The sequence below is a fragment of the Rosa chinensis genome, chromosome 7 (genome assembly GCF_002994745.2).
Source record: "Rosa chinensis cultivar Old Blush chromosome 7, RchiOBHm-V2, whole genome shotgun sequence".
NCBI lineage: Eukaryota > Viridiplantae > Streptophyta > Magnoliopsida > Rosales > Rosaceae > Rosa > Rosa chinensis.
This window is the reverse complement of record NC_037094.1, coordinates 6228301-6370159: the sequence shown is the minus strand read 5'-3', so window position 1 is coordinate 6370159 and position 141859 is coordinate 6228301. Positions and strand designations below refer to the sequence as shown.

Sequence of the window (141859 nt, the reverse complement as noted above, 5' to 3'; positions counted from 1 at the left end):
TTTCTCATATGCTTATGTATTAGGTGATGCTACTAATATATCTCTCTGCTAACCCAATTTTTGCTAACCTAACCTGATAATTTTCAGAGTGTTATGAACTTTCAAAGCTCCCCAATTCTAAAGTCTGAGTTCAAAGTTTCAAACATGACGACGATATAAGGTGGTAGTCAATTATCAATAGCGGGCATTGACACGTGGCAGGCACTCCTTTAGCTAAAGTTTAGGCTTAGGCTCGCCGCCAAAGGCTAAGTCGGTCAACTCCATTTTGTTTGGTGCAAAGGCTTTGCACTACTAGCTTCACCAAGGGGCGAATAGTCTAAAGTACCCAATTTCCAGTCTTCCACAAAGAATAGTAAAATAGCTTCACTACGAATGGAGTTGACCAACTTGTGATTAACTGATTAAATTAACAAAGGACGTGAGCCACTCATGACGATATGAACAAATAATGGTTTTTTCTCTTAAAAGCTAAGGGTTACCTTTTCTTGTTTTGATCAATTCTTAAAAGGCCACCTTTCATAGAAAACAAACATATATTTTATCAAACAAAAACATTATAAGTAATAATAATAATAATAATGTGTGTGTATATATATTATCTAAGATCAGATGTTTGAGAGAGCGGTAGTCTAAAGCAACTATGTTTTAGACTGTATTTATTAGGTTCAGCTATGACATTCACAACCGTCTTAAATGACATAAAGAAACAAAATAGTAAACATTACTCAAACGAAAATCAGTAGGCAACTAAGGGGACACAAACACCGCAACATTATCAATAACTATTGAATCGAGGAGGATAGGAAATGACTGAAATACAATGTATCAAGCTCTTAATTTGCACACAGTTACTCAAGTAAACCTAGGGTAGAAACCCTAAACCAATGTGTACACCATCAAACAAATTCCTACACTTGTGCCTAGAGGCCCTAGACTACTAATTTTTCAGTAAAGGTAGGCAATTAGAAGGAAAAGAATTGCTTGATCAATGAAGTCCAAACATTTGGTCAAAGACATACATCTACCTAAAAATCACGAGTAAAATAAAGAAAAGCACTTAAATTTCTTGATTTCTTCCCTTTTTTCGTGGATTCAAATTCAATCTGTGCCCATTGTTACAGTAAAATACAGATTATTCTCTTGAAAAGCACAACGATTTAAAAAACAAAAAAAAGGAAAATAGTTTTCTTGCCAAAAACATTGAAAAACCAGAAGAGAGAAGGAAAGAGGGACTGTAATAAATGGAGGGAAAAGGACACCGTTAAACGAGTTGGGTTTTTTTTTCTTTTCTTTTGAAAGAAAACGAGTTGGGTTTTGTTGCTAGCAAGTAAAAACAAAGACAGGAGCAAACTTTACAGAGGTTAGAAGAAGAAGAAGAACCGTACGAATCACAGTTGAATCAGTCACTGTGAAGCAGAGAGAGAAAGATAGGGATAGAGAGAGAAAGACACAGAATTTCTACAAGGGCAAAACACGAGGAGCAAGCACCTTCCAGCCTGGGACCTATCTCTCTTCTTCTTCTTCTTCGTGGTACTAGGCGCAAAACCCGAGGCAAATTTTTGCCCTTTTCCTCTGATTCGTTTTCACTTTAGATTAATTGTTTAAAGCTTCAATTTTTTTTGTTTTGTTTTGTTTGTAGTATTCTTTGCCTCCTCAAGTGGGAAGGAGTTGGGAAAGTGGAAATCCCCATGAGGCTGTAGATTTCTGGGGTTTGACCAAAACCCAGGTGAGCAAAACTCCCCAAAGTTTGATTCTTTATCTCTTAGATTTTCATTTGGCTGTGGAAACAGTTTGTTGGGTTTTGATTCAATTGGTCTGTTTTGGGTTTGATTGCTGTGTGTGAGTGGATTGATTGTCAGAATACTTCAGGATCTGAATTGGGTGTTTTGGTAACTGAAAGTTTGAAAATTGGGTTTATAGAAAGGGAAAGATTACATTTTATGCCATATAATTGATAGCTTAGAGCATAATTGAGGGTCTGAATTTGTTTTGTCTTCAAGTTTTTGACTCGGGATTTCATGGGTTGAAAACAGAGGGGAAGAGAGCAATTAACTTATGGGGAGTTACAGTGAAGAGTGTGAGGATCAATTTTATGATACCAGGGAGGACCTATCTTCTGTGTCAGATTGGGGTGCAGATTGCTGTGAGGACTGTAGTCCTATTGCTTCGGTTTTTTCAAGGTATGAGTGTTGGGGTAAGAACCCGGAAAGTGTTCATGAGCGCCGCCATAGGTTCCTCAAATGGATGGGTTTGGATTTAGATCGGAATTTGAGTATGACAGAAGAATCAGATGATGGCTTCTTTATTGACAGAAGTGAAATGGGTATTGATAGAATGAAAGAAGACAGTGGGGTGGTGTTGAGAACTTCAGGATTTGAAGAGGGGTGTTGCTCAAATCAGTGTACAGTGTCTTCTTCATCAAGTGAAGTTCGAGTATCACTAGGAAATGCTTTGGATGAGAATTTTGAATTTCCAACGAGGAAATTGAATGATCGAAGGGACTTTGTTGTGGATGAATTGGGTGAGAATTGCATACTCAGCAGATTCCGTGAGTTGAGACTAAATCAGTTGGTCAGTTCTGGGGAGATTCATTCCAACCGTGCCCCAGCACCATCTCCTTCAATTGAGCAATTATTGCAGAGAGAAGTTGAAAACGCTAGGTACTTGCTTGATGCAAAAAAGAAGACTAAAAGAGGATGGTTAAAGAAGTTACGCAATGGGATGTGTGTTGCTGATAAACCTGAGGCTGCACTGAGCCCCATCAGTCTTCAATCTGCAACACGGACAGGGATGCAAAGAGTCCGGGTTCAATCAAGTAAAATGCGGAGCAAGGAACTGTCTTCTCTTTATGGTGGGCAAAATTTTTCGGCTCACAAGGGGTCAATTTTGTCGATGAAGTTCAGTCTTGATGGGCAACACCTGGCAAGTGCTGGTCAAGATGGTATCGTCCGTGTATGGAAGGTGATTGAGGATGAGAGAATAGACAAATTTGATATTGCGAATGATCCTTCTTCTCTATACTTCAAAATGAATCCATTTTCTAAGTTAGGCTCTCAGGTTGTGGACAAAGAGAAACAAAGTAATGCGAAGAAATTGGGTGGATCATCAGACTCAGCTTGTGTGATTTTCCCTCCAAAGATTTTCCGTTTAATGGAGAAGCCTCTGCACGAATTCCAGGGACACAGTGGTGATGTCTTGGATCTCTCATGGTCAAAGAATGGGGTTAGTAAATCTTTTGGCTTTGCTTTCATAGTTAATGATATGGTTTAATTATTTAATGTTTACTGAATTGCAGGAAAGTGGATGTTTTTCCCGATGTCTATATTAACTTACCAAACTTGATGAAACTAATGTTGTGGTTATCTTCTGTGTGTTCATTGCAGTTTCTGCTCTCATCCTCTGTTGATAAGACAGTTCGACTATGGCAAGTGGGATGTGACAGATGCCTGAGAGTTTTCTCTCATAATAATTATGGTAAGCTTTGCCAATTGTTTGAGTTTCCTGTAACAATGTAATATATCAAATTGCTTGTTTCTGTTAGTATGAACTCAATGTTTCTCCCAAATTTAAGTAGTTATGCTGTGTTTATAATTGCTGTTATAATTTATGCAGTGACATGTGTTGATTTCAACCCTCTGGATGATAATTATTTCATCAGTGGTTCAATTGACGGAAAAGTTCGCATCTGGGAAATTATTCGTTGTCTGGTTGTGGATTATATTGATGTTCGCGAGATAGTCACTGCTGTATCTTATCGTCCTGATGGAGAGGTCAGTTGGATTTTTATTCACTAGGAAAATCTTTATGCCTAGGTTATTGTTTCTAACTTTGTTACTCAATGCTTGCAGGGAGGAATTGTGGGCTTTGTCACCGGAAATTGCTGCTTTTATAATATCATAGGTATACAACATTTCACTAGTACTGAAATATAGTATGCCACTCTAGCACTTTTATAGCTAAAATCCAATTTGTGTAGCATAGTGGGAGAAATGGAATTTCTGATATTTGCTTTAGTTAATATACTTTGTTCCCAGAAAATCCCTTTGATCTAAGATAATTTCCTTGATATGAGTTTCTATGTTGAATGCTTAGCAAATTCTCTAATGTTAGATCATTAAATTCCGTTTTTCATGTAACTGACCTACATAAAAAAGAAATAGAATAACTTCAGGTCGTATCTGAGCTATTAGGCACCCTTCTCCTATGGGCTAGGGCTTTGATCTAGCCCTTGGCTATTAGAGCTTTCTTATTTTTTTTGTTTTATTTTGGTAGTTCGTGACATGGTTTCTATGCTTTCAGATAATCACCTGAAATTGGATGCTGAGATATGCATACAGGGCAAAAAGAAGTCAGCGGGAAAGAGGATTACTGGCTTGCAGGTGCTTATTGACAAGTTTATTTCTTCCCATTTCACTTCTGTGTTTAACCACCGCTTACTAATTTGATATAATATATTCCTCAGTTTTCTCCAAGCAACCCAAGCAAGGTTATGGTCACCTCTGCTGATTCAGTAGTACGTGTCATTTCTGGGTCTAAGGTCATCTGCAAATTTAAGGGTATGTGTCATCATTTGCAATTAGTTTTTATTGCCCCTACATCCAGTGCCAGAGGTCAAATCTCCCCAGCCACCCTGGTTGGTCTCCCTTGTGTCCAAACTAGTCTACATCAGTTCTATCATTTACTGATCTATCTTTCCTCTTTAGGTCTGCGAAGTGGAGGAAGCCATGTTTCTGCATCTTTTACCTCAGATGGAAACCACATTGTTTCGGCGAGTGAGGATTCAAGTGTTCACATCTGGAACTACAATAGCCAGGACACGTCCTCTTCACGATCAAAGAACATAAGGTCTTGTGAGAGTTTCGTGTCCCACAACTCGATGATCGCGATACCTTGGAATGGTGTGAACGATCTCCCAGGAACACTTCCATCCCCTACATTCATTGGGGATGCTCAGGGAAGAAGCAGCCTTGATAGTCCACTGAAGCTTCACAATTTCGATGAGAGAACACAACAGAAAATGCATCTCTCTTCACCTGATTGCTTCTCTCTGGGTCGTGGGTTTTTGTTGGAGTCATTGCCAAAGGGAACTCCAACTTGGCCCGAAGAGAAACTAGTAAACTCAAGTCCCGTGCTCCCGGTGCCTGTTTCCCCAACAATGTCTAGATCAGAGTACAGGTTTTTGAAGAATGCTTGTCAGAGCATGTCTGCTTCTTCGCATATGTGGGGCCTCGTGATTGTCACTGCCGGCTGGGACGGACATATCAGAACCTACCACAATTATGGGTTACCGACTCGTTTTTAAGAACCCTTTGTCCGGCCAGAATCATGAGGCCTAAAGCTGGCATTTTTTAGACAGTGATTTGCATCATTGCAATCACCGCTGGTATTTATCAATAATTCTTGGCGCTTGTTCAATGCAGTATCATTGACAGTCTTGCCAGGTTTACCTAGTGTGCACCGTTGAAGATTTACCCAACTGTATTATAGTCCGGTCAGGTCATGCCAGGTGCAACGATAGTAATTGATTTCAACTGCAGTCTTACCAAGGTGTCAACAACAGTGGTGGGGGGATTGCTTTTGTTTTGTATCCGTTCATCTTATACGAGTCCAATTTACATGATTCTTTAATTTGTTTGTCAGCTCAGAAATTATACAGAATTTCTTGTGCAGTGTTAGTTCCCCTAGACTAGGCTAGATGTGTATACAAAATACAAGTGTGTATAGTATAGGTGATTGGCATCTTCTCATAGCCTTACATTCAGAAAGATTGCATGTGTGCATGAAATTTCATTTTGTGAAATTAAATTTTTGGTGGTTTGGTGGCAGCCACTCTTTCATCCTCAGCTAAATGCTCTTCAACCCACTTCTTTTTCTTAATTCTTTTGTGGAGATTCAAAGTTTGGCTTTGGAGTACTATAGACCAAATGGCATCTGTTGATGACACTTTGTCCGACAGTAATACAGAACTAAATTGAGGGATGCCATCAAGTTTTGTAGAACGTTTCCGATGACATGTTCGTCGGTAAAAGTGTTTGTTTAATTATTTGCGACTTTGTCTACAGGTTTTCGTCAATGAACAGTGGCAGACCCAAGATTTTATTTATATGGGGACATTGACATATTCACTTTATTTTAACCTACTCTCAGGGCATATATGTTAATATTTAAGCTAAAAGAGGACATATATGTTAATATTTAAACTAAAATTTTGTCTGATATCTGATAAATCATCAATCAACTCCACTACAGATAAAAACTCACTACGCGCATGAGCGTTCATTTGCCCCTAACTAGGTCCGCCAGTGTCTGTAAACATAATTTATTTTTGAGACCCTTGCCAATGTCAGACCAGTTTCTTATTTTTGAGACAACGAACATTTGTCCTTGGAATAGTACTTATTCCATCCACAAGAGGAAGTATGAAAAAAAGATAAGAGGGTGTATTAAATTATATTTTGGGCACCACACTGTTACTGTTAAGATCTGCTAAATAAAAATATGATTTTGGTATTGAATTTAAGCAGCCTGATTGTGTTTGGTTCTTCTCTACAGATTCATGTGATTTGGTGAAGGAGCAGGGCAGGTTATGACTGAAGGGGTACAATGAGGAGTTGGTAAGAGTTTAGGACAACAGGTCAGATGCCTAGATATGCTGTTTTTCTTTTGAACCTCATTTTTCATGCTGTGCATGACAGATTGGCAGATACCAGACAAACACTCGTAAGTTTTACATGTTATGTATTTACGATTTAAAAATTGAATAAAGGTCCGTATACAATACATTAATGTATTAATATATTAATTGAGTAGACTAGTTCGATACTTCGATACAGAAGTAAACTAATTTGAGATCAAGTGAAACTAGTCTACTTATGTATAGAGTCAGTCTATATTTGAATTAAATTTAATCTATGACGAAGTGGTGTTAGCTCAATGGTTAGAGCATCCACTACCTAAGATTCAGGTCATGGGTTCGAGTCACCATGGGGATAGGAGTGAAATCCTTTGATCCTCTTTAATTTTTATTTAAAAATAAAAAAATTAGTCTACTAAATGTATTAGTACGTCAATATACCGTAGACATTTCCTTAAAACAATACAAAGTTTTGATAATTAACGGAAATCAAAGATTCGAATTCGAGATTCTTAATGTATTGATAAACAATCTTAAGCAGCTTTTTTGGTACAAAAAATGGTGGCCGAGTGAGCTACCACTCTGGGTCCGGGAGTAACTTGGGTATGACCCCACCCCAAGGGATATTTTTCACAAGCTGGGGTTAGTACATCAATATACCGCACAAATTTCCTTAAAACAATACAAAGTTTTGATAATTAACAGAAATCAAAGATTCGAATTCGAGATTCTTAATGTATTGATAAACAATCTTAAGCAGCTTTTTTGGTACAAAAAATGGTGACTGAGTGAGCAACCACTTCGGACCCGGAAGCAACTTGGGTATGGCCCCTCCCCAAGGGATGTTTTTCACAAGCTGGAGTTCGAACCATGGACCTCTTATTACCAGGAAAAGCCCTGCAGCGTCCGCCCCACTTGCAACCTAGCATGCTTCCACCAGACCAGCCCTATTGGATAATCTTAAGCAGCTTTAGTTGGTAAACAATACTCTATTTTAGAGGTGTGGATTTAAATTTGCTCACCATTTTTATTTTGTGGTGACATCACCACCCTATTAAAACTTGCCATGTCATGTAGAATTAATTTAAAACTTAAAATTTATTTTTTAAATAAAACATCATAATTAACTATAATTATGTATTATAACTGTTGATACCCAAATTTCCACAAGTTCGAATTTAACGAGTGATAGGCAAAGGGAACGAGTCATCAACCTCGTAACCTAATTGGGCCTTTCAGCAAGCCCATTTCGCGTCACAAGGAAGTTCTTTATTTAGCAAGCGATACGAGAAGCCTAAATACTCAAACAATTGACATGCATTTTTAAAGGAGCCAACACGCTTACTTACCATGCGATACGCGTAGACCCAAGCTATGTTTGGGGCTTATACGGAGGGATGTGGTGTGGCAGGTAACGGATTCTGTGAGGCCTATTGTTAAGTTAAGGCCTATCGACAATTTGGGCTTGGGGACCAAAATTCATGCTTAAGGGTCTAGAATCTTAACAAAGGCTAGTAGAGAGGTGAAAACAGGCCCAGCAAAAACCTAAAGCCCACTAGAGTTATTTTTTTACCTGAAGTCCATTACCCAAAGTCCATTACAACAACTTCTAGCCCAAAGCCCGTTGAAACCATCTTCTTCTCCCAAACCAGAATATCTCTCCATCAAGATTGCTGCTGGGATTGGTGCTTCACCATTTTTGGCAAGAACCCAGAATCCATGGAGAAGCTTTCTGATTCATATACCCAGCAATCCTGTTTCAATTTTCAATAGTCCTCAAACTTTGTGATTACAATTTACAATAGCAGAAAATAAAGGATTAGAATTCCTCAAAGATCACAGCAGCACAAAATCTGGGATCTTCACAGCCCTGTGCCTATACCACCGACCTACCCTCTCATAGTAAGACCCAGCTTTCACCCTTTTGGTTTCATGGAGAAAACAAAAGTTGAAAGCTTTAGGATTACCCCACCAAAACTAAGAATACCACTTCAAAACCCTCGGTTCTTAGCACGAATCTTCCCCTCCTATCTCCACTATAAGAGGCGGGTTCATCACCGTTGGAAGCAAGCCACAACAACCCAGAAACATCAAGCTCTATCTCTGAATCCCTAGCCATCAATTCCTCCCAATCGACCTTAACCCAAAACCCATAAATCATGTCATTGCTGGAACTCTCTCTCTGCTAAACTCCCAGACATCTAGCTCCCACACCACATATACCTATAAGTTCTGGTCGAGTGAGAATTAACTCCAATCGCTGCTGTTATCATCAAGCCAAATAGCTGCTATTATTTTCTAGCGGGTTACAACGAAGTTGTTCTCAGGTCCAACCTTTGAACAATTTTGGGCCTAGTCTCGCTTAATCAAGAGGAGACTGCAAAAAGTCCAAATCACAAAGTCACCCTCACAATAACATATGACAGTTTTATATTGAGTGATGGTATCACCACCAAAGTATTGGTGGTGAGCAAATTTTGAATCCATCTAATATAACTTTTGAAAGAATTAAAACCAGAGATTCTGCTTCACTTATGGCATTGACCAAGAAAACATCATAGAGAATAAAAAAAAACCCTAAGAGAGAAATCCTTCTCGTCCGACTGCGCTTCTATACCTGCGGTGGCTACTGGCCTGGATAGCGGGTGATGAGCGTGGCCGGACGGGACCCTTGCCAAGAGGCAGCTCAATGGCTGTGCGCAGGGTCCAAAGTGGGTGGAAGTAACCAGGAACTGGATGATGGAATGAAGGTTTGGGGATCCAATTTAGATCGAATTCAATCTGGGTTGCAGAATGGCAAGCGACTTTGCAGGTGGTGGTGCCCGGTGGTTCGGCATGGGTTGGTGGAAACTACCATGGGCTGTGAGTGGTGGTGTTTATGGTGGTCTAATGTGTGTGCAGCGATGGAAGGGATTGCGATCATTGATCTGGTGTTGGAGCGATCTAAACCAAGATCCATCCTAGTCCATATTTCTGGGCGGTAGTCGTTGTCAGATGCCGACGAGGTAGCGGTAGTATGGGGGAGACACGGGGCAGGTGGCACTCAGGTTGGAGGCTTGCAGGCTGGTGGGAGCTTCTGGGTTGGGCTGGTTGGTGGTCTTGGGCCACATATTTGGGCCCTTGTTAGGCTGCCTTTTATTTTCAGTTCTGGGTTTTATTTTTGACATGTTTTGGTTCAAGTTTATTTTCAGTTTTGCTTAAAATAAGTCCCTATCAAGGTCTTGTAGGGAGGGTCAGGTTGAATGATTGTGCCTGCACTCAAAGTGTCACGTCCCTAATTTTTAACACAAATAAAAATAGATATATAATCTCATAATTATACATGCGTGATGATTCAGCCATCAATATAAAATATCTGGGAACATTTTCCCTTAAAACCAAGTACATACTGATGCCTTGAACCCTCTATATCAATACAAACCCGCTCCACAAAGTCATATATTACATAAGCTTACGAATTAAATTGTCACAACAAAATAAAACGTAAATGCTCCTCAGAGCTACTACAACGGAAGTCTTTCCAGCGGTAAAGTCACAAAATTAGCTTCCTACCATATAGCTGTAAGCACGCAATCTCAGCTTCAGGCATGATTGTCCTGACCTGCAGGATTAACCCATACACCGTTTGAATGGTGCACCGAGTTGCACACAACAAACCCGGTAAGCTTTTGTAAGCCCGTATGAGTAAACTCAAAACCACAAAGCATAAACACATTCTTAAGTCACCTCAACCTAAACAACGATAAACACATAACTCACAACTACAACCATCTGTTTCATAATCTTCCATAACATGCTTACGTAGGTCAACTCGTGACTAAAACCACATGCTCAGATTCTCAACCTAGCATCCAATTCCACAAATTCCAGTCAAACAAAACCTCCTCAAGTAATGTTTGGAAATCCTTTGACGCACAACGGCGAGTCACAAAGATCACACTCATTTCCTTCCCACCGAAAGCCTTTGTCATCAATCATGACATCAAGGTGAAAACAATGAATCACCTTTCTATCCTCACATAGAGCACAATCATCACCACTATGGATTAAACATCAATCAAACCATCAATCAATACAATCAAGAAGAAGGGAAAGCAATCACAATTCAAAGAATCAAAACAATTCATAGTAACCCCTGCATATAGTTTTAGTTCAGGAGGTCATATTAAGACAAGAAATTCAAGTCATAGTAATCATCATAACCCTACACTTTGACATCCGTATGTGGCTCTGACCATCACAACAGTTCTCTCGATCTTTGTTAACTTAATAACAATTCAACTTCGCTACCGAGCAATCATCACACAGATAGCAATCATCCAACTGTTCATCACACAGATTCCACCGGTCATCACACAGATAGCGATCATCACACAGATAGCAATCATCACAGAGATTCATCATACTGATGTCATCGAATCATCACACAAATATTCCTACACAAGCTTTACATGACAATCATCACAAAGATTCATCACACTGATGTCATTGAATCATCACACAGATATTCCTACACAAGGTTTACAAGACAATCATCACAAAGATTCATCACACAGATATTCCTACACAAGGTTTACAAGACAATCATCACAAAGATTCATCACACTGATGTCATCGAATCATCACACAGATATTCCTACACAAGCTACCATATCTTAAATATCAATTAATACGGTCATATTAGACTCATGGTATCTCAACATATGAAATTCTACAATTACAACTCAATACACAATTTCACCATTCTCGAGCAATAATGAACTCATTTTCAAATATTGTTCACATCACAACGAAGCCACCAATACATACATATTTCAAATAAATACACACACACACACACACACAGTCATCCACTCAGGAATACCACTAATACCAACTATTGTCATAGTTAACCTAATAACTCCAAGACAATATGGTAATTATGCTCATAACTAATATCGTGAGATTTACTCATCTCTGAATCCCGCTGCGTCTTCACATGCTAACCAAGACAAGCACAAATCGCCGTAATCCTCTCAAACACAAGCCTGTCAAGTACCTAAACACATATGGTCTCGATTCAGTGCACGAATCACAAAGTTATTAAAGTCCGAAACCCCGTTTTGAACTAAAATCACAAAAGTGACGCCAATCAAGGCCAAACCACATTTGAGACCACTCAAAGTTTCTGGAATACATTTACGATCGATATGTCAAAACTACAAGTCGATAGAACACTCGAATCCTCACTGATCGAATAATTGAACAGTTCGAAACCGTGAAAACCCTAATATGCTCATATGATCTCCAAAAACTTCAATCTACATATTGAAATGCTCGTATTGACGAGTAGATCAAAATCGGGAATAGAAACTATCCCTGAGGTGGCCGGAAAACACCACCACAGTGGCGGCGCTGCCGCCGGCCCAAAGTCATAATTTGGCCAAACTTCCAACACAAAAGTTCTTCATCTCAACTCAAATTTCAACTTTCATAAATACATCAAAGTCAAATTATAAACCAATCAATCGAATTTTACCTTAGAATAAATCGGGCCGATTTAACCCTAGAACTTCAAGGCTTCGATTCGTCCTCCACAAGTGAAATCGTTCCAAGCTACTTTGAGAGAAGCATCCTCGTTTTCTGGGCTCCAAAATCCCTTAAGAACCACCTATTATGGTGGCTGGAATGTCCAATTCCAACGAAGACGATTTCTTCCCCGACGAGGCTTCTTCTCGGCCTTGCAACGCCTCCTACATCTTGTATTTCACTTCGATTTCTTCTACAAACTTGTAAAGGAAGTCAAGACGAGAAAACCCCAATTTTTTTCATGTCAATCGGTGACCGGATGAGGAAGATATGGCTGGAAAACCAGAGAAGAAGAAATCTGGGCTCTGGAGAGAGAGAGGTTCCAATTTCTGGTTTTGAAAAATTATGTCATTCTTTGCAAAATCAGGAAATTTTCTCATATTTATAAAATTTTCCCAATTTTCAATCGCTCATAACTTTCTCATATAAACTCCGATTTTTCACGTTTCACATATCCACGAACTAGTATCGACGTTCTCTACGACTTTCGTAAAGGAAGTTTTCAGAGATACCCAATGAATAAAAAGTCAACCCTCGCGCCCCCCCCCTTACATGACGCTTCCTGAATAATTATTCGCCCGAAACACTTCCGCTCCATCCACGAGCCACGAATTTGTCTAATAACCACAAATTAAATTCCAGAAAATCCTCAAAAAATAAATACGAATTTCCTGGGCGTCACACAAAGTGCTTTGTCTATCTTGGAGAGGAGTATTATCAAGTGGACGCAACTTCCTAGTGGCAAGATGAAACAAAGTGTCGCCGAAGGTTGTTCTGGTCGGCAGCATAGTGGGAAAGCAGGTTTAACTGTTTTATGGCTTTGTATGAGCTTTATCTTTCCGGTATGTCACCGTTATGAAGCAAATGGAGTCGCCCTGATGTCTGGTATGTCAACCTTTGCTAGTTGGTGCATGTTTGAATACATAGGATTAGTGGAGGCTCCTGTTAGTATTCGAGATGTTCTCTTGTTACTAATTGTTCGGGGTTTAGGCTTCACGTCCCCCCCAATGTATTCAGCAGTTTCATTAATAAAAGATTGAGGGCAGCTACATCAGCCCTTATTTAAAACAAAAAACAAAACAACAAAAAAAAATTAAAAGCATCCATGTTGCTAGCCATACATTTCTTATGGAGACGTGTATCCTGCTATCTAAAGAACATGTTCTGTATTATAATTTAGGATTAATTTTAGTTTACCTCCCTGAGGTTTGGGGTCGACATCATGTTAGTCTCTGTAGTTTCAATTTAATCAGTAACACCCTTATACTTTTCAATTTCATCAGCCGTGTCTAATTTCTTGAGCTCCGTTTAAATTTGACGTTGGGGCCCACTGTAAGGGCTAAAATGGTCATTTAAAAAAAACTCCACTTTAGGGGCTAATCAGACGTTCTGCTCCGCCATCCCCATCTTCCTCTTCTCAACCCCTGCTCCACAAGCAATGGAAATTACAGAAACGCAGTCTGAAACGCAATCAAAAGTTTCAAGCAAATTCACATAAATAAACATAAAATCGAAGCACTCAACTCAAGAATTACATGCATATGTGGTGGTTCAAATCCAATTCCCGGACTATAAATACACATATCCATATACACGCGTAACCGTTTGAATACATACAAGGAGCAAAAGATGAAGATTAATTTAATTACCTGGAGAATGACATTGAACACCAAAGTCGCTCACTATTGGTGCGACTAATCCTCTATCCAAATTGAAATTGAAGGATTATAAAGAAGAGAATCGACAATCAATTTCGTGGGGATAAGAAGCCCTCAATTTCAAAATCAGAGAGCGAGAGATAGGAGGAAGAGTGGGCTGGGGAGGAGGAGGTGGAGGAGGAGCGGAAGAGCTCGATTTCAGTGAGATTGATGGCTTCACCAGCAATGAGAGATTGATGTCGGTGAATTGAATGGGCAGCGGTGGTGCGGCTATTGGGTTTTGATTGATGGTGAATTAATGAGCGGTGATCACTGGGTATTGGCCAACAGTGAAACATGCTCGAGCTGCTAATTGACTACGGTGAAGAGGATGATGATCATTGGGCAGTTGGAGAGGAGATCGGCGAGCAAGAAGAGGAGTGTGCAGCGATCATCTGTGAAGAGGAGTGGGTTGGAGTCGATTGGGGAGATGATGGTGGAGAAAAGGTAATGTGCTGGATTTGCAACGAGGGGCCAAATAGTGCGTCCAGGTGGTGAGCTAGTGAGAGTAGTTGAAGACGATTCTGAGCTCGAAGATGAAGAAGAAGCTGTGAGAGTTCTGCACCTGTGTAGAAGGTGGAGAAGGTATAGAATCATCTATGGAGGACTACTAAAGGATGAGGAAGAGGAGTTGGGTTGCAAAGAGGAGGATGGGGATGGTGGAGCAAAGGCCAAGAGGCCAAACGATGTCGGATTAGCCCTTAAAGTGCGTATTTTTTGTTCTGATTTTGTTGTTGTCTTGAAATGACTGTTTTAGCCCTTACAGTGGGCCCCCAACATCAGATTTAACGTCTAATTTAACAAAGCTCAAGAAATTGGACACGGCTGATGAAATTGAAAAGTATAAGCGTGCTACTGATTAAATTGAAACTACAAGAATTAACATGATGTCAACCCCAAACCTCAGGGAGGTAAACTAAAATTAATCCTATAATTTATCAACTAGTATGTACCCATTTTATGTGAATAAGATATGCAACTTTGGACAAGGAATACGTGACCACTTACCCAATTTCAGCCTAAAAATTGTCAACTTACTCTACCATGAGTTTTTTAATCCCTTTTACCCAATTTAAACATGAATGACAATGTTACCCTCATTTTAATTAACAAATCCCTCAGACTCTCTCTCTATCTCGACTCTGTGACTCTCTCTCTCTTTCTCTCTCTCTCTCTCACATCCTGATCTAAAACCACCATAACCACACGCCCCCGCCCCCACGACAACCAGCTCACCTACACTGGCAGCGAGACCAAGATCCTCGCCGTCGAACGCACCATCAAGCTCTCCGCCCTCTCCCACAGCGACGTGTAGTTCAAGTACTAGCTCCCCGGGGAAGACCTTGACGCCTTGATCTCCGTAACCAACGACGACGACCAAGAGCACATGATGCCAGACCTCTACGACGAGCTTGAGTACGATCACCTCTACCGGCCCTCCTCCAGGCCCTCCAAGATAGGGATCGCTTCGTTGAGGCTTGGAATTCAAGTCCTGAGACAGAAATAAGAAGTTGGAGTGGAGCCACTCCGGCTGCGATGCTGGATCTGGTGGCCAGTATGGTGGACCATGACGTCGAGCCCAACACAGGCTGTCTTTTTTCTTCTTCTTTTTGTTGGCAGAAAAACTTGTGTCTAGTATGTGAAAATATGCAGAAAAGATGTTTTCATTCCAGTTATGTACTCGAATAGCATCTGTCAAAGTGACTTCCTATACTAATGTTTAATTGTTTTAATCGTCTTATTGGTATTTTTTTGGGAGCAATGATAAGATTATTGAGGGGCAATAAAATATTTATTGGGGCAATAATTAGATTATTGGGAAGCAATAATATGATTATTGGGAGGCAATAAAAAGAGTATTGGGGCAATAATAAGATTATTTATTTGGATAAACCTCCGAAAGCTTTCAAAATTCAAAACACCTTCATTTTTCACTAATTATTGATCCCCAATAAACTAGTTAGTGAGGAGCAATAATATGTTTATTGGGGGGCAATAGTATGATTACTGGGTATTATTGGGGGGTAGTAAAATCAGACGCCGGAATCCGGTCACCAGTCCCGTAGACGGATTCCGGTGAACGGTCGCCTAATTCCAGTCACCGGTCTTCGAAGTCCGCGGCCAGCCACTGGTCACCGGAGCGTAGCAAGGTGGAGGATGACTTTTCTCTCTAAGTGAGAAAGAAGGAGAGGGCAAAAAAGTTCCAAAAATAAATAAAAAGAATAAAAAAAGAATTAATTGGGTAGTAGGGAAATAATCACTTAGAGTGTTTTGGGTAAATGGGGTTAAAAAACTGTTAGTGGAGCAAGTGGGCAATTTTGTTGTTGAAATTGGGTAAATGATCATTTCCCCTAAAATAAACTATAAACGACGTCAAATTAACAAATGTATAATGACCTGATATTTTTCAGCCATGCATCTCTTTTAAAATTATGAAAGGACACCAAACTACTGGTCTCTTTGTGAAAAAAATATAAAACGATGTTCATGATGCTATATGAAGATATCTTTTGCAATTAAAAAATTAAAATGAGATTCTATTCATACTTCTAAAATTGTCATTTGGACCTCTTTCTTTTTTCAAGTGATAGTTGACTTTGTCAACTCATGTCAAATTATCAATAAAGACACAAAAGAGAAAGAAAAAAAATATATATATATATATATATATATATATTTTCCCTTTTAGAGGTATGAAATCAACAAATGGTCATCCTCATGCCATTTTTTCCCTTTTGTTTTTGTTATAGTCTTCATCCTTACCAAGCAGCGGAGAAATCAACAGACCAGTTCCTTACTTTGCAGTTCCTCGAGTCAATTTCGGATATGCAATATTCTCTAACCAAAACACCAACAGACCACTTTCTCTTAAAATCATACTCATCCATTGGAGCGTATTGTTTCCATCGAGCAAATATATGAAACGAGGGAATCTTAGGAAGTTGAAGAAATAAACTGCTCTTGGCCTCTAAAGATGCATATGCCTACAAAATACAACAATAGGGGGGGGGGGGGGGGAGAAGAGAGCTATCAATTGAAAGTTTTTTTTTTTTCCAGCTTAATTGTATCAAGAGTAAAATAATATTGCGAAATGTTTAAAAATTGATGGAGGTCTAACTACTGATATTAGAGGTATATGAATAGAACACTCTAAAAAAAGTTTTTTATTGATATTATTGGATGATGGGTATTATGGGAAACTTAGGGAGGTGTAGATAGCATATTGGTTATTTGTAAAAGTAAGTTGGAGGTCTATTAAGTGGGGAGGTTTAAATACTAATTTTAGAGGTATGAATAGAAGCTCCCAAAATAAAAAACGGGTGAAAGTCCATAATGCTTATGCTGTTTATAGAATGAGTGTTCACAATGATTGAATGATATTATAGTGCTCCAAAACCCAAGGTTCACAATGATGTTATAATGCTCTAAAACCCAAGCTTCTTGTTATAGTCTCTGGTGCTCTGTTTGAGGATCTTTCACTCTTTCATAGCTAAACTGAAGCAGAGTCTCTGTGTAACTTAAAATGGGAAGAACACCATGTTGTTCAAAGGAGGGTTTGCAGAGAGGTCCATGGACTACCATAGAAGACACATTGCTCATTCAATACATCCAGTCTCATGGTGAAGGTCATTGGATGTCTCTGCCAAAGAAAGCAGGTAAGTAATTCATGATGTTTTTTTTGGTTTCCGTTTTGGAAGTCTCAGAAATTTTAGATATAATCTGGTTTCTTGTTTGTGGAACTACTCGAAGGGCTTCTTCGATGTGGGAAAAGTTGCAGGCTGAGATGGATGAACTATCTCCGACCAGGTATAAAGAGAGGTAACATAACTCCTGATGAGGAAGACCTTATTGTGAGGCTTCATTCACTTCTGGGAAATCGATGGTCTCTAATTGCTGGAAGACTCCCCGGTCGAACCGATAATGAGATCAAGAACTACTGGAATACCAACCGCAGCAAAAGGCTCAACAACGCTGGTAGTACTGAAAGAGGTGTATCTAGTGTTGAAGGACAACTCAAGAAGGATGACCGAGGCTGTGTAGCAAAGGTTAAGGTTCATCAACCAAAGGCCATTCGAGTTTCTGCAAACTCAATCATAAGAAACAATAACATCTTAGCTGAATTGGGTCATCATGATGCAGAGGTTTCTAATGATCTTCATGATCATAAACATTTTGGAGAGGCCTTGGTTTGCGAAAATGTGATGGATTTTGATGTTTTTATTCAAGGGTACGAGGAATATCAGCAGCAGCTTCTCAAGGCAGATCAAGATCTCGATGGTGTTCATTTGGATTCTTTTGTTGACTCCTTGTTGATTTAAGCTAGTTCATGCTGCAAAATTAAGGACATCAACATTTGACACCAGTTTTCATTGAAACTGTCGTGCTCAGCTAATAGATAGGCTGCTCTTATATTACTATGTAAGCATGTATTACTCTTCTATGGACTCCTTCTGTCAGTAGTAAAAGTGCTGTGAATTGTCAATGTTGATTGTACAATTTTGTTTTACATGTACCACCAAATGGAATCACCTTTGTCGTCACCCTTAAAGTATTAATTATATGTACTAGAACAGAATTCGGAGCAATCATACGGCAATGTTTTGAAATTGTTAAGCAAAAAGTCAGGTAATCTTTGATTGCATTATATAATGACACTAAAAAGCACTATGAGACGTGCAGAAAGAGACCCGGCACATTACAACATAAGAAAATCATGTTGAAATTAATTTTATAATGCAATTATATAACCACTATCATATGTGCGCTGAAAGAGACCCGGCACATTACAAGATTAAAAAAAATCATGTTGAAACAAAGCTTTGATTGCATCATAAAAACTATAACCACATGCAGAAAGAGGCCGAGCACATCACAAAAATCTACATGATTTCTAACGATTATATGATAATGTTATGTTGTGATGTTGTATAGGTGATCAAAAAAAATGTTATGTTGTATAGGTGACCAACAAAAAAAACAAGAAAAACAATGTTTCCGCTGCCAGGATTTGAACCGTAGAAGTTGAAGAGACTTCAAAGTCCATGAATTGAAACGTCCAAGATACTGTTCGAGCACATCATCTTTCCGGTCGTTTAGATTGTATTGGAACAAGGAAATTTAGTTTCCAGTTTGTTAAGCCCCGGTATGGCACAATTCGGGTCTATGCTTCTTGTTCTTTACATCAACCAACTGTCAAGTGTCAACCTAACCATCCACAAATGGCCAACATTGAAAAGCTTTCAAAAGATTGAGGTTTGCAAGTATTGACAGAGCAAGGACAAAAGTGAATTTCCACCTAGATCACAGGAATAGCCATTAATGACTGAACAGTGCATACAAACTGAGAACTGCTATAAACGAAGAGCATCTTATACGTAGTGGTTATATGGACTACAGCCATAGATTTTACACAATTATTTTTGAAAGGGCCACAAGTCTCCCCAGAGAGACTTTCGGGCCTGCTTATGTAATGTAGGGTTCTTATTCTTTGTGACAACAATTCGTTGAAGTGTTCCTTCTGAAGCATCCTGGTTGGTTGATCGACACACATCCATAGTTACCTGCTTGCCCCTCCGAACAGGCATGTAGATAATCCTACCCCAACCACCCCCAAGATCGGCATGACATGTGTCATCTTCCTCCTCTTCTTCTTCATTATCCTCATGATCATCAACTTCCACGACATCAGAATCATAGGTAATCGGATCTGGTTTTTCAAATGGAATGAGGCTAGCTTGTTGCGAGCTGACTTGGTCCTCTGGGTCCTCTGACAAGGTCAATGACTAATCTTTAGAATGAAATAAATCACAGTTTACAATTTCTCTTAATGTTATAACCGAAGAATCTTATCATAAACCAAAGACCAGTCAATACGGAGCCCTTGAAAGATGAAAATGATTCTAGTGAAAATTTTTACCATAGTCAATTTCAAGATCTTCCAGAGTTCTTTTAGCATGTTGCTCCTTCAAAGTCTCAAATTTCACACCATCAAGAGGCCAAGGTTCCCTGGTCATAATGACAATAATGAAGCCACCAGAGAGAACATCAAAGATAAAAGTATATGAATAAAAGGATCTGAAGACTGTAAATTAGTAAATAATTGTCCACACTCATTTGATTAAAAACAGCAATCAACTCCTACAAGTATAAAAACATAAATGGATGTGTTTAAAGAGACCCTGAGTTAGCCAAAACAAAATGAAGTGATGGTTTTCAAATATGTCATTGTAGCTTTATGAACCCTTTCACAACTTTGAATATGAGCACAAAAAGTACTAACCTTGGTCTTTGTCCTCGCCTGACAGCAATGAAGCTAAATTTCTCATCTTCAAATCCACGTAACGGCTGACCACCCTTGGAGCGCTACAAAATGATCATATACGAGAAGGTATGATCAAATAATAATTGCGTTTTACAATGACAATGTAACAGAATAAGATAAAGAAAAAAAAGTCTTGCTTCCAAAAACAAATAGATTCATAGATTCTGTGCCATTTGCAAGAGATGTAGAAATTAAAATTAAGCAAAAGAGTAGGTACTTTTAGATGGATAGGTGAAAATAGAAAAATTTGAATCACGATAAGTAAAACGACAGACCCTGCTAGAAAACTAAAATACTAGCAATGCCAAGAGTGGACTAAGAAAATATAGAGGTTCCCTTCTACAAGTATCTAGCAACTGGTAAAATCCAAAAATTTGACGCCTGCCTCTAATGCCAATACTAAACGCTTAGGTTCAAATAATATGGTAACCAGATAAATCTTTCAAAAGAGAATACAACATATGAATTAAGAAAGAACCTTGTATGCACGCTGAGTAGAAGTTCTCTCCAAACGTTGAACAAAATGACAATATTTACCAGCTTTCTCCAAAGGACATGCCCCATCATGAGAGCACTGCATCAAGAGAACTAAAAAATAAAAATGAGAGAATACAAATTAAAACAAACAAGAATATGTAAAATGTTGCGGAACATATTAATTTGAGAAGAGAAAATGTAGGGTGCAGAACTATACTCACAGGAGCAACTATATAGGCACCACTTTTTCGAGCCACTACCAAGTCCTTGGAAGTTTCATCAATTGCAGCCTTGGATTTACGGCATTTCTAAGAAGATATAAATGTCAGAAATAAAGCAGAGTAGGGAAATGAGTGATTGTTAGCAGAACCCAAAAAAAACAAAAAAAACTAACAACTGTTGTGTTTTTGGCTCGTTGATACAATCTGAAAATTAGGGTTCAGAATTCAAATCCAAGTCTAGAAAGGAAAGAGGTTTGCGCGCAGCTTTTCTATAAGTTCTAGGAAAGTTAGTCTTTCAAGTTCTATTAGGATTTGTATTAAAGGTTTAGTCTATTAGGATTAGGAATCCTAATTGTATATTGTATCAGCAGCCTCTATGCCCTATAAATAGGAGCTGCAGTCAGTTTTCTGGAATAGGGAAGACAGAAAGTGCAGAAAACTGAGAGTCAAGGTGATAGAGAGATAAGAACTAGTCTGAGGGGTTTGAGGGTTCTGCAATAAGTACTTGTAAACACCTAAATTCTTCATAGTGCTAGTGAATCTCTCAAGAGAGATCACGAAGTGGACGTAGGCTAAAGTTTTGGCTGAACCACTATAAAATCTGCTGTGTTGTTTCTGTTTTCAGTTCATCTATTTTCTGATTTTGCTTAAGTAAAACACAAAGATCCTAAAGGGGGCTTACACTATAAGTGGTATCAGAGCTTAGGCTCAAGGTGTTTTGCGATGGTGAACGGCAAAGTCATTGTCGAAGCAGGAGATGTGAAACCGTCCATTAAGCCCTTTAATGGCAAGGACAACTTCACGCTTTGGCAAAGGAAGATGAAGAACGTTCTGGTTCAGCAAGAGGTTGATGAGGCAATTGGAGATAAGCCTGCAACAATGACTGAAGCAGATTATACGAAGAAGAATAAGAAAGCAAAGAGCTCCATTGAGCTGCATCTTGCTGATAATGTCTTGCTTCATATTGGTGAGAATATGACTGCAAAGGAAGCATGGGAGAAGCTTGAAAGCGTCTACAGGGGTAAAACTATCAGCAGCAAGTTGCTCTTGAAGGAGCAGCTCTTTGGCCTCAAGATGGAGGAAGGAGATGATCTTAATGATCACATATGCAATTTTCAGAATTGCATATCAAACTTGGAGAAGGTTGGAGCAAAGATGGATGACGAAGACACGGCTGTCATGTTACTTCATTCGCTTCCACCTTCATTCAAGCACTTCAAAACCACCATGATATTCAAAGATACTATCACACTTTCTAAAGTGTGTGAGAACCTGGAATCATATGTCAAAATGGACAAAAATGAAGAAAGTTCTCAAGCACGGGGACTTCATGTCAGAGGCAAGGAGAGAGGAAGGTCCAGGAATAGAGGTGGTGGATTTGAAGAAAGAGGCAGGTCAAAATCCAAGGGGAAAGGCAAAGAAAAGAAGAATGGTTGCTTCGAATGTGGTTCACTTGACCACTGGAAAAGGAATTGCAAACAATGGAAGGAGAGAAAAGCGCAGATGTTAGGAGAAAGTTCCAAGTCAGCCAATGTCGTTGCTGGAAATTATAGTGACGATGGAGAACTTCTCGCAGTAACAACCAGCTCCAACGCGCTTAAATATTGGACCTTGGATACAGCCTGCACATTTCATATGTGTGCACACAGAGATTGGTACGACACATATGAAGAGAGGAACACCGGGGAAGTGTTGATGGGAGATGATTCACCTTGTAGAATCATGGGAATCGGAACAGTAAAGATCAAGACGCATGATGGAATTGTCAGAACGCTGGGAAACGTCCGACATGTCCCAAAGTTGAGCAGAAATCTGATTTCATTGAGCACTTTGGATAGGGCTGGATTTTGGTATAAATCTGAAAAAGGACAGCTCAAAGTAGGAAAGGGACAAATGGTCTACATGAGGAGTGTGATGCAACCAGATAACATGTATAAACTTACGGGTTCTACGGTGGTAGGTGGAGCTGCAGTTTGTACGGAGGAAGACAAGACTGAGCTTTGGCATAAACGGCTAGGGCACATGAGTCAGAGAGGGTTGCAAGAATTACACAAAAGGGATCAGCTGGAAGGTGTAATGAGCTGCAATCTTGAATTTTGCAAGTATTGCACACTCGGAAAGCAGACCAAGGTGACGTTCAATGTGGGCAGCAGTGAGAACAAATCCAAAGGAGTATTGGACTATATTCACACAGATGTTTGGGGGCCTACACCAACAAAATCAAAGGGTGGAGCCAGATACTTTGTCTCTTTCATAGATGATTTTTCAAGGAAGGTCTGGGTATACTTTATGAAAACTAAAGACCAAGTTTTCACTAAGTTCAAGGAGTGGAAAGCTGAAGTTGAAAACCAAACAGGCAGAAAAATCAAGTGTTTGAGAAGCGACAATGGAGGTGAATATAGAGATAATCAGTTCTTACAACTGTGCAAGGATGCAGGCATCACAAGACACTTTACTGTTAAGAAGACTCCTCAACAAAATGGTGTTGCAGAAAGGATGAACAGAACTCTCATGGAGAGAGAAAGAAGCATGAGACTTCATGCAGGGTTGCCTGAAACTTTTTGGGCAGAAGCGGTTAATCATGCATGTTATTTGATTAATCGATCACCTTCTAGGGCTATTAACTTCAAGTGTGCAGAGGAGGTATGGTCTGGAAAGCCCGTTGATTATTCCAACTTGAGAGTGTTTGGTTGCAGTGCTTATGCACATATTCCCAGCGATGAAAGAACCAAACTGAAACCAAAGTCCCATGAGTGCTTGTTCATCGGCTTTGAAAAAGGGGTGAAAGGTTATAAGTTGTGGGATATAGTCAACGACAAAAAGGTGATCAGCAGGGATGTAATCTTTGATGAGAAGACTATGCCATTGAATGAGGAGGTTAATAGCAAGAAGGAGAAGATGGCTGTTGTTGAGGAAGAAGCAATCAAGATTTCATTAGCTAACCCATCGGATGAAGATTCCCAAGTTCAGGTGGAGCAAATTGAGCAATTAGGGAATGATCAAGGAGCTATTGAAGAAACAGAGCAGCAACAACAGTCACCAGTTAGGGCTCAGGTGGAGCAATCCCCACAGAGGGGTCGAAAATCCCCTATCCCACAAGCACCTGAGACATTTAAAAGAAGCATAGCACTTGACAAACCTAAGAGGAATCCAAGAAAGATACAAAGGTTTGGGTTCGAACCGGAAGAAGATGTGAGTCATGCTCTGAGTATAAGTCAAGGAGATCCAACTACTTATCAAGATGCCATAGAAAGTGAAGAACGGGCAGGTTGGATTGGTGCTATGACAGAAGAGATGGAATCTTTGCATAAGAATTCCGTGTGGGAGTTGGTTCCTAAACCCAAAGAAAGAAAACTTGTTGGCTGCAAGTGGGTGTTTAGGAAGAAAGAAGGAGTACATGATGCTGATGCCATAAAGTACAAAGCACGTTTGGTGGCAAAAGGGTATTCGCAGAAAGAGGGAGTGGATTATGACGAGATTTTCTCTCCGGTCGTCAAACACACTTCAATTCGGTTATTGTTGTCTATAGCAGCTCAGTATGATATGGAGATTGAGCAAATGGATGTGAAAACTGCGTTTCTTCATGGGGACCTCGAAGAAGACATTTATATGTCGCAGCCGGAGGGTTTTGTTGAAACAGGAAAAGAGGATCTGGTTTGTCGGTTAAGGAAGTCCCTATATGGACTTAAGCAATCACCAAGGCAGTGGTACAAGCGTTTCGACACATACATGCTGAAAATAGGCTACACAAGGTGTCTATATGACTGCTGCGTTTACTACCATGTATTCGAAGATGGGGAGATTATTCTACTACTTTTGTATGTAGATGACATGCTAATTGCATGCAAGGATATGTCGAAAATTGAAGAGCTTAAGAAGAAATTGGGAGCTGAATTCGACATGAAGGATCTAGGAGCTGCACAAAATATCCTTGGAATTGAAATAAGGCGGGATAGAAAAGCTGGGAAAATTTGGCTGTCACAAGAAAAGTACATTCTGAGAGTACTTGAACGCTTCAACATGGATGGAGCTAAGGTTGTTTCTATCCCATTGGCTGCACATTATCAGTTAAGTGCAAAGCAAAGGCCATCAAGTCAAAAAGAGATTGATGCGATGAAGGATGTTCCATATGCTAGTGCAGTAGGGTGTCTCATGTATGCGATGATTTGCACAAGACCAGATTTAGCTCAAGCATTGAGCGTTGTCTCTAAATACATGTCAAATCCGGGTAAGCCCCACTGGGAAGCAGTGAAGTGGATTTTGAGGTATTTAAAAGGGACTAGGCAGCTTGGAATCATGTTTGAGAGGAAACAAGAAGTAGCATGTGTGGCTGGTTTTGTGGATGCAGATTATGCAGGAGACTTAGATAAAAGGAGGTCCACAACAGGTTATGTTTTTACTTGTGGAGGAGGACCTGTGAGCTGGAAATCAACTCTTCAAGCAGTCACAGCTCTATCTACTACTGAGGCAGAATATATGGCATTAACAGAAGCTTCAAAGGAAGCTATTTGGTTGAATGGGCTGGCAAGTGAATTTGGAATTCACCAAGAAGGCGTGGTAGTGAAGTGTGACAGTCAAAGTGCCATTCACTTGGCAAAGAATCAAGTGTTTCATGCAAGGACGAAACACATTGATGTTCGCTATCACAGGATCAGAGATTGGGTAGAATCTGGAAATATTATTGTGGAGAAGGTTCACACAAATGACAATGCTGCAGATTGTCTTACCAAGCCCGTTGCTGTAGAGAAGTTCAAGCATTGCTTGAACTTGCTCAGTGTCACAACATGCTGAGTTATGATGGAGCACCTCCTCACTTGAGGTGCGTTGAGGCAAGAAGAGTCTTGCCAAGGTGAAGGTTCTTGAAGGTTTGTTCGGGATTACTTCAAGAAGTTCAAGACATCCTGAAGGTTGCAGCAATCGTTTTGGTATCAACTCACCAAGGTGGAGATTGTTGTGTTTTTGGCTCGTTGATACAATCTGAAAATTAGGGTTCAGAATTCAAATCCAAGTCTAGAAAGGAAAGAGGTTTGCGCGCAGCTTTTCTATAAGTTCTAGGAAAGTTAGTCTTTCAAGTTCTATTAGGATTTGTATTAAAGGTTTAGTCTATTAGGATTAGGAATCCTAATTGTATATTGTATCAGCAGCCTCTATGCCCTATAAATAGGAGCTGCAGTCAGTTTTCTGGAATAGGGAAGACAGAAAGTGCAGAAAACTGAGAGTCAAGGTGATAGAGAGATAAGAACTAGTCTGAGGGGTTTGAGGGTTCTGCAATAAGTACTTGTAAACACCTAAATTCTTCATAGTGCTAGTGAATCTCTCAAGAGAGATCACGAAGTGGACGTAGGCTAAAGTTTTGGCTGAACCACTATAAAATCTGCTGTGTTGTTTCTGTTTTCAGTTCATCTATTTTCTGATTTTGCTTAAGTAAAACACAAAGATCCTAAAGGGGGCTTACACTATAACAACAATAACTTACCCTTTTCTCCATCCATAATATATGTGATCGCATCTGAGATATGATATTTGATCCTTGTGGTGTTCCCGGTTCTATCAAAATCTACAAACATTCAAGTGTTTAAGGAAATCAATACGTAAAAATATAAGGCTGAAAATTTGAAGATCCAAACAGAAAACAAATATAACTTGGCAGGCAATATGATTACAAGTATTTCCTTGTTTTCGCTCCTACTTTCCAAATTTGTTTTCAGGACAGTGCAAAATATAGGATCATCACAAATTGTTCTTTAAGATGGTGTAAAATTGTTATAGGGATTAAATGGTGTAAACTAAAGCAAATGGCCATAACAATTTGTTGTTTTTTTTTTTTTTTTCATGAAATCATAATGAAACGTGAAACTTTTCCAGGAGTTGGAGGTATACCAGGACATCCCGCGTAAGATCCCAAAGTTGGCGTACTACAGTAATCCGATCCTTCAGCGATGGTATCTCTCCAAGCACATAGGACTTCAACCCATAGCAACAAACAACAGATATTATTTAGGACCAAAAATGACAAGACAAAAATTAAGTATGTAATTGATAGAAGTTCTAGATAAACACAACTTACAGCAATTACAAGGTCATGTTCTCTCTCTGATTTCTTGATGTTTTTAGTCAAGGATTGGAGGGTACCATAACTGTGAATAAGTGGCAAGTTCTTTTGACCTAAAATAAGAACATAAAAACAATGAAGAATTTGCTTTAGCCAGTTACGCCATGAGAATGCATGAACCATCACAATAGGACTGTACTCCGACTTACAAACAATTTAGTACAGAGATAATCTAGATGAGAACTAAGTAACTAGTTTAAACAGAAAACCATTACTAACCTTGTATAAGGCTCTGGCCTGCACGCTGCATTGATTGTGATGGCTCTACTAAGTTAACTTTCTCCAAGGAATTCGGCCAGACTTCTCGTAGTGCCCTACAGCATTCCATTTACATTATATCAAAATCACATTACATAACAAACAGCAATCCCGAATACTCACGTCATTAACAATCAAAAGAGAACCCGATGAACATCCTGACCAGAAAGCCGAACCCGTGCCAGCACCAAAATCCAACACTTTAGCAGGAGAAAAACCCGGCAGCCTTCTACGAACCTGTCAAACAACACTGAACATTAAAGATCAAAACTTCATCACACTCTCATTGCTACACACCCGAAAAGAACAAAGAACAATAAATTTGAAAGCCTGATACCAAAATCAATCTAGCACTTCATTTCTAGCATACAAGAACACAGCTTTATCAAACTGAAACATGACCAATTACCTCCTTGAGTACTCTGTGACAAGCAGAGAAGACAGCTGGCATTCTGGAAGCAACATAAGCAATGGTCTCGTCGTCTCTATAAGTAAGGCCAATATCTCCATAGGAGCTCTTGATCTTCCACCTCTGGGATTGGTCCACACACTGCAAAGGGTCCTCAACCAGCTGCTTCGAGGTGGAAGCAATAAGCTGAGAGTTGACATCCTTGATTTGGGTGAAGGATTCCGATAGCCTCAGCACCTTCCGCTTCATGTGAGGCTCCTCTTGGTCTGAAAACCCAAACCCATTAATTGAATATCATAAACTGAAGCATATGTAGATACAGAAAACTAGAGGGTGCTGAGTGAGTGGAGAAGACGACCTCGGAGGTACTTTTTAATGGCGCGGCGGAGTTTGACGGGGACGGTGAGGCAGCGCTGGGACTGTTTGGCGGCGGAGCGGATGGCTTCTTGGGTTAGGACCTTCCGAGCTGTCTCCGGGAGAAGGGTGGTCGCCATTTTCGGGTTCGTTAGGTCTCTCACACTCTGGGAGAGACAGAGAGAGAGAGAGTCTCTGAGCGGGTGGTACAGTATAGAGTTGGGTTTGGTTTTTGTTCTGGGGTTTATGCGACTTTCAGGGTTTTAGCCTTTTGGGCTCGGGAGCGGATTCCATGCACCAACAGTGCATTGGCACTGTCAAAAACTAACAGCGCGTGGTCCGTTTGTCTAACGAATTTACTGCCCTCAGTTTTCTACCTTTCTCCTCCTCTCAGTCCTGTACTTCTGTTCCTCTCTCCTCCTCTCCCAGAAAATCACAGTGAAAAAAATTATAAGATCAAAACCCAATAACCAAATTCACAGACCAAAAACAAGCTGATTTGGGGTTTTATACCATCAAAAATGGAGAAACCCAATTTCAGCTTCAAACCCGAAGATCAAAGAAACCAACTCTGAATTTCAATTCAAAGATAGAGTATGGACGGAGAGTCATCTGAGCCCGTGGTGGTGGATCTGAATGGAGAGTCATTTGGGCCGGATCGTCTGCGACCTGATTGGACGGTGGTGGTTCCGGCGATGAACCCGATGAGAGAGAAAGCCAAGGATCGAAATTTGAATCTTAAGTCTGATCACCAAAACTATTAATTGGTAGATCACTGGAGCTTCCTTGGTGAAGACAACGAAGATTTTGGGTGTTTGATGATAAATTTTGGCGAGAGGAAGAGCAAGGATGACGACAGAGAGAAGTATTGCAGAGTCGCACAGAAAGATGGAGGTGAGAGATTTCACGAAGCATGAAACCTAATCACATATGAAATGACAAATATGCCCTTATGCTAATTAATATAATTACAGTCATAACACTCTGATAAGAGAGTGGAGAATTTGTATTTTTATTTTTTTAGAATTGAGAGAGTGGAGATTAAAACCAAAAAGAAAGGTGAAAAAAAAACACACACACGCACATCGATACTATACATATATAAAAATACATACATATTATGAAAATAAAAATAAAGTCGGATGGGACGTCGGGGATGGAGATACGAGTCAAATGGGACCTGTGCACCGCCGCGACGTCGCCCGATGGCGGATATATAGTCGGATCACTATCTACACTTCGCAAGTCGAAAAAACGGGTTGAGTGGCCCTTTGCTTCTAAACCCGTGGATTTGAATCAAGTATTTATATAACACATTTAAATTTTAAACAACGTTTCAAATCAAGTGGACGACTCATATTACATCAATAAATTTCTTTATCTTTAAATAATTTTCATAATTTTGAAATTTCAAAGAATAGTAATAAATAGCTTGAGTGTTCGAAAAATTTTCTAAAAATTCTCATGGATTCATCTCCTTGAGTATTTTATTAAGGAGCCCTTAAATTCAAAATTTCGCATCAACAAAAATTCAGAAAATATTTTCGATGACAGAGACTATAGACTCAATTTCTAATAATTATTACTTTTTTTTATAAATAACCATAATTAATGGTTGACTATCTCAGTCAAAGCCTAAATGATGACCGACATTGTTAACTATTTCATATGGTGCATATTAATAGCTTGAGTGTCCAAAAATTTTCCTGAAAATAGCTCAAGTGTCCGAAAAATTTCCTGAAAATTCTCATCGATTCATCTCCTTGCGTATTTTATTATGGAGCCCATAAATTCGAGATTTTGCATCAACAAAATTTCAGAAAATATTTTCGAGGACAGAGACTATAGACTCAATTTCTAATAATTATTACTTTTTTATTTATAAATAATCATAATTAACGGTTGACTATCTCAGCCAAGGCCTAAATGATGACAAACATGGCTAATTATTTCACATGGTGCATATTACTATGTGCTAAATATATAAACAATGCCAAATCTCTTTTATCTCATTATCGATGTTTCAAATCGCACGAAGTCTCTACATGTCTTCTAGTGTGGTCAAATTTTTTCAGTAGTTATATACAAATGTATATCTTTCAAGACAAACAAAGTGAACGAATAAGAAATTTGCTAATTTGACCGTTGGATGTGATCACTATGCCATAAAACGGTTACGCTAAAAAAGTTACCCTCTTTAGTATTCGTTTAGGTATTGATCCACATTTGTGAACTATATTCTGTTAAACTAAAATGCCCAAAACCAAAATTTTATTTAAGCACCATAGGTTTCTAGAGAATTTTTTATTTTTATTTTAAAAAAAATTGTCGAGCAAGTAATGTAGTTATATATTTTTTTTAATTATTAAAACAACAACATTTTATTTAAGTATGAACTTTATTAAAGTAAAGACAACAAACATAGAGTTGAGGTTGAAGCAGCCCGATCTAGAGAGGGAAAATTATATTCAAAGTTAAATAAAATGTCCATGAAATATTTTTACTTCATATTTTTGTAACTAATGTAGGAGAAGTTTTAAATACACCCCCCTCAATTACTTAATGCACATCCCTATATTTTTTTGTCTAATTTTTAATCAAACTTCCATCTATGCCCCTCCTCATGAAATAAATAAATGAGAAAAACTTCAAAAAAAAAAATTCATCTGCAATGTATCTTAAATTTTTATTTAATACATTCTTTTACTATAATTTTTTAATTTATTGTGAAATTAATTGCTAATTAATTCGGCCACATATCAATAAGGTAATTACTAATTACATTTCTTTTTTCTCACATCAATGAGGTTGGTATATCGCTAGAAGATTGAATAACTTAATTTTCTTACCTTTGTGATTCTTCAAGTTAATATCTCTAAGATTTTAAAGATTCCATATATGTCAATATTTTCATGATCTATATAGTCATCGTCAATATTAAAATAAGTAAAGAAGGAGCCATGGTGGTTGTTTGGCAAACAAAGTGATTGTTGATGATGTATTCATGTATGCAAAATATATTTGATCGTTTTATAACCTCTTTAATATGTTTCAACCAATTTGGTTGCTTGCTAGTTATTCACGTGGACTACAATTATTTCATTTGTCAATGACGTTCACGTATGATCTTGCAGAGAGATCGATTGTATCATGAAGACAAGGAGAAAATTTAACTTATAAAAAATATTTTATTAATATTTTGATATATAAAGCATTTAATTTTTAGTTTATTTTTGTGGATTCTTCTTCGTTTTTTGTTATTATTTATTTATTGATGAGGAGGGTATAGAAGGAAGTTTGATGACAAAAAAATATAGGGGGTGTGCATTAAGGAATTGGGGGTGTGTATATAAAACTTCTCCTAATGTAGTTTGTTTATTTGTGTGTTTCGAAGCCTAAGAATTGTAGATTATTAAAAAATAAAGATAAACACAAAACAAAATAATAAAAAATTGAAAAACTAATTAAAGTAATTTGTCTATTCAAATATATTCCTTTGTATTTGTTCATTAAAATTCTCAAAGAGCAATTTAATTAAGACGAGCTCCTAGTTGAAAATTTGTACAATAATAGTTGAAGCTTGACCATTAAAGCATGTGCTCGCAAACTATTTGAATGATTCGTTAATATCGTTTTAGAAAAGAAGTTATTTTGTAGACAGTTGTAATTAACTGTTGACTGTCTTGATCAAGGCCTAAAAGTAAGAACCACAAACAATGTTAATTTGTTCACATGATTCATAGTACTACGCAGTAAATATACAAGCAATGTCGAATCTTTTATTTCTCATTATCGATGTTTCAAAATACATGAAATCTTTACATACCTACTAGTGTGGTCAAACTTTTCAATTAGTTATATACAAACATATATCTTATGAGACCAACAATGTGGAGGAAAAAGCAATTTGCTAATATGACCGTTGGATCTGATCATTGCAGGATAAAATAGCTATGCTGAAACATTTACCCTCTTTGGTATTCGTTTAAGTCTCAGTCCATGTGATCAACTATATATTATTAAACTCAAATACTCGTAATTAAAATTTTATTTAAGTAATATAGGTTTCTAAAGATAAATTTAAAAAAAAAAGAGGTCGAGCTTTTTGTAATGTAGTTTTTTTTTTTTGAATAACTAGCATTCCTCCATACATACTCTGTATATGTAACATGTTTTTCCGTTTAGAAAATAAAAAAGAAAATGAATGGAATAAAACATTTATTGAAAGAAGATAGTGGGAGTATAAAAGTGGGTTGTGAGATTTTTTTATTTTTTTATTTTTAATACGAACCTATATTGTCCCCAAAAAAAAAAAAACCTATAAGAAAATTGTCATATTTACCCTTATAGTTTATTTATTCTCAAATTTTTTTAATCTCTTAGGGTCATTTATGTCAAAAAATTTGGTGTTGGCAAATAAAACCTATTCTCTTAATAATAGTGTAAATTAAAATAAAAATTAATATTTTTCTTAAATAATGTAGTTTATTAAAAAAAAAGCAATTATAAAACAAGCGAAAATGATATTCAAAATTAAATAAAATTTCTACGAAAATATTTTTGCTTCACCCAAAATTAACCGGCACCTCTACTTCTTTATTCCAAATTGAAAATGATATTTTTGCTTCAAAATTAAATGATATTTTATTTATTTATTTTTTTGAAGTCTTATTGATGTAATGAAGAAAAGACAAAAAATAAATTAAAAACCAAGAAAAAACCAAAGGAAAATAACAGAGGCAGGAGTCGAACCCACATATCTCCAATTATAACCCTACGCCTTTGCCGCTGTCCCGAGCATTGTCGATACTAATTTTTTTACTGGTTTTAATATTTATAGTAGAGTTCGAAATCAGACAGAAACCCAGAATCCCAGATTTGCTTCTACAGTTCTACTGATGGATCTGTTCTTCCGTTCTTCTTCGACCTCCTCCAGATAGTTTTCAAATCTATTGATTGCTCTATCCTTTGACCTCAAACTCATTTGAGAAGGAAGGCCCGACGATTCGTTTTCCGGCGGCAAGAAGCAACGATGCCGACCGGCCAGACGCCAGCGGAGGAGGTGGCGAGAGTCGCGGCGATTGGAGCCGCAGAGATGAGAATGAGGACCCTAAACCCTCAATTCCCTCCTCCCCTTTTCCTTTGCGACCCGATCAGATTAAGCCCATAATCTGAGAACCTCCTGCTCGATTGCTAGAGCGGCATGCTACGCTTTTCCTACTTTTCAAATTTTACCTGGCTTAATTGGAGAATTTGAATATCTACCCATCTCATGAGTTTCTACCATGTTGACCAAACTTTTTTGGGTTTCAATTCTGTTAACGGGCGTTAGTATAGATGTTAGTGCACGTGGATGACTGGATGAGCTGAATGGCTCAGATTACATGTATGGTATTATTTAAAGGAGTATAATGCCACATGTGCGTCAGTGTAAAAACACTGACAGTGCATAGAATCCTCTTCCTTTTGGGCTCACAAGTGAAATTTGTTCGACCGGGCCTTATTCCAATTTTCTTTATGAATTTGATTTTTTTTTTAATTTTGAGAAATCATACAAAGATATTACGTCACGATTTTTTAGTTCCGTTAGTTCGATAAATGTGCAAAAATCAGTTTTCCCTCAAATTTTGAAGACAAAATTAAAGCATGCGATTTTGACCAAAAATTGCGTGTTGTCCACAATTTTGAAAGAAAAAAATTGATTTTTTTTGAGAATTTTTTTTTTGGTTAAGAAAGTTATGGGCTCTAGTTGCTGCGGGATTGAGGCAGAAACAGCAATTAGCTTATACTTTTTTTTAATCAATTTTTTTTTTTTTTTTTGCACTTTGAGAATAAATAAATAGTTTTTATTCAAAATTATAAGTTACTAGTTAAATGAGTGCTTAATGTCCCGTGGCGTTCGGAAGAGATTAGTTCGGCTCTGCTGGGATACCCCCCCGAAGGATGTGTGTGTTGCTAACTACCTACTGCTAACCTCCCCCAATCAAAAAATAAATAAAAAATTATAAGTTACTAGTCAAAGCCTATGTGACAAGGTGAAAAATCAGAGATTTTAATCTAAAATAGCTAAGTTGATGCTATGTAACCTGGAGCATCAATACATTGAGTTGATTGTTGGTATATGGTGCATGCAAAACTGCAAATACATTTGCTACATTTAGTCGTTGTATTGTTGATGGACTACATCTATTATGATCGTCAAAAACGTGTTTAAGACATTCAACATCGTGGAATATGCTAACTTATCTACATCTTTATATACAAGAGTTTATGGATCTGGACAACATCCTAATCGTCTAGGGTTGCCTAGCAGGCTAGTACAGAATATTGTTGATGAAAGCCATGCCCAAGAAAATGGACTTTAAGAGCAAGTGCAGCGGTTGCACTTTGCCCGAGCAAATTGGGGGAATGATGATGTGTTGACCGGCCAAAGTCATTTTGTTGCTTCCACCGGTCCATCTTTGACCAGGCAAGGCAAGCCTTGCCTTTTCATGACCAGGGCCAAAGAAACGGGCAAGCAAATGACTAAATTCTTGACTGGGGGTGAGGGCTACCAGCTCGGCTGAGGAGAGAGAAGAGAGAGTTTCAGGGGTGAAAGTGAAGAAAAGCAGAAAAATCTGTCCTTATGAAAAAGGACCAGAAATTTTTGCTATTTATAGAAAATTTTCAAATTTTCAAAAATTTATAACTAATTCATACGAACTCCGATTTTTGCATTCCACATATGTACGAACTCGTATCGACGATCTCTATAACTTTCATGAAGGAAGTTTTCCCAAATTATGTATGTGTAAAAAGTCGATTTTCGAGACCCCCCTACAATTTTTTCTAACATTTCACACCCAAAAAAATTGTTTTCAATGAACATATAATAATGAACAGTCTTGACCGGTCAAGAAAAACAACGGGTGTAAACCCATGTCCAGTGGCAGTGAATAGTAACTTGACCGGTCAAATTCTTGACTTCTCGACTTTGCCTTTTCTTGACTACGGGTGAACTTGCTCTAAAAGGAAAAGAACCCTGGTCATCAGGTTGATCAACAAGTTATTTCTCGTTCAAGTCCAATGTACCATCATGATTCATGCATGGTCACACGGAATGGTAATTATAAAGCCTTTACCTTGTTTTTCAAAAAGCAATGTAAATGTCACGTCTGTAAAAAGCATTGGCAACTGTTGTGTAATGTTAAAGATGTCTCACTTTGTGTGTAGCCAAAGCTTTTGACTACTGTATGATTTCATTGATTTGATCTTGGTCTCCTTTCGATTTCCATTATAATTCACACTTTCAAACTAAAGAGTTTGACACTAGGTTATAACTTATAAGCTCATGCTTGACCGGCCACTTAGCATGCATGGTTAATTTTCATGTTTAATTATCTCAATTAGAGTTAGTAGGAAGTTTAATTTATAACTAATCAGAGCAATAATGATGTGATGACAGAGGCAGATAGACAGACTCTGTCACCGTTGTGTAGCTCTCTAATGCAATGCCACCTCTGGGAATTCGTGTCGTAAATGGAAAACGAAACAGGAAGCATCGAAAGTGATTCTGAGACACAGCCACATTGAAACTAGGGTTTCTGTGTATTACTCATGGCCTTAAAGCCTTTAATGCTTCTGCTCTACCTTCGATTAACACACACCCATCCCTCATCCTTGTCTTTATGTTTTCTCAGCTAAGCTTGCCAGACCTGGCTCCCTAGTCTTTGTGCGTTTGCTAATTCCAATAGCAGCTGGTCAAGTTCATCATCATCATCTTCTTCTTCTTCTTCTTCGTTACTGTCCTAAACAGAATAAGACGGAAAATAAAATGTGCATCATTTCTTCTTCCTTGGGTTGAACGCATGGATTAGTCACCGCGCATGTTAGAAGTAGGGCCATACCATAATCCCAAAATCCAACCACCACATGCAACTAACTCAACCCATGTTCTTAATGCCCTCTTACAATTTATATTCCCCTCCATTTTATTTCTTTTATGTCAAACATGTAGTACACGAGCAATCAAAAAGAAAGAACTGTACACAAAATCATAAAGAAATTATGCCCAACGTATATACAAATGCAAACTAGGGTTCCAAGCACTTTCATATCCAATCTAAGTCCACATAATACAACTTTAATTGATCGGATCATATAATCCCTTTCTTATTTCATTATATGCCCCAATCCAATCGAACTCAAGCATCATTTCATAAACAAGATATATATAGAACCAACACATGGAACAGGAAGGTGTACTGGCCATGACTTGTACTACCAACTAAGAAAACCATATTGATCATATTTTTAGATCATAAAGCCTTTCTTTACCATTACATATACTTAAAGCTACAATATATTCAAAGCTGTGTACCAGGTATATATATTATATATATTTGGGTCGATATTCTTCTTTCCTAGCTAGCTCTCCCCCACTACATAACTGTATCTGGCAATATATGCTATTAATTAAGACTAAGTACAGACATTAAGAAGTAATTAACTAGACTAATTAATGACTAAGATATTGTTTTTTCCTGTTCTTAATATATATCTACTAGTAATATAAGGATATTGATCATCATCCCACTTCTAGTCCTTCAATTGATCTGCAAAAATAGCACCGGAATCTTTGGACACCATGACTTCAGAAGCGGACCATAACCGACTAGCTTCCACCAAATTAGACCCCAATTTTGACGGCGATGTCTCGTTGCAATCCGCAAAATACTTCCCGGACACACCGATCAGCCGTGGATGAGTCGCAACGTAACATGTCGTGGCTGCAGCCTGAATTAAAATTAAGATTAGTCCCGACATCCTTTTTTTGTAATGTAAACAAAATATTTTGATATTCATTCTCCAAAAAAAAAACCTGAGGTATTGTTTTCAAGAGCTTGGAAGCAAAGAGGAACACCATATCTACATAATCCAAAACCCAAGAGGCCAAGATTGATCAGTACCAATTATTAATTAAAACCCCAAAATTAACATTGTTCTTCCCAAATTAAAAATATAAGCCACACCAGTAGCAAAGCCTTCACGTTCTCTGGTGAGTCGGGTCCTAACAATCCCCGGATGCACACAGTTCACAGTCACGTTGGCCTCCATTTCCTGATTTTATTTAAAACCAAAACCAATAATTACCAAAGAGGAAAAAAACAAAAATCGCTTTTGAACAACTAAAACTGATCCATGATGATGATGATCAAAGCCAGAGGATAAGTACAAACCCTGAGCCTGCGACCGAGTTCCTTCGTGTGCAAAACGTTGGCGAGCTTCGAGAGCGCATACGCACGTGTCTCGTCGTATTGGCTGCTGAAGATCCAGACAAAGTTTCCAATGGAGGAGAACAAAATTTAATGAAAGGTCAAACTCTCCGAGACAAATTTTAATTATAACTAAATAAACAATTCACATGGATCGAAGATTCTCATAGACCTCACCTTCTGCTCCGGCTTATCTCGCCGAGGTATCGGATTGTATCTCCGGAAAACCAGCCGTGAATAGCAGACGACACGTTCACTATTCGCCCTTGGACGCCGGTGGCCTTCGCTGTTTGGATCATCTTGTTCAGCAGCAGCTTCGTCAACAGAAAATGACCTGAAAAAGAAAAAACCAAAAGACTCCCATATAATCTTCGTTAATTGATCCGCAACTGAACTAGTCAAGCTCAGGAACTTCCACTTACCCAGATAATTAGTAGCAAAAGTCATTTCTATTCCGTCTTCGGAAATCGCATGCTCGTGCGCGAACTTACCGGCGTTGTTTCTAAAATATGAACCAAAACGGTCGATCAATACTTCAATACATTTACTTTTCTGCGATTTATGAACAAGAAAAAAAAGGAATAGTTTGGAGAACTTACATGAGGAGATTAAGAGGTAGGTGGAGGGACTCGAACTCCGACACGAAGTTTCTAACGGAAGCAAGGGAGCTGAGATCAAGCGCCATGACAATGATCTCCGAGTCCGGAAACTCGGAGAGGATTCGCGCCTTGGCGTCCTCGGCGGCTTTAAGGCTCCGAGCGGGGAGGACTAGCTTGGCGCCGCGCTTCGCTAACACTCGCGCAGTCTCTGCTCCGATCCCCGACGTAGCACCTAATGAAAAAACAACCATATATACGATCGTTGATCAAAAGTTCAGAACCGCAAACAAAAACTGGTTGTATTTTTTGGGTGGCGCCGATTAGAGGAACACGTACCTGTGATGATGGCGGTGATGGAGCGGAGATCGGGGCAGCTGTCGGTGACTTGCTCCGCGGTGCTCTTGGAGCCGTAACCGCTGGTGCCGACGGAGCCGATCAGGTACTTCACGGTTTCGAGCATTTTTTGTGTTTTGTTTCAGCTGGTGTGGTTTGGTTAATTAGTTGTTGTTTGGTGTTGTTGATGCTGCGGTAGTTGGTGATATCAGTGACTGAATTGACTACGTTGACCAGAACGGGAAAGAGATGTGAGCTGAGCAAGTAAAGGACGTACGTGTTTGGTTATTCACTGAGCTTTCTGAAAGTAGCCGCTTTGCATTCAATAGTGAGGCTCAGAGAGAGAGAGAGAGAGCAGCGGGGGGGGGGGGGGGGTGGGGCAGTGGATTAGAGGGATGCAGTTTATAAGGATGAGGTATGGCTCCTTTGGTTGAGAGAATCAACTAGAGTTAAGAAAGGAGGAAGAAGATTATATATTTGTCAGTGATTTGATTGAGAGATGATTATATTTTAATTTCGTGCATGAGTGGGTTAATTTGATTTTTGTTTTTCTTGGTATTTTTTTTTTTTTGATATAGAAGAAAAGGAATATGATATAATATGATTTGTGGGTCTAATTCAGGAGATTCATTCAAACATTTCTTTAGAAGATGATTTCTTTCTGTAAAATCATTTGGTACATGATTTTGAAGGATCATATCCAAACCATTACATAAATTAAAGATAACTTTCGTTTTTGGTTAAAGATTTTCATTTATGATTGAAAACTTGAAAAATGAAGAAGATATATATACTTAAGGCCAAAAAGAAAATAAGAAATCTTTTTATTATTTCATAATTCTCATCTTTAATGATTCACATGTATTGTGATCATATAGTCAAACGTTTTTTCTAAGGTACATACAACTGATACAAGTAGGACACTTTTCGCTAATTGGTGATCGTTAATTAAAATGCATTCTTTTAGTTGAGATAATAACAATCTAGGGTTAGGTACAATGTCCCCCCCCTGTTTGAGCCCAAAAGTATTTTTGGTAGGATCTTTTGGTGGGTTTAAGCCAGTGGGCCGATACCTGCGGCCCAAAAATAAAGCTACTCGGGTTTGGGGTATAACTTCGCCCATTCCGTGACTCATAAGGAAACGAAACCTTCTTGAGATTGAGTAGTAGAGATTGAATAGGAAGCTTCAATTAATCATCCTTCTAAGGCAAGGAGCAGTCAAAACCCTAGGGTATAAATACAGGGTTAAGCGGCGAAATAGGAGGACCTCTCTCGAATCAACTAATCCCATCGATTACAAAGCCTCCCCGGAGCAAACCTTCAACCTCGTTGAAACCCGGTGATCGCCCGCCAGTCCTAGTCTCCTCGCGAGCCGACTGTCAGCATCACCAGATCAACTCAGCGACCGTGCTTCCAGTCCTAGTCTCCTTGCGAACCGACTGCTAGTGCAACCGCCACCGATACAACCAGCGAAGCAAGGGTAACGCCCTCGCAACCCTGCGAAGCTAAAGATACGCTTTAGCAAACCCCGTGCTTTCTCAGAACTTCCCAGTGATTGCTCTGCTCAACCTACAACGTTGAGTATCGATTTTGGTGACCGAAGAGATCACACCCAAAGTCCTTATCCATAAGGCAAAAGTCCTTTTCCGAAAGGCAAGAGAAGAACCCTGTGACGAGGTTGGTGCTCTCCTCGTCCACATCGCTTGAAGAAGAAGTCAGGTCAAGGGACTCCCCCGACGACTGCACCCCACGGTGCTGGCACTCCTGCGCAATCACTCTCTCAAAAGAGACAGTTTGCACGCCAACTGGTTTTGGAGCCAAGCACCCCCACCAATGTATTATGCAGTTTCATTAATTAAAACTTGAGCAGCCGCACCGGTCTTAAAAAAAAATGTGAAAGCGACTGATATAGTTATGAATTGTTAAAATTAAGGAGCCGTGACCACTTACCCAATTTTAGCCAAAAAAATTGTCAACTTACTCCACTAAGAGTTTTTTAACCCCAATTAATTGACAGTATTGCTCTTATTTTAATTAATAAATTGGATTAATTTCAGTTTACCCCCCTGAGGTTTGGAGGTGTCATCATTTCACCCCCTCTACTTTCAATTTTGAATTTTTACCCCCTAAACTTTCCAATTTCAATCAACCGTGTCCAATTTCTCTTATTCCGTCCAAGGTCAACGTTAACTTTGACTTTTGAGGGGTAAAATGGTCTTTTCAAGATAAAAATATATTTAAAAAAAATTCTGTTTTTTTTTTTCTTCTGTTTCTTCGTTTTTTTTTTTTTTTCTTTCTATTTCTTCATTTTTTTTTCTTCAACCTATATACCAAAAGTTATAATAGGTTTATAAAAACAAAAAAAATACTCTAGGTGGTTGAAAGCCGCTTGCTGGTCTACGATATTTGTGATATATCTCCGATAAAGTGAAGAATTTTAGGATATATCCCTAATAAAGTGAAGAAATATCTGTAAAAAATAATTTTACACTTTATCTAGAAATAAATATCTGTAAAAAATGATTTTACTCACTTGCTGGTCTACGATATTTGTGATATATCTCTGATAAAGTGAAGAAATATCTGTAAAAATAATTTTACACTATCTGTAAATAAATATCTGTAAAAAATGATTTTACACAGATATTTCTTCACTTTATTGGGGATATACAGATATTTACAGATAAATTGTAAAATCATTTTTACAGATATTAGGGATATATCCTAAATTTTTTCACTTTATTGGAGATATATCACAAATATCGTAGGCCAAAAATGATTTTACACAGATATTTCTTCACTTTATTGGGAATATACTGATATTTATTTACAGATAAAGTGTAAAATAATTTTTTACAGATATTTCTTCACTTTATTAGGGAATCCTAAAATTCTTCACTTTATCAGAGATATATCACAAATATCGTAGACCAGCGAGTGTGTAAAATTATTTTTTTACAGATATTTTTATTTCTAGATAAAGTGTAAAATTATTTTTTACAAATATTTCTTCACTTTATTGGGGATATATCCTAAAATTCTTCACTTTATCGGAGATATATCACAAATATCGTAGACCAGCAAGCGGCTTTCAACCACTTAGAATATTTTTTTTGTTTTTGTAAACCTATTATAACTTTTGGTGTATAGGTTGAAGACAAAAAAAATGAAGAAATAGAAAAAAAAAAGAAACAGAAAAAAAAAAAAAATTTATTTTTTATATATTTTTTTATCTTGAATAGACCATTTTACCCCTCAAAAGTCAAAGTTAACGTTGACTTTGGACGGAATAGGAGAAATTGGACACGGTTGATTGAAATTGGAAAGTTTATGGGGTAAAAATTTAAAATTGAAAGTAGAGGGGGTGAAATGATGACACCCCCAAACCTCAGGGGGGTAAACTGAAATTAATCCTAATAAATTACACTCAAATCTCTCTCTCTCTCTCTCTCCCTCCCTCCCCCCCCCCACCGATTTCTTCTCTCACCGTAGACTTTCCTTCTCTCCTTGCCGGATCGCCGTCAACCTCGTTCCATCCCCGCAACGCAGTGGAAAAACGTCACCCTCTCCAACCATTCCCTTCCCCATGCAGGAATCAAAAGCCCAGACGCAGATCGAAAAATTCCGATCGGATCCAGCCCATATCGGGCCAGATTGCGCCGAGACAAGCAACGTCACCACCATCCCATCAACTCCAGTCCACCTCCGAACCCGCAACACCACTCTACTTCGACACACCGATCCTAACCCCAGCCAACAAGAAAAGAACCATCACCCACCAACAGCCCTGATCTGCTCTACCATCCCACCAATCCCTCGTCCCAGATCGAAGGTTCGCGAATACAGGCAAACAAACTCAAAGGGCCAACAGGTGAGGCGTGCCAAACCCGACCAGTTCGGCGGTTTGGGGTGGCTGGATTGCGGCAGAACCCGCTTGGTTGCAAAATTGGGTGGAATCAAAATCCAGGTTTGGAAGAGAGAGAGAGGCGTTCATGTGATAGGGTGATTTAGGCACCTTTTAGGCTCTTGTTGGAAAGTATGGTGACATCTCTGTGTCACCAAGAGGACCGACGGCTTTTGGCGTTGAGGCAAACGCTCCTGGCTTCTTCTTTCTTGGAGGATTTGGTTGGGCAATAAAACGATTATTGGAAGATAATAATAAGATTATTGGGGAGTAATAAAATATTTATTGGGCAATAATAAGATTATTACGGGACAATAATAAGATTATTGGGGGTCAATAATAAGATTATTTATTTGGATAAACCTACTAAAACTTTCAAAATTATAAACATCTTCATTTTTTATTAATTATTGATCCCTAATAAACTTGTTATTGGGGGGCAATAGTATGTTCATTGGGGGGCAATAATATGTTTATAGGGGGTAATAATATGATTACTGGGCATTATTAGGGACAATAAAATCAGACGTCGGAATCCGGTCACTAGTCCGGCAGTCGGATTCGGGATTTCGGTGACTGGTTGTCTGATTCCGGTCACTGGACGCCGGAGCCCGGTCACAGGTGGCCGGAGTCTGCCGCCAGCCACTAGTCACCGGAGCACAGCAAGGTGGAGGATGACTTCTCTCTCTAAGTGAGAAAGAAGAAAAGGGCAAAAAAGTCCCAAAAATAAATAAAAAGAATAAAAAAAGAATTAATTGCGTATTAGAGAAATAATCTCTTAACAGTGCGTTTGGATGAGAAAATTATAAAATCCGTAGGAATTTATAAATGATGGAATCTTTAATTCCATCAATCTAAAATTCCATTAATTGCAATTTCTATTGTTTGGTTGCATCTATTTAAGATTTGAAATGTATAATAAATTAAGAAAGTTAAAACAAATAAAAAGATAAAATAGAAAGAAAAAAAGTCCTGTTTTGGAAATAAAAATTGAATACGGCAAAGGTTTGGTGGAAATTGAAGTGAGGAATTTAAATAACGAATTCCTTCGTTTTTTTTTCCACAGAGAAATTTAAAATTATCAATCTGATAATACCAAACTAGGGAATTGGTTTTTAGGAATTATGAAATCTTGACTTTCAATTAAATTCCATCATTTTTTCCCTCATCCAAACACACTCTTAGAGTATTTTAGGTAAATGAGATTAAAAAACTGTTAGTAGAGCAAGTGGGCAATTTTTAAGCTGAAATTGGGTAAATGATCATTTCTATTCAATGATCCCTCAACAAAAACAATGAATTGACCCAATTTTACCTTTAATTCACCTCCACCAAACCCTAAAAGACAATATTAAAACTCGTCGAACATACATATAACAGATAAAGAAAAGAGATAAAAAATTTGAGCTTTTTAAATGGGTAATTTGCGAAGCAAATCTCATTATGAATCATACAACTCTTGTAGCTAAGCTTGTGAAGTAATCTAACTACTAAAATATGATCATATCCTAATGAGAATGTTGACAAACAGAGCATGGGCATTGCCTTTGAATTAAAACACAAGATTACTACTTGGTTGTGATTGTTAAAAGCATATGCACCGGGTGGTTGTTTTGGGACTGGTCGGCGATTAATAAACTAAGCTAGAAGTCTAGAATGAAGAAAGAAAATGGAGAAAGGGGGAGAGGGAGATGATGGCACAACTGTCTAGGTGATACGATCGAGTTTGAGTGTTCATTGTCAATGGAGGAATTGCACGTGAGGGTTTCATCAAGTTTCTGCAGATAATTAGTTGGTCAATCCTCCCTTCCTGCGCTGTTCTCGAATCTTGCATTTCTCTTTTTCTTTGGGGATAAAAAAAATTGCTCCTGGTCAATCATTCCTGTTCAAACTTCACACCCCTCATTATTTAAACTAGAAACTAGTACAATCGGATTTTAGTTTTATTGCACCAAGGTCACTTTTTTTTTTAAATAAAATTTCATTGCATTAGATGACTATTTAATAAGTCAGAGTCTAACATATATTTAAAGACAGAAAAATGGCGGGGAACCAACCAAGCTCCTATCTAAGTAATGTAAACTCATTACAAGTCAATTTGAGCCCGCTTGTAAAGCGAACCCACAAGGCCACAAATAAAGAACAACTCCATGTCTTTTAGAACAAAATCATTAACTAGTCTCTCCATTAGCCAGACTCACAATTGTGGTACCAACAGAGAGCCACTTCTTAGCAAACAAATAAGAGTAATTCCTTATCCAGAAACCGCTTGAAAAAATGTCAATCTTATTCCAGAAAATTACCAACTCCCACATAAGTCATGATCCGCAAACGATTGGTCATGGACAAGATATTAGCCCAACTGCCCAAGAAAGTCCACCTCTTAGGCCAGGCCCACAAGAAATGAGGGTGGTAAGGCACCCTCTTCAAGGCCCACAAGAAAGAGCCCGCCAGCTGAATTTTGAGCCCAGGCCCAAGCCCAAATCCAAGCTAAGGCAGCAGAAGCCCTACACGCCCTCTGCCATGCCATCGCCGCAGCCAGCCAACTTTCCGGCTGGCTACATGTCCAGCCGGCCATCAGATCGTGAGAGCCTCTCTGCAGCCAACCACCGACCAACGAAACCCCGATCAAATCCCACATGTAAACTAGGCAACCAGGAGAACGCGACCCTCGCAAACGCCTCTCGATCGAAGCTGAAATATGAAGCTGGTGCGAAGCCCACCAAGTTGGCCTCCCTCTGCCTCCCTGGACCCTCACCGATTCGATCAGACCCTGCAAATTCTGGTGCCGAGAACTGCTCCAAACTGCAAATTCCGTCACCGAGACCTGCTCCAGACAAAGCAGATCTCTTCGACCTTCTTCACCCACAGACGCTAAGGTCTTCTTCTCACGGCTCACGACTATGAATCACCGGTGATAGCTGACTATTCTACCGCTGCCAAGCTCTGCCCAGAAAACCCTAAGGCTCTGACTTGTTTTGTACAACTCTGATTCTATGTCTTATAATCTTCTATATAAAGAGGCCTCTATTATCAATGAAAGCACGAATTAATTCTCTCCAAATTTCAGTTTTCCTTAAACACTGCACCAATGTCACTTGTTCATTGACTATTCAGGATCTTTTATATAATACAAGATTAATGTACCCGAATTTCAGATAAATTGAGATTTAAATCTATTTTAAAATCAATTTAAAAAGTGCGAATTTGTTAAAACATGATATGAAAACTAATTATGTATGTATTTTTATTAATTCAAAAATAGTACTTAAAATGTATGTAGTCATGACTCATGAGAGTGAGATTTGACTTTATTTAAATCGTATAGGAAAAATTTCGAACTCATTTTGCAGCAATTGGCAATAGATGGAGTGACCAAAACTCTTATAAACTCATAGACAAGGTCTCATTTTTCCCATGTGAAATGTATATATTCTCAACACGCCCCCACACGTGTGGCGAATTTGTAAGCCATACACGTGGACAACTTTGGGTGACGTGGAGCCCGTGTGACAATTAGGTATACACATGTGGGTAACCCTATCTGATACCATGATAAAGTAATCTGAGGTTCACATCTAAAACCAATTGACAATGGATTGAGTGACCTAAACCCTTATAAACTCATAGACAATGTCTTATTTTTCCCATATGGGATGTATATATTCTCAACATAGATTGCTAATTAAGCAAACAAATTTGTGAGAATCCATTGTTGTTGTGGTGGTCCAAATTGGATGTATGGGGATAGTTGCTTGTGCTCTAGCATCACAAACAACCGAAAATATATATCATAAGCAAAGAAAGTTTCATTTAATGAGACTCTACATAATTTAGTGATAAGAGAAAATGATATGTCATTTGCTTAGGCCGAGTTAGCCGTTAACTAATGCGCAATATAACATTGGGTTTGGGAAAGGGGTTCGGCTGGGGCAGACTACCCTTTATTATTAGGGCAAAAGGTGGATGATAAAGAAGAAAAGACGGTACCCAACAGCTTTTAAGAGCACTTCTCTCTCTATTAGTCTATTTATAGTCCCCGTGCCCTTCTGCGGGGACCTTGTGACATCATAGCCTTCCCCCCACAAGGGCATCTGATCTCCTCACCTTGCTGGGTTTCCCTCCACCCATACTCTCAGGCCATGCTGCCGCCACATGTAATCTCTGGCCTTTTTTGTAGGGACAAGAAGTCCAATAGCTCCGTACTCGTATGGACATGCATGTTTCTTCTTCTACCTATCTATGGAGTCCCAGCAGAAATATCAGCATTCCTAACTGTGTGTAAATTTTAAAGTAGTTCTTTATATGCTTTTCATGATGATGGACAGGCATCTAATCGATAAGCGCTTGCTTATATATACATTTTCTAAAGGAAGCGAGCTTTTGATCCAGCTTTCGCAATAATTTCTTTCTATAATATTGTCCTGGACCCTTGTCCATATGATCACGAACCCTAGCTAAAAAATAAAGTTCCAGAAATTAGAGGCCAGGTAAGTAATTAATAGTGCATATCGTGATACAACTGAGGTTAATTATCTGTGTTGTTTACCTAGTGGTATCTGTATATAATTAGTTCCAATCATTAGAATAGTATTTTTCTCTTTCGGCAAGGTTTGGTCTAGCCCCCTTGCTATGTATCTTTTTTTACTTGATTTTTAATAAATTCGGGTAAGGGCGCTGAGTTAGCTCTTACACCGCTTTCTAAAAAAAAAAAAATATATATATATATATATATATAATTAGTTCCAATGCCTATGTTTCTTGATCTTCGTCTTGGTTTCAAATTTTCATAGACGCAAACTCTTTTGGATTTATGGTTAGAATTAATGCGGTTTGTGAAAAGATCACGACACTTTTATCGTATCATGCAATGTATAATTAGAATTGAAACAAGGCTTGAAAAATTATTGTTTCTTGATAACAACATCTCAAAACCAAGTTTTCTTATATTTTTGATTAATGCCATGGGTAAAATAATATATTTATCACAAATCAGAATAGGCCGTTACATACCCTGCTGCTGCCATTTATAAACAGACAAGAAGATAGTGGTAGTACCCACAATGGTACATAGAAATAGACCTACTTATTATACATTCAAATACGTAGAGGTAGCGAGGATCCTCCATTGGTACTAAGCTGGAGGAGCTAGAAATCTAGGACCTAATACAAGGAAACTTATTATAATTAGACAACAAGCTAAAAACATAGGGTTGGACCGAGGGCCAAAGCCCTAGTCCAAATTAAAGGCCCGACAGCTCAAAGAATAGGAGCCCAAACTCAAGGCCCAGCAGAGATGCTGAAGCAAGTCCACCTTCCAACTCCACCGTGCGCGTTGTCTATGTAGCATCGGCCTCCACCGCATCCAGCCACGCCAATTGACTCCCCACCAAACCTCGCAGCCTGCACTCTGACGCGCCTGAAAGCAAGCGCGCAATTTAACCCTGAAATATCGTTAGTAGTATAAGCAAATAGGGATCGTTCTATCCGGGGATTGAGGGTACACTTGTAATTGTGAAACAAATAAAGAAAAGTATTATTTACAAAAATAAAATAAAGAATATAAATATATACAATTGTATAAACAAATAAAGAATTAAAATAATAAAGTATTATTTACAGAAATAAAATAAAGAATAAATATATACAAGTAAACACAAATAAGGGGGGATTAGGATTCTTAAAATTAAAATTAAAATAAATAAAATAAAGAAAACGTAAAAACATATATACAAGGGTGGAACGCAAGGAACAAAGATCAAAACCACATCCATATGCAAGAAATCCAATTACAATTCCTATAGTTGATTTTAAATGTCATGAGAGAGGAGTTGATCATGTGAAACATTCGAAAGCAAATGATTTCCCATATTTTACTTTTCAATGCTAATTAACCTAAGCGAAAGCACCTAGATTAATCCTATCAAACATGCAATCAAGCCCTAGAAAGCTAGTCAATCATGACATGTTCAACGCATTAGACATAGAGAAAGGCTATCAACTCAAGTGTACAACTTAGTATGGAAAAGTCCACCTAATTGCAATCCTCTTTAATTAAATTCGGTCTTTGCACAAAACCTTTACTACTTTGATTCAAGTTTACACAAAACGAAAAGTCGATTTCATGTTCTTAAACCTAGCACCAATTATATCAAAACCCTAAGTGTTTGCAACCACATAAGATTAAAATACAAAAGTTTTCTATCATGCAAATTTAATTAAACAAACCCACATAAGCAACATAAAAATCAACATATAGAAATCACAACTTTATCTCAAAACATATAAACGGGCTTTAAACTTTGCCCTTAACATTATTTGTTAACTAGAATTCATAGTTTTACAAAATCAAACAAAGAAAACAAGAGAAAGGATATAATACACCTTGAAAGATGAATGATAAAGCCTTGAGACGAAGAACTTGAAGATCCTTGAAAGCAAGCAGTCTTCTAGGGACGACACAAGGGTGGATGGCGGTTAGGAAATTGATGTATTGCATGACTTCTCTTTCTCTTGGCTTGAAAATGAAGAACAAGAAAACTAGAGAATGGAAAAGAAATATGGAGAGGAAATGGAGAGACAAGGAGATGGAATGGATGAAGGAATGTTTGGAAAAATGGAAAGGAAATGGAGAGACAAAGAAGATGAGATGGATGAAGGAATTGGTGATTGAGAGTGAGAGGAGAAGGTGTTTAAATAGGGAAGAAAAAGAAGAGTGAAATGATGAGATGAAGAAAAATAATGAAAGTGGAGTATGAGAGTGGTTTGTAAAATATGTAAAAGATGAGGTAATGATGAAAGCAAAGCATGAAGGTGAAGAAATGTGGAAGTGATGATGATCTTTTAGGGTAGAAAAATTGTATCCAAGGAAAAAGAAATGCTTTCTTCATATGGGTGGGAAACATGAATATGTGGTGTTGAGCTGTTTTCAGGTCAGTTTCTTCCCCTTTATTCCTTCAATTATTTCTCCAACAAGACTTCATTATATGCCTTTGACTTCTTCATATGAAATGTTCCACTATGAGTGTAGATCATCCTGACAAATTTTCAGAGCTTCAATCCATGTGGTTGGGCCGGAAATGCTGCTGGACCTCTTACAGGTCCAGTTTTCCGGTTTTGCTTCTGTAGAAAATTGGGCTGATTGTTTGAAGGCCTTCCACTCATATTTTTCTCTGGCACTCTTCATAAGAAATGATCCTTTGGGTGTCTAGAATGGATCTGGAAGGTTTCAGCTCATTTGAAGTTCATTTGGTCAGGCGGCCGCTCCTTCTTCCTTGCTTGGCTCTGATTCTCCTAGCCGGAGTAAGAAAATATTCAAGGTTGACTTTTTAGTGCATTTTCATTCTTCTCCATCATTTCTAGGTAATTATGGACCTAACGCTCATTTCACCTTCATTTACTCCAATGTACCTAAAAATAGAAATTGAATTAAAATCGATTCAGTTAAGGAATTAACTAAGCAAAATGTGAGGAATTAACTATTAAAATATCACATTAAAATGCTCCTATCAAATTCCCCCACACTTAGCTTTTGCTAGTCCCTTAGCAAAACAAAACAAAAAAAATCCAAAACAGAACAAAGACTTGACAAAAGGCAAGTAAATGACTCTATTGCTCCTAACTGTTGTCTCAGAGACTCCAAACTCATGGCTTTCACGTTAAACACTTAATCAAAATCACAAAGATAATTCCATGGTTAATAAACCTGTGACATTCATATGACTAAGCAAGATATGGAGAACTTAAGTTATACAGTGAATGATAGCATGTTTCGAACAAGTCCAATCCAAACTTACAGGGCATACTCTCGATTTTTCTCTCAGAAATGGCTATGCTTAAAAACTTCACACTCAAGTATATGCAAGATAACAAATTGTAAGGCAACAAACAGCTTGCATATTTCATCAATATAAACATTTTGTGAAGAATTTTTAAAGACCTCATGAAATGACTAAGTGCACAAATGGACCTAAACCATAAGCTCGACTGCGTAACTGACTCCACTAAGCAAAGACTGCCCATCTCAAGGATCAAGTCAGCACTTAAAACAGGTTGTAATGGGGCTAAGCTAGGGTTTTCGAAATGAAGATTAAGGATACAAAAAAAATCCTAAGGACCTAGCAGAGCATATAAGGACCGCCTTATGTCATCATTTTTGTAGACCAAATATCATTGTTTTGGGCCAAACCTTCACTCTAACCAACATGGGAATGGACAAAGGCATAATTTTCAACTTTGAGCCTTCTACAAATTTGCAAGTCCAAAACCACACTTCAACATTTTCCCAAGAGTTTTCTTTTCAATTTTTCTTCTCTTTTGCCGCTTTTCTTTCTTTCTTTTTTTTTCTTTTTTTTTTCAAGGCAAAATTTTTTTTTTCTTGGATTTTCCCCACCCCACACTTGTCTTTCATCGTCACCCCTACATACTATGTCATGCTCTACTAAGTCCTTAAGACAAGGGTAGAGATATCCTGTACTAAGCTCATGGTAGGGTAGTGAGGGTGATGAAACAAAGGTTTTCAACGTAGGCTCAAAGGGGTTCATTCTAAGGAGTCCCACGACGGGCACAATTGGGGACACATGCTTGTTTGGCTATGGTGGTTACCCTAATGCCTTCTATCCTATCCAGGATCAGTGCATATTATGGCATACAAGTTTTGACAGTCACAACAGCCGAGTTCTAGTACTCTCTAGTCCATTAAAATCTATGGCACATGATCATTGGATTTTCAAAGAAAGATGAGGTTTTGCAAATACAGCCATGAAATTCTGAAATTATCAGTAAGCACTCAAAAAGAAAGTATTTTAGCTCAACAGCTCACTTGGGTCAAATGAATCAGACTTAATCCTAGCATGCTTAATGAACCAAGTTACAATCCTATCTCAAATCTTCATACAAGCATCACAATGTCGATTAACCACAGAATTCAATTAAGTCCTATTTTGATTGTGAAAACCTTCAGCCATGAATTCGGAGACATGTTCATCCTAGATGTTAGGAGCATCCTAAGACTCAAACACACAAAAACACTCTAAAACCAACATTTTTTTTTTTTACAATTTAATTAATTTCAACACTTAGGTACGGGAACAGGGAGTCTCGATGTGCAATGGGACTGAAATAGCTACCATTTTTCAAGACTATGTTTAATCCAATATACCTTAGTGTATCACAACATCAACTAAAAACACAATAAAAACACAATCCAACATCAACTATTTTTTTTTTTTTTTTATATACTAACTACTAAAAACACAATAAAGCAATAATCCTTCCCCCATACTTAATTCATGCATTGTCCTCAATGTATAAACAAATATAAATCATGCAAAGCATAAATCAAGCATAGAAGAGAAAGTTAACACAACGAAACTTAAAACAACTTAAAATTCATGAAAATAAAATAGAAGGAAGAGTTCAAGAAAGCAAATCTGCGTTTGATGGCTCCTCCACAGATACGGTTGAAATGGGTTGCCTCCCATGCAGCGCTTAATGTTTAAAGTCTTTCAGCCTAGACTTGTATCTCCATTTACTCCTTTGGAGGAGCGGTATGCGGGCGAGTGGCAGCCCTCTTGCTGGTTTCAGCTTCCTGAGGAGGGTCCTCATGGTGTGATGCAGTAGCGTCCTTGCGGGGAAACCCAGGAGGATAACTTTGCAAGTTATTGACTTCCTGAGCAAGCTTGTTTATTGCAGTGTGACAGCGGATCAAAGAGCAGTTCATCTCAGAGATGTAATCGATCATGCAATTGACTCTCCAATCTGTCACCATAATACCATCGCGGAGAGAGGAACGCAAATCATCAATCAAATCCGACAAGCTTTCCAGGGTGGCCATAGGCCGAGGAGCACGAGCAGCTGGTGAGGAAGAAGACTCTCCGGGATGCAGTCTGGGAGAGCGACGAGGCAGATGAGGGGGACTGCGGGTACGCTCACGAATAGGACGATGGTCCCATGGACGAGTAAGCCCAGCTCTAGTGGCCGCTTGACGACCTTCTTCTTCCAAAGAGAGAACACGGCGTTGATTGACGCCCCTGCGAGTGGTAACCTTGGTTCGAGCCATGAGGAAGTAGAAGGAATTTGAAACTGCACGCTTAGACAAACCTTAGTAAAATTTGGAGGAGACAAAAAATGATGTATATGTAAAGCACAAAATAGGGTAGAAATCTCAACAGGCACACGGTTTTAACAAAGCTTCTCCGGGAAGGAGAAGAGTTATGATAGTTCACGGCCCAAGAAACTCCCCCACGTGTAAATATTCCTTTCTTTTCCTGGATTTATGGCATGCTTTCGGCTATAGCTTGTCTGTCACGGATCCTCGAGATTCGTTTGATTCCCCCACGCGTCCTTTCTTTTCCTGGATTTATGGCATGCTTTCGGCTATAGCTTGTCTGTCACAGCTCCTCGTGATCAGTTTGGTTCCCCCACGTGTCCTTCACGAGCCAACAGCTTTTCCGTGTTTTCGGGTGACTTTAATCCAACGCGTAGATTTAATCTCAGAGATCGTCGATCCAACGGTGGAGATCTGCTCACTCATTCTATAAATAGGTGCATTCTGAGCGACTGTTCACTCCAAAAGAAAATTCTTCCGAGTTCCAGTCTTTTCTCTCTCAGCCCTTCAGCCTTTCTTTCGAAACTCCAATCCTTTCTTCATCAACATGGAACCACGAACTCTGCAACTAATGGAGTTACAAACCCAACAACAAATGGAATTACAAGCCCAGCAACCAACCGAGGAGGGAGGAAGCATCCAAGCAGCCGGGAGTAGTAACCGGTGGGCTCCCACACCGCCTCAACTAAGAATCCTCAAGGGCCTTTACTATGATAAGGGTTTTAAGTACCCAACTCCAGAGCAGATTCAAGAGATCTGCCTTCATCTGAAACAGTATGGGCAGATCGAGGACAAGAACGTCTTCTTTTGGTTCCAGAACCTCAAGGCTCGTGAGAGGCAGAAGTTGAAGGAATTTCAGAACGTTCCGGTTGGTGGATCTCTCGATCTCAATTTTGGATCCACTAGTTCTACTGATGATGGTAGATCCATTGATCTAAACTTTGGGTCACGTGTCGGCTATGGTGTTGATGGATCGATCATGGAACAACGAGGAGAATATCACCAGGAGATTGAAACCCTTCCACTATTCCCCATGCATGGTGAGGACATCTTTGGCAACATGAAGACTACTTCTGAGGGAGGTAGCGGCTATGGCGGTGACTCTCGCATTTCCCTTGAGCTCAGCCTCAACTCCTACGGAAATGCAGACATAGCTTAGTATAGTGTATAATTTTTTTTTTTTTTTAATTTTAATTTTTTTTTTTTTTTTTTTTTTTGTAAATAGCTGAATTTAATAAGACTGAATGAATGCAGTTTTTTTTTTTTTTTTTTTTTTTAATATATAGGACTCAAAAATAAAAGACAAATATATATATAGGACTCAAAATGAAAGACAAATATATAAATCTCTTCCCCCACACTTAAATATTGCATTATCTTCAATGTAATCAATTAAAAGCATGCAATGAAATAAGTAAGCATAGATAGAAGACATTTACGAAAACAAATCCTAAAATAAAAACAATAGAGAAAAATTGAAAAATAAAAAGAAATAGGGAAAGAGAAAGCAAATCTGATTATATTCTGAATTGGGTTGCCTCCCAAGTAGCGCTTGTATTTTACGTCTTGCAGCCAGACGGTACCTACATTAAATAAAGTTAGTAACTAAAATTAACAAAGAAATACAAAATAAAAACAAGTATAACTATTAATTACAAACTACAAGTATTATTAACAAGTATATTGTACATAGGACACAAGTTAAGTACACAAGTGAGTATAAAACGTGAAAAGTATTTTTACAAGTTTAAAGTGTGAAACAACAAAATAATTTACACGTATAGAGTATTCACAAGTATTTCTTTTGTTATAAACATTATTGATATCGAATCAAATTCCAAGCGGTAAATCAAGTGAACGTGCGGCCCAAGTATAGTCGCCTAGACACAAACTCCCTTTCAAATCGTTTGGGCAACCTTACTGAAATGGCCAGGTGGGGGAGGACGAACACGAGAGGAAAAATCCATTTTGGCATGAGCTACTCCCACATTGTGGTTTATGCCCATTTGCAAGCACTTCTGGATTCAAAAACCCGTCATGAACGTTGTCCCCTTCCTAGACACCATTTCACATAGGCTTTCTTACTAAGATGAGAAAGTTCATAAGTGAGAAGACAGTTCAACAAGTGTTAATAAAGGCCGCCCTCAACCTTAAGGGACCTGAGCTAGGTACCAATAAGGGGTTTAGGCCAATATTAACAAAAGAGACTTCACCTATTCCTCTCAATTTATAACCTACAATTAAAATTCGTGTTCAATAATATAAATAACATCCTAGTTAATTTAAACTAAGTTTTTATATACAACAAATATATACAATAAATGACACAATTTAACAAGTGATTTTTCAATCCCCGGCAACGGCGCCAAAAATTGACGCGCTTTTGGGAAGCGCGCAATTTAACCCTGAAATATCGTTAGTAGTATAAGCAAATAGGGATCGTTCTATCCGGGGATTGAGGGTACACTTGTAATTGTGAAACAAATAAAGAAAAGTATTATTTACAAAATAAAATAAAGAATATAAATATATACAATTGTATAAACAAATAAAGAATTAAAATAATAAAGTATTATTTACAGAAATAAAATAAAGAATAAATATATACAAGTAAACACAAATAAGGGGGGATTAGGATTCTTAAAATTAAAATTAAAATAAATAAAATAAAGAAAACGTAAAAACATATATACAAGGGTGGAACGCAAGGAACAAAGATCAAAACCACATCCATATGCAAGAAATCCAATTACAATTCCTATAGTTGATTTTAAATGTCATGAGAGAGGAGTTGATCATGTGAAACATTCGAAAGCAAATGATTTCCCATATTTTACTTTTCAATGCTAATTAACCTAAGCGAAAGCACCTAGATTAATCCTATCAAACATGCAATCAAGCCCTAGAAAGCTAGTCAATCATGACATGTTCAACGCATTAGACATAGAGAAAGGCTATCAACTCAAGTGTACAACTTAGTATGGAAAAGTCCACCTAATTGCAATCCTCTTTAATTAAATTCGGTCTTTGCACAAAACCTTTACTACTTTGATTCAAGTTTACACAAAACGAAAAGTCGATTTCATGTTCTTAAACCTAGCACCAATTATATCAAAACCCTAAGTGTTTGCAACCACATAAGATTAAAATACAAAAGTTTTCTATCATGCAAATTTAATTAAACAAACCCACATAAGCAACATAAAAATCAACATATAGAAATCACAACTTTATCTCAAAACATATAAACGGGCTTTAAACTTTGCCCTTAACATTATTTGTTAACTAGAATTCATAGTTTTACAAAATCAAACAAAGAAAACAAGAGAAAGGATATAATACACCTTGAAAGATGAATGATAAAGCCTTGAGACGAAGAACTTGAAGATCCTTGAAAGCAAGCAGTCTTCTAGGGACGACACAAGGGTGGATGGCGGTTAGGAAATTGATGTATTGCATGACTTCTCTTTCTCTTGGCTTGAAAATGAAGAACAAGAAAACTAGAGAATGGAAAAGAAATATGGAGAGGAAATGGAGAGACAAGGAGATGGAATGGATGAAGGAATGTTTGGAAAAATGGAAAGGAAATGGAGAGACAAAGAAGATGAGATGGATGAAGGAATTGGTGATTGAGAGTGAGAGGAGAAGGTGTTTAAATAGGGAAGAAAAAGAAGAGTGAAATGATGAGATGAAGAAAAATAATGAAAGTGGAGTATGAGAGTGGTTTGTAAAATATGTAAAAGATGAGGTAATGATGAAAGCAAAGCATGAAGGTGAAGAAATGTGGAAGTGATGATGATCTTTTAGGGTAGAAAAATTGTATCCAAGGAAAAAGAAATGCTTTCTTCATATGGGTGGGAAACATGAATATGTGGTGTTGAGCTGTTTTCAGGTCAGTTTCTTCCCCTTTATTCCTTCAATTATTTCTCCAACAAGACTTCATTATATGCCTTTGACTTCTTCATATGAAATGTTCCACTATGAGTGTAGATCATCCTGACAAATTTTCAGAGCTTCAATCCATGTGGTTGGGCCGGAAATGCTGCTGGACCTCTTACAGGTCCAGTTTTCCGGTTTTGCTTCTGTAGAAAATTGGGCTGATTGTTTGAAGGCCTTCCACTCATATTTTTCTCTGGCACTCTTCATAAGAAATGATCCTTTGGGTGTCTAGAATGGATCTGGAAGGTTTCAGCTCATTTGAAGTTCATTTGGTCAGGCGGCCGCTCCTTCTTCCTTGCTTGGCTCTGATTCTCCTAGCCGGAGTAAGAAAATATTCAAGGTTGACTTTTTAGTGCATTTTCATTCTTCTCCATCATTTCTAGGTAATTATGGACCTAACGCTCATTTCACCTTCATTTACTCCAATGTACCTAAAAATAGAAATTGAATTAAAATCGATTCAGTTAAGGAATTAACTAAGCAAAATGTGAGGAATTAACTATTAAAATATCACATTAAAATGCTCCTATCACACTCCCCAAAACCTCATTGGCCGAACCCCAGTAGACACTCCGCCGCGCAACTCTCCAGTCATCAAGTCTTAGTCAGATCATCCAGAGACTGCCGCACAGCCCCTCTGAACCTCAGACCCTCGCCGCCGCCCGATCTGCAGAATTCACGCAGACACCGGCCATCGCTGCACAGCAAAAAATCCCACGCGTATAGCTGTTGTTCGAAGCTTACCACCCAGCCCCCCACTGCACCTTGAGCGAAGAAACTCCTCTCTAGAACTATCCGAGCAACATGGCATTCAAACACCTACCCGACAACGACCATTTAGCAGCAAGGCAAACCCAGACCGACCCTAAGCTGCCGCCAGACGAGTAGAAATTCTTCAAACCCTAGACCAAGAGAATCTGAGTTTTTTTGGAGCTCCAGAGAAGTGAAATGAGGCTAACATTGATGCACAATGTTTTGGATTTATGATATATATATATATATATATATATATTTTTATATATTAGGGCTTTAATTGTATTGTATCACGTTGCTTCTAGATCCAATGATATGTAAAACACTTCACTCATTACATCACATTTATTTACATGAAACTAAATGCTTAATATATGAATTTATAGATTTACAATATATATACGATTAAAATTGAAACAAGTAAGCACATATACGGTGAAATCGATTTTATAGGTAATGGCTGTTGGAATCAAAATCATTTGGGCCGTACTCCACTTTAACTACTAGATAGAGACAAGAAATAAACAAAGTTAATTATCTAGCAAGTATTGGGATTATGGTCCCGTTTCTGAAACTTAAGTCATCTTAGCATGCATATACCATCTTATGGTATTGCACCAAAATGAAACCTAGATAGCTCATAGTCTAATGGGACTCCCCTGTCCCATACCTGTTTAATTAAGCAGCCTAAATTGCTTTCACTCTGATTTGTCTTCCTATTTCTAATTTGATATTTCGACACACCCCACCTCACCGATCAAAACCTTGGATTTGGGTGTTTTGTTTAGTTCGCCAACTCTGTTTGACTAATCAGATTAAAGGCCATTGCCCATTGAGAAAGGACCAAATCCCATAACACTAATCTATATTTATACACGCAAAATCTTAGAGCCTTTGGTCATTCTATACTTTCCACTCACTCATTTCCCAATTCATGTATAAAACCCTTCTCTCGTATAAAATTAGAATTATAAATCCCATTGTTAATTGTAAAGCATACATGATAGATGAGGTGCCATTTGAATATTACCATGAATCAAATGATTGCCACTCTCATGTGTATCTCCGAATCTTGCAGGGTCCCCTCCCCCTTAAAGTTAGGGTTTAAGGCTTTCAATCTCTTAATATTAACTAGTTAATCTTCCATTTGATGAGATCAATCATCTCCCAATTACACGTTGAGGGTTTTCTCATAAAGCATTCTATATACCATATCACCATTTAAGAATATACATGTATATCGCGTAGACGATTTACTTATTATTACGTTTGATATATTAAGTTATTAAACTCTTAATATGAATTATGAACTATGGCTTACAAGTATTATTTTTCTACAACTTTGCTAAAACAAGAGCCTTTGATCGATGATGGTATCACTGAGAAGAATGATCACCACTTGGATTCATGATTCTTGGAGCATCATTGTGGTATGTGTATTGGCTTTGTGGTGCCATTAAGTCACTGTCATCCCCAAAACACCGACATGGTTTTGCCAATCAAATTACAAAGCTATAGCCAAGAGGCTCTTATTTAAAGAAGGATCTCTGATCTCTATCATTAGAGGATCTATTATCGATCACAGACCCACCATCCACTACAAAATATGCACATAATTTAGGCCTTAATTGAATATTTTTCCATGTAATGGTAATGAGTCCAGAACTATTGCAGTCATCAGTGACGTAACAGATGAGTTGGAGTGTAATCAAACAGCTACATAATTTTTGTTTTATGTATTTGATCTAATACTAGACCAACTAACTCCACCAGCTTTGGGAGATTAATGTACAATCAAAAGCCCCTAATCAGTGCTCTGCTTCTAGAGCACATCCTAACTTTCTGTCCTAATCACAACAACACTGTATTAAGAGTCTTAGTGGAATTTGAAACAATCTAAAGTATATCAGACAATAATCCTCATCACCTACCAAATTAAGAAATCGTTTAATTACAGTTACACAAATATTTAAATTGTATGCTTGGCTTATAATATACAGAAGAGAAACACAGCTAAATGCTTCTTCTCCAAGACTGCTTTATGGTATATAAGAATTTCCTTTTGAAATTGTTCACCAATTCATTTTCAGTGTGTTTCGGGGTCTTTCACGCCCCAAATCTGGGATAAATATTTACCATCGTTACAGAAGACTCAAATACAAATCTGACCATCAAATCCCTATTATCAGACTACTTCTATTACACAAGCCTCAGATCTAACCCAAAAGTCCTATCACTTGAGCTCTATAGCCTGTTATTCTACATACTCTCAGCAATCTATCTTTCTATCTTGAGGCCATCCAAACTCCTCCAAGAATGCCAATACAAGTCCATTTGACCACCCAAAACCAGTCTGCAGTTGAAACATAACAGAAGTTCAAATCAGTAGAAGCAAAACCAAACCATTTAATAGCAATTGTACAAATAGAACTGTCATCATAACCAAGGATCATAATAATTAAAGTGATAAAGTGATATACCTGGGGTACATATTCACCACCACCTCCAAATTCTCCACACTTTTCCACATCATATTTTTCATGCATCACACCTGTTTTCTTGTAGGCTTTATAATTGGTTCTGATCCACCTTACAGCAATTTCTTCTCCCACTAACTTTGATTCTTCTGATCCAGACCTTGCCAGACCTTCAGCTATCATGTGTTGGATTGGAGCCCAACCATTTGGAAAGTCCCTATTATTACAATTTCCATTAGGCCGTGTAGAAGTTCAAAGTAGGTAGCTGATATTCTGAAAACTTGAAAAGCCAATATGAATCTTTGAACAGTTCTTAGAAAATTCCTGAACTACTGAAAGCAGTTGAGTTTGATTTTACTACTAAATTATCATTACCATTGTTGTCCTGAATTTGTCAGTGATGTTGCAATTCCAGCAGCGCGAAGAAGGCCTGAACTTTGAAGACTTGTAGTAACTTTCTGGACCATAGAAGTATCTTCACTCACACATAGAGCAAGAGCTATCTCAGTATACGATGTTGAAAGCAGATAGAGTATCTTCTATATTTTTTGGTACATGACTAAGATATTTGAACCAACATTTAAAATAAAAAAATGTATGGTATAAGTGTGGTGTGATGAAAATTCAAAAGTGCAAACCTGAGTAAAATGACTCGATCCACAAAGGGATGAAGTTTGAAGCAAATACATTCTCATTTTGGTTACGAGCTTCCCATGTCTGAGGTTCCTATAGGTATTACATAGGTGAAATTAGGACAATCACTGCTGTAACTGCCAGAAAACTAAAGAGTTCGCAGATCACATACTGAATTGCATGAGCTATCATTGAGCCAGTAATCAAGCCATTGCCCCTTCTTTGCATTCCAGAAAACAGATTTAATGGCCTTGTGTCTTGCTTCCGAAGCCTTCAGGAAGTGATCAGAATTGCTGCTGTCTCCTGTAACTTTTGCTAGGAAGGCAATGTCACGTTCCATCTGCATAATGGATATTGTTATGTGCCAAGATCATAATTTACATGGCTTATTTTGATAAAAGTTCTGTGGCGTACTCCCAGTAAGAAGGCATTTAAATCAACTGGTAAAATGGATGTGGTGGACAATGTTGTGAAATCTGAATGGTTCCTGCAACAAGAAAACACAACTTAATTACAGTAGCATATGCATCACAAGCAGTTTTATGTGACATTAGAGTATAGTACAGCAATAAACGAAATAAGGATCTCAGAACTAATTTCTTCTCCCTGTTTTAAAAATCTACCTCATCCATCTTGTACTGAAATCCCATCCAGTCTCAGCAGTTGAAGCCACTTCGCGGTAAAAATGCTGTTTCTCAGAAACATTCTCGATCTTGGAAGCAAGTTCCTTGTCCTGACAAGCATAATATGTTATCAAGATTAGTCAGTCACTCTGTTTCCCCAACCATTGATGGATTGAACGGAAAAACTTATGATAATTAAGCTGCAGAGGAGGACATACAGTGGTTGAAGATTCAGGCCTGGGTTGGTTCCACATTGCATAATATCGACTTAAAGTGTGATTACAAGCTTGGTCATCCTGAATAACTACCTTATGAATACCTACAAAAACAGAACAATGACGGAAAACTAGAACATTCAAAACCAACTACAGATTATAAACCAAAGTAGGATAGACAAGCATTACTGTAAACACCAGATGAATGGAACAAGAGAATGTGAAACTTCCAAAGTATAAAGTTTCCGTCAATACCTGAATTCCAGAATTCGTGTTCTTTGATTAGTGCGGGCAGAGCTTTTCTAGCGAACTCCAAATCTCCTGTCCTCTTGTAGATTTCGGAAACCATTGCACTCAGAAGGGGTGGTTGGCTGAAAAATTTGCCCCCAAGATCAGTTTCGAAATGGAATTACAAGTGTGTAATACAGAGCAAAGCTCGGGGTAGAGCTCAGAGCATATCAAAGACATTTGGATCACATTAATTAAAAGTGTTCACAATGTTTTGAACATCAATCCCAAAACATTAATGATTCGTGTCAAGACTGTTTACAAAAATTGTCAAGGCAGAAACATCATCACATTAGGCCTGTAGTGCATTAAGCAGTCAATGGCAAAGTTTAAACAGAGAGAACAAGCAAGCAAAATAGGGAATGACAGATTAAAAATTGGTCCATAGTGGATTACCTCCTGTTAGTGTAATATGCCCTTGCACCATTAAGGACGTAACCATACTCTTCTATGAGGAAAATGAGATTAGTCACAATTGCTTTTGCTGTATCATACATTTTGCTTGCTAGCAATCCCCTGCAACATAAAATTATATCCAAGAAGAGCCAGTTCATGTAAATTAGTAAAAGGAACAAGGTTTGTATAATTGTTCCTGAAATATAACTATTTTCCTGGTTAATTGGAACACTAAGGTGCCATTGCCATCTTACACCAGCAAACCAATTGTGTTTTGTCTCAAAATGATGTAAGATTGAATCATGAACAGCTCTCATTTCATTGCAAAATCAACAGCTAGGATTAAAATGGCAACATTACTTCTTTATAAACATTAGTGCAATTGATTAACACAACATGATCAAACTGAAAGAAGCTAGAGACATTTATAATGTCAAGATTACTTCTTTATAAACAGTGTTCTAATCTTCTAATCATGATTAGTGCATATGATTATCATCACATTATCAAACTGAAAAGAAGAGAAATAATTTTTACCTAATAACCCAATAAGAGTCCCAATAATAAACCTCTCTGAACCTCGAACCGGGAATAATGAACTGCTCAGGCAGAGGTAGCAGAGTGTGAAACTCCGGCCTCTTGTGGACCCCACCAGCCACCTTCCGGCTCAAGTTCTTCCAAAGCGAGTGAACCTCCAAAGCCCAGGCCCTCACTTCCGGGTTCTTCACCTTGGGCAAGAACCCTTCAGGCTCGGGGACATAATCCTCCGGCTGAGCGAGCACCACATCGTCCCCTGCGCCCTCAAAGTAGTTGTGTATAAACTCATTGAGATCATTGACCGACGTTGACCCGTTTGCGGACCTGGGAAGCTCATGAAAGGCGTCTTGGGTGAATGACAGGTCGGACTTGAGCGCCAAATCGACGTAGAGTTTGGGGTCGAAGTGGGGTTTTCCGAAGGTGGACAACGCCGTTTGTGTTACTTGTTCGAGGAACGTGACCAATGGGGTGGTGGGCCTGACGGGGCCGGAATCGCATGAAGCACTCGCATTCGTGACAGTCATGGTGGTGGAGAAAACCACAGAGGAAAAAAATAACGACACTAAGGAGAATTGGATGTGAGAGTCCGCCATTGAAGGGACGACACTGTAGGATATGGGGTAGGTAACAAATCAAAGGGCCACGTCGTTTTGACGTGTAGTAGTAGAAGAAGAAGAAGATGTGGATTCTGATTATTGGATGACAAGGAAGAAGGACAAAAGGCGGCATAATTTGGAACTGGGTCCTTGGTTAGATTATTCAATGAACCAGAGAGTGCCTTTTGGCTTTCGACGTAGACAATGTAAAAGGTTGACAGATGGGAACAAAAACACTAAAGGTCCATGACTTTGACTCATACGTACCAATCCTCGTCCAATTGTCATCATCTGAACTACGCGTAGCGTTAGTTGGAATCTAAAGGGTTTTGGGCAAATTAGGTTGAGAACACACTACATTACGAGTTTGATGTTTTATATAACAAAAAACAACATCTATAAAACAATGCAATTGAGTCGAGATTAATCTTAATAATTACCAATTTATGTCCATATACACACAAATTATATAGTAGCATTGTACCCAACTCATAAACAGAGTCATCGACCATGTGACCAAACAACAAGTATAAGACGTGAGGGTTTTGTTCATGCCAGTGGAAAACAAGGCCTGATAGCCACACATGGAGTCCAGTAATTAAGTGTTAATTTAGATCCCGGCTTGCATACTAAATCAGGCCTTAGAGCCCAAACCATGAAGGCATAAAGAATAAAAAAAACATAAAATAAACGAAGAATTAAAATAAATTTTATCTATACAAATACAAACCTTGTTGAATTTTATGAATCATCTTATTTTTTCAACAAATAAAAGAAACAAAGAAATTACAAATAGAAACTTCTAATACAACAACTTATAAGTTATTAAATAAGAGCTAAAGCCAACTTTGATCAGGAAACATTGATCAACATTAACTAATATATAAGTCGTCTTGTTGTTTGCTTTCTAATATAAGAAGTAATAGTTTTTTAATACTTTGAAATTAACAATAAAAAAAAAATTAGATTTGGTATTGTTTTCATTGTTTACAACTAATTGAACTCATCACTTATCCTTTAATTTCCTCCAAAATCTCAATTTGAATTGGTTTGTAAACTATTTAATATACTATGTCTAAACTATCCAAAAGCATATATTTTCATTGTTGCTCATTTTATGATGGAGTCCAACGCCTTCATTGTTGCTTGTTTTATGATGGAGTTCAACACAAAAATGCACGCGTCAAACAAGAAATTTGTGTCTCAAACATCATTCTTTGAGTTGGTGTTAGTGATCATGAAAATGATACCCGGTGGAAGATCATACTACCAAAAACAAAAACAAAAAAAACAATAAATACAAAAACAGGAAGAGTAAATTCACATACATGGAGATTTGAAAATGTGCCATTTTGCAACAAATAACAGAGAACCATGAATCAAAAGTTCAAAACCAATTCTTGAAAAACTTTTTTCTAATGAACCACTTAATTGTCTCATAATTTTCAAATACATAAAACCAAGTTTACATTTGGTTTACTAGCAGAAGTGCAGAACATCAAGATAAGAAATATCATTTGATTTGTTTCAATGAAAGTACTCGAGAGAAAAAACAAGTTAATATGAGAAAGCAAAAAATTTGAGGGGAAAGGCAGAATAAAAAATGGCTTGATCTCCTCAGGTGTCCCTTGAGTTCCACACACAAGCTCTACGTTATCAGTAAGCTTCGGAAATTGGAACGATAATTGCATAAGAGAGATCGAAGAAATTCATCATCGGAGCTCAACCAAATCTATCAAACCCAAAATTCAAATTCAAAACAGAAAAAGGAAAACTTTATTGTGATTGTAAAAACCCAGAGACCAATGCTTATATAGTAAGGGTTTGTTTCGTACACCTTAAAACCCAACAACAAAACCAAACCAGGCCTCATTACCCAAACCATTAAGAAAAAACAGTGTGAAAAATAGGAAAAAAAAAAAAAGTTAGAATTTTCTTCATCATAAATTATCAACATATGTCCTTAATTAAAGAATTTACAGCTGTATTTTCAACCCAGAAATTTATTTGAATATCAGACTCACTAAATCTGTACAAATATATAATTTTCGTCCATGTACGAATTATTTCCAATTAAACTACATTGTTTTTCACACGATCGTTCTTAAATGTAATAATTGGGAGGACAGCGGCCTAACCACTTTGTCTTCTTCTCTACCTATTTTGATCAGGTTAAACTAATTAAATTGCTCTTTTATCCTTAAATTTTCTCCAAAATCTCAATTGAATCATATTGTTTTCTCAGCTATCAAATTAAAGTGTGTGTTTCTGTTGTTCATGGTTGTAATTTTTAATGATAAGAGTCCAACATTGATGCTTTAATAAACTGGGGCACACCATATATATAGTATTTTCACACCTCTGATCAAGTAAGAAAATTGTGTCCCGTGCATCATTTAGATTGAGTTGGTATGAATGATCATGGAAATAATATTTGATGCATCATCATATTATCGAGGCAAAGATGTCACTTATAAATCATGGAATATGAAAATTGTTTCACAAATATACACCTCGTTGTTAATCGGATGTTCACCCGTCACTTTGCAAGGCTTGTGACTACCAAAATCAAAAACAGTTTGTAAGGAGACCATATTAGTCGTTTCTTTAAGGAAGATCGAGTTCGAGGAGAAAATGGGAGTTGATGGTTGTGCATACCCACGATCTAGTTGTGTCAATCCAGACATTCTAGAGGCACACTAAAATGGCAAATCATATCCGACAATATCACTATATCAGTCTTGACAAAATGATAGCAGTATGGAGGAAACAAGAACAGATGACCATATAATGAGCCCAAAAAAAAAAAATTACCGAGTGTCATCATCATCACCACAATCTATGAAGCTGTAGCTGGTCAAAATGGGATCTTCATCTTACTTGATGAGACTGAAAGTGGTCAAAAGGCTACCTTATCTTTGTTCAGAAGAGTTAATATCATCAATGGATTATCCAAGGTACTAAAACTAAAGAAATACATGTATCCAAGCACTTCCTGATATGGTCTAGTAGAGCTTCTGTGGTCCAAGTGCCCTTGGCAATAAATCCTGGAAGAAAAAGAAGCAGAAACCAATAATATTAATGGTTTGTTCACCAGACAACCAACCTGGAGGTCCGTATATTAGGCCAGCTAGCTGGGAAAGCAGAAGCAGAAGCCAGAAGCCCGAAGCAGAAAAGCAGCAGCTTCCTGGTTGACTGGTGAGGTCACCCTGCAGGGCCTTTACTACTACCATCCAAAACAATATACTTTACTGACTTTACTTTCAAACAGAAACCGAAACAAAAGCATTTAGTTACTCATTCAAAAGATTCCTCTATTTTCCTATAAACCTGAGATAACAGTCACAAAAGAGAAGAGTTAATAGGAGGAGGAGAACAAGAGAGGAGAAGGAGCAGTCAAGTGTTCATGGAGCAGTCAACAACTTTCCCGCAAAAGGAAACGAAAGACCAGGCAGCCAAGAGTACTTTGAAGGAGAAGAAAGCGAGGCTGTACATTATCAAACGATGTATTTTGATGCTAATATGTTGGAGGGAAAATGCAGATTAATAATACTGGTAAAGTAATTTAGCCTTTCATGTTACCAGTCCTTTTGCTAAAGTTTCTGGGTTTACTCTAGTGTGTATGTAACATGATAATGCCCCTAGGATTTGTGGTGTGTGGGTGAGAGAGATGTAAAAATTAAACATCAAATTGTATAAAGTTGTTGCATATTGATTCTTTCAAGTGATTATAACTATTTTAATAGAGATAGAGATGCACCACTTGCACATTCAAAGACACATATACGAACACACGCAGAAGCAGGTGGGGATAGTCGAGATGTATAATATCATGGAATGAGGATCATAGAGGTTTTTTCAGTTCTAAATCCCTGTCATTATTCTTAGTCAGTAGAGATGGTTCCAGAAAAGTTTCAATGGCATCTGGGAATCATCTCAAGTCACTTTTGGCAAAACCATAAATGAACCGAAGAGATATCACAAGTTCACAACCACTAAACGCCACTAGAATCACCACTGTTTCACTTAAGACCATTACATATGCATGTCTCAAGAGCTGGCTTTCCACATGAAGTTATATGGGCAACATAGAGATAGGTCAAACCTATTTCAAGCGAGACACACATCAGAAAGAAAACTAGAAGAACTAAATAATTTCAAAGGCATTTCTAACATCATTCCTGATTCCCTATGGGGAGGAATAGGGTTGAGATGGAAACGCAGCAAATAAATTTCCGGGTTTAACTCTCTGTTCATAAATTTCTATGCAGAAGGTACTGCAGTTATATAGATGGTGACTTGAAGATGGGATCTGTGAGACAAAGTCACTACAAAGAACACATCATTGATCATTTCATCTAAATTGATCAAGTGAAAGTGCAGTATGACTCTACAAATCCATCAGTAGGTTCCTGAAATCTGAGATTTACTAATAGGCTTGAAAAGGGACAGGGTTTACATTTTTATAAATTTTAATGTAAAACTTACGTACCAAAATTAGGAGATTCTGAAAGTAGCATCAATCTGAGAATATTCAATCCATTCGTTTAACTATTTTTCTCAATCAAATAAACTTCATCTGGGAACTCAAATCAGACATATAATTTCTCCTTCGCAATTTAACTTTTAACTTATTGTAGAAACTACAACAGATTGAACTATTGAAGCAATCGACGAAATATAACTGAATCAATCGATTGGCTTTTGTTCTTATTACGGAAAAAAAAAAGAAGGTGAAAAATCATTCTGAATAAGTGCAATCAACAATTATACTCCATTTAGATTTATCATAACTGAGATGGATCCCTCGCACATTCATCAACCAAAACATTGTCGTTCGGCCGTTGTCTCGAGAAGGCTCATAACAATAAAAAACTGCCTTGTAATAATCAGGTCAGGTCTACGTGCAAAGCAGCTGTAACTACCATCCTCTGTTATGCGCCATTCGGAATCTGCTACCACTTTGAGTTCCGTCTCGACTACTGTTGGTGGGTCGTGATTCTCGACAAGTTTACTAACCTCTGTTTACTGGCTGTACCGGTGTGACGACATTGATGAAAGTAATCATCGGAGGACCATGACAAGGTTCCTCTTGTGCCTGTGCCAGTGCGACGCCATTGTTGGAAGTAGGGTGGTTTTAGACATCAGCCGCAGAGCCGACGAAAATGATGCAAGTCAAGTCAAGGATTAGCATCAGATGTTGGCCGGAACCGGTCATTTTGGAGATCTCTAGCTAAGGCCTCTTGAGGTAGTCGTTACAATTATATGCGTCTATAAAGTGGATTGTCTCATATTTATAGCCAATGTTTAAAGGGACTGAGAAACCCTATGGAAACTTGGTAAACTAGGAGGTCTGTTAAAGTAAATCCGTTCAATAGGATTTCTTGCTATTACATTCTATTTATTTCATCCATATAATTCCTTCTATATATGAAACTGAAATATGTGCACCAATTTCAGCCCTTTTTTTTTTGTTTTTTTTTTTGAGAAGACAATTTCAGTCCTTTAGTTGTAGATATTATATAAATGGATTTCCAAAGAGGGCCAACAAACTTATTGAAGAGAAAAGCTGACCTCCTTTCTCTCAAAAAACTTATTGAAGAGAATCAAGACATTACGTGCCTAATTAGTAGTAATTATAGCCCATTATGGGAGAGTTAATTATCATAATGCACAAGAGTTCTATCATTTCAAGCGTTTGATGGTGTGCAATGAAGATTTAGCATATCAACTGAAAAGTAAAACTCATCCAACAGCTGAATCAAAGCCCTTATTATAAGGTCTTTATTGGAAAGGACCATATAACTGGAGAATAATGTTGGGAGGAAAATGCAGATTTACAGTGTTGGTAAAGTAGAACTAGTGTCTTGTAACCCAAAAAAAAAAAAAAAAAAAGTAGAACTAGTGTCTGTGTGTGTGAGAGAGATGCGGAGGGAAAAAAAAAAAAAAATTGTAAAGATAATGTTGCCTTGTACAGGTCCTTTCAAGTGCTTATAACTACTTTCTTCAAAGTTTGAAACAATATCCTTTTGATACAAAGCCAGTAAAATGCACCAGTTGTGCATTCAAAGACAGATATGTACACAGAAGCAGAAGCATGAGATAAATAAGAGAACTAGGAAATATTTACAGGGTTTTCTTTGAGGTGGGTGTAAAGCATTACCAAATCACAACTGGTGTGTCAGTTTTTGAATGCCTTAGATCAATCAATACCCCAGAATAGTTTGAGAAGAGTTTCACTGGCATGATGTCAGAAACATTCAAGGATTCTAGGCTAACTTCAGGTTAAACCTCAAAGAAAACATAAGCACCCTAAAAGCCACTAAGGGTCATCCCTGTATGAAAAGCTGGCTTTCCACATGAATCTGTATGGACATCATAGAGATAGGTGAAATATTTCTAGGCCCATACACAAACCAAAGACAAATAGAAGCTATCAATTCTAGAAAATTTCAAAGCTGCTCCAACAAAATAACACCACCCCTATGGGAATGAAAAGAGTTTGAGATAAGACAAGCGGCAATTTGGTCTATGCAGAAGGTATTGACACACTAATATAACCGGTGACTTGAACATGGTCACAAATGACCAAATTACAAATCTGAGCTCCGTAAGACTAGGTCGCTACAATCACAAATTACCATAACAACAAACCATTGATCAGTGAAAGTGCAGTATGACTCAACAAATCCAGTATTAGTCGAAAATATATAGTTTCAGTTCAGCCTACCCGAATGGCAACGGGACCAATGTAGGAGATCATATAAATCTAAGCACTAATTATGTATCCAATTAGGAGATTATGAAAGCAGCGTACAAATCAACTCCAATGTAACACCATTGGGAGCAGAGATAACATCATAAATCCAATCTAATCACAGATTCACTACTCGGTTAAATTACTGATTAAACCAAAACAGAAGATCATAATTTCAACGAATCAAGAACCAGTTAAACTTGATAATTCAACAATTCATAATTTCATATACAATTCCACGTTCACAACCGGAACCTGTTTTTGGCAAATCCAGTTACAGACAACGAACAAAAAGCCGAGATCTAACCGAATCAGACGGGGAGCTGAGCGACGTCGTTTGCGTGGTGGTGCTGTTGATCGGGGTGGGTGAGATCGGTGAGAGCGAGAGGGCGGTGGGCGGCCTCGTCGTCATCGTCGTCCTCGTCGGCGTCCGTGGTGGCGACGTTGACGCAGGAGAAGCGCTCGAGGGAGGAGAAGAAGGCGGAGGAGACGGTGGCGCTGACCCAGCCGGCGACCGAGTCAATCGTCTCCCGGGAGATTATGGCGTTATTGGGGTTGGGGTTGCCGTCTTCCATTTTTCCTGACCGCGTTTCAAAATTGAAAAATTTGACACCCCAATTTCGGATTTTGACTTGGACTTATATCAAGGGGATTTGCTACTATCCTGCTCACAAATACACGGCTAGGATTACCCCAAGGAATAAAGCAGAGTTCAACAAGAATTCCCAGTTTGACCAAAACTAAATTTCCGTTCTGCTTTTTTTTTTTTTTACATATATTTTCAGCTAAAAACTTTTCCGTCACCTTATTTAGTAAAACGTTTTGCCTCGTAATATGCTCCTTGAACTTTATAAAAAGAGACCAGGACTCTACTTTTGTTCATCTATACGAGTAATGTTTAGTTGTTAATCTTTTATGATGTTCTATAGATTTCAATGATTTCTAAAATCAATTTAGTTGATACTAGAAAGTTACAAAATATTATGAACAGTATTCATTGAACGTTTTTAATGAACTATAAAACTCGCTTAAAAAAAGCATCAAGTAGACACTCACTTCCCAATATAAAGAGTGCTCGATACTTCATTACCAATTCATGAGTACTGTGCAAAGACTTAAGTTTTGGTGCTAAACAAAATATAAAGATCCATTAGCTTCAAAATGATTATAATTGATCTTAATTAAAAACAAACTGATTATAAGGAGGTAATCACAAGAGCAAACAAACAACAAGCGCATCTGGTGTAGTGGTATCATAGTACCCTCCCACGGTACTGACCAGGGTTCGATTCCCTGGATGCGCAATATTTTTTGTTTTTTTTTTTTTCATTTGCTTTTTGGTCACTGACAGAGCCAAATGTTTCACTATAGGGTGTGAACTGTGAACTAATGGTTCTCTTTTTCGATGAAAGTGAACTATGGTTCCCTGAAGTTTTCTTTCTGTTTTCACCTTCATTCAATAAACAGGTTTGATACTCTGATCCGTGCAACGTGTTTTTTACCCTTTCGATAAAAATATGTGAGCATAATAGACACTATCCGGGCCGGTTAATCACTGCCTTTAGCTATAGTTTGGAATCCTTATGCAGGAATGCTCATCTTACGCTTCATTTTCATGCGAATAAGAGAATCTTGTAAGACTAAACGGACACCAAATTCCATTTAGTAACCTTATATATTCATAACAAAAACAATTTAAAACCATATAAATTCCCTTCTGATCAAGCACATAGTATGCACATTTCCCACATCACTCTCTGTTTTTGCTCTGTATAAATATTCAATCCGACAAATGTAATAATACTAAGCTACGTCAATGGAACAGGCCAAAAACTGTAAAAGTATTCTGGAATACAATGTATCTCCACATGTTTCTGGCAGACACACGCTCAGAACAATGTGTTCTTCCTGGTGTTCAAATATGCTTAATTTCCCACACTACCGTTTCATCCACCATGGGGACTTCCCGTGAAGTTTGTTGATAAAATTTATTTAATGTGACTGCAGTATCTTCTTGTAGTCCTGGAAAGTGCCATGGAATGGTGCTATCTTGCCTTCAGATACCACCCACAGCTCATCCACACTCCCAGAGATCAGATGCTCGTCGTGACTAACCTGTAAACAAGTTCTTCCTTTAAACCACAAACTAGTATAGAATGATGATAGTTGTACTAGTTTTTTAAATAACTCTGATATATCAGCTAATGCAAATCATGAAGAGATTTGGGATGAAATACCATGAGAATGCCTCCTTGGAAGATAACAAGACCTTGAATCAATGCCTCCACAGCATCCAGATCCTACATATCAAAAGTCATTTCAATGTAAAAAGCAATTAGTCAAAGGCAGTGTTGTTTTCTTCATACCACACAAGCAATTCGAAATCCAGATAACGGTTTCCTATGCAATACAATATATAACAACAAAGACTGTGACTTGCCAGATGATTGGAGGGCTCATCGAGCAATATTATGTGTGGCTTCTTGAAAGTTATCTTTGCAAATGCAACTCTGCTCTTCTGACCACCTACCATAAAAATATATCCAATATAAGCATTTGAAGATCAATGCTCAGATTAATCAGGGAGTAACACCAAAGTTGTTCCAATCTTTATGAGCTGGCCAGTCAAATACTAGTTTTATATCATGAATGTAACATTTGAATTATTGACATCATGGCGTAAGGAAAATACCAGACAGAGTGTACATTGGCTGCAGTGCGAGATTTCCAGTTACACCAAAAGAACCCAAGTGAGATCGGAGCTTCTGTTCAGGCACTCCCTGCAAAGAAAGAAAAAAAGGTACTTTAGTTTGGTGATAGTAAAAGCATGGCAAATCTGATAGCAAGATTTTGTTTCCCCAAAAGAGATTAAAGCACTAGAAGTGGTAGATCAACTTCCATTAGAAACCTGCCCCACCCAAAATGAGTTTGTGATAGTTCACAGTAGTGAAATCAACCACATGTCAAGGGGCCTGCCTCGAGCAACAATTTCACCTAAACCTGATATAACAGTGGATTTTTTGTTTTGGCAGAACTCCATCTCTTGTTCAATGATGTGAGGCAGAGCTGGATGTTTAAAGATGAGTTCTCTGGTTATATTCTAGTTTTTAAATGCGAATGACCTATCCTGGATGTGAGCATGGATGCAGGATATCATCTTCCTATGCATAGAACTTCAAAGATATTACCCATAGGAACAGCACTGGAAAACGAAAAGATTTTCCATGTAACATAGAAAGGGGCCAAACAGTGGTAATTTCAAGGACTTACTGGAAAGCACCGCATCATGTACAACAGAGGATTGGAAGTTAGATCTAGCCCGTCAACGTGATGCTGACTGAAAACAGCAATACGAACCTGTAAAACAGAAAATTGTAAGTCTTCTCGAGATTAAGCATATGAAATAACACCAATATTGCTAGGAGTCGCAGAGGCTAAAACCTCCATATCTTATATTACTACACAAGGAACATTATGAAAATGAGAAGCATAGTACCAGCATATACCATTGCGCTTAATTAATGACATCTACATATAGATACCTGATGATATAAATCTATTTGTATAAGATACCTTAGCTGACCGGAAAACTGTCCCAGAGGTTGGTTGCAGCTCTCCTGCAATTAGCTTCAATATAGTTGATTTCCCAATGCCATTTGGCCCAACCACTGGAAACAATTAGACACCCACACATACCAGGTGAATATGGAGAACAAACCATACACTAGATAAATTCTTATTTATTCAACTTCAAATGAAATAATGATCTTTTTATATAGAAAAAAAAAAATTTAATGGAGAAGCATCCTTACTTGCAATGCGGCTGTCTAGGTCAATTCCAAAATTTAAATTCTTAAACAAAAGGGGTCCACCAGGATAACCAAATGATGCATCACTGCAAATACATTTAATCAAAAACATGAGTACTCGATCCATGGATTGAAGGCAGAATAAACTTGAAAAAAAAAACTTGAAGTACGCAAAGGATCTGAATTTACTTGCAGAAAAGAAATGAAAGTGACAATTAAAGCACTCCTAAAACAAGAGTCCCCTGGGGATGGTGTGTGCGCACAACTAGGCCTATATTATTTTACAAACCTGAAACTTATTATAGGAGCACCAGGTCTGTCGTCTGGAGTTGGGAATTCAAATTTATAGCTGCATATGAAAATGCCAGAGCGATTAGTAAAGTAAAACTGGAAAGAGAAACTATAAGAAAGTTTAATTAAAATGCTGTTTATAGACCACAATAACATATCAGTACATACTCAGGGTCATTTACAATTTCATCCACATGTCCCAACCGGTCCAATGCCTGCATATAAGTAACAGAAGACATGAGTTCTTGTAAACACTAATATAATTACTGCAGGCCAAATGAATTGCATAACAATAAAGAGAACTTGTCTAAATCATAATTATCTGAGATATACCTTGAGCCTAACATATCAAACAAGAACACAGGATTCAGAGGTATAGTGAAGAGAATAGTTATATGACCATATCATAATTTTCAGAAATAGTGATATGAACATATGAGAATCAATCAAAAGCACCTTAATTCTTGATTGCACGAGAGCGGCCCTCTTGGCATTATAGCGAAACTTATCGATGAAAGCCTGCAGATCAAGTAAAACATTTTCTTATCAAAAATACTTCAAGTAAAACAGTTGCTTATCAAAAATACTTCATTGTAGTTCAAAAAGACAGGAAAGAGAGAGCTAAACCAATAAGACAAGAATATATATCAGAGAAAATCATTCAACATTTGAAAGACATGATCATCTATCCTTATGATCTTAAAATGAAAGCTTTGTGCAGAGAATTCCCAAACAAAAAGCAGAAGAAAAGATTAAAGTAGATACTTATAAATGAAGCTGAACGAGAAGTTATGTTAGTAATCTTTACAGAAATAAAGTAATAAACAAAGGCCAACCACCTAAGGTAGCTTTTCCAAAACAACACAGAAACAGACCAAAAATAAGTAATTTTAGGAAAAAATAAAAAGAATTGATCGAACTAAATCTAACTACTGTAGACAAGGTGGATTATTGTTTTCTGTTTTGAGAAGAAAACAGAAGTTTCATTAGAAAAGAGATCAAAGAGCAATAGAGAATCGGTCTGATCAAAGTGCAATCTAACTGCTGTAGACAGGAAGAGTTGGTATGATGAAAGACCTGCATATGATTTCTTGAACGCTCGTTAGATTCAAATGCTTTCTGTTGGTTCTTGAGCTGTTCCACTCTTGTCCTCTCATATGTATCATAGTCACCTTTGTAAGCAGTCAACTTTTGCCCATGAAGATGAAGGATATCAGTTACCACCTGAAAAATTACAGAACATAAAGTGAGGCATATAAGTGGATATTATCTGTGTAACAGATAGTACTGAGCTCTAATATGACCAAATGAGCAGGGAAAAAAAAACATAATTTACCGAGTTCAAGAATTCTCTAGCATGAGAAACAATGATACATGTTTTTGGCCACTTCACCAGGTAAGCCTCTAGCCAAAGGACAGCATGGAGATCAAGATGGTTCTGAAAAGTGAAAAGGATATACATGAGGGGTAAAATGAAACACACGTGCCAGATATCAAAGAATTCTAATGAAAATCCCAAAGAGGTATGAGCAACATACTGTAGGTTCATCAAGCAGTAACAAGTCAGGCTCAATAAAGAGGGCACGAGCAAGAGCTATTCTCATTCTCCATCCTCCAGAAAATGTTTTAGTTGCTTTTCGCTGCATCTCAGGAGAGAAACTAAGACCCTGTAAAATTCCTGGTCAGTAATAATCCAGAAAATAATAAGTTGAAATTCCATACATCATGCACCCAGGTTATAAACACACGTCCACAGTATCTTATCCAAATTTGTTAGAGCAGCATGGTTCAATGCCAGCAGGCAGCATTGTTGTTTCATTAGTTTCATAGTATTTGGTGGGCTAGGCAATTTATTTCTGTCATCATTCTTAACTTCAGTATAAAGCAACAAAATTCAACAGTAGAATGGAAGAGCATTTGCAACCTCCTTGCCCATTTCTTTCTCTCATTATTAATTTTAATATTTTTAGCCATCCATCATCATTGTGAGTTTCAATGTTCGATACCAGCTCAAGTCAAGAAGACACACATTTAGTCACTGATAAAACAATAAATGGAAAACTGACCGCAAGAATGGAAGCTGCACGTGACTCTGCAGAATCAGCATCGATGAACTCAAGCCTCTTGTATACCTCCTGAAGCCTCAGTCCAATGGCATCTTTATCAATTTCTCCATTGCTCTTTCCCCCTTCTTCCTCCAGCTCCAGTTCTCTCTTCAGGTTATAATAGTTCATGAAGAGCATAAGCAGCACATCCATCAAGAAATTAGAATAAACACATGAGTAAATAAGAATTCAACCTGTTGAGCAAGGAGACGAGCTTCTTCTTCCAAAAGCTGGCTTCTTTCGATATCGGTGTTAACAACACATTGCAAGGCTGATGTATCATCACCTGCCACTTCTTGCTCCACGTGCAATATTTGGCAGCTGTTAGGAATGCCATCAATGGCATGCATAGCCAAGTGCCTAAGAAACGTAGTTTTTCCAGTACCATTTCTTCCAATAAGTCCTACATAAATCGCAAAGCAATTATTATGTCAAATGCAACTGAAAATACATCATTACAGCTACAATATTGGTCAACAACTTTATATTCAGAAACCACATGTACCATCAGATCCTATTGGACATTTTAACAAATGATTCCTATCAATTTGAAAACCAAATCAAGAGGATCCTAATCCACTGAAAAGCAAACTCACCATAATGCCTTCCAAAAGAAAGTGTTACTGCACCATCCACAATTAGATCACGTCCACCCACAGAGACATTGAAGCCTTCCAGATGGAGATCCTTGACATTCGCGCCACCACCACCATCATGATTTACAGTGACAACAGGCATTCCTGCCCTAGCTGCTTCCATTTCTGCTAAATGCATTTGATATTGTTGCTGCATAAACAAAAAGTTACATTTTAGAAAACAAAACTAAACCACTCCTACAACCATACCATAAAAAGGAATAACAACCTAGCTCAGACATAACGTCAATCCAATTACATCCACACTCAACATTCCCGAACTATACGTTTCACCAACAACAGACACCATATCCAACCAGTATTAATAAACCTCACCTCTCTTTGGCGCTCATCCTTCCTCTTTCGCCTATCTAGCTTCGCCCGATCACGTTCAGTCAGCACCGGGCCATCAATCAACTCCTGCTTCTTCTTCGGTGCTTCCCCCTCATCCATTCCATCATCCATTCTCACTGGCGCCGCAAGACTCCGCACGGTTGGTTTGGTTTTAACCAAACCATGCTTCCCAAACTTTTCGGTTAACGTACTGCAAACCTATCAAATGTCAACAAAAACACAAATCACAATCAAAATACTCGGTTCATCGAATCAGCATATCTAGCATTACTAATTTCAGAAGCAGCCTCGCCTAATTGTAAGCACTAAACATCATAAACCCTACAATTCAATAACTCATAAAATTCAGTAGAAATTCACAATTGCCTATCTAGATTTCACCAAAAAGCTCTTTTCACTTTAACAAAACTAAGCTCCACAGTTCCAAAGCAATAACCTTATTGTACAAACTAAGCTAACGATTCCGAGAAACTAAGCAGGAACGAATCGACCAAACGGGGAAGATAAACTGACCGAGCGGCACTCATCAAAGTCAGCGACGCATTCAGCAGCGACGAGGAGCTCGCCGAGAGCGTCGAAGGCGCCTTCTCCGTCGTCGCCGAAATCGAAGTCCTCGTCGGCGAGGACGTTGATGATGTAGTCGATTATAGGTCGGTCGACGTCGTCGGCTCTCCGGCCGAGAACGTCGTGGACCAATGAGCTCGCCACTGTCGTCATTCCGGCGACGGCGATTCAGAACAAGAGGAGGAGCTGTGATTGGTTTGCTGCCCAAAGGGTTTTGCGGAGATTTGGAGAACCACGATAAAGAGCTGAGCTTTAACGCCGCTTAACCATATCTCTGTGTTAAAGAGAGAGAGAGAGAGCAGAGTAGAAACTAGAACGGAGGGTAATCCAGACGGCGCCGTTTAGGTGAAGATTTTCGGAGCTTGGGATTAATTAGATTCGGTAACGTCAAGATCTCCAAGGTAAGGCCCCGTTTGGGATTGCTTCGCTTAAAAAAAAATTAACTTTTGTTCAAAATTTTAGATTTTATTATATTTGATAAATAAATAAAAAATAGCTTTAATTGAAAGTTATATGTCACTGACAACATATTTTAGAAGCAGCCTAGAGGTTGCTTTTAGAAGTTGTTGTAGATAAAAACATACTCTGCAGTTGTTTTATATATTAACAGTACTTTTAAAAATATTATTTATCAAACACAAAACTGTTTTAATTCACAGCTGATTATTCTCACAACACAGCAGCAGTTTTTTTTTTAAAGTCACATCAATCTCAAACTAGCCCTAAGTCAAAAAAAATTGTGTCAAATTCGAATTTGAAGGATCACGTGTGTCACACGGTCATTTTTGACAAATTTTTGGTCCAATAGATTAGTTATATTTAAACATTATTTTATTATTTTTTGAAATATTTTATAACAAAAATAAAACTATTTTTCTCTTTCTTGTTTTTCTTTGGTCAGGGACGTCACCATCCCACTCAGATCAGATCGATCTCGCCTGGAATCAAACCAGATCAAATCAAATTCTGATCCCAATCACACCCCAACGATCCCATCTCCAAGCAGGCATCTACCATCTCGAGCCGCATTGCTGCATAACGGTGAAGGTTGTGCAGGTGGATTTGCAAGCGGGCCATTAATCCCAAAGAATTAGAGAAAGAGAAAAAAATTTGGGGATAGAATTAGGACTATTTTTTGCTGTTCTTGAAAAACCCAAGAAATTAGGAAGAGGGTGTTGTTGAAATGAAGATTCTCCTTCTTGATTTTGCTTTGGTCAAAAGTAGCCGTTCAATTGTCCAAGTGGCAAAAAGACTAATCCATTGGAAATGGTAACATTAGAGCAAGTTCACTCGTTGGGTCACCTACTATTCACTACTTTTTAGTGTATATTTTCATTATCTAGGTCACGAAATACATCATGTCCATGACCCAGGGCACGAAATACACTGTGCAGGTCACCATGGTGACCCAGAACACTGTACAGGGTGACCCAGGGCACGAAATACACTGTGCTCGTGACTCAAATGGTGAAATTAACACTAAAAAAACAGTGAATAGTGGGTGACCTGGTGACCCAATGGTTGAACTTGCTCTTAGAGGGGTAGTAGGGCTAACTAAAAGGTTAAAATTTTTCCAACCGCGGCTCTCTTGTCCATTTTCAGAACAAAGCAATAGAGTCTTCTCAACTCAAGCTAGCACAGTAAGGTAAGATCTATCTCTACATTTATAACAAAGCAATAGAATCTGCTCAAGTCAGAGTACTGTTTTTTCAAAACCACAGTTTATGATTGAGTAATTCTTGTTCCAAAGTTTTAAGCCTTTTTATTACCATATATCATGACAAAGAAGCCAACCGGAACGGTGATTATTGTGGCAGGAAAGAATGAAAGATGATAAAGGGATCCTTTGTATTCTTATATAACTTTTTGATCTACTTCTCAGTATTTTTCAAACGGGTTCTCCCAGTATTTGCCTTGGCTTCTCCATTTGTCTTTGTTTTGGTCATGAATCTTGGTTTGTAGTTAACAATTTTTTTTCAAATGACCCCAGGCGACACGACACACGACACGCGTCCAATCGTTCTTCCACGTCAGCGGAGCGTGTCAGACCCGCCACGCCTTTGACCCGCCCACACCCTCTCCCGGGCTCCGGGAACTAGAAAAACACAACCGAATTCTTGGAAAATCCAAGATTCCAAACACACGGCCAAAAACACAACATCGCTAAAGCTCTCACAGACTTTCTCCGGTGAGCAAAAACACTTGGGTTTCTATTGCATTTCTTCTTAGTTTGATCAAAGTTGCAGACTTTACAGCAAAGTTTGGATTTTTTTGTTCGCAAAGTCTTTGCTGGGTGAAGAGAAGATGAGGCTGCTGAAGGTTGCAACCTGCAATTTGAACCAATGGGCTATGGACTTCGATTGCAATATCAAGAACATCAAGGAGTCCATAGCTAAGGCCAAGGAGGCCGGAGCTGTGATTCGGCTCGGGCCTGAGCTTGAGATTACTGGCTATGGCTGTGAAGACCATTTCCTGGAGCTTGATACTGTCACTCATGCGTAAGTTCAATTTGGTTCTTGTTTTTTTTTTTGTTTCCTTTTCCTTTTCTTTCTGTGTGTTTTTGGATTTTCAGGTGTTTTATTGGATGATGTTGTTGAGATAGTAGGAACTAGGAAGTTGTTATCTTTCGAAATTGTGAGTGTGGAGATGTTGAGATATTGATAGTGGTAGTGTTTTAAGGAATGTGGTTTTTGCAGGTGGGAGTGTTTGAAGGAGCTGTTAGTGGGGGATTGGACTGATGGGATATTATGTAGTTTTGGGATGCCTGTGATCAAAGGGTCGGAGCGTTACAATTGTCAGATTCTTTGTATGAATAGAAAGATTATTATGATTCGGCCAAAGATGTGGCTTGCGAACGATGGGAATTACAGGGAGCTTAGGTGGTTTACAGCATGGAAACAGAATGACCAACTTGTCGAGTTTCAGCTGCCGGGGGATGTTTCCAAGGCTTTGTCACAGGAATCGGTGCCTTTTGGTTATGGATTCATTCAGTTTCGGGACACGTAAGTGTTAATGTTAGCTCCATTTGTTTTGCTGTTAGTTAGGTTGAGACTGTTGTGTGTCATTGTTTTTTCGGTTCCGTGAGCATCATTCATGTCTGCATAGGATATTAGCTATATTCAGTTATTGAGTCTTTCACTCCTAAGATGATGGTTGTTGGAACTCTAAATGAAAGCATTGTTTCCTTAATAGAGCTGTTGCGGCTGAAGTTTGTGAAGAGCTTTTTACTCCCGTTCCTCCTCATGCTGAGCTTGCATTGAATGGGGTTGAAGTGTTTCTGAATGCAAGTGGAAGTCATCACCAACTAAGAAAGCTTGATATTCGTCTTCGTGCTTTTATAGGTGCTACTCACACACGTGGAGGGGTGTACATATACAGCAACCAACAAGGGTGTGATGGTGGGCGCCTTTACTATGGTATGTGAAGATCTCTCAATAGGTGGTAGCACATTTTAAATTGAGGGCACCTTACCATTTCCTTGATGGTACTTTTGGCTCTCTTCTGGAAACTTCTTGGAGAATTCTTTGTATTGAACTTATTGCTATCTGTTGATTAAGGTGTTGTTCATTGACCTATGGTTATCTGTACCAGATGGATGTGCTTCTGTTGTTGTTAATGGAGATCTTGTTGCTCAAGGCTCGCAGTTTTCTTTGAACGATGTCGAGGTTGTGATAGCCCAAATTGATTTAGAAGCGGTATGCACTTTTCTTCCCACTGCTCCTATGTACAGGGGTGTATTTCTTTTTACATGTTTGCTAGAGGCTGATTTAAGTTGCAATGTATTTTGTACCAAAAAATAACAACCTGTCCAATTATACATGCAAGGTTACTCAGTTTGTAATAGATGTACCTATTCCTATTGATTTGACTTCAAGAATTCTCACTTTTTTTTTTTTTTTGGTTCAACAAATAATGGCAGGTTGCTAGTCTAAGAGGATCTATAAGTAGCTTCCAAGAGCAAGCAAGCTGCAAAAACAGGGTTCCTTCGGTGCAGGCACCATACAACCTTTGTCAGTCTTTTAATCTGAAAATGTGCCTTTCAAGTCCACTTAAGGTTAGTTCCAGTTCTAGCAGGACCAATTAAAGTAGCTGGGGTCAGTATTTACTGATTTATTATAAAGTTGTAGAAAGGCCTTGATTTTCCGGTCTTCATTCATCAGGAGGTTTCCTTTAAATAGTTTTTTTTTTTTTTTGGTACTCATTCCTTTAGTTTCTGTTATAATCCGACTGACACAATACAACACAAGTGATACTCCTTAACTTGGTTACTGGGAAGAGTTTAACTTCACGTGGAAAATATTTATTATCTGGTTAACCCATGTTGTTTTGACAACATGGACCAATCTATGGTTTTAACTGACAAGCACTAACATATATTAATTGAATATAACCTATGATCTGCAGATTAAGTATCACTCTCCTGAAGAGGAAATAGCCTTTGGTCCTGCTTGTTGGTTATGGGACTATTTAAGAAGAAGTGGAGCTTCTGGGTTTCTGCTACCCCTTTCTGGTGGAGCAGATAGCTCGTCTGTGGCTGCTATAGTTGGCTGCATGTGTCAGCTTGTGGTAAAAGGTTAGTTTTTCTAAACTTCTCTATTTACCATTTGTTTCATTTATTTTTTGTGCCATTGACTTGTGGGCTGCATGATGCATGGATTATTACCATATGTGAAACGTATAATACATTGATCATTAGCCTTGCATGCTCACTCGTGATAGAGTTTACATATTCCATATTAGAACCATACCATTTTCAAGTTAACCTGAGCAAGCTTTTTGCATAAAGTCTAAAACAAGGGTCTCATGTTTAGGATAGTGAACATAGAGGTATTGGGAAAGTTAACAAGGATGTACCTGACAGTCTCTCCTTTGGAACTGTATCTGTAGGCAAAAGAAACATCTCTCTTGATAGTGTTATCCTATTCTGAAGTGTCTGAATGTCATTATTAGTGATGTACTCTTGCATGCAGATATTGCGAATGGGGATGAACAAGTCAAAGCTGATGCCATACGAATTGGACAGTACACTGATGGGCAGTATCCTACTGACAGCAGAGAATTTGCAAGACGCGTATTTTACACTGTTTTCATGGGATCTGAAAACAGGTACCCAAAAATATTTCCGCTTGTGCATTGTGTGATTTTGTTTTCCTTACACGCTGTGTTGTTCCAACTGTACTCTTAGAGCAGACAACAAGGAAATTTTAAGTGCTGATTCTTTTGTTGTTGCTAATTGCAATAGATTAGTTAGTTTCACCGGTAGGTGACATTATACTGAAGAAAACCTTTAATATCTTGGATGGTATTAGTACAAATGACAATTTAGGAAATAGATTTGGAAATGCATCAAATACTTTACCAATGTAATTTATGGAATGATTTTTAGAAGAACGACACCTGAAACCAATTATTAACAACTAAATAATGTTTAGCTGCAGGAGCAGTAGATTCTCCTGCAGATTAATTCTCATAATATGATCTGAAGTAATTCAGTAACTGGGTTTTACTGCAGTTCCGAATCGACAAAATCACGGGCAAAGGTTCTAGCAGATGAAATTGGCGCATGGCATCTTGATATCAGTATAGATGGTGTTATTTCTGCACTTCTGACGCTGTTTCAAGCAGTGACAGGAAAACGACCACGATATAAGGTAAAGTTATCTACCTTCAACCCCTCCTCCCCCTCTTTTCCTCCTTGTGTGGCTCTATTGGGATCATAATGCTATACATGATTCATCAATGTGGTTTTTGGTTGACAGATAGATGGAGGATCTAATGCTGAGAACTTAGGTTTGCAAAACATTCAAGCACGAATCCGAATGGTTCTGGCTTTTATGTTTGCATCACTTCTACCTTGGGTTCATAACAAACCTGGGTTTTATCTTGTTCTGGGCAGTTCCAATGTGGATGAAGGATTGCGGGGTTACCTCACTAAGGTACTGTTTGATTTTTACAAATGCATGTTTTCTGGTGTTTTTCTTTTTGCAGCTCTGTGTAGTATGGTAATAGATGGTTGCACACAGTTGATCTTATCGTAACTATCTTGATATGCCTACTACTTTATGTCAAAGTACTCATTTTTCTCCTGCACAGTATGACTGCAGCTCAGCAGATATAAATCCAATTGGAAGCATTAGTAAGCAGGATCTTCGGGCATTTCTGCGATGGGCTGCCACCCATCTTGGTTACGCGTCCTTGGCAGATATTGAAGCAGCACCACCCACTGCTGAACTGGAGCCTATACGTTCCAACTATAGTCAGGTAAATATATTAACTTACCTTTTAACTTCAGTAATATGTTTTTTAGCTGCATATTTTGTGCTCAAAACATGCTAAAGATAATAGAGGAAAAACCGAAAAACCATGGAATGTAATCTGCTGCTGCCCTGTCCGAAAAATATTAGTGACTTTATCCGAAAGATGTTAGTGACTCTAATATTGCATTATCGTGTAAAACAGTTGGATGAAGTGGACATGGGAATGACATACGAGGAACTCTCGGTCTATGGAAGGTTACGGAAGATTTTTCGTTGTGGTCCCTTGTCTATGTTTAAGGTATGTCTAATGCTCTAATCTTACTTCTATAAAGTGGTGGGTATCTGTTGCAGTTATCTAAGAACAGTCATTAAGTTTAGTTCTAATTTCGTTGTTACAGAACCTCTGCTATAGATGGGGTGCAAAATTGACTCCACAAGAGGTGGCTGAGAAAGTAAAGCACTTTTTCAAGTACTACTCCATTAATCGACACAAAATGACCACACTAACACCTTCTTATCATGCTGAGGTATGAATATGATGACCCTAAGATGCTTTCTACTAGACCATCCTATTTTTCTCTATCCTATTCAAAGTCCGTACATATTTGATTTGTTGCAGAGTTATTCGCCAGAGGATAATAGGTTTGATCTTCGCCAATTTCTATACAATGTAAGATGGCCATACCAGTTCCGAAAGATTGATGAACTTGTAAAAGAGTTAGATGGTGACAGAGTTCATTTGGGAGAATCAAGCGACTTGGGAGATGCTTCACATGGTGGAGGAATGGGAGTTGTGGCAGCCGGCTCAGGCAATCCAAATGTTGGACTCTAGTTTCTTTTTGTTAATCTAAAACCAAAGATCTTGACACGCACATAATCTGTTCCTGTTTCTATCCCACATTTTAAACATTAGTATGAACTTTCACGCTCAACAAATGCTATTGTATATCTTCGTCAAATAAACGACATTGTATATTTGTCTCATTTGCTTAAAGGGTAATGCTCAGTTGTTGAAGATTTTACCAATTATAGGTGGTTTGCACTTTACAGAAGTAATCTGTTCCTGTTTCTATCTCAGACATTTTGAAGATTAGTATGAACTTTCACTCTCAACAAACGCTATTGTATATCTTCGTCAAATAAACGACATTGTATATATGTCTCATTTGCTTGAAGGGTTATACCTAGTTGTTGAAGGTTACCAATTATAGGTGTTTTGCACTTTATAGAACTGGATTCAATCATCAACTCCACAATGAAAACTTGGAGTAACTCTATAATCACTCAAGAAGTACTCGGAAGAAACACAGGATCCAATCTCACGCTTTAGTTTACTTGGAGACTGAAATTTTGTGCTCGGGATAGAATATGCCTAGGCTTACCCTAAGACATGAACAGCAACAGAAATATTACCATTTGTCATCGGAGATCAGAACAGTGAGGAACGGAAGTTCTCTTGTTCCCTCGGTTCAAAATCGATCGTTCAGAAGAACTGAGTTTAGAGTTTCATGAATAGAGTTTATAATGTCGTTTTACCAAAAAGACTTCTAATGCTTAATGCTGTTTAGTCCCCAACATATACGTATATCTGCCTTAGCAGACAGAAACAGGAAGAAGAACTCGGAGAAAGAAACAGGCCGCTTATGGAAAAGTGTACTTTTATCGAAGCAAACAAATTACAAGTACTAACAAAACGACCTGAAAATGTATCATCATCCGCCACTTCAAAAAAACCCAAAGCCAAAGGAGAAGAAATTCAGTCTCCTCCAACTTTTCTACAATCAGAAAAATTACAGTGAAGTCTCTCCTCCCCTTCCTTACCCACCTAACCTATTATAACCCTCTTATCTCTCTTCTCGCATCCACTCACTCACGAGTGATCAATCAAAGTAAAAACTGTTTAGAGCTCGTCATGAGAATCATCATCCTCGGATGCTGATTCACCGCCTGGGGCGCCACCTGACCTCTGGTAGACAGCTGTGATGATGGGGTTGCAGACGGCTTCGACCTCCTTAAGCTTCTCCTCATAGTCTTCCTTCTCAGCGGTCTGGTTGTCGTCCAGCCATTCAAGGGCTTCCTTCACTGCGGTCTCAATCTTCTCCTTCTCATCAGACTCGAGCTTGTCAGCAAGCTTGTCCTTGTCATTGACTTGGTTCTTCATGTTGTAAGTGTAGGTTTCGAGGCTGTTACGGGCGTCAATTCTCTCCTTGACCTTCTTGTCTTCCTCAGCAAACTCCTCGGCCTCCTTAACCATGCGGTCAATCTCCTCCTGGCTCAGACGACCCTTGTCATTGGTGATGGTGATCTTCTCAGATTTACCAGTGCCCTTGTCTTCTGCCTTGACATTCAGGATACCATTGGCATCCACTTCGAAGGTGACTTCGATCTGAGGAGTACCCCTGTTCAATTGACAAATGAAATACTGTTAAATCTCTATAAGCAATAAGATGGCAATTACATAACTTGGACAGCAGAAACAAACCTTGGAGCTGGAGGAATTCCTGTAAGGTCGAACTTTCCAAGGTTTCTACAATCCTTTGTGAGACTCCTTTCACCCTCAAAGACCTGAGATCATCGAGATTGGATTAAGTCTACTATGAATCAACACTAAACTAAGCGATGGATTGGTCAAAGAGCAATACCTGAATGGAGACAGTAGTCTGCTGATCCTGGTAAGTGGTGAAAACTTGGGACTTCTTGGTTGGGATCACAGTGTTTCTGGGGATCAACTTGGTCATCACTCCACCAACAGTCTCAATACCAAGGGTAAGAGGTGCAACATCCAAGAGAAGAATATCTGCATTGAATACAAACATGTGTTATAAGCTATTATTATCATTTGTTTAATTAACCGTAATTAGGTTAGGTTATAATAGCAACAAAGAATGAGTAATGTACCTTTGGTCTCTTCACCACCCTCTCCACTCAAAATGCTTCCTTGTACGGCAGCACCATAAGCAACTGCCTCATCAGGGTTCACACCCTTGTTTGGTTCCTTGCCATCAAAGTAATCCTTAAGGAGCTGTTGGACCTTTGGAATCCTTGTGCTTCCACCAACAAGAACAATTTCATCAATCTGGCGCTTCTCCAAGCCAGCATCATCCATGGCCTTCTTCACTGGTCCCATAGTCTTTCTGAACAAGTCGTTGTTCAATTCCTCAAATCTGGCTCTGGTCAGTGGTTCAGAAAAGTCAGTTCCATCAAAAAGCGATTCAATTTCAACACGGACTTGGTGCTGGCTACTGAGGGCTCTCTTGGCACGCTCAGCTTCCCTCCTCAGTTTACCAAGGGCTCTGTTGTCCTTGCTGATGTCCTTTCCGTGCTTCTTCTTGATCAACTTGATGAAGTACTCCATGATCCTCTGGTCAAAGTCCTCACCTGCAAAGAGAGTAAGCATTGTATCAGCAATCAGCCACACAGATTAAACTATGCAAAAATAGCAAACAAGACGAGAAAAGAGTAAAACAAGTAAAGGATTTCTTACCTCCTAAATGAGTGTCACCGTTTGTGGCAAGAACCTCAAAGACACCATTATCAATTGTCAGAATACTGACATCAAAAGTACCACCACCAAGGTCAAAGACGAGAATGTTCTTTTCACCACCCTTCTTGTCCAAACCATATGCGATAGCTGCTGCGGTTGGTTCATTGATAATCCTGGCAACATTAAGCCCAGCAATGACACCGGCATCCTTGGTTGCCTGTCTCTGAGCATCATTGAAGTATGCTGATATTGAAAATGAAAACAATGTCAGTCATGATCGATATAAATCAATGTAAATGGGAAGGTATAAAGCTAAACCATAAGCTTTACTCACCAGGAACAGTAACAACAGCATCCTTGATTTTCTTTCCAAGGAATGCTTCTGCTGTTTCCTTCATCTTGGTCAAAATCATAGCACTGATCTCCTCAGGACTGAAAACCTTGGTTTCACCATCCTTGATCTTTACTTGAATATAAGGCTTTCCATCCTGGTTAACAATCTTGAAAGGAACGAGCTTCATGTCCCTCTGGACCTCTTTGTCAGCGAACCTGCAAATAAGCAAATGTCAGTAATGACTACCAACAACATCAAAACATTCACTCTAAAGCCTTAACATGTAGAGAATAGAACATTACTTTCTTCCGATAAGTCTCTTGACATCAAAGACGGTCCTTTCATGGTTCACAGCTGCCTGATTCTTTGCAGCCTCACCGATCAGCCTTTCACTGTCAGTGAAAGCCACCCACGATGGGGTGATACGGTTTCCTTGGTCATTGGCTATAATTTCCACATGACCGTTCTTATACACACCAACACAGGAATAAGTTGTTCCAAGATCAATCCCAATGACTGTTCCCAACTTGGCAGTCTCCTCCTTTGCAATTGAAATTGCAAAAAGACACCCTGTTGCATCCCTCAGCATGTTAGTACAAATATTAATCAACTAGTACAAACAACAAAACAATTTGGCATGTGATTCTGAATTCAATTCTTCTCAACATATACAACAATCAACAAACACCTGATGATTACAGACACATACTTTCATGAAAATAACAACACATTGCCAATTGCCAAATGACGATAGCAAGATCGAAAAGTTCCTCAATGTTTGGAAAAACAATACGTTACTAAATTGATCCAATTAGCAATCCTACTACCGATTTACCTTGATGATTCTTCTAGCTAATTCTGTACGTCAATGGTAAACATTTTAAACATGCACATGCACAGTTATAGAACTAATCCTTCGCAGATCTCGATCAAATAATACAGCAACATTCAAAAATTAAAAGCTATAGTAAATGCAACTAGATCTGCTCAAACTCTACAACGCAAACGCGCGCATCAATTCAACAACCACCAATACAAATAATAAACCAAAATTCACTCATCCTTAACAACGCCAATCGAAGTTTCAGATTGCATCGTAAATCACATCGATTCTGAGAACGCTCCAAAACACATTCAGAAACGATTACATCTCTACTAGATCTATCGCATTCTCACAACGAAAACCAGAACGCATAAAATCACAAAAACTAAATCCAGAGCAGATCTAACACTGATAAAAAAAAAAAAAAAGCTGAAGACTCACCGAGTGTAACGATCGCCAAAACGATCAAAGAATTGCGCGCTCTCCAGGAGCCAGCCATGGCGTCTGTAGCTCTGAAAGCTCAAGAGTCTCTCTGTGCGCTTCCCTGAGATTCAGAATACGAATGGAGGCTGATTTGGCTGTCCGGGTTTTCTGAAGAAGATGATGAGAGAAATCTGATAGTGTTTATACCGCGCGTGAGACTTGGAATTTATAGAAAGGAGATCAACGTCTGCTGTCCGCTTCTGTGAAGTGTCTGTTAATAACAATTCGTGGAACCATGTCATTTTTGCTGACGTGGCCCAATCGTCTTGCGAGGACTGATTTGTCTGGCCAATGGGATTAGACCTCATGTTGGGATGATCTCGACCGTTGATTGACCGAGAGTGTGTTTACGTGGCTGGTGATCGCGCGAGAAGTATTTGGAGTTGCCTTCCAAGCAACCTCTGGCCATGCTTTACGGTTCAACCAGTAAATTTCTTACGAGAAAAACAAACGTGTTGGTTTATATGAAGTTTTGTACGATATTAAAAAATAATGAATTTAAATTTAACGGTGACTGAGCATAATTTCTTTATTCATGTTAACATAATTGATCGTTCATCGTTAATTATTTTTTCAATATTGAAAATATATATTCTAAAAGTTTATTCGATTAAAATTAGTAGATATTCCCGACATGAAATAAGATAATTTAATAGTGAGAGCATAATTTCATTACTCAAGTGAACATTACTTATCGTCAATAATTATTTTTCTCATATAGAAAAATGCATTTTAGAAGTTTCTTCAAATAAAATTAATAGATATTCTTAACATGAAATCAGATTCGTTGCACCAGCCCTTTACTCAAAAAATGAAATCAGATTCGTTGATTAAATTTGATTAAATAGATAACCCTTTAATCACTTATTTTCTTATTTCCTTCTTCTTTAAAAAAGAAAATAATAATAATAAATAAATAAATAAATAAAAATTTCTTTGTAGACATGGCAAGGAGACATACCATGATACCAAGGTCTCCAACCCATACTCCACGCCATCACCGACTGTTTCAGCTTCGAACTTCCAAAAGTTGACCAGTTGACCGGACCGAAATGGACTTCAAGCTCAATCTTGGCATGCTAAACAAGTGATTGATGATAAGCAATAGGCTAACAGCTAACTTCATAATATGGGCTTAAGAACTAAACCATCTGTTAAGGCGAAACCACATCATCTCAACTACTACGCGATTGGTTTTTTATTTTTTATTTTTTTATAAGGGGTTTGAAGCCCAATTACTTAGGAGGCTCATCTCTACATCAAACTTATTACATTACAAAAAAGGTGCATCGAGAAAACGTAGCACAATTACAAGAATTTCCATAGAGTACATCTCGAATAATAACACGAGTCTTGTCTAACCATACATCATAAATATGATTCAATCTAGTAAGATGAGGCAACATGTGGGCTTACACCATTTGCTTCGCGAAACATGTGCCTAATCTAAATAGAGTGAAAGGATGTCATATAGAACTTGCAATCATCGATAATCTCTCATTTGCTTCATGATTGTTATATATGTTGTTATCAAACTTGTAAAATTCGGTCAAATTCATAAATTCATATTACTTGTTTAGTTATCATCGATATAGTTTAATACGCTAATAAAATTATGTACACATCCATTAATTTTTTATTTCTTTTCTATTTCTGCAATCACAATTAGATGACTAAAAGCCAGTAATTAAGTTAAAATCATTTACCTAGTACACCGTAAACAATGCTATAAAGTGAACAAATTGCCTCACGATTCAAACAAAATCATCACTTTGACAAGAACACGTAGACAGATGCATTTGCTTCTCTTACATACTTTGTTAGATCATTTTATAAATTTAAAGCAAATCATACTTGTTTAGCTATATGATTGCTATCACAATAAAAAATTTCAAATATATTGTGTCCGTTCATGGTTTATCTTTTATATATATGATATGTAGTTAGATCACTAAACAATTTAGAATCTTCTTGAAACTTTTCAAACTCTAATGAGAGTCTTCGAAGGAAAATTTAAAAGATAAGGAAATCAATCCATAGTCATTTTTGTACGAATGACATTGTTTGTGACCTCCGATATGCCTGGAAGGATTTTATTTAGACAAGTATGAATAGTAACCTATAAATGATCTTACCTTAACATATGAAGAAGGGTTTTGTCACGATAACTTACTCATTAAGTGTCAATGGTTGAAGCGTCTTTTAGATTTCTTCTGTATTTCTAGTACATCTCGTCATGGTATCACATGGAATGTGAATGTTTTCGACATTGACTTTGTCAAAGATTTAAGGAAAAAAAAAAAAGGATAAAAAATTTCGGACTTACTCTATAACTAAGTAGCAATAAATGAAACAACGAAGTGGTGTGGTCAGGTTGGCAAGTCTTGGCCTTCTTTCACAGGCAGCTGCTGCATAGATATACCAATAATAGGTATGAGGTTTGAATCCTGTCTTGGACATAGGAGGGGCCAAGCTGAAGTCCCGAAATGGAGACTGCTAGACCACCATTTTAAGAAGCAATAAATGAAACAAGATGACACCATGAAATCTCTTAAATCATAGCAGCGTTATAGAGCTAACACGGTTAGTTTCGTATTAAGAAATTAACCATCTTTTAGACAAACTTTTCAATTACATGTCGATATCTCTACCATTCATTTTTTAAGTCCATATGGTTAGATTATTTCTACAAATTTGCAGCTAAATTGATGATTGTTTGGATATTCATAATTGTGATTTACTGATCATACACATGAACGGTTATTGTTGGACATATTCGGTTCGTCCATTGATTTAATGTAGTTTTATGCTCAAACAATCATCAATTTGGCTACAAATTTACAGAAGTGATCTACTCATATGGACAAAAAATTTGGACAATGGAGATGTCAAGATGTGACCGAAAAGTTGGTCTAAAAGATAGTTAGGTTCTTAATACGAAGCTAATCGTTTAACTCTAGAGCGATTCTCTCTTAAATTACTCATATCATCAAGTTCAATTCCCTATATTTAAAAGAGATTGAAGATGCAGTTGAAGGTTCTTGACGAATCTAAAACTAGCCTCTATGCTTGACGAGAACGAATGCTAGCTCAAATAATTTATGTTTTTTTATCAGATAAACAACTCAAATGCTACAACTAGTTTTTCGTGAGTTGAATCTCTCACTTACAAAGGAGAGACTATGCGACTAGACCAAATGGTATTGGGCAATTTTTGGTTTGTTTTGTTTATTTTTTTATATTATCTATGTTAAATTATATATATATTTTTCTTAAGAAGCTATGTTAAATTATATGGAAATATAACATATGAATCGGAAAAACTACCAAATTTGTCTTGGTCGGTTGGACCATACCTCACCGGCTCCTACGTAAAGAGAAGAAAATGAGAAAGAAAAATGACAAAAAAAAATAAAAAAAATTAGCGGCTCATTAGCTCATAAAAAAAATAAATAACTGTAGTAATAACGGTGATAATAATACGGTTAATACCCAAGACAACAAACCCCACACGTCCCAGAAGCGCGTGTACCCATATAAACATCGCCTTTATCAAACCGGGCCTGCTTAAAACCCCCTCGGCCCAGTAATCGAACGACACTCAACCAGTTACACTACAGTGCACGCTCCCACACGCCGAGATTATGGCGTGGAAAACCTAAAGAAACTATATTATAATCAGATTTCGCTGTTTCTGTTTTTGTGTGTAAATCCCAGCTTTTTTTTTTTGCAATAATATTCCGCCTTTTATTCTCTCTCACTGTCTCTCTGCTAGGGTTTGGTGGCCGCGCTCTGCTTCTTCTTCTTCTTCTACTTGTGTTTCTTATTGACTCGGATTGATCACCGACTCGCTGTCCCACCGAGTCCATTCATCAACTCGGGGTGAGTTCAAATTCTCGGTTTGTTTTTCTATGTTGCTGCCACTTTGTATCAGCCTGGTGCTGTGATCTGAATGTTTGATCCAGATTCGTTGTTACTTTTTTCTGCTTAGTTTTCGTTCATTCTTGATCTTTAGAATCCGTGAGTTATTGATTTTGTTTGGTTACTGTTTCATTTGTGATCGATTCGAATTGGAATCAATCGGTTTCAATCTTCGATTGCTTTTGTGTACTGGATTGCTAATTCGTACTCGGTTTGCGATTTTGATTGTTAACTATGTTGATTGGTAAGAGCAGTAGACTGTTAGCACTAGTTTTCTTTGGCTTCTGCTAAGTTGGGACTGGTTTCACAGTAGGTATGAGGAAGAAACGATATGATTGTGTTAGTTTTCGTTTTCGATTCGTTAATTAAACAAGCTTGGATATCATTAAAAGTGGTAAGGGTCCTAATTTTTATTTTTATTCTTGTGTAACTTATAAGAGTTGAGTCTGATGTTAATTGGAGTCTCATAAGTAGGCTGAAGAGTGGATTGCATAAGGGAATTGATTATCAATTACTTTGTTGTAAATTTGAAATTTGTCGCCTTGTATCTTGAGAACTTCTGGCAGTTATGTGTCGGACTGATACGTATGATTTGGTTGCTTGTTTCCAGTTTTATATCGTTAGCCTTAAATGCTTTCTCGATTGACACTTATGCGATGCATTTATTCTTGACTCCAGATCCCAATGGCGATGGAAATTACCCAGTTTCTTTTAAATGCCCAAGCAGTGGATGGAAATGTACGCAAGCATGCTGAAGAGAACATAAGACAGTTTCAAGAGCAAAATCTTCCGAGTTTCCTGTTCTCTCTTGCTGCAGAATTAGCTAATGATGACAAGCCTGTTGAGAGTCGAAAGTTAGCAGGTCTAATTCTAAAGAATGCATTGGATGCCAAAGAACAGCATAGAAAGTTTGAACTTGCACAAAGATGGGTTGCTCTGGACCCAAATGCAAAGACCCAAATTAGAGCGTTCCTGTTAAAGACTTTATCATCTCCTGCCCATGATGCTCGATCAACTGCATCTCAAGTCATTGCAAAGCTTGCAGGCATTGAGTTGCCACTCAAACATTGGCCTGAACTGATAGAAGCTCTGCTGTCAAATAATAATCAGCTTCCGGCTCAAACGAGACAGGCAACTCTTGAAACTCTTGGATACATATGCGAGGAGGTCTCCCCAGAGGTGATAGAGCAAGATCATGTCAACAAAATACTTACAGCTGTTGTTCAGGGCATGAACTCTTCCGAGAGTAATAATGATGTCAGGCTTGCTGCTACACGAGCTCTTTATAATGCTTTGGGTTTTGCTCAGGCGAACTTCTCCAATGATACGGAACGTGATTACATAATGAGAGTTGTATGTGAGGCTACTCTTTCCCCTGAGGTAAAGATTCGACAAGCAGCATTTGAATGTTTGGTTTCTATATCTTCGACATACTATGAGAAATTGTCTCCATACATCCAAGATATTTTCACCATAACTGCAAAGGCTGTCAAGGAAGATGAAGAACCTGTTGCGCTTCAAGCTATTGAGTTTTGGAGTTCAATTTGTGATGAGGAGATTGACATTCTAGAAGAATATGGTGGTGATTTCACTGGGGATTCTGTTATTCCTTGCTTTTATTTTATTAAGCAAGCACTTCCTGCTCTCATCCCCTTGTTATTGGAGACACTTCTTAAGCAGGAAGAGGATCAAGATCAGGATGAAGGGGCCTGGAATATTGCCATGGCTGGTGGCACTTGCTTGGGCTTGGTAGCACGGACAGTTGGTGATGATGTTGTGCCGCTTGTAATGCCATTTATTGAGGAGAATATTTCGAAACCAGATTGGAGGCAGAGGGAGGCAGCCACCTATGCTTTTGGTTCAGTTTTGGAAGGCCCATCCCCTGAGAAGCTAATGACTCTTGTTAATCATGCTTTGAATTTTATGCTAAATGCCCTGATGAAAGACCCAAACAACCATGTGAAGGACACTACTGGTTGGACCCTTGGGAGGATATTTGAGTTTCTACATGGGTCAACTTATGAGACACCCATAATTACCCAAGCAAATTGTCAACAGATTATCACAGTTCTTCTTCAGAGCATGAAAGATGTACCAAATGTTGCTGAGAAAGCCTGTGGTGCTTTATATTTCTTGGCGCAGGGTTTCGAGGATTCAGGGTCTTCATCCACCCAGCTGACTCCCTTTTTCCAGGATATCATCGGGGCACTTCTTGATGTGACTCATCGAGAAGATGCTGGAGAATCCCGCCTTCGAACTGCAGCCTATGAGAGTCTGAATGAAGTTGTAAGGTGCTGCACGGATGAGACTGCTCCAATGGTGATGCAATTAGTTCCTATTATTATGAATGAACTCCACCAGACTCTTGAGGCACATAGGCTTTCATCTGATGAAAGAGACAAGCAGAATGAACTACAAGGCCTTCTCTGTGGTTGCTTGCAGGTCATCATACAAAAGCTAGGGTCATCTGAACCAACTAAATATGTCTTCATGCAGTATGCTGACCAGATGATGCAACTTTTCTTGAGAGTATTTTCTTGTAAAAGTGCCACAGCGCATGAGGAGGCTATGCTTGCCATTGGAGCTCTTGCCTATTCGACTGGCTCTGATTTTGCAAAGTACATGTCTGAATTCTACAAATATTTAGAAATGGGCCTCCAAAACTTTGAGGACTATCAGGTTTGTGCTATAACAGTTGGTGTGGTGGGGGATATATCTAGGGCTTTGGAAGATAAAATATTGCCTTATTGTGATGGGATAATGACCCAGCTCCTCAAGAATTTGTCAAGCAACCAGTTGCACCGATCTGTGAAGCCTCCAATATTTTCATGCTTTGGTGACCTAGCTTTGGCCATTGGGGAGAATTTCGACAAGTATTTGATGTATGCCATGCCCATGCTTCAGAGTGCGGCAGAACTTTCAGTCCAGACATCAGGTGCTGATGATGATATAATAGAGTACACAAATACTTTGAGGAATGGAATTTTGGAGGCATACTCTGGTATCTTACAAGGATTTAAGGGCTCCGCAAAGAGCCAATTATTGATGCCTCATGCACCTCATATTCTCCAGTTCTTGGATAGTTTATACATGGCTAAGGACATGTAAGCTCTTTCACATCCTATACCTTCAATTTATGATGCCTTCTTTTCTTTTAATAATGCTGATTAATTTCTGATCTTTTTATTTGGTATTGTAGGGATGATGTGGTCATGAAGACTGCCATTGGGGTACTTGGAGATCTAGCTGATACCTTGGGTGGTAATGCAGCTCCGTTAATTCAGCAATGTGTATCAAGCAGAGGCTTCCTAAATGAATGTCTCCAGTCAGAGGATAATTTGGTCAAGGAAGCTGGTGAATGGGTGCAGTTGGCCATTCGTCGGGCAATATCGTTTTGAGGCCACTGCTATCTAGTACATTCTCGTTCTTGCATGCATTTGGGTGTCGTGAGTTGGGGTCGGGCATTGCATATCATGAGTCAGGTCATCACCATTTTTGGGCTGGTACATTTGCGTCAACAGGCAGTCGGTATATCAAAATCACCAGCGCGGAGTCGGGTCTTTTTTTCTTTTTGTTCATTTCTTTATTTTCTTGTTTGGCATTGCATTGGAGGAAGTTGGTGGTGATGGCCTCTGTGTCTCTGCTATCTTGGCAGAAAAAGATGATCTTATAGAAGAAAAGAAAGTGGTGTTGGAGGAATGAGATAGAAGAATATATATACATATACCCCATTGCACCCTACCGATGCCGTGTTTTGTGGGCTGGCGTAGCTGTTTCATTCCTATGAAGTTATGATGATGGTAAAGGTTTGGTTCAGGAGTTGGAGCCCTTGAGATGGAGCTATAAAGTCCTGCCATTTTCTCCCCAAATCTTTGGTCTTATTTTTCCTTCTCACCAGAATTTGGGTCTGAAAGTACACTGCATTTGTTACATTTCAATTGTCATAGAGTCGGGTTTCTTTTGCCTTTTGTAGTCATTCTGTATACTTGCTCGTAGTTATGTTGGAATTTGGTGAAAGTCATAATATATGGGCATTCATGCATTAGTTATATTTCATCATTGTTGTACCCACAGGAATTTTTCAGTCAAATGATCAATGTCATGCATTTATCTATCTTTTGTTGCCTTATTGTGGATGGGCGCTTGTATAGCTGTGTTTCTTCATACAAGTATGTGAATCTATGAAAGAATATCTTCTTGCAACTCTGGATATGCATTTCTCATGCCTTGCTTTTCTACTCCCTAGGTGAAAACTATAAGTAGGCACAGGAAGAATACATGTATGTAACATGTGTTATTCAGTATTCCTGTTAGTATATGTAATGTAACATGTGGGATCTATGACATACAACGATGGGATCTACACGAAATGAGTATTGAGTTATGTATTTGGTATTCTGGATGTGGTGACATAATATGTATAACTTGAAATGATGTCAGCTCTATACGTATGACACGTTGAATTGCAGAAACTAATGTTAATACGCTCAAAATGAAGAGAGCATTAGTACTCTTCCTCAAACGGGACTCGTATCGCCACATCTTGGATTGGTTCTTCAAACGACAACGAAGTTTAGGATCTGTCTTTTCCATTTGGCTGAATCTGTCGAGTAAAAAGTTTGAACGCAATTGCCAACCATAGGTTTCGTGGTGTAGTTGGTTATCACGTCAGTCTAACAGCCATCACAAACTGATCTCTCGTCGCATGCATTTGATTATACTTCCAGCAAATGTCCCATTTTCATGCACTCATTCAAGCTTTATGTTTCTTATTTATGACAGACACCAGGCTTGAATATCATTACTGAGTACATAACAGGGTACATCTACCCAGGATATCCGGTTGCTAATATGTGCTTCAAAGTCTGGCTACATAATTATGACTCCAGAGTCCAGCCATCACATTTTTGCAAGACTTTAAGCTTGGTCACTACATGAAAATCCCTCCTAGAACTATGTTCATGGCACAGGTCAGCTCCAACTCTTTGATCCTTTTCTCAATAGTTTCCTTTATATGATTCCGTTCCTGTTACTCACGTCTCACAGGTTTCATTACTAAGGTTGTTGGAACCGTTATCGCCAGGCTTGTCTACTTGTCCACGGCATGGTGGCTAATGGAGACCATTCCCCCATATGTACTGGCACAACATCAGGTTGGACTTGCCCTATGGACACTCTTTTACGGTGCGGCTGTCATCACCCCATATCGGTCCACGAGGAATATCTGGGGACTTGGGCACATATGCAGCAGTGAACTGGTTCTTCCTAGCTGGTGCAATTGCTCCAGTTCTAGTTTGGTTAGCTGCTACGGCATTTCCACAAAAGAAGTGGATTCGACTCATCAACATGCCGGTTTTAATAATCGGGACTGGCCACTGGCTACTGCGGTTAACTACACTTAGCTTCTTGGATCATTTTGGGTTTTCTCTCTGGTTTTGTAGCGTACAAGTAATATTAGGTATAGACCAGATTGGTGGAGGAGACACAACTATGTTCTTTCTGTGGCACTTGATGCTGGTCTTACCTTTTTGGGGGTACTGTTGTATTTTACCGTTGGATTGGAAGACATTAGTCCCAGCTGGTGGGGAACTGACCTTGATGGGTGTCCCTTGGCTCAATGTCCTACAGCCACAGGGGTGGTGGTTGAAGGCTTTTTTTTTTTTTTGAGATGAAGGTGGTGGTTGAAGGCTACCCTATTTACACTTGAAGAAATTGTATATCAAACTTTTAGCTACTTGTGTAAGAATTGCCATGAATAGCTATAGAAATACTAATGATTTAGTTCCAAATGAGTGTTTGAATTTTCACTTGCGAGCAAGTCTTAAGTCAGCTGAGTTTGAATTTACTTTTCTATAACACATTTAATACATTAACACAACATAATTCATATCAGGCTGATATATATATATATATATATTTATATATATATATCAATGTTGATAATCTCAACTAACAATGGAATATTAATAGGTACGTGTTACCACACTGCATGAATTCAATCTATACTCTAAATTATATTTTTTTCCTTGTGACTGAAGGCAACAAAATTTTACTACTTCTAATTTCTTTCACTCGTATAAAATGTGACATTCCTCTCCTCCCTTCGCCGCCTCCTCCGAAAGCCCCAACCTTTCTTCCAAACCCGACCCGACCCCAGATTTCAATCCCATGGACGAGAGCGGGAACCCGCTTTCGGTGATTCGGGCCATGATTGGGTCTCCAATATAATGCATAGACCCAATATATGGGGCAGAAAGGTGGAATGCCGAATAAGAGCATGAAGAGCGAAGAGGAGGAGGAGATGAAGGACCTTAAGGCATTGCTGAGTGAGAAGACTTGTAGGGAGTTGCACAAGTCGAAAACGGGGGACCTCCTTTACGGAATTTTCTTAGGTATCCGAGTATTTGCCATACCTTCATTTTGTTAAATATTTTGAACTATTGGATTAGTAACATATCCAATGGTCCAAAATATTTAAAATTTGGTAACTTATTTAGCCCTTAACCAATTATTGTTTGAGTATCAATTGAAAATTGACAATTACTTTTTTTTTTGCTCTTTAAAAAAAATTAGAAAAATCTTCTAACCTAGGCTCACCGAATTATTAGTTATCTTGTACTTGGCTCTTGAAGACATCTTGTTTTTGCTTATCATTTGTTCATCGTGTTGCAAGTAGGAGTGTAGGACTCAGTTTTTTTTTTTTTTTTTGGTGAGATTGGTTGCATCCTCAAAGAAGCTCTGAAGTTAAAATAATGCCTACATTTTATACTCTACTTGCTGTTCTATATATGAACTGTAAGCCTTTCTCTCAGACTCTAAATTTTACAGATTATTGAAGTTCTTTTCTTTTTGTCTCAGTTCAAAACTAAAAGTGGTTCGCAATTGAAGGAATACTGCTCATCCCTAACAAAAGAGGACTGCCGACGTCAATCTAATTCCGTGTTCAGTTGTGAATTGTGATAAGGTCAGTAAAAAATATGGTCTCTTAGCAGTATTTTCAAGGACAGTTCAAACATACAATCATATGTTCCTAAGTCCTGGAATAAGTAGTGATTAGAATTCTGCATCATGCAGACTGCATGCATGCTTCTGGTATCATTTATCCTGTACATTTTCTATTTAATTAGATGATGTATTGATACATATATCTAGTCAAAGCTTGAACGCCTTCTCTAGGATCTTCTGACAAGCTAATAAAGCAATGCGGAATTTTCTAGTTTTTTACCGGGTAGTGTAACCTTGCTATGTGAATGAGCTCTTCTTTAATTTTTAGTATCAGCCTGTGATCTTGGAAGATGGTACCATTGATTTCGGTTTACATGTTTTAAAAATGGAAATTTATCTGAACGCTGGCTTCAGTTCTAGTAACTCTCTTCTGTGGGAACTCGTTTAAACTTGTCTTCCGGTGTACCTTTATTTATTTGGGTGATTGTATATCTGCTGTTAATCTGAAATTATGCTTGTCTAACTTTGATCTTGGTGTTTCTATGACTTTACCTCTTTTACATTATGTTCTATATATCTTCTCTCCTTCCAGGTTCATTTTAGGCGCATAATTGCTCTAACATACTGATCTTAATTTAGGAGACTGTTCTTTTCTTGATACCTGCCGTCACATGAAGGTAGACTTTACCCTCATTACTGTATTCATAAACTAACTATGTTATAATCGACTACATTTACATTGAGTAATGAACTTTTTGTCTCCACTGTTGGGCATGCAAATATGTACATTATGAGCTCGATTCAACACCAGATGTGTCAAACATGATGGCTCCCCCTAAACCAGTAAAGCAGCGTGCTGAATATTGTTCTGAGGTAGAACTTGGTCAACCACAATGGATTAACCGTGATATCCACAATTTTAGAATGGATATTTTGGGACAGTTCGGAGTCATAATGGCTGATCCGCCATGGGACATTCATATGGAATTGCCTTATGGGAACTATAGCTGATGATGAAATGTGCGCTGTTAATGTTCCGGCATTGCAGACTGATGATCTGATTTTTCTTTGGGTCTCTGGACGTGTGATGGAGCTTGGACGTGAATGGTATATGTTTAATTTAGCCATCTGTCAACTATATGGTTCATAAATGTTTAACCAAAGAGGCTTACTCTATTTCTTACCAGTTTAATTAGAACTTTGGGTATACAAGCGTATTGATCGAGGAGATGATTTGGGTGAAAACTAATCAACTTCAACGAATAATTAGAACTGGGCGCACGTACCGGCCACTGGCTAAATCATAGCAAGGAGCATTGCCTCGTTGGAATAAAAGGGGATCCATTGGTAAATAGGAATATTGATGCTGATGTCATTGTTGCTGTGGTCAGAGAGACAGACCGTAAGCCAGGCGAGGTTAGTGTAATATGAATGCTATAATTAGTCCATTTAAATATCTGTTCATTATACTTTTCCTGATGAAGTAAGAGTAAGTTCAGGTTACATGATACAGACAAATTTGACTTAATGTACATGCATTCCTGTAGATGTATCCTTTGCTGGAGAGGATTAGTCCCAAGGACAAGGAAGCTGGAACTGTTTGCACGCATGCACAACACTCATGCAGGGTATGCTTTCTTGATCAATGGTTGTGATTGATACATCAGTTCCTTCATTATTGTTGATGGCCAATATATATATATATATATATATATATATATATATGGCATCAGTCCAGTTAAGATGTGATAGATGTTGTTGCTTTGAGGACCAATGAAGTCTGAATCTAGCATAGTCTTATGTACACTTTGGGTCAAAAGTGATATGCGATTAATCATGTGCAACTCTTTAGTAAGGGTTGGAAATTGTCAAGTCTCAAGTACAAAATGAAGCTTTCTGGTCTTTCATTTATTTGCCAACACATATCTTGGCCGTTGGTGGTTTCATCATTTTCTCTCAACTATCTTGTATCAGGAGGATGTCACTCGGTAATCAACTGAGTGGTGTACGATTGGTTGATGAACGCTTGCGTGCACGGTTCAAGGCTGCTTACCCAGAGATGGAGGTGCAGCCAGCTTCCCCACCCAGAGCTTCTGCCATGGAAGTGGATTCAAATGCTGCCCAAACAAGAAGTCCAGTTTCCGAAGCAAAGCCCACAGCTGTGCAACTAGCAGAGGCTGCTGCTCCACAACAAGCAGAGCCTGCAGTTCCAGATGCACCTGCTTCTGAGGGGTAGGCAGCGTTCACCACCGATGTCGACATGACCGGCTGACTAAAGTATTAAATCCATCCCAATTACTCAGATTTTGACAGGAGGACTTCCCCCAACCATGTCTAGTTTAGGTAGTTTAATGAGGTAGGAAGTAATTCGATCCTTGTTAATTTTGTTGAGGCCTTGATAGCCAGGGTATCTCCATGAGATACAGCTTGTAATATCTTAATCATATTAATGATAGGTCGATTTCCTAGTTCTCTACTGCTGCAAATAATCCCCATTCTCTCATTTTTCTACTGCTGTGGTCATTCCATTTTCTTAGATCTGTGACGCTACATTTCATTGGTGACCGACATAGAACGAGTATTTCCAGCTGGCCACTTAATCATTATAGAATCAGTCACATAATTCGCGGCGGTGTTCTCTTGGAGTCTTGGACTTGGACCTATCAGGTTGTCCCTTCTCTCTCTTCATTCCAAGTTATAAACGTTCTGAACGAGTCTCGTCTTTGATGGCAGGGTTGACGAGGAGTAGCGCTATTGGACAATAGCGCAGAAACCATTCGTTTTCTGCAATTGATTATGATAAGGGTAGTTTCGTAACTCTAGAATCTCTATTCCGACTCTTCTCATCTGTAACCGCTCTGTAACCGCATATAAATGCAATATATAAGGGGCCTCAGGCTATGTTTGGGGGGGGGCGGGGGGCGGGGGGGGGGGCGCTTTTTTAGCTCCCCCGCTTATAAGCAACGCTGAGAGTAGTGTTTGGTAAATTAGCTTCACACCAGCTTCTTTCAGAAGCCAGGGCTTTTAAGCTAGAAAAGCAGAAGCCAGAGCACCCCTGCTTTTGGAAGCCAGAAGCAGCAGCGCCTACTGTAGCGCGGTATACTGTAGATTAATGATACTTTGATAATACCAGTGATTGCCCTCCCTTCCTGGAAGAAATTACACGCGGCCTTCCTCGATCCCTCTTCAAATCCAATTGCAGAGACAACCCAAAGCCACCAAATCCATCTCGTCCTCCAAGACTAGCCTCCAATTTCCTCTCCGCCGTCTTCGAATATCTTGCTGCTAGTTTTTTGGGTTTGGGTTAGGACCAATCGGGTATGTTAATGAGCTAGATGCTAGTTTGATTTTCTGTATTTAGCTAATTGGGTTAGGACCAGTTGGGTTTGGGTTTGTTCATGAGCTAGCTGAACACCAATGAAGTTTGATTTTGAATCTTGGGGTTTCCAGGTCTGCAATGTTTTCGAATCTAGTTGCTTGGAAGAGATTGGATTGGTTTGCAATCTGGGTAAGCTAGTCATGCTACTCCGATTTAAAACTGTTTATTTCACTTTAGATTGTTTTATGTGAATAATAAAGAGCAAGTTGCAATTATAGTCTAGTACGTGGAAGGGTGCCAATTTTCCTTTTGATATATTGTCTCTTCCAATTTGATGGTCAGGGCTAGCTGCAGAAGATTTGGTGAGTGACCATTTCTTTCATTTTGTTGGATCATTATGCTTTCAGGGTCGGGGCTATGTTGGACTGCTGTTAATTGATAGTTATCATGTAATTAAAGTTACTGGTGTTTGTATTTACTTTGATAATCATGCAGCTATGGTAGACATGATAATCATTACTGATGGCAATTGTATTCATGGCCTAGGTGGCTAGGTGACCTTGGAGCTCTTCGAACTGGAATACCCATAGGAAAATGTGATTATGTTGCTGCAGCTGAAATTAATTCACACTCTCTGTGCTGCAAGGTTAGGATTTGCTCTTAATGATATGGCATGGCATGCATGATTTATCGATGAACAAATTTATATCCTTAGTGTAAAATCTGAAAAGTAAATTTGCAGACTGTGCTAGGAATTTAGATCCAGGGAAAGATTATTGTGTTTATTATAATAAGTTGGTTAGTTGGTGGAAGGAATGGTGTGAAAAGCATAGATTGTATCACTTTTTCTTTGGGTCTCCCGAGTTGGGGTTGAGTTTGAGCAGAATAATCTGAGAAGGGTGTGTGATAATGGAATTGGTTGCTTAGAGATGAACAATACAATTGAAAGGGTATTGGACCTGCAAGTAAAGACTTTGACCTAAATACTTCCAGGACAAAACCTGCTTGTTGCCATCCCCTGCTTTTATTTTTCATCATTATCCTTCATTTTCCTGTGTTTTATACTGAATGTCTCTTGGTTTCTTTTCCTACTGGCCTAGGAGACCTTGGAGAGTTCTTGGAACTGGAATACCAATAGGAAAACTTGATATGTATGTTGTTGCAGCTGGTATTAATTCAGAGTCACTGGGAGATCAAGCGGAATACCAAGCAACGCACCAAGTTATATTATCTTTCATGATGTAAAACTTAGCTAGGAAACTTGAAAATTAAAATGTATGAATGTGATAACAATGTTACTTAAATTTAGTATTTGATAAATTGATGTATCACAAGGCTTTTGGTACAAATATTGATCATGGTTTGCTTTCAATTTGATTTCCAATTGATTATTATTGTGCATTAGGTAAAATGAACTAAAAAACTAGAATTCGGTTATCTAATATTAATTCACCATGATTTATAAAAATTAAAAGTTCCATAATAAAGATTAAAATGATAACAAAAGCATTTGAATAACATTGTATTACCAAACAATCAAGGCAAAATAATATTTCATGTCCAATTTGGTCATTCCATAAATAAAAAGCACAAGCCAGTTTGGATTTACCAAACACTTTAACACTGCTTTTGCCACTGCCAGCACTTATAAAAAGCCAGTTTACCAAACACTAAGCTAATTTGCTTTTCAGCTACTTATTCTCAGAAATAAGCAGAAGCCAGCTTTTCTGCGAAACACAGCCATACCAAACATAGCCTCAAAGACTCATCCTATACCGCATATAAATGCACTAATACGGCTCCCCATACCAATTCCTCCTTTGTGTAGACGGTCTCTCAAGGCTGTTATTGTCAGAGGAAAATCATGGCAGGTTACATGGGGTGTCAATAGCTTCAGGAGCTCCTTCTATAAACCATCTCTTCTTTGCCGAACACTCCTTTATTTTCGTGAAAGCAGAAAGGGAGGAATGTGAGCATCTGAAGGGGGTATATTGCAGCTGTATGAAAGTGCATCCGGCCAAGAGATAACTACCAAAAGAGCAAAATCTCATTTTCAAAAAATGTGGAGTTGGCAGTTCAAGAGGATTTGGCTTCTGTTTTTGAGGTGGAGAGGGTTAATAAGCATGATAAATACCTAGGATTGCCAACTGAGGTTAGTTATTCTAAAACTGAAGCTTTCCAATTTATTATGGAGAAGACAAGAAATAAAATGAAGATTGGAAGGACATAATGTTGAGTGCAGCTGGTAAGGAGGTTATGATAAAATCGGTGGTCCAATTTGTTCCCATCTATGTCATGAGCTGCTTTGAATTACCAAAGCACCTTTGTGAGGAGATGCATAGATGTATGGCGGAGTTTTGGTAGGGTGACACGGAGAATGGTAGGAAGATTCATTGGTTGGCTTGGGATAAGATGTGTATACTTAAAGCTGAAGGAGGACTTGGTTTTCATAATATGGTGGACTTTAATCATGTCCTTTTGGCGAAACAAGGGTGTAGGCTAATTCGGTACCCAGATTCGTTGTTGGCAAGAACCCTCAAAGCTAAGTATTATCCACATTCCGACTTTATGCATGCAACCGTTGATCCGGGGGACTCCTACACTTGGAGGAGTCTAATTAAAGGTAAAGATGTTTTGGCAAAAGGTCTGCGTTATCAGGTTGGTACAGGTGACAGCATATCGGTGTTGCTTGACCCTTGGATTCCAAGGCCATATACGTTTAAACCGATTACACCTGTGATGGAAGGCTTAGATGAGGAGCTTAAAGTTGCAGACCTTATAGACCAAGAATCTAATGAGTGGATTGTAGAGATGCTCAAGGAGTTGTTTTCTCCTGATGAAGTTGAGTTGATTGTTTAGATACCACTAAGTGTGAGACATCCTCCTGATCAGATTGTTTGGCATTATGACAAGCGTGGGGTTTATAGCGTTAAGAGCGGATATCATGTCACTAGAAGACTGTCCTTTTCAGTATTCCAAGCATCTACCTCGGTGTGACAACCAGACTTGAGGGCGTTCTGGAAAAAGCTTTGGAGGGTGAATGTCCAACCTAAGGTCCGTTCCTTTATTTGGCGTTTAGTGTGTGGAATTATACCTACCAAAGAAGAGTTGAGTAAGAAAAGAGTCCAACTTCCCGAGACGGTATGTGTGTTGTGCAAATGTGATGTAGAAACTAATTACATTTATTCAAAGAATGTAATGTGGTGGCATGCTTTTGGCTCTTCGGTGCACTTGGTTTGTGAGCAAGGAACCATCATTCAACTTCTCTTCGTGCATGGATCCTTGATATGGTGGTGTTTGGCTCCAAAACCAGTATTAGTGCGAACTGTCTCTTTTAAGAGTGTGCGCAGGAGTGCCAGCACCGTGGGGTGCAATCGTAGGAGAATCCCTTGACTTGACTTCTTCATCAAACGATGTGGACGAGGAGAGCACCAACCTCGTCACAAGGTTTTTTTCTCTGCCTTCCGAAAAAGGACTTCTTGCCTTACGGGTAAGGGATTTGGTTGTGATCTCTTCGCATCACCGAATCGATACTAAACATTGTAGGTTGAGCAGAGTAATCACTGGGAAGTTTGGAGAAAGCAGGGGTTTGCTAAAGCGTATCTTTAGCTTTGCTGGGTTGCGAGGGTGTTACCCTTGGTTCGCTGGGTTGCAACTGGGTTGCAGGTAGGTTTGCTCCGGAGAGACTTTGATAATCGCTGAGATTAGTTGATTGAGGAGTTGTCTTTTGTTGTTCGTCTTTAGCCTCTATATATAGGCTGCTTTCTATATTCTCCTTCCTAATAGGAATGAAATACTATATTTTAGGCCACAGTTATTGACCTTTGAATCAAATCAAAACACTTAATAGTTTTAATATTATATCGTAGGCGATAAGAGATTAACTCTGTCGTAACAATCTTCTAGGCAAGGTTAGTTACCTTTTGGAAAACAACTTCTAGGCATGCACGTCTTCCATATATATTAATATATCTTCGCGAGGACTCTGGTAGCTTTATTCATTGCAATTAAAGGTGGCTTCCTTCCATTCCACGTCCAACAATCCTCAATTGCATGGGAAAGCATTGATTACATATAATTGGTAGTGAATGGCCCACCATGCTATTTAATTGCATGAGTATTCTTGAATAGATGGAGAATTACAGCAAGTTGCCATGTTTAATTACATGGGAAACCTCCCTTAATTGAACCATGCATGAGCCACCATACATACATCATATATATATATATTCCTCTTTAGCCACCATCAAGCATGATTGCATGCCAAAGTATGATCACGAAATCCTTACATGCCATTACACATTAATTGAATGGGCAGCCATAATTCCTTGCATGGCTCGCGTAATCCCGGCCATATATGCAGCCTGCATATTTATCTTCCCTCTTGCGCGTACTTGTTAATCAAGAAAATCACCATTAATTATCAAATACTTTATAATTAGTAGTAAATTGATGAACATCTAGATTTGCTTCAAAATTGCTTGGCCTCCAAGTATGCTTTATTTAGCCTCTAAACAATATTTTCCGAACTTGTCGAAAATATATAACTTGGGCCACAGATATTGGCCCGATTTCTTCGAGTCCCCCTCGTCAGGTAAAAATGTTAATTTTGGGTTCAAACAGGTGGACGTACTTCCCATGCAATAGGTGTGTACCTTTTTCATGTCTCTTTGGACTATATGGGTAGAGAGGAATCAAATTGTATGGAATGGGAGCACATTTAATCCCATGCATGCTTCTGCATAGTCAAACCAACTACTTTTGGAATACCAACGTTTGCATCCAATTAAGGAAGAAAGGCAGCCTAGGAGAAGGGAGAAAACAAAGTGGGTCTTCCCTCCCAGAGGCAGACTCAAGTTGAATATTAACGGGTCATTCCACTGAGATGGGGGCCGAGGTGGGATAGGTGTTGTTGTGCGGGATTCCACCTTTGATCAATCACACCTTAGTTTTATCATCTCAAGCCTTTGTTCTTTATGTTTCTAAAAGTTTTATGGATTTATATGACAATTTGGGTTTGAAATAACCGAAATTTCTATACTTTGAAACATCTCTCACTAGTTTTGCATCAAGGTGAGCTAGTTTGGTAACCAACCACTTTCTCCACTCTTCCTCTCTTTTGCTTGATGTTATTATGTTTATGGGTTTGATATATGTAACTATGGGTGGTGAGTAGAATAAAATTGGGGTTAGGCCTTACCCCTAGCCAAACTCATGTATAAAATAGTGTGATGCCATGTTTTTGATGAATATGCATGTTTTGTATCATTTAGCTACTTTACTTTAATGCTTTCTTACACGTGTTTTTAGATTTGTCACCTAGAAGCATGAATTAATGAAATCGGAAACTTAAGCTTGACAATCTTTTGTAACCGAGAAGCATGTGTAGCTAATAGGGTGGTGGTTAAGCTTATTAATCTTACGGAAAGAACTAGATTGCTTGGGTTTCTTACTTTCTTACCTAGAAATTAAAGCATGATATTGTGGGTTTAGGTTCCGGAAGAATTTAAGCTCACGGCACCATAAGCCATTTAGGATCCGGAATATTTGAATGGTATAAATGTTGTGTAATTTAGCTTTGCTTCGGAAGAGATTGTTAAATTGCATTGGGGCTGTTTAATTTTTTGCCATATGTTGATGTTAAACTGTTCTTCCTCGATTTACTTCGTTGGATTGAGGTTTTTTTTTTTTTCTTCACTTTGTTGATGCCATACTATCCTTTCTTGACTCTGCTAATCTGTTAGTGTTTGTGTTTTAGGAATTTGGTTTGTTATGCTCGATTTATGCTGGTTTTTGCCCTTGTGTTGAGGCCAAATTGTCCTTTTTATTTTTTATTTTTTACTATGGCTGATCTGTTTAAATCTTTGCATTTGATATAGATGGTAAGAGGGAGGCCAAGACTACCAGTAACAGTAAATTCAAATCACAAGCCTTCCCATGTGGCTTCCGCAACAAGGAAATTGGTACTGAATGTGCTCTCTAGTCTCACAACAAGGTGAAGAATGGTTCTCAAAAGCGAATGTAAATGCAGTAGCACAAGAATAAATAGATGGTATCCAGTGAGTACATGGTAGTACATTGTGAATGCGGCACAAGCACATAATAGTAGTTCTAGTACCGAGTGTGTACCCAACTTCAACATTAGGCAGATTGATTTCTGCATTAGGGGGTAGTATTTGGCATTAGCGTATCCAGTGAGTACATGATAGTACATTGTGAATGCTACACAAGCACATAATAGTAGTTTCGGTACCGAGTGTGTACCCAACTTCAACATTAGGCAGATTGATTTCTGCATTAGGGGATAGTATTCGGCATTAGCGTATCCAGTGAGTACATAATAGTACATTGTGAATGCCGCACAACCACATAATAGTAGTTATGGTACTATTGTTTTTTGTAGAAATTTTTGACTAATCCTTTTTTTTTTGGTGCACTGTTCTACTTTTAGTTGACAGATTTTGGTGTCTAGTTTGACCCTAATCTCTCGTATCGTATAGTTCTACTTCTTTTTATCATTGTTCTACTAGTTTGTTGTTGTGATCCTATTCCTATACACGCCTCACTACTACGTTGGGTATTGGTAAGTAAATTTTTGATTTGGATAAAAGAACACGAGATGAGAATAAGACTACTCTTCCCTGAGTTGAACTTATAACTGTTTAAGGAGAAATGATAGACTAAAAGATATTTAGTGTTTATTTAGTATCAAAAAGTTATACGACATGTTAATATATTAATACATTAAATTTATACTATATTTTTTTTTTTGAAAGAAGGCAAAGCCAATAAATTGACGAAAAGCCAGAATGACCCTTACATATCATTCCGCTGCCATCTAGACAGACAAAAAGATGTACATGTGTTAGTACCCACAGTGGTACATAAAACTAGGTCACTCATTTGACATTGAATACATCGTAGACATAGCGGGATTCCCCTTTGGTACTACGCCGGAGGCGCTAGAAGGCTCGGTCCTCCCAACCTAACTCATAAACCAGTAAATCTAGTAGCCTAGAGATCTCAATTGGTGTACAACTAGAGACACTGAGAATTAAACTGACAAAGACCAAGACCAAATACTAAAACTAGGTAGGAAATAAATCCACTAGACTGCCTAAAAAAAAGGCCTAAATGAAACTAGAAAAATAAACAACAGCTACCTGATGGCCCAAAGAAGAGCAGAGCCCGAAGCCCAAGCTGACCCAGCCCTGTTGCGCTTCTGTCTTCCCTTGTTGAGGACGCCGCACGTTGCAAGCCAGCCACCGCCACACCACAGCACCACCATCACGAGGACAACAAGTAACCCAAACGACACCAGAACACGAGCCCGCGTAGTCCCTTGAATCGGATCCACAACTTCCCCAGCTATAGGCCTCATCAAAAAGCCCGCGGATCAAGTGGGCCGATGGAGGCCCGCCGGCCCGGAGGGCTTTTAGCCCGGCCCGGCCCGTCAAAAAACCCGCAAAAGCCCGCCTTGGTGGGCCGAGGGCCGGCCCGCCTAAAGCCCGCAAAAACCCGGCCCGGCCCGTAGGCCCGGCCCGCCAAAGGCCCGCTAGGCCCGGCCCATAAAAGCCCGCTAGGCCCGGCCCGTAAAAGCCCGTAAAATATTATATATATATATATATATATATATATATTTGTAGTTATGTGTGTGTGTTTATATATATGTATATATATTTATATATGTGTGTGTGTTTATATATATAATATATATATATAGAGATATATATATATATGTGTGTGTGTGTGTGTGTTTATATATATGTATATATATATTTATATATGTGTGTGTGTTTATATATAATATATATAGAGATATATATATATATATATATAGAGAGATATATATGTGTGTGTGTGTGTGTGTTTATATAAATGTATATATATTTATATGTGTGTGTGTGTTTATATATATAATATAATAATATATATAGAGATATATATATATATATATGTGTGTGTGTGTGTGTGGAAGTTCTTATACTTCTATTATTCTATATAGAATATGTGCATATATATATATTCTACATATCGGTAATCGGTTGACCAATTAGATCGGGTTCAAAACTATGGTGAAATTGACTAAATTTTTAACCACACGCATAATTTATTGTAATAAACTCATCCAACGGTCGGTTTTTTCATTTTCTTTGAATTGATAGGGGTTGCTCTTTGGAGTGTATGATATATAAATATAGGTTTATAAGAGTAACTAAGTTTGACCTAGTTGATCGAATTCGAAACAATAACGAAATTGGCTAGATTTTCTACAATCACCATAAAACATTACAATCTCTCCATCGAGCGGTTGGTTTCTCCGAATTCATTTTCTACTTCATGGTTGCTTTAGAATGAACCTAAACAATTTAAATGCAATGTATAAGTCATACAACTAAAGGAATAAAATTGGTATACACCAATGTGTTTGTAATTAAAATTAATTTTTTTTATCTTATGTCCACGCACATCCATCGATGGAATATATACAAACGTGATGTGAAAAAATAAGCAAATTTCGCGGTTGCCAAGCCATTGGTCAACCAATAAAACATATAAGTGACTACGGTTGACCAATCCGATCGGATTCGAAAATATGGTGAAATTGGCTAAATTTTTTACCACACTCATAATTTATTGTAATAAACTCATCCAACGGTCGGTTTTTCCATTTTCTTTGAATTGATAGGGGTTGCTCTTTGGAGTGTATGATATATAAATATAGGTTTATAAGTGTAACTACGTTTGACCTAGTTGATCGAATTCGAAACAATAACGAAATTGGCTAGATTTTCTACAATCACCATAAAACATTACAATCTCTCCATCGAGCGGTTGGTTTCTCCAAATTCATTTTCTACTTCATGGTTGCTTTAGAATAAACCTAAATAATTTAAATGCAATGTATAAGTCATACAACTAAAGGAATAAAATTGGTATACACCAATGTGTTTGTAATTAAAATTAATTTTTTTTATCTTATGTCCACGCACATCCATCGATGGAATATATACAAACGTGATGTGAAAAAATAAGCACGTTTCGCGGTTGCTACGCCATCGGTCAACCAATAAAACATATAAGTGACTACGGTTGACCAATCCGATCGGATTCGAAAATATGGTGAAATTGGCTAAATTTTTTACCACACTCATAATTTATTGTAATAAACTCATCCAACGGTCGGTTTTTCCATTTTCTTTGAATTGATAGGGGTTGCTCTTTGGAGTGTATGATATATAAATATAGGTTTATAAGAGTAACTACGTTTGACCTAGTTGATCGAATTCGAAACAATAACGAAATTGGCTAGATTTTCTACAATCACCATAAAACATTACAATATCTCCATCGAGCGGTTGGTTTCTCCGAATTCATTTTCTACTTCATGGTTGCTTTAGAATGAACCTAAACAATTTAAATGCAATGTATAAGTCATACAACTAAAGGAATAAAATTGGTATACACCAATGTGTTTGTAATTAATTTTTTTTTTTTTTTATCTTATGTCCACGCACATCCATCGATGGAATATATACAAACGTGATGTGAAAAAATAAGCACGTTTCGCAGTTGCCACGCCATCGGTCAAACAATAAAACATATAAGTGACTACGGTTGACCAATCCGATCGGATTTGAAAATATGGTGAAATTGGCTAAATTTTTTACCATACTCATAATTTATTGTAATAAACCCATCCAACGGTCGGTTTTTCCATTTTCTTTGAATTGATAGGGGTTGCTCTTTGGAGTGTATGATATATAAATATAGGTTTATAAAAAATTAGTGTCTTTAAAAATTTATTTATCAATAAATTAGTATCTATATATAAATATAGATTTTTTTTGGTACAATATAGTTATATAGATCTATTATCTTTGGTTGTATTTGATCATTATCCATTGAATTTCCAAAGCTTGATTAAAAAAAAAAAACTTGTGTCTTTAAATATTTATTTATAAATAAAGCCCGCAAGGCCCGGCCCATAAAAGCCCGCAAGGCCAAGCCCGGCCCGGCCCGAAAAAGCCCGCAAGGCCCGCTTTATATGGACGGGCTTGGATCCTTTGATTTTTAATAAAGCCCGGCCCGGCCCGGCCCGCAATTATTTAAAAATATGGCAAGGCCCGGCCCGGCCCGGCCCGAGCCCGCTATGAATGGGCCGGGCCGGGCCCGGCCCGGCCCGTTGACGACCCCTACCCAGCTATATAGAAGCTTCGACCGAAGCAAGACTCGATCAGATGAAAACTTCGAGCCACTACAGATTCATGAACCACAGTGCACCCCTAGACCATCATCGCCCGTTTGGCAGCCTCACAGCTACGACGAGGCAAGCCCCACAGAAGCAGCGAGCTACCGGACGAGAGGATTTTGGCTGAAAACTGGACCAAAGGATTTTGGCTGAAAACTGGACCAAATTAGGTGCGCGTGCAGCACCTTGGAGTTTAGGGTTTTATGTTCATTGCTATTAGGTTGACATACTTACGACATTGTTATTAAATTTATACTAATTATATATGTAGATTAGTGATAAAGTAATTAAAATTAATTTTGAGCTGCCATTTATATTGAACAATTAATCAATTCGCCAAAAAAATTTGTTGTGTTATTGTTCGAGGCAAATTACACATCTCATTGAAAGGCAAATTACACATCGCATTGAAAAATGGATCAAAACTTTTCGTTGGTTTGATGTTGTCTATTATCATAACTATGCCAGTATGCCTTGCAAAGTAGCAAGTTGCAAACGTACAACTTGGTGTCAAAATTTGGTGTCAAAAAAATGGAGTTAAAAACTAAAAGAAAAATCAAAATAATCTCCTGCGTCTTAAGCTTTTGGATGAGGCCTTAGAAACCAAGTAGCCCACACCCAAACACATGACCCAAAAGCCCACATCCACAGCCCATCTCACTCCCTCCACATCCACATCCATGTCCAACTCCTCCTCCACGTCACCATCCTCCTCCAAATCTCCACCGTCCATTTCCCCGCAAGTGCAGCAACACCGGCCGTCCGATTCCTCGTCCACCTCCGGGATCTCCTCCAGCGGATGAAACCCACACTTTCCCCGCCTTTTCACAATCATCGCCACCCTCTCGCTCATCGCCACGTGTCCCTCCACGGCCACGCACACCTCCGCCGCCGTGACCTCCGCCCCGACACTCTCGCTCTCCAGCACGCACTTGCACTCCAATTTCCACTCCTGCCCCACGTCTTTCCTGAAAATCCCCTTCAACACCTTCTCCTCCCTCAAATACGCCTCGAACTGGACCCCGTCGCCGGCCCGAACCGCCTCCCGCGACCCGAATATCGCCTCCCCCTTCCTCACCTTCGCATTCACCGAGCGGTGAAGCGTCACGAACGCCGGCGCGTCGGGTCGAATCTTTGACCCGTCGATCTCGAGCGCGGTGCCGTTGATTCTTGGAAGATACGAAAGCGTGAGCGATTCCGGTAACGGCTTATGAGAATCCAAACCCGAAAACCGTATGAAGAAAGCTTGAATCTTTAGGGCTTCTCTTCTGGCCCGAAAGCCAGGGTACTCCGTCGACCTACACATATGGAGCTCCGAATTCTGACCCGAATAGATCGGTTTGGGTTTCCTTTTTTGGAGGTCTGAGAGGGTTTGGGTTTTTATATACTCTGGGGTAATCCGTAGGCACACGGTTTATGATGCTGACGTGGACAAAACGCCTAAGCCAGCTGGCACGTTGCCGCCAGTTTTTCAGAAATTCTACGTGCCGCGGGGTTTCGGCCTAGGGTGTACGGTAGTGGATGGGGTACGATTTGATCAGGTGCTTTGCGGAGTTTGAGCCGTTGGATTGGAAAGGTGTGGGTGATTGGACGGCGGGGATGTGGGAACGGGAACCCGAATGGGACAAATAGTGGTTTTGTCTTGGTTTTAGGGTTGCAACTTGCAACTCAATTTGCGTTCAACAAATCATTTTGGGGCTTGGGCACTTTTTTTCAAGTTGGGAAAACAATGATGATGATATTTCAGCCAAAAGAGAAAAAAATATCTGATCTGCAAATAATTATTGATAAGAACTATGGCTGTTACTCGTTCGGTTTGAATCGGTTATAGGTATTACTAACTTCAAAATCAAAGCTTTCGGTTTCAAAATTGAGTTACCAATTACCAATCAAAATTTTCGGTTTTTAATCATATCTACCAAATTCGGTATTTCGGTTTTCGGTATTACCAACTTTGGAACAACTAATTCTTTGTAATATAAATTAGAATGAACAAAATTAGGTTTTTCAATTTAATAACCGTAAACTTCGTATTTATCTACTAATCATAGTTTTCTTTTGTATATATGACATCAAATTTTATCTATTTTCATTAAAACTAGGTTATTTAACCACTTTGGACTAGGTTACTCAAAATACATTGAGTAATGTTCATACTATTATGAAAACTTTTATGTTTATTTCTTAATGTACATGTATGTGTATTGAAAATCATAGTATATAAAGCTAATATTTAGATAATCGGTAAATTCGGTATTTACCAAAACCAAACCAACTTTTTCGGTAATTTTCGATTTCAGTTTTATCGGTTTCAGTTACCAAAAAGTCGGTTTACCAAACCTAAAATATCGGTTGGTATTCGGTCGGTTTGGTGATTACCAAACCAAGTGGCAGCTCTAATAAGAACTAAGATATAAAAAAAAAAGAACAATTTTAGAAATTTTTTAGATGCTGGGTGTATTAATAAAAAAATTTGGGTGCATTAAGCGCTTCTGTATTTCTGGTTTACTGTACTAGCCTTTTTTGTTTTTTTTTTATAATAATTTTAGGGATTTTTTCTATTTATTTTTATGTGGGACTTTTTAATTGTTGACACCCGAAGGCCGAAATTCTATGTAATTCTTATTTATCCATAATGTCCTCAATTCAACACTGAACTTTTCAAAATACCATGCCAATGGGTTAGTCCAATACTGGTGCTTAGAAAACATACCAAAAAAGAATTGAAAAACACTACACCAATAAGAATTTTTTGAGGGAAGGAGGTCAGCCTTTTAATTAATTAAAAGAGATTACGAATGACAGAATTCAGCTGCAATTGCAGCTTGAAGAAAAACAGGGGTAGAAAAATAAAAACAAGCTTGCACAAGAGTACTAGCATGCACAGCTAATATGTGAGCCACCAAATTTGCCTTCCTTCCAATATGAGTCACTCTCAGATTGATATGTGACTCCAACACAAAACCAAGATCTTCATAAAGACCCCCCAAAGCAGAGGTATTACAAACTGCATGGGAGTTTAATTGATGCTGCATTTCCATAGCGTCACTTCCCAGCATTGTCGGCAAATAGGCATGATCCACAGCAAATTCTACAGACATTTTACAAGCCAAAATCTCAGCATGCTCTGGAGATATTAAACCACTCAGAGGACAGCTTCCACCCACAAGCATAACTCCATGAGAATCACGAATCACAAAACCTGCACACCCCCTTCTGGTTACATGATTAAAAGCACCATCAACATTTATTTTAAGCAAACCAATTGGAGGAGCAACCCACCTCACTGCCCTGTAACTTCAAACAGCAATACTGGTCTATTTCAAGTTATGAAACCGGAATTCTCGCAACCTTGACATAGCTCTGATCAACACATCACAAGCCTCACTTTTCTTTTGTTCCCAAACTCTATTGTTCCTCTCATTCCAAATCCCCCAACGAAGATAAATGAGATCTCCAAAACTCTTCAAAGATAATTCCTTAGCAAAAAATTTCAACCATTTAATCAAATCAAACCGTTCTACCTAATGGTTATAACAAGCATGTTTCAGCACTTCATTACTATGTATCACTAGCTCAGAGAAAGGGCAGTCCCTACATAATTAAGTGTAAAGTAGTTTCACAATTAACTTCACACAAGGAACTCAATTGAGACTCCAACTAAACTCTTCTTAAGGCTAGTCTCTCTAGAGAAGAAAGAATGTCATGACAAACCTTCCATATGAACTTTTACTGAACTTGGAATATTCTCTTCCCACAACTTTTTCCAAAAATCACCACCCATAGATAATTCAAATGGGCTACGATACAAAGAAATAGAAAAAGAGTTTCGATAAGCAGTTTTAACTGAAAACTTACTGTCTCTTGCTGTTGGAACATAATTCATATACATATTTGTGTCCCCTTAAAACATGAAAATTACTTGTTCTATAGTCCAATTTAATGTTGACTAATCCAATTCCATTATTCCCCTAATCTTATACTTTTGCTTAACCTTTATGTTTATTTATAAATATTTATTATGTTTTATTTATCATGCTAGGAAATGATGGAGAAGCATGGAAATGCACTAGAATGTCAACCTTAACACATTTTCCTACTCCGGTTAGGAGAAAGTGAGCTAGACAAGAAAAGAGGGGTGGAAGCCTAACCAAACGAGCTCCAAATGAGTTGAAACTTTTCAGATCCATTCTAGACATCCTAAGGATCATTTCTTATGAAGAGTACAAGAGCTAGCTCAGAGTATAAGGCCTTCAAAAGATTGGTCCAAGTTTCGGACTAAAAAATGAAAATGGCAAAACTAGACCTGTAAGGACTCCGGCAGAATTTTCGGCCAAACCACGGTGAACTAAGCTCTAAAATTTTACCAGGATGATCTAAAGTTATCAATAAATATTTGGTATGAAGAAGTCGAAGGCTAGTTCTGAAGTCTCAGTGGAGATTCAATTGAAGAAAACTTCAAAGACGTATCCTAGTCAAAACATGGCTGTTTGGCCTAAAACCTTCTTTGGGCAGATTTCTTGTGCATTTTTGGAAGGTCTATGATGCTGAAATTATCAAGGAGAGCCTTAGAAGAATGCTACAAGGTTATGACAAGATTAGTTCATCATATTATCCTTTGGGTAATAGGCATCCCTATGCACCTTCTCTTCTTTGGTTGTCACATTGACTTTGGTGACCCGAAACCACCCAAACACTCTTCATTTTCATGTTTCCCATGCACAATAAAGAGAGCAACTGCTCCTCTCTTCTCCTAAGTCATTTTTTCTACTCTATACTCTCATAGCTCATCATTACGTCCCTCTTTTTATTCCATCTCTTCCACACCCCTTTCCTTTGTTTTTAGTATCTATAACTACAAGGAAGAGACATCACACATTCCACCCCATTACATCTCGTTTCTCTCTTTATCTCCTTCATAAAACCTCTATATCCACCTCCCAAAATCCAAACCCATAATATCTATACTCTTCAACCTCCATCACAACCACCATTATTCCATCACTACCACTAAAAGTTGGTCAAATGAGCATCATATCTTCATCACCATTCCATTCATCATCACCATCAAGAAGTTTATCATCCATCCATTCCACCATCAAGGAAGATTCATGGAGCATTGAAGGAGGAAAACAAATGAGGAGCTAGCCATTGATATGTCAAGGTTCAACTAGTTCATTCTTTCCATAACTCTTTGATTTACCTTAATGTACTTTATATATTTGATGCTAATTTGTATGATTATGAGTGAGTAGTTACTTTATTGGGGCTTGAGTTTAAAGCCCTAGCCAAATTTGTATGAATTGATGTTTTAATTGACATTTGATTTTATTTGTGATTTTCATCTTCATATGCTAATTCAGGAAGTGAATGCATCCATTCAAACTTAACTACTTTGAATGTGTTGTATTTTTCATTTCATGAAAAAATGTTTAGGGAGTAGTTAACCTTGAGCATTGATAGCATGATAGCATCCTCTATGCGCATATGAAGGTTGTGAGTTAAAATCACCTAGATCTAGGATTGGTTTGCTTGCATGATTATCTAAACTCAAAGCTTTTTGCATCTAGGAACAATAAATTAAGACTTAAACGGTAATAGGAATTGCTCTTAGGTAGTTAATTCTAGACTTATCAAGTTGGAATTGATAACATTAAAGGATTTTAAGCTGTTGTAGTCTTATCCGGATGCAAAGAGGGTAATTGGGAAATTAGAATAGCATCACTTGTATTTGAACTTCAATACTTGCAAGGGGGTTAGTGGTAGACAATCCAACCCCTAACTTGATCTATTATATTACTAGTTTAGTTTAGAGTGGTTTAGTTTACATTTGAGCATTTATTTTAATTTGGTTCACCACTCTATCCAACAAATAATTTCACTACCACCATAATGCACATACTCACAATGAGCCTAGATTTCCTTGTGAATTTTGGTTTGTGATTGTACATATACATATTCTAGCTCTTCTTAGGTTAACACCTTAGCTAGTGAAAGGAATCTAATCCTCGTGGGTTCGACAACATTTTTTAAATGTCTATACTATTACTTCTATCTTTTATACTTGAGGGTGGCTATTTATCTAACACTTGCCAGCTTTCAAATCATTCTATCAGAGATCATCCTTCTACTCAATGGAATGCTAATTATCACCTCTGCTTCTGCCAAAGGGAAAAGACGTTTGATAAGCGTCACATCCTAGCTACCCGTACTAGACATCAAGTCACTTACTGTTTGAACTTCTGCCAATGCCACGGCATTCTCACTAGGTCTCCCATTTGATATTTCTGGTACCTAAACATTTGAGAGAAGACACTAACAGCCATTCCATCCCCAATCTGCCAATAAGACCTATCTCGTAAAAGTTCTCTAGTAGAGAAAATGCTCATCCAAGAATATGAAGGAGAAGTGTGAGGGATTGCAGACCAAAATGAACCCTCCGAAACATATTTTGCCTTGTACATAGGGGCGACAAGAGACATGGGATTATTGATCACACGCCAAGCCTGTTCGGCTAACATTGCAGTATTAAAGTTAGATAAAACTTCGAAACCCTAACCCGCCCTCTTCCTTCGGATTACACAAAGCATTCCAAGTCTTCCAATGAATTTTCCTTTTGTCAAGTGTACTGCCTCACCCAAATCTGGCACACATTTGTTCTAAATCTCACAAAAAGTCTTCGTCAACTGGAATACGCTCATTGCATATGTAGGTAGAGCTTCAGCCACAACACGGATCAAGATGTCTTTCCCAACATCACTCAGTGTTAATGTCTAAGATTTAGCTGTGGCTAAACCTTACTTAATGTGGGTCCGGTAGGCGGACCACTACTTGCAATGTTCTCAGAGCTTCCGCTACCTGTTAAGTAAAATACAAAGAGGCGTCAGAGGGAGACCGCATTGGGCAGTCTTCTCTTCTCCAATGCTTAAGTTAGTCAATGTATTTATATTTACAGAATAATAGTAGATAAGTAGTGAATGCGTAATTAATGAGGAGAGAGGAGATAACATTTTATAGGTGGGGAAGAGGCTGACCTCTTCCATATTTTCGATGTGGGACTGATGTGCTTCAATTCCTAGCTTCTGGAGCTTCTGATGCTATCTTGGAGCGGCGCATGGCGGTTCGTCAGAGGTGATCTGGGGGTGAGCCGGGGCTCAGGCAGTAGCTTGCTTGGCTGTGTTTCCGTAGGTCACTCCGTTGGTGGAAGTTGGTACTGCTAGAGGTAGCATAAGTGTGGCTTATTATAGCTAATTATTCTTGGAAAATGCTCATGTAAGTACACTCAGCATCTTCCCTTGCCAAATGGACAACTTCTTTGCCAAATTATCGTTAATGTATTGAAAGGTAGCCGTTTTCTTTCTCCCCACATAAGTTGGTAACCCTAGATACCGTTCATGTGATGCTAACACTGCTACACCCATCAAATCTGAAACCTCCTCCTGCATACAATCCGACACATTCTTACTAAAGACAACTGAACTCTTATCAAAATTGACAAGTTGGCTAGAAGCTCTCCTGTAAGTCTCAATCACATCCTGTAGTTCATAGCATGCTTCCAACGATGCATGAGCATAAATCATACTGTCATCTGCAAATAACAAATGGTTTACCAAAGGAGCATTGTCACATACCTCAATCCCTGGTAACATGCCAAGTACTTGTTTTTGTTGCTGTAAAGCAGAAAAACCTTCTGCACCAATGAGAAACAAATAGAGTGATAAGGGATCCCCTTGCCTCAATCCTCTACTCGGAGTAAGATAACCTCGTGGTTTCCCTCGCACCAAAAAAGAGTATCTCACCGAACTGATACACTGCATCACCATCTCAATCCAAGCATGAGCAAATTTGAACCTTTCCATTACTTTCCTGAGCAATATCCACTCCATCCTATCATAAGCTTTACTTAAATCTAGCTTCAAAGCCATAAAGCCCTTACTACCTTTTCTCTTGTAGTGCTCAAAGTCAGCAATCTCATTAGCCACTAAGATGTTGTATGTGATCAATCTTCCCGGCACAAAAGCACTTTGAAAAGGTGAAATCAAAGTAGGCAAGATCACTTCCAATCTATTAGCAATAACCTTCGAGCAAATCTTGTAAATAACATCACAAAGAGCGATTGGCCTCAAGTCAGACATTTGTTCTGGATTGCTAACCTTTGGAATAAGGCATATATGAGTGAAATTAATCTGCCTGAGAAGCTAACCAAATTGTAAGAAACTCTGAATTGCCTCAAAAACATCTTCACCAATTGTCTCTCAATAATGTTGAAAAAAAAAGCGGGGGCATTCCTAAACGCCAATAAGAATTGTAAAAACTTGTTTTAATAATTACTACACGAGTTTAATTAGTAATATATAACCTCACACTCATACTATGCATCACATAATTTGATTAAAAACAAACATTATATGGGCAGTTAGAGATATTCGAGCTAATTAAGATGTGATAAAGTTTTTGAAATATCAATAATATTTTGTGAGAGATAGACACATAATTATATCAAAGAGTTAAAATCAAACAATAATAACTTCGTTTATAGGGCTTTCATGAGATAGAAGAATAGCCTAAGGGTGGTGTGACACGTACACGGTTTTTTTTTTCTCATTGCCTTCATTCGTAGTTTTGCTTACTACTAGGAATGACAACCCGCGCGATGCTGCGGGGAAGAATCTCTGCTTTATGCTCACTAAACTTATGTTTTTTAAGTGTTTGATTAGCAAAGATAACTAAGATGTGATTAAATGAAAACGAAAAATTGTTGCGGATAGTATAATGCATTTAGGTTGTATAACAACTATCAATTTAATTATTTCTTTTTAAGTGAACTAATAACTAACAATAACCAAATGAAGTTCTCATTTTCAAACAGATCTTTCACATTTTCAGTTAACATTCAGTACAATCCCAAGGCTCATTTGTGTATTGATCTGAAAGGTCGTCACCTTCATGTTTTGTAGAGTGACAATTGTGTCCCACCAGCCATGAATTATGCAAGAGTTGAAGAACTTCAATCTTATACATCAAGTTTCCCTTCTCAACTTCTTCAATTGTCCAAGAACTCCTCACCGCTGCTAGCAGCTTCAATGTTGTGGGCACTGAGGGTGATTGTGATTGTACAGTAGAGTTTTGTGCTGTGCTGGAATGCTTCCAACTCTGTTAAGAAAATCATGCAGTTGGATTATAGGTTTCTGCATATTCAAAGTAGAGCCCCTTCAACAAAAAAAAAAAAAAGTAGAGCCTCTGCAGCCCCCATAGAAGTGGAAATTGTGTGACATACTGACGTGAAACAAAGCAAAGACAGAGAGATAGCCATAGAATCAAATTAAAGACAATAAATTCCATATAATGACCCTTCTATTGTAACAAAGGATTCCCCTTTTTAGTGGAAAAGGCCAATTCAAATAGGACCTATAGCATTTAAATTTTGAAAAGAAATATGTAGGTTATACGATGTATGAGTTGAATATAATTTTATTAGTTCACCTGGGCTGATGCGGGAAAGTATTTCATGCTTGAGCAAGAACTGAAAGGTCTCAATATCTACTTCAGTACTAGAATACTTTTCTGAACTCATATGCATTTTTACACACAATTACAAAAACGATACATCGTAATAAATAATCTATAATTATCACCCGAGAACTAATAAATTTGATTTTCATTGAAAGTCATGCATCATACGTGCCATAAAAATCAGCAAAGAAATTGCTACCATAACTTCATGTAAGTAAATACACAGAGATCAGTACCACCTATTGCAGATGATCAAAGGGTATATATAGAAGTTCACAATGTAAATGAAGGCAGATTCATATTCATCTTGTATTCACAATTAGTGTTTGATATATAGGACCCAAGTCAAAATTTAGAACCTAACACTTACCAAGGTCCTCTGCCTTCTTCAACTTTTTCCAAAGCTAACCAAATGGTTGTTCAAAAGCTAATGAACTCACTGAGTTGCAGAGGCCCATTTATGATACACAACTCTACTGTCTTCTCTGTTATATCCAAATTTCACATAACCTACAGGAGCAGCAAAAAGTTTGTCATACTGAGAACCATATTAAGATAAATGATATTGTCTAAACAATCCCATATGTTATGAACTTATGATCTTCACATCATACTTAAAAACATTCATAGATATCCATGTATAAACCACCAAAAGGAAAATCATTAGTGACATGAAATACAAATCACCTCAAGCGAATTCCTCTAACCTCCTCAAAATTTCTCAATGAGACTTTTCTTCTCCAATTATCTCTTTACTCTATAGTTGAAGTGATTTTTGCGTGGCCCCAACAGAGGTCAAAACCGTATTTTCGAACCTCTACGAACTGTTCCCTACTGTAACCCTTATGAACAGTGGCACAGTGGAACTCAACTTTATTAGTATATAATTAATGTCTTTCCGGGCTACCTGTTCACAATGTTAACCTCACTCTCACGGATCTGCTGGATATTTCCCTCATCAGTCCTAGCCCAACAGATTGAGTGGGTCTTTACGGGCTTGGACTTGGTGTTGTTGGGCTTGACTGGTCCACTATCTAATCCTATCTTGGAAGCCCACTTGCAAGCCCATGGTTTGCCACTGCCAATGTTGCTGCTGGTTTTGTGTTTGTGTGTATGTGTTGGCTCCCATATGTTACTGGCTTAACGTCTACAAAGCCAAAACTTTCCCACTAGGGCTACACACGGATTGGATTGGATCAGTTTTGACTTCAAACCATCTCTATGCCAAAGTGAGCGGTTTATGCATTTTGAACAACCGACCATCAGAAAAAATAAGCGTAGTCCAATCCGATTCAATCCAATTAAAAATGGTTTGGTTAAGTCGGTTAGACGGTTTAACCCTAATAATATTATTTATAAAAAAAATCATAGTAAAATTCAATCTCAATAATAAAAATTATGTTAAATAAATAATAACTAGATTTAAAATTCAATAATTAAAATCCAAAACCAATATTCGATCAAAAACTAAAATTTAGAATATATTCTAAGTGATTCACTTATTTGATGGCTTAGCCATTAGTAATAGCTTAATATGCTAGTATTAAAGGTTAGAGAATGAGAGATTGAGAGACGTGATGTGAGAGAATCAAAGTGATTGTAGAAATTACATAATAGGGTTCTAGGCCTTTGGGCTTTGGATTTAATATGGTAATTTATCGTTTAAGAATGAAGTTATAATTAGAGATTTAAAACTTACACAAATAGACTGGACAAATGAATATATATATATATATATATATATTAATTTTTTTTTACTATTATATTTCTAACATACTGGTCGGTTCTGGTTTTGCGGTTTAAGTACAAAAGAAACCAAACCAACCCATTTCATAAATGGTTTGGTTCAGTAGTGAACCGGCTTTCAATTTTTAAAGTTAAAATACCTTAACCAAACCATATTTATCGGTTGGTTTTGGCAGGTTTGTAACATGTTTTGCACACATCTACTTCCCACCATTTTCAGACGAACTCTTCACAGCAGATGGTCAAGAATACGACATCACAGAAATCATAGACTCCAATTTCCATCTTAATCTTACGGCCTATGAGGAAGAAGGTCCACTTTACATTAGCACATTTTTTCACAATGACTTGCGGTGTTGGTTTTGCTGCAGTCACTGCTACAATCGTTCATGTTGCACTCTTCCATGGAAGGTAAAGAATACACATCACAGACTCACAGTAGATTAAAAAAGGATAACCCCAGCCGACTTATAACTTTCTACTATGTTATTGTGTTTATGTCCAAAATAACGTCGTTTTTGTTTTTATTTCCAACAAAACAATTAAATAAAAGTTTTAAATAATACAGTTTTAGACATAAATACAGTATCCGAACATTTACTATATACTATTTATGAGTTAATTGTTCATCGGCTTAGTAACAGTGCTGGCTTGAACCAAAACTGTGAAATGACGGTTTTGCCCTTCTTTTCAGCCTAGGGTATAAAAGCTTTCTTCAGCTTGTGCCCGATCTTCCTTCTTTTCAGCCTAGGGTATAAAAGCTTTCTTCAGCTTGTGCCCGATCTTCTTTCATTTCTCTCGCGTTCCTCTCTCTCTTTCTCAAATCTGAACTCTCTTAAATATTGATGACGCCGCTTTATTTAAGCTAGTAGAATGAATAATATGGAAAAGCTTTTTACTTTTTCGTAGTAAAAGTGGCAAGGGAAATCAGTACATTTGATTAAAAAAATGTTACTCTTTGGTTTATGAAGTGACAAAATGGAACTATGTTATTTTAGTTGCGATTATATGCAACAAGTACAGATGTAGAATTAAAACAATAAGCTCACAAAACAGAGACAGTGAATTAATTGAAGCTGACCTGAAATTAGAAAGATTGAAAATCTTCAAAACCAATAAGATGAGTATAACTTTTGTTCTTTCTGAAGAAAAAGAAGAAGCAACAAAGACTCGAATCAAGAAGTGTCATTGGAAAAGAACAGCGTCATCCTCTCTCCCTTCTTTGCTTTGTTTTTGCTGAGAGCAATTCAAAAAAGTTAAAATTAACTCATACTGCTTTAGCAGTAACACATGAATATTAAAAAAAGTAATGAAATCTGGTAGGAGCAAAGTTGTATATAAGTAATTCTGCCTCATATTGTAGTTGGTTTAGTTTATTTCTTTGGTTTTTTTCTTTTCTACAGGTTAAGACATGGTATATTTAGGAAAAGAAATGCACTGCAATTCTAATGGAACACACTGCAAGTGTCAGATCTTTGAGTCCGCATCTGCCTAATCCTGATATAGTTTAGTGTTTTTGCCTACAATTCGATTTTTTTAATGTTCTTTTATTAATGAGAAACACAACTAATTTAAGGTATTATTTCTTATTTAACAGAGATTATGGTCCTCAGTTCAAGAGATGGCTACTTTGCTCTCTAGCATGAGTGCAACTCATCCTCCAAAAACACGTTCTCACAGCTCTGTATCATAAATTTTTAATAGTTTCATGTATTCAGTAAGTTACATCTTTATGGTTCTCGTTATAGTTATTATTCAGTTTTTCTCTACTCTTTATTCACATTTCAGCCTCATTTTCCCCCCTTCATTTCCAGGCTGCTCCAAGAAGCATCGTACATCAATTCTTAATCTTAAAGATGAGGTATCCATTGCTACTACTAGAGCTGTGGACAGGTATATACATGTAAAGTGATACACATAGTTAAATGCCAGATATTTAGTCAAAAGTTAAATCATATAAAGTGATATCAATTCTAGAATTTGATCGTCAACTATTTTACCTTGCAGGACCTGAACCATATTCTGGATCAATTTTACCTTCTCATTAAGTTTGATTTGAAGTTATTGATTCCGGTGAGCAATTCGTATAACATGTTTTAATCATGCAGCTAAAAAATAGGTCTATCTGATCTCAAAGTCTAATGTGAAGACATGTAAAGCAGAATGAGGCTGAGATTCAATTTCTCCACCAGAGCCAATAAGTTCAAATCAAACCAAATATGTAAATTTCAACAAAAACATTTGCTATTCAATGTTTTTCTTAGTTGGTTTACATAAAGATTCTGCTATGTAATGCTTATAAGATCAATCATATTCATTATTCCAATAACATATAACAATAATTCCCGCAACAAAGCACGGGTACCCTTTCCAGTAAAACCTAAGCAAAAGTTTCGGATTTGTACCAATTGGACTCGACATTGGCTTTTGAGCTCGTTAATACTTGGCTGTATATATGGTATGTCAGGGAAATATGGGAGCAAAGAAAATCAAGCTTTAAGGAGAAGAAAATGGACATACACACAATACTTTATATAGAGATACAACCAAGTGGTTGAGTGGTGGTTTGCGGCCATTCTTCTGACTAACATACCATTCTTCACACAGATTTGCATTTAGATAATTATTGAATTTTTTCTATTTTTATTTTTTTTCCATCAGATTTTATAGATATTTCTTTACTTTATCGGGTATATATATCCCAAATATCTAATATATCGGGGATATTTGATGATGACAAAGAAATTTCGCAGAAAATGTAGAAGATAAGATATTCACCCCCTAAGATGTATCGGTCTCTCGAAAAAAGAGAGATATCGGGGGATATATCGAAAATATCGCAGATATTTAAAACCGGCGGTGTCCTTCTAGCCTACGCTATTGCCATTTTCTTCACCCTCCCAATCGGTACAATGAGGGTCTTCGGTTCGAACCCGAGTGAAGCCATAAGTTTTTTATGTAGTTTTTGTTATATATCTTTTGTAAAGTATAAATGTATAATATCAAATACTATTTTCAAGCAAGTGGTTTAATATGGCTAGACACCAACATTTTACTATAATGATTATAATTTTTCTTTTTTTATAATCTTATATAATTAAGCCAATTCTGGATGGAATGGTTAAATTTTTAAACTACCATATATGCCTTTACATAATATAGATATTAATAAATAAATTATTTGTATATGAGAATAAGATAGTCAATTTGCTATATCACATTTCAAAAGATTGCAATACTTCCCATGAAAAAAAGGAGAAACTTCCCCAACATCAGGAAAGAAACTGTTGTAACTTTTTAAATTTTAAAAAATAAAAATAAACACCAATTGATATGTGCGAAACACATGTTAAGAGGCTAGTACAAAATTAAATAATTACAAACACTACATACACTTGAACAAAATTGACACTTAGATACAATATTATTGAGATAATACCCCAAACTATATATTATATGTGTAATTTTCTTATACAAATGTCAAATTACTCTATTCTTCCAAGACATAGAATTTTGACTTTCTCGAGCGTATCAAATTTTATGATGGATTAACTCAATTTTTATAAGTTCAAGTCGAATCAATTTTGATATTGTATTTCATAACTTATTTTTGAACAAAAACAACGGCGCGGCTTGGACCTTGACAAGCTTGCAAGCCTGTGGTAGGTCTGCGTCTTCTAATCGTTTGGAGGCTCTAGCGCTGGCAGATTGGTGGTATCGGCGTTTTGTTCCCTTGATCAACGGCAGCGGCTGGCAGGACAACGTGAGGTGGGGCTTCATCGGATGTGTTTTGGTTCAGAGTTTTCCAATCTGGTATGGGTGCTTCAGAACCATGCGGGGATGAGAGGTTTTGGGGGAGGTGGTGCTTCTTGTGGGCGTGCTGGCAACGATCGCGGGGTGGATGGTCGTTTGACGTCTACTCGTGGAGGTGGCTAGGGTCTCTTAAACGTGGTGGAGGTGTGGTGGCTGTTGTAGCTTGGAGTTTGGCTAGGGGTTGAGTGCTCTTGGGTCTGGGCTTTGCTTTGGGCCTAATTTTATTATTTGTTTGTTATTTTTGTGTAATAATGTTCCATCTTTTATTGGTGGGTGCAATGGGCTTTGACCTTGTATACCTTGTTTCTTTGGGTTGTTACAATGTATCCAAGGATCAGTACTGATGTACACCAAGAAGGTCTTAGGCGGATGTACTGGTTTTTTTTTTGTGTTGTAGCTTCTCATTGGTCAAGGTGGAGTAGTCTAGGCTAGTAGTAATTTTTAATGTGCAGTCAGTGCACTACTTGAGCAACGATCGTAATGGGTGATCTTCAAATATCCTAACTTGACCTTATACGGTCGTATGATCTTTTCGATCACATGAATATATCTTCCTTTCCCCTAAAAAAAAAACATTTAAGTAATTTTTGCTATTGGGTCGAATAACATGTTACATGAGGAAAAAAAGAGGTATTGTAAGGTCAAACTAAGTTTGCTATTGGGTTGAATAACATGTTACATGAGAAAAAAATGAGGTATCGTAAGGTTAAAAGTAAGTTAATATTTTAGAGGGTTAGGTAATAAAGTATCAATTGCTTACCCATATAAATATCCGAGAGAGAAGAAAGAAAGAAAAACGAACGAAAAAAAAAAGAAAAAAGAAAAAAGAAAAGAAAAAAAGCCAGTTGGGTAGGACTATCCATTTTGGCCTCTCCCGCGTTTCACACCGTAACAGCATTCCGTTACTCCCTCACACTCTCTCATTTCCCGATACCACCACACACACCCCTCCCTCCGATGGCGATCGCCGCACCTCCGTCCACTCCGACCTTCTCCGGCTCGTTCCGCCCCACTCGCACCCACTCGCCTCCCTCCTTCACGCGCTTCCCTTCCATCTTCTCCCACATCAGCAAGCCTCACCCCACCCCTGCTCGCCGCCTCACCCTCTCCGCCCGCCTCAACTCCTCCGTCTCGCCGGACAACGGAGACCTCCAGGGAGAGCTCTTCCACGGCTTCTCCCCCCAGCGCCGCGGCAGGGGATCGCCGGTCTTCGTCACCATGCCGGTCGACTCGGTCGACCCGCTCAGCGGCCAGGTGCGCCGCCGCAAGACGATGAGCCAGTCGTTCAAGGCGCTGGTCGCCGCCGGAGTCGAGGGCGTGGTGATGGAGGTGTGGTGGGGAATCGTGGAGAGGGATCAGCCTGGGCTTTACAATTGGCGGGGCTACCTGGCGGTTGTGGAGCTAGCGAAACGGTGCGGATTGAAGGTCCGGGCCGTCCTGGCGTTTCATCAGTGCGGCACTGGCCAAGGGGACCCTCATTGGTTAGTAAATTTTTTTGAAGAATTCTAATCGTTTTCGAGTTTTAGTTACTCTTGATTGCTTTCCATTACTTCAATTTTTGATCCTGGTAAGTGAATAGTTTGTGCTTGTGGATTGCGGAGTGTGCTTGTTTTGAAGCTTTTTGGATATGAAATGAATGGACATTAGTTTTGCTTATTATTCCCTGAATGATCCCCCTGGTGATGTTTGTTCTGCATATTTCGATTTCCTGTGATTTCTGAACTATCATTATAAGTGGATACGCCCGGTATTAATTGCGCACCGAATAGCTTTGTATACATGGAACTTTTGAGTTATTGCTTGAGACTTCAAGGCTTTAGTTTGTTTCTGGATTTTGTTTAGGTCATTTCTCCAGGCATTTTTGTTCCACTGAATTCTTTGGGTTCTTACGATGGTTTCTTGCACCTAGAAGCCGCTTGTGTACAGCAAAGAATGTTCTTGTCTGTGTGTGTGTGTTTTTTTTTAATCTATGAGTGACTGTGACTCACCATCTCCTGTATCAGTTTCCATAGTTAGTTAGGGATATTATAAAAGCTTGAGTTGTACTGTTTATTTGGTAGACTTTGATATAATGCCGTGAATGTTTTTGGGTTTCTTATCAGCCAGTTTTAACATTGAATTGTTTTTTACTGTAAAGCTTGTTTTCAATCTACTGAGTACTTTATCCTTTTTGTGCATTGAAGGATTCCCCTTCCTCTGTGGGTACTTGATGAGATTGATAAAGATCCAGATTTAGCATATTCTGATAGATTTGGAAGAAGAAATACAGAATACATTTCGCTCGGGTGTGATAGCCTTCCTGTCTTGCGAGGGCGTTCACCACTCCAAGCATATGCAGATTTTATGAGAAACTTCAGAGACACTTTTAAACATTTCATTGGTGTCATCATAATAGTAAGTTGATGTGCAGTAATAGTTAATCACATCAAAGTTGTAGTCATGGTAGTAATATACTTAATATATAAATTAGTGTTCTCTTCTTGCAGGGAATTCAAATTGGAATGGGTCCTGCTGGTGAATTAAGATATCCTTCTTGCCCTACTCAGAAGCTAACATCAGCTTGGCGGACTCGTGAGCTAGGAGAGTTTCAGTGCTATGATAAGGTAAGAGGAAGGTTAAAGTTCATACACTAGCTATTAGCTGCATTGCGTTTTCTACTACACTCACAAGTCCATGTGTTAATTTCATTTTTTTTTTCAATTCTCTCTCCAGTATATGCTCGCATCTCTTAATGCACGTGCTAGGGAGATTGGTATGCCTGAATGGGGAAATGGGGGCCCTATTGGTGCTTCCAATTTGATGCAGAACCCTGAAGAAACAAAGTTTTTCAGAAGTGATAATGGGTTGTGGAATACATCTTATGGTACATTTTTTCTTGAGTGGTATTCAGGAATGCTGCTTTTGCATGGAGAAAGGTTATGCAGGGAAGCTGAGGCCATTTTTTGGGGTACAAAAGCTAATACGTCAGCAAAAGTAGCTGGGTTGCACTGGCATTATCTCACTCAGTCTCATCCATCAGAGTTGACAGCTGGTTATTACAACACATCAACAAGAGATGGATACTTGCCAATTGCTCGCATGTTTGCTAGATATGGGTTTAGTTTGTGCTGCCCATGTTTTGACTTGCAAGATCTGGATGAGAAGCAGATGAATCCATTTAGTAGCCCGGAAGGTTTTCTCAGACAGCTTCTCTCAGCTGCTAGGGTGTGTGACATACCCGTAGAGGGTGAACCTTCTGCAGCCAGTTTGGATGATAAATCGTTCCAGCAGGTGGTGAAGATGTCAAAGTATTACTCCTATGGTCTAGAAAAGCCCTCCTTCTCGTTCAACTTTGTGAGGATGGATAAGAATATGTTTGAGTTGCATAATTGGGTTCGCTTTACTCGTTTTGTGAGGCAAATGTCGGATGTCAATATTTTTCGAGCCAAGCTAGATGTTGATGCAATGGCAGATTCACGTCGGTTTTCCACTTCCGTTTCAGATGTTGCAAAATTCGGAATGGCTTCTGCATATTGTTAGGAATGTTCAGCCACCACTGGCAATGTTCATAGCAGATGTTTCAGAGCAAATGTTATATCCTTGCTCCTCCGATGCCCATGTGATGTGAATACGTACATAAGATGATTACCACTGATCAGACAATTGTGAGATGTGTAGTAATTCCTCATTTTTCCCCGCAGATGATTCTCATAAGCATTGTTCTTTGGGAGAGAGCTATTACAATGCATTGTAAATTTGTAAACCACTGCCTTCCGCGTATTTTTAAAATGGTTGGCTTATCAACTCTAGCTGTTTAAGGCTCTGATAACATGCTAAGTTCTTTTCTAATGCTTGGCTTATCATGACTAATGTGGCTACTGAATGACATGATATTTGCTTTCACTCAAAGATTTCATATGCTAGTTCAGTTTGATGGATTGCTTGTTTATTTGATTCCCTATAAACACTCTTGAAGTTCTATTCATTATTTTCTGGGGACATCTAACCAATTCTTTCAAGCTTTTAGATATATGAGCGAATTCTAGCATTACTCTTAAGAGGGTTTGAGCACTACGAGGGGAGCTCGTGTGGTTATATTTGTAGAAATTGAATAAGTCGGCCAAGTATATCGGAATCTATTCTCACAAAAAACAAAAAAAAAAACAAATTTTTTTTTCTTTTTCTTTTCTTTATATTGTCTGCCTGGGTGCCTATAATTTCTGTATAATTCGTGATGCTTATTATTAGCTGATAGTCTAAAGTGTACCTGAAAAACCAAATATGGACTCGATCCAATTCATAAACTCATGCATTTTAAACATGGATCCATGCATTGACTAAGCCACAGTTCTTGGTCATAAGGTCACGATTGATGAACGATTAGGCAGAAAATGGACGTCAAAATTGTCGGCTTATATGTAGCTCAGAAGAATCAATTCTAAGTCAGCTATGAAACTTTACCCTTCAACTATATTCATCATCAATCAATTGAATAAGGTAGCTACCGACAGAGAAGAGAGTACTGATATCTCAGTAGCACAGTAAGGCGATTAGTGTTTATAAGAAAATAGATGAGAGTTGTGTGGTACACTTTAAAAGGGATCCTTTGATATGACCACCTGCATTATTCAAACATCATTACTTTTTTTTTTGAGAATGCAAACATCATTACTTGATTCTGTAGCAAAACAATATGAAGTGGTTGATTATCAGATCTTTCATTGCTTTTACTCTCCAGACTCCTTCTATTTTGGGACACTTTGGGACCTTAAAGAAAATGAACTCTGCCCATTACCATACAATATGAGATATGACACCAGAAAGCAAAGAAGCTAGATGAACAGTTCTGCATGCAAGAAGAACAGTATTGCATGCGATAAGATCAGTAGATCAACTAGGATACTGTTAAATCAGGTTTCTTATGCAAAAAAATTTCATCAAATTAATTAAACTAGAGAATACTAAATCAATTCATACTAACTGTAAGCTACACTGATTCAATAATGCTGGTGTTAAAATGTGTTTTCACTTTTCAGTATAATAATGCTACTTATACCAGAGTCCAGAGGTCAACTTAATCTAACCCCTTCAAATGCTTTGACAGTGATTTCATTAGTTGGCAACTGAATTAGTGAATATCAAACAACAAGGGAGATAAGTGACATATCCTATAGGAGATCACATGGAGCTTGATGCAAAACCTCACTTCTTTTTCCATCCGTGAATTGGTTTAGACTATAATGACAGAAGTTAGTGTGTGGTTGACTTTGTAATGGGTATGAAATGTTTTCACCACTGTTCAAAGCTTTTAAGTTGCACCATGAAAAGTAGTCATGGTTGCCATTCCCTTACAGACCTATATATAGGAGCACAAACCCCTACCCCTTTAAACCTCAATGTGCATTCATCATGGATTCTAGTTTTAAAACCATTGCTGCCATTCTTTTACTCTTTATAGGCATTTGTGCAGGTGAGCATTTTCTCCTAATGTGCTATGATCAGTTAATTCAATCAAAGTTAACTTTACATATATTCTATTCTTCATTTGATGCAGGAAGAGATGCCAAAGGACTCAGGAATGTTGTAAACCCTACAAACCCATCAACAGAGGTAATTCATGAATAGGGGAAAATTACTGATCAATTCAGTTACAACATGAAAACAATGTCTATGTAGTAAGCATGTTGAAAAGTTACATGTCTATGTCTATGAACTTGATGTTTTAGAGGGGAAAACTAACAACTGTGCAAGCCTGAAGCTAGAGGGATAATTCATATTTAAAACAGGTGTATACAGCGCTCCTCTGATGATAATCAAGGACGGTAAATGAATGTGAGACGGGCGCTGTATACACCCATTATATGTAAGAATTAATCAAATTTACTGAGTCTAAGATGCTTACTGAGTTATATCGTATTTGTCGTTTGTCTGCTTTGGATTTTCTGCTGCTTACTGAGTGTTATCTTTCTGTTGAAGGTGATTGTGGAAATGAAGATGAGAGACCTGACAGAAATTGATGCTTTTGTGGACTATGAAAAGCCAATACCAAATCCTAGGCATGAAAAAGGGAAGCCAGTTGGTGGTCCTAATAAGTGACTGCCTTTCCTTCCTTCATTTCCCTACTAATGTCACACCAAGAGGAGTAATAGGAAGGTTAATGACTGATCATTATATCATAAATAAAATTAAGGAGAAATTTTAAGAATGTGTAATTTCCTATGTTGGATGGAGTACAGATCATGTCTAGCTATCTAACAAAGTTTATCGTCCAACAGAGAAGAATGAGTTTTTGGTAGTGACAAGACATCATGTTCTGGGGACAAACATGAGGAAGGGTTAAACTGTTTGAAGCGAGCAGAATGGCTTCAGTAATGTATTATCATTATGATTTTCCTTATAAGATGATTGACCTATACATATATATATATATATATATTATATCTATATATATGCGTGTGTGTATTTATGTCCTCTTGAGACTGGACAAGTTCTGCTGCATATTAGATCATGCCTGCCACTAATTAAACAATACTTACAGCAATATGACAGTATATATACCAACAAAATCATTGCTAATTAAGATGCTAACCTAGCTACTTTGAAGAATGTTTTACTGAGCTATGAGTGGAGAGGTTTCTGGTATAGCATATGTGCCAAATTACTATGAATTAGCTGATGTAGTACCACTTTGTTCAATGATAAGCCCTTCCAAATCCACTCAGTAAACAGGAGAGTTTCATTTATAGGATGTAAGTGGAAAAAAAAAATTAGTTATATATGAGAGAGTGAAATAGCTAAGATTGCCAACCACGGATTTCACTTTTCTGGGTTAGGGTACTATGGATCATAATTTGGAAATAGGAAAAATTGTGGGCTAAAGAATTAGATAATGGGACTCAAAAGTCTTGTATGTGCAATGGAGCTGTCAAAGCCCAGGAGTCAACTCTTGAAAAATTTATGTTCATAAGAATTTTGATAATGACTACCACTTATATATATGCATGATGATGATGCATCACAGATTTCTACAAGCACAACATAATTTCCTTCAGGGAATCCCATGCCAAACCACCATTATTTGATACACGTTGGACAAAAACAGATACAGGGTTTTTGTCAGGTGACAGAGCATGTTTGATGGAGACAAGCATTTTACAGATAAGGTCGGTTTGGTTGCTTCACATATTATGAAACTATTGATTCATGACCTTAGTTTGAAATAGAAAGGTCGGTTTGGCTTGCCAAATGAAAATGATTCAATTTTTGAAGAAAGAAAATACAAGGTGCGCTAAACGGTTTTAATTCTTCCTCTGGTGTCATTTTCTCATGGTGCCCGGTTTCTTTCTAGTTTCTATAACGTTTGCATTTACCGAACATGAAAATGAAATTCCTTTTCCATTCCCAACCACTAAACCACAAACCAAACGAGGTCCGAACAGGTCCATTCTTAACTGAGGACGGTAAGTTCTCATTGGATGCATGAAAAGAATTACATTAATTATGGAGAAAAAAGCCAAAGGGAAGGCAAAAGGGTACTTCTAATTCTGTGTTTTTAAGTCGTTTCCAGAAAGCTTTTGTGTTGATCTGTTTAGTAGGTACGTCTTTGTTAACATGTTTGCTGACAACCTCAAGTTGTGGCAAAGCCAACATGGAGATTAGAGAATCTTCATCATGTTGCTACTTAAACAATTGCTGCAAAGGGCCAGTATTATCAACATGAAATCCTTGCATATATATATATATATATATATATATATAGAAGTGACATATTTTAATAGCAAACAGGAGCTAGCTCAAGTACTAAATTATGATTCCTATCTACCGACTCATTCACACTATACATAAATCTTTGTGCCAACCCTAGAGGATCAATTAATGGATATGCAACCAAAATTCTGAGAATCATAATTAACAAAGACTTTTGGGTAAGATTGGGTGAATGAACTCTTCAATTATCTTACTGGTATAGATATACAAAAATTCTACCTACCTTACTAATATTTAACCTCTGGATCGGATGAATGAGCTCTTCAATTATCTTTTGGGTAAGATTTTTTTTCATCGTTACCGCGGTAGAAGAACTAACTTAGAATTTTACAGATCATCAACACTCAAATTCCAGCCTTTTGAAACCCACATTGTGCTTTCAGAATGATTATGTTCACACACTAATCTTCTATCTTTCCCCAGTACTTCTCTAGCTGCAGCTTCATGGATTGAATAGTTAATTGCCATGAGTTAAATTATAAATGGAAGGATACCTAACACCTGAAGTGACCCACCATAAAGCTAGGAGCTTAATCAGTAATTAATTAAAAACATCAAAAGGGAAGTGAATTCCAAAAGGTGAACAAAACCCACCATCAAAGAAGATGCATTGTCCTTCTGACACATAAAAAGGGGGACCAAGTTTTTCTTTTTCATGGTTACTGAAATTTTGGTGCATGCAGTTGACTTTGAGGTGGGGATGAATAATGGGTGTTGTGTATTTTCACAATCATATCACAAAGCAATTGTGCTAAGCATCATCATGACTCTCTCTTTTGGCTCCATTCCTTCCCACTCACCATAAAAGCAGACTTTGTATTGCCACTTCTCCTCCAAACACACATCAGAAAACCTAAAATGGTTCCTCAAGTCAAGATATTCATCATCCTCCTAGTCCTTCTCTTTGATATATCAGTAATTTCAGGTAATTAAGAAGTTTAAACATGCAAAAATCTCATCAGTTCCAGGTTTTCTACAGCTGAGCTAGGCTGCAGAGCTAGCATGAACTAATCCATTTTTTTTATTCTATAGCTGATAATAACTACAAGGAAGGCATGGAGCTTACTTACACCAGTGGTCGTAAGGTAAGCTATTTGTATATCTGTAGGTGACGTAGTATTCTTACTGATCTTCTATGATAAGTGACTTTGTCAAGCGTTTTAGGTTAATTCTATTTTAATTACGATGCTGTCTTTGTAAAAACACATGCAGATGATTAAGGGAAGAAAGCTGTTTATGGAACTTGATGCAATGTTGGATTACCAGGACCCAGGAGCCAATCCTGGGCATGAACCACATAAAGGAGGCGGCGGCGGTGGTAATAGAATTGGTAATCCTTGAATAACTAGCTTGATGGTCATGATAACCTCATTTGCAGCAGAATATGAGCTGAGAGAGATGTGTTTCTTATGAGTGAGATTCTTATATTAATTAATAGGAGGTGTGGAACTGTGAATACCATCGATGTATTTTGGAAATGGAATTTTATTAGAAGCTAAATTATTGGAGGTGTGCAAAACCTGAGGTTGTTATAGTACTAGTACTGTATAAGCTTATCTTGATTAAAACCTAGAATGACAGATAATAATTAAGCGAAATATATATGTTGGTGTTATGTATTTAATTGCAGTTGCAATATTAGTTCTAAGAAACAATTAATGAGATTTCATGGCAGTAAAGTCATAATTTCACTATTAAAGACTATATCAGTTTCTCATCTGCTAGGGCTTTATGTACTAAAATCTCTGGAAGCTCTTATTCAAACCTCAAATTAATTAGTGAAATTTATAAGAAAAACTAGCAAAAAGGCAAGATGATCAGAGAATCGAAGCTGGCTGGTTTCAATTAATGCTGTAACTTCTCCAAGGAATTTGTAACTTATCTAATTTCAAGGACAGATAGAAAAGGTAGGTGGAACTAAATAATAACTTGTCTAATTATAAGAAGTGAAGTTTGTGAGTGATTGCATTTGAAGGTAAAAATGTATTGAAAGAAAGAATTACATATGCTCATCATATCACACCATGTATTTCGCTTGACTTTTAATCTAATTAACCTTTTCTTATTGCTTCATTCAAGTACTAAAATAGTAAAGTGTTCAACTCCATGATATTAAGCAAACTTTGTGATACCAGAACGAAAAACCTTCGTAGTTCCTAATGCATTCAAATCCTTTCTAAGAATTACATTAACTCCAAGTGTAGGTAACCCAGTAGTTCATATGTCAAAGAACAAAGATGGTATTGAGTAATTGGGCTGCTTATGATACATTAGATCACACATCACTCTACAGTCAACAAGACAAAACTTGCACCAAAAACTTTGCTGTATCATAAGCTGTAAAACCTAGTTTACATGAAAAAAAAAAAAAGAGTTAAAATTGTGTACGTTATGGTTGAGATTGATTTATAAATAGTTAAAATTAGTCTCCGTGTTACTAGTTAGCTTGTCTTAGTATTATGTTTTTTTAACTTCTCTTCTATCACAATAATTGTGTTGACCTCCGTCAAAATGACTATAAAATACTATTTGAAACCGCTGATATACTTTTGTAAATAGTATACTTCAATCAGACAAATTATTGAGTTGGGAGAAAAGAGAAATGATCGAACTTTTTCATGTGTTACAATATATGTGTGATTCGTAACCAATTCAACGAAAATTTCACAGCGATAATCACAACTAAAAATGTGTGTAGACCAATGACCCAAAGAATCCAACCTAGACAAGCATCAAAACGTAACAGTAGTGTCTAATCCAAAAAGACCGCAGTAAAAATCTTCACACACAATGTAGGTATACCGTAGACCAAATAACCAGACGGTAGTCAGAATTTTACGACAAACGACGACGTATTAGTAGGCATTATCCTAGACCCGGTAACTTAGCGCCACGTGTCGGCTCAACGGTTACAATCATTGAAGCGGCTCGCATCCAATAGCAGCTGCCAGCGGTTTGTCAAACCGTCAAAGTCAAAACCCCAACTGACCATTTTACCCCCAGTCGCTGAGCCCCATTGACCATTTTGTCCTCTCCCCCCTCAGTAACTGTAACTAACGACCTTCCTCCGTCACACTTTGCCAGCACAGTAGAGAAGAAGAGACATCTCATCTGCCTCTGCAAAATCAAAACACCCTTTTTCTGTCTCTCTCTCCCTCTACCTCTAATTAAACCACTAACCTCCTCTTAATTTCGTAATTAACACACTAATACTTATACTCCCTCTCTCTTTCTCTCTCTATCTGTTTTGGTTTGATCAAATCGTTTCGGTTTCACAATCTCTAAGATGCCGGGATTAGTCTCCGTCAAAACCCCGCCGGGCTCGGCGCGGCTCCAAATCTCCGTCCCGGAGGCCCAGGCCCAACCGCAAAGATCCGACCCCGCCGCAATTTCCAAAACGCCGTCGCCGCTCGCCAAGAAGCCTCCCTCGCCTTCCGCCTCCCGATCCCGGCCCTCGCCGAACCGCTTCAAGTCCAAATCGCCTCAGCCGGAGAGTCCGAACCCGATTCTCGCCGACGCCTCGCTCGACAACCCGGATCTCGGCCCGTTCCTGCTGAAGCTGGCCAGGGACACAATCGCCTCCGGCGAAGGCCCGAACAAGGCGCTTGACTACGCCGTCCGGGCGGCCAAGTCGTTCGAGCGGTGCGCCGTCGACAGCGAGCCCAGCCTGGACCTGGTGATGAGCCTGCACGTGCTGGCGGCTATTTACTGTAGCTTGGGCCGGTTCGAGGAGGCGGTTCCGGTTCTGGACCGGGCGATTCGGGTCCCCGAAGTCGGAAGAGGTGCAGATCACGCGCTGGCGGCGTTCTCTGGGCATATGCAGCTGGGGGACACGTACTCGATGCTGGGCCAAGTGGACCGGTCCATCGAATGCTACGAGGAGGGCTTGAAGATCCAGATCGAGGCCTTGGGTGACACTGATCCCAGAGTCGGTGAGACTTGCAGGTCCGGTTTTCAATTCTTTATTATTTTCATATTTTATTTGTGTTTTCAATCGATGAAAGTAAAACTAATGGTAAAGGCCTTGCATTGTGTTTCAAATTTGGACAATTGGCACTAGATGGAAAGGTGATTTGGCTAGAAATTTCATGCAATTGTGGGTGTAGTATAGGGAGTGCTTAGCCGAAGAGACTTGGAGACCTCATTATAGTAGTTTCAGTTTTGGAGAATGAAAAATTTAGGCCCTTTAATTGAAGAAAAGTCGAGAGTCAGGAAGACATAAAAAATCAATAAATATTTACTCTTTCTAAATAGTTTGGTTGAAATGTATGCCTTTGAGCTTGAACTGATTGGTTGAAACCTGAATTGAGCTGCCTAATTGGCATTTCTGTCAACGTTTGCTAAAACTCATTTTCCAAGCTGCCTAATTGGCAGTTAGTGTCAATGTTTACATTTAATGTGCAATGTGGAGTGTTTGGTGAAAATTTGAGTTGGGTTTGGCGGGACATGATAAGATGACGCAAACTTTCCTGTCTTTCTTTGCCCTGAAAGGCTTAATCAAACATCTGGAGACTGGGATACATTAGTGGCTGGATAGAGTATATAGACATTGATTGACACAGTATTGATCATTCTGGGTCTACCTTTGATGGGCTTTTATGAAAGCAGCCACCCTTCAGGAAGTGCAATGATGTCAACTTTACCTATCTATTACAGTTGTGCAAGTGTTCTGCTTTCTAAGACTTGTTTCAGTCCCTTTCATTTTTGGATCATATATATTATAGAGGGTAAAATTCTTATAAGTGAAACTGAACTAGTTTTCATAATGCTAGAAAGACTAAGAATGTGATTCAAGTAAATTGGTCTCGAATATGCAGATATTTAGCTGAGGCTCATGTCCAAGCAATGCAGTTTGAAAGAGCTGAAGAATTGTGCAAGAAGACTCTTGAAATCCACCGTGCTCATAGTGAACCAGCATCTCTTGAGGAGGCAGCTGATCGCAGACTGATGGCTCTTATATGTGAGGCAAAGGGAGATTATGAAGCAGCACTTGAACACCTTGTCCTTGCTAGCATGGCAATGATTGCAAATGGACAAGAAAATGAGGTTGCTGCTATTGACGTCAGCATAGGAAACATTTACATGTCTCTTTGTCGCTTTGATGAGGCTGTCTTCTCCTATCAGAAGGCACTCACTGTTCTAAAGTCATCAAGGGGAGATAACCACCCTTCAGTTGCCTCCATCTTCGTACGCCTTGCTGACCTATATCATAAGACTGGAAAGGTCCGAGAGTCCAAATCGTATTGTGAGAATGCCTTGAGGATATATGTGAAACCTGTGCCTGGAACAACAGCAGAAGAGATTTCTGGTGGATTGACTGAAATTTCAGCTATTTATGAGTCTATGGATGAGCCAGAGGAGGCACTTAAGTTATTACAAAAGGCAATGTGTTTGTTAGAGGATAAACCTGGACAGCAAAGCACAATTGCTGGAATAGAAGCACGGATGGGAGTGATGTATTGCATGCTTGGGAGATATGAAGAAGCAAGGAGCTCTTTTGGAAGTGCTATAGCAAAACTTAGAGCTAGTGGAGAGAAGAAGTCTCCCTTCTTTGGGGTTGTGTTGAACCAGATGGGATTGGCTTGTGTTCAATTGTTCAAGATAGATGAGGCCGGTGAGTTGTTTGAAGAAGCGAGGAGAATATTAGAACAAGAGTGTGGTCCTTGTCATCAAGATACTCTTGGAGTGTATAGCAATCTTGCAGCAACCTATGATGCTATGGGGAGGTAATATACTCGGCATTTTACTTGTATTTTGGCTTTAACTGCTTGCTATTTTTTCATGTGTTTGAACTCTCCCTGCAAAAATTACTCTTTTAAAACTGGTACTGTACTACTGCTTTGGGAGTAGTCAACTTTCACTATACAAGAATTTTAATTGGTGTGCATAACAGCATGGTCAGGGTTGTGCCTTGCACCTGGAATGTCCCCAGAAATTGATCTAAATGGATGCAAAGTGCCCTACATGTCTAACCAGGACATTTTAATAGTCCAGACCGTGA

General features: G+C 38.2%; 13 protein-coding genes, 1 long non-coding RNA gene, 1 other non-coding gene and 1 pseudogene across 22 annotated transcripts in view; 9 read left to right on the top strand and 7 right to left on the bottom strand.

The window, feature by feature from the left end:
• Positions 1–1290: 1290 nt before the first annotated feature.
• On the top strand, positions 1291–5877 carry LOC112176650 (WD repeat-containing protein 44). 2 transcript variants are annotated; one of them, XM_024314685.2, is made up of 9 exons: positions 1291–1530; positions 1640–1726; positions 2034–3222; positions 3384–3474; positions 3613–3770; positions 3849–3900; positions 4300–4379; positions 4463–4556; positions 4704–5877. In XM_024314685.2, the coding sequence occupies exons 3-9, from the start codon at positions 2056–2058 to the stop codon at positions 5300–5302; spliced, it is 2241 nt and encodes a 746-aa protein (XP_024170453.1). In that variant the 5' UTR covers positions 1291–1530; positions 1640–1726; positions 2034–2055; the 3' UTR covers positions 5303–5877. The 2 variants fall into 2 exon arrangements, with proteins under 2 accessions (XP_024170453.1, XP_024170454.1); XM_024314686.2 differs by having other exon boundaries at positions 1291–1551.
• Positions 5878–17297: 11420 nt separating this feature from the next.
• LOC112179130 (transcription factor MYB1) lies at positions 17298–18218 on the top strand. Its single transcript, XM_024317461.2, has 2 exons — positions 17298–17555; positions 17650–18218. Exons 1-2 carry the CDS (start codon positions 17423–17425, stop codon positions 18216–18218), a joined length of 702 nt encoding a protein of 233 aa, XP_024173229.1. The 5' UTR covers positions 17298–17422.
• Positions 18219–19163: 945 nt separating this feature from the next.
• Positions 19164–28350, bottom strand: LOC112179129 (methyltransferase-like protein 17, mitochondrial). Its single transcript, XM_024317460.2, has 12 exons — positions 28057–28350; positions 27699–27964; positions 27453–27526; positions 27251–27345; positions 26987–27084; positions 26800–26883; positions 26396–26476; positions 20920–21006; positions 20700–20795; positions 20180–20262; positions 19817–19905; positions 19164–19666 (listed from the first exon to the last, which is right to left on the bottom strand). The coding sequence occupies exons 1-12, from the start codon at positions 28190–28192 to the stop codon at positions 19314–19316; spliced, it is 1542 nt and encodes a 513-aa protein (XP_024173228.1). The 5' UTR covers positions 28193–28350; the 3' UTR covers positions 19164–19313.
• A 7989-nt stretch (positions 28351–36339) lies between these two features.
• LOC112178697 (short-chain dehydrogenase TIC 32 B, chloroplastic) lies at positions 36340–38598 on the bottom strand. 3 transcript variants are annotated; one of them, XM_024316884.2, is made up of 8 exons: positions 38242–38598; positions 37906–38137; positions 37729–37808; positions 37484–37640; positions 37271–37355; positions 37064–37151; positions 36913–36959; positions 36340–36827 (listed from the first exon to the last, which is right to left on the bottom strand). In XM_024316884.2, the coding sequence occupies exons 1-8, from the start codon at positions 38363–38365 to the stop codon at positions 36630–36632; spliced, it is 1011 nt and encodes a 336-aa protein (XP_024172652.1). In that variant the 5' UTR covers positions 38366–38598; the 3' UTR covers positions 36340–36629. The 3 variants fall into 3 exon arrangements, with proteins under 3 accessions (XP_024172652.1, XP_024172653.1, XP_040367359.1); XM_024316885.2 differs by having other exon boundaries at positions 37271–37352; XM_040511425.1 differs by lacking the exon at positions 36913–36959 and having other exon boundaries at positions 36700–36827; positions 37001–37151.
• Positions 38599–58937: 20339 nt separating this feature from the next.
• On the bottom strand, positions 58938–62778 carry LOC112179968 (probable trehalase). The gene is made up of 11 exons (XM_024318449.2): positions 62112–62778; positions 61575–61694; positions 61146–61261; positions 60894–60994; positions 60676–60785; positions 60467–60539; positions 60225–60392; positions 60058–60145; positions 59795–59894; positions 59423–59636; positions 58938–59295 (listed from the first exon to the last, which is right to left on the bottom strand). Exons 1-11 carry the CDS (start codon positions 62702–62704, stop codon positions 59212–59214), a joined length of 1767 nt encoding a protein of 588 aa, XP_024174217.1. The 5' UTR covers positions 62705–62778; the 3' UTR covers positions 58938–59211.
• A 6745-nt stretch (positions 62779–69523) lies between these two features.
• LOC112175116 lies at positions 69524–70114 on the bottom strand. Its single transcript, XM_024312782.2, has one exon. The coding sequence runs from the start codon at positions 70037–70039 to the stop codon at positions 69776–69778; it is 264 nt and encodes an 87-aa protein (XP_024168550.1). The 5' UTR covers positions 70040–70114; the 3' UTR covers positions 69524–69775.
• Positions 70115–70697: 583 nt separating this feature from the next.
• TRNAG-CCC lies at positions 70698–70768 on the top strand. The gene has a single exon. It is a non-coding gene; the product is annotated as a tRNA-Gly (tRNA).
• Positions 70769–71120: 352 nt separating this feature from the next.
• LOC112179086 (ABC transporter F family member 3) lies at positions 71121–77512 on the bottom strand. The gene is made up of 18 exons (XM_024317408.2): positions 77172–77512; positions 76641–76856; positions 76266–76455; positions 75864–76072; positions 75631–75777; positions 75103–75231; positions 74901–75002; positions 74642–74788; positions 74021–74083; positions 73733–73779; positions 73563–73622; positions 73277–73359; positions 73038–73132; positions 72735–72821; positions 72157–72244; positions 71905–71990; positions 71702–71764; positions 71121–71579 (listed from the first exon to the last, which is right to left on the bottom strand). Exons 1-18 carry the CDS (start codon positions 77373–77375, stop codon positions 71457–71459), a joined length of 2139 nt encoding a protein of 712 aa, XP_024173176.1. The 5' UTR covers positions 77376–77512; the 3' UTR covers positions 71121–71456.
• Positions 77513–79256: 1744 nt separating this feature from the next.
• Positions 79257–84508, top strand: LOC112180949 (glutamine-dependent NAD(+) synthetase). The gene is made up of 14 exons (XM_024319536.2): positions 79257–79410; positions 79506–79720; positions 79919–80224; positions 80415–80638; positions 80814–80917; positions 81142–81276; positions 81627–81795; positions 82193–82328; positions 82735–82873; positions 82982–83158; positions 83316–83483; positions 83682–83777; positions 83878–84006; positions 84099–84508. Exons 2-14 carry the CDS (start codon positions 79527–79529, stop codon positions 84309–84311), a joined length of 2190 nt encoding a protein of 729 aa, XP_024175304.1. The 5' UTR covers positions 79257–79410; positions 79506–79526; the 3' UTR covers positions 84312–84508.
• Positions 84509–85120: 612 nt separating this feature from the next.
• LOC112180950 (luminal-binding protein 4) lies at positions 85121–88756 on the bottom strand. Its single transcript, XM_024319537.2, has 8 exons — positions 88562–88756; positions 87600–87867; positions 87298–87512; positions 86964–87206; positions 86378–86857; positions 86122–86276; positions 85962–86044; positions 85121–85878 (listed from the first exon to the last, which is right to left on the bottom strand). The coding sequence occupies exons 1-8, from the start codon at positions 88617–88619 to the stop codon at positions 85380–85382; spliced, it is 2001 nt and encodes a 666-aa protein (XP_024175305.1). The 5' UTR covers positions 88620–88756; the 3' UTR covers positions 85121–85379.
• Positions 88757–92313: 3557 nt separating this feature from the next.
• Positions 92314–96727, top strand: LOC112180995 (importin subunit beta-1). Its single transcript, XM_024319602.2, has 3 exons — positions 92314–92485; positions 93203–95628; positions 95724–96727. Exons 2-3 carry the CDS (start codon positions 93209–93211, stop codon positions 95920–95922), a joined length of 2619 nt encoding a protein of 872 aa, XP_024175370.1. The 5' UTR covers positions 92314–92485; positions 93203–93208; the 3' UTR covers positions 95923–96727.
• A 2041-nt stretch (positions 96728–98768) lies between these two features.
• LOC112177307 lies at positions 98769–101959 on the top strand (annotated as a pseudogene).
• A 439-nt stretch (positions 101960–102398) lies between these two features.
• Positions 102399–104160, top strand: LOC121050379. Of its 3 annotated transcripts, none has more exons than XR_005802798.1 (3): positions 102399–102787; positions 102920–103434; positions 103889–104160. It is a non-coding gene; the product is annotated as an uncharacterized LOC121050379 (long non-coding RNA). The 3 variants fall into 3 exon arrangements; XR_005802797.1 differs by having other exon boundaries at positions 102399–103150; positions 103335–103434; XR_005802796.1 differs by having other exon boundaries at positions 102399–103434.
• A 9312-nt stretch (positions 104161–113472) lies between these two features.
• Positions 113473–114389, bottom strand: LOC112178779. Of its 3 annotated transcripts, none has more exons than XM_040511655.1 (2): positions 113960–114389; positions 113473–113923 (listed from the first exon to the last, which is right to left on the bottom strand). In XM_040511655.1, the coding sequence occupies exons 1-2, from the start codon at positions 114344–114346 to the stop codon at positions 113597–113599; spliced, it is 714 nt and encodes a 237-aa protein (XP_040367589.1). In that variant the 5' UTR covers positions 114347–114389; the 3' UTR covers positions 113473–113596. The 3 variants fall into 3 exon arrangements, with proteins under 3 accessions (XP_040367589.1, XP_040367588.1, XP_024172767.1); XM_040511654.1 differs by having other exon boundaries at positions 113473–113927; positions 113964–114389; XM_024316999.2 differs by having other exon boundaries at positions 113473–114389.
• A 14521-nt stretch (positions 114390–128910) lies between these two features.
• LOC112178874 (beta-amylase 1, chloroplastic) lies at positions 128911–132014 on the top strand. Its single transcript, XM_024317126.2, has 4 exons — positions 128911–129593; positions 130296–130506; positions 130599–130715; positions 130825–132014. Exons 1-4 carry the CDS (start codon positions 129070–129072, stop codon positions 131629–131631), a joined length of 1659 nt encoding a protein of 552 aa, XP_024172894.1. The 5' UTR covers positions 128911–129069; the 3' UTR covers positions 131632–132014.
• A 6923-nt stretch (positions 132015–138937) lies between these two features.
• Positions 138938–141859, top strand: part of LOC112176264 (protein KINESIN LIGHT CHAIN-RELATED 1) — a 3600-nt gene continuing 678 nt past the window's right edge. Inside the window, exons 1-2 of the mRNA XM_024314098.2 lie at positions 138938–139803; positions 140676–141584. Coding sequence (XP_024169866.1) covers positions 139145–139803; positions 140676–141584 — 1568 coding nt within the window. The 5' untranslated portion in view covers positions 138938–139144. The remainder of the gene's footprint in view (positions 139804–140675; positions 141585–141859) is intronic.

What these genes read in the sequence shown, in the direction of transcription:
- LOC112176650 (XM_024314685.2), top strand. Translation starts at nt 2,056, where the DNA reads ATGGGGAGTTACAGTGAAGAGTGTGAGGATCAATTTTATGATACCAGG. An exon ending in TCTCATGGTCAAAGAATGGG is followed by an intron (nt 3,223 to 3,383) that starts GTTAGTAAATCT and finishes TGTTCATTGCAG; the next exon opens with TTTCTGCTCTCATCCTCTGT. An exon ending in TTTCTCTCATAATAATTATG is followed by an intron (nt 3,475 to 3,612) that starts GTAAGCTTTGCC and finishes TAATTTATGCAG; the next exon opens with TGACATGTGTTGATTTCAAC.
- LOC112179130 (XM_024317461.2), top strand. Translation starts at nt 17,423, where the DNA reads ATGGGAAGAACACCATGTTGTTCAAAGGAGGGTTTGCAGAGAGGTCCA. An exon ending in GTCTCTGCCAAAGAAAGCAG is followed by an intron (nt 17,556 to 17,649) that starts GTAAGTAATTCA and finishes AACTACTCGAAG; the next exon opens with GGCTTCTTCGATGTGGGAAA.
- LOC112179129 (XM_024317460.2), bottom strand. Translation starts at nt 28,192, where the DNA reads ATGGCGACCACCCTTCTCCCGGAGACAGCTCGGAAGGTCCTAACCCAA. An exon ending in AGGCCAGAGCCTTATACAAG is followed by an intron (nt 27,085 to 27,250) that starts GTTAGTAATGGT and finishes TTCTTATTTTAG; the next exon opens with GTCAAAAGAACTTGCCACTT. An exon ending in AGGCGAGGACAAAGACCAAG is followed by an intron (nt 19,906 to 20,179) that starts GTTAGTACTTTT and finishes CATTATGACCAG; the next exon opens with GGAACCTTGGCCTCTTGATG.
- LOC112178697 (XM_024316884.2), bottom strand. Translation starts at nt 38,365, where the DNA reads ATGCTCGAAACCGTGAAGTACCTGATCGGCTCCGTCGGCACCAGCGGT. An exon ending in CATCACCGCCATCATCACAG is followed by an intron (nt 38,138 to 38,241) that starts GTACGTGTTCCT and finishes TTTTTTCATTAG; the next exon opens with GTGCTACGTCGGGGATCGGA. An exon ending in TTTTGCTACTAATTATCTGG is followed by an intron (nt 37,641 to 37,728) that starts GTAAGTGGAAGT and finishes TTTCTTTTTCAG; the next exon opens with GTCATTTTCTGTTGACGAAG.
- LOC112179968 (XM_024318449.2), bottom strand. Translation starts at nt 62,704, where the DNA reads ATGGCGGACTCTCACATCCAATTCTCCTTAGTGTCGTTATTTTTTTCC. An exon ending in GACTCTTATTGGGTTATTAG is followed by an intron (nt 61,695 to 62,111) that starts GTAAAAATTATT and finishes TTTATGTTGCAG; the next exon opens with GGGATTGCTAGCAAGCAAAA. An exon ending in TTCAGTACAAGATGGATGAG is followed by an intron (nt 60,540 to 60,675) that starts GTAGATTTTTAA and finishes TTCTTGTTGCAG; the next exon opens with GAACCATTCAGATTTCACAA.
- LOC112175116 (XM_024312782.2), bottom strand. Translation starts at nt 70,039, where the DNA reads ATGGAAGACGGCAACCCCAACCCCAATAACGCCATAATCTCCCGGGAG.
- LOC112179086 (XM_024317408.2), bottom strand. Translation starts at nt 77,375, where the DNA reads ATGACGACAGTGGCGAGCTCATTGGTCCACGACGTTCTCGGCCGGAGA. An exon ending in TACTGCTTGATGAACCTACA is followed by an intron (nt 75,003 to 75,102) that starts GTATGTTGCTCA and finishes TTCACTTTTCAG; the next exon opens with AACCATCTTGATCTCCATGC. An exon ending in GCTCCTATAATAAGTTTCAG is followed by an intron (nt 73,360 to 73,562) that starts GTTTGTAAAATA and finishes ATGTATTTGCAG; the next exon opens with TGATGCATCATTTGGTTATC.
- LOC112180949 (XM_024319536.2), top strand. Translation starts at nt 79,527, where the DNA reads ATGAGGCTGCTGAAGGTTGCAACCTGCAATTTGAACCAATGGGCTATG. An exon ending in GTGTCAGCTTGTGGTAAAAG is followed by an intron (nt 81,796 to 82,192) that starts GTTAGTTTTTCT and finishes TCTTGCATGCAG; the next exon opens with ATATTGCGAATGGGGATGAA. An exon ending in GTCCCTTGTCTATGTTTAAG is followed by an intron (nt 83,778 to 83,877) that starts GTATGTCTAATG and finishes TCGTTGTTACAG; the next exon opens with AACCTCTGCTATAGATGGGG.
- LOC112180950 (XM_024319537.2), bottom strand. Translation starts at nt 88,619, where the DNA reads ATGGCTGGCTCCTGGAGAGCGCGCAATTCTTTGATCGTTTTGGCGATC. An exon ending in TTTGGCGATCGTTACACTCG is followed by an intron (nt 87,868 to 88,561) that starts GTGAGTCTTCAG and finishes GGGATGCAACAG; the next exon opens with GGTGTCTTTTTGCAATTTCA. An exon ending in GGGTGGTGAAGAGACCAAAG is followed by an intron (nt 86,277 to 86,377) that starts GTACATTACTCA and finishes TATTCAATGCAG; the next exon opens with ATATTCTTCTCTTGGATGTT.
- LOC112180995 (XM_024319602.2), top strand. Translation starts at nt 93,209, where the DNA reads ATGGCGATGGAAATTACCCAGTTTCTTTTAAATGCCCAAGCAGTGGAT. An exon ending in TTATACATGGCTAAGGACAT is followed by an intron (nt 95,629 to 95,723) that starts GTAAGCTCTTTC and finishes TTGGTATTGTAG; the next exon opens with GGATGATGTGGTCATGAAGA.
- LOC112178779 (XM_024316999.2), bottom strand. Translation starts at nt 114,346, where the DNA reads ATGTGTAGGTCGACGGAGTACCCTGGCTTTCGGGCCAGAAGAGAAGCC.
- LOC112178874 (XM_024317126.2), top strand. Translation starts at nt 129,070, where the DNA reads ATGGCGATCGCCGCACCTCCGTCCACTCCGACCTTCTCCGGCTCGTTC. An exon ending in GGCCAAGGGGACCCTCATTG is followed by an intron (nt 129,594 to 130,295) that starts GTTAGTAAATTT and finishes TGTGCATTGAAG; the next exon opens with GATTCCCCTTCCTCTGTGGG. An exon ending in TCATTGGTGTCATCATAATA is followed by an intron (nt 130,507 to 130,598) that starts GTAAGTTGATGT and finishes CTCTTCTTGCAG; the next exon opens with GGAATTCAAATTGGAATGGG.